The sequence below is a fragment of the Ictalurus furcatus genome, chromosome 8 (assembly GCF_023375685.1).
Source record: "Ictalurus furcatus strain D&B chromosome 8, Billie_1.0, whole genome shotgun sequence".
Taxonomy (NCBI): domain Eukaryota; kingdom Metazoa; phylum Chordata; class Actinopteri; order Siluriformes; family Ictaluridae; genus Ictalurus; species Ictalurus furcatus.
Window position 1 is genome coordinate 11,231,537 of NC_071262.1, and position 138,184 is coordinate 11,369,720.

At 39.3% G+C, this 138,184-nt stretch overlaps 8 protein-coding genes across 9 annotated transcripts in view; 3 read left to right on the forward strand and 5 right to left on the reverse strand.

Annotated features, from left to right (window-relative positions):
• micu3b (mitochondrial calcium uptake family, member 3b) overlaps nt 1-4,467 on the reverse strand; it is a 17,590-nt gene extending 13,123 nt beyond the window's left edge. Inside the window, exons 1-3 of the mRNA XM_053631562.1 lie at nt 3,787-4,467; nt 2,254-2,285; nt 2,091-2,169 (exon numbers count right to left, since the gene is read on the reverse strand). Coding sequence (XP_053487537.1) covers nt 2,091-2,169; nt 2,254-2,285; nt 3,787-3,904 — 229 coding nt within the window. The 5' untranslated portion in view covers nt 3,905-4,467. The remainder of the gene's footprint in view (nt 1-2,090; nt 2,170-2,253; nt 2,286-3,786) is intronic.
• A 1,958-nt stretch (nt 4,468-6,425) lies between these two features.
• On the forward strand, nt 6,426-9,409 carry fgf20b (fibroblast growth factor 20b). The gene is made up of 3 exons (XM_053630713.1): nt 6,426-7,114; nt 7,536-7,639; nt 7,851-9,409. The coding sequence occupies exons 1-3, from the start codon at nt 6,847-6,849 to the stop codon at nt 8,094-8,096; spliced, it is 618 nt and encodes a 205-aa protein (XP_053486688.1). The 5' UTR covers nt 6,426-6,846; the 3' UTR covers nt 8,097-9,409.
• A 24,567-nt stretch (nt 9,410-33,976) lies between these two features.
• her5 (hairy-related 5) lies at nt 33,977-41,384 on the forward strand. Of its 2 annotated transcripts, XM_053631909.1 has the most exons (4): nt 33,977-33,996; nt 38,884-38,960; nt 39,376-39,471; nt 39,593-41,384. In XM_053631909.1, the coding sequence occupies exons 2-4, from the start codon at nt 38,910-38,912 to the stop codon at nt 40,097-40,099; spliced, it is 654 nt and encodes a 217-aa protein (XP_053487884.1). In that variant the 5' UTR covers nt 33,977-33,996; nt 38,884-38,909; the 3' UTR covers nt 40,100-41,384. The 2 variants fall into 2 exon arrangements, with proteins under 2 accessions (XP_053487884.1, XP_053487883.1); XM_053631908.1 differs by lacking the exon at nt 33,977-33,996 and having other exon boundaries at nt 38,668-38,960.
• Nucleotides 41,385-44,887: 3,503 nt separating this feature from the next.
• On the reverse strand, nt 44,888-46,250 carry pfdn6 (prefoldin subunit 6). The gene is made up of 4 exons (XM_053630546.1): nt 46,049-46,250; nt 45,510-45,580; nt 45,286-45,410; nt 44,888-45,045 (listed from the first exon to the last, which is right to left on the reverse strand). The coding sequence occupies exons 1-4, from the start codon at nt 46,110-46,112 to the stop codon at nt 44,925-44,927; spliced, it is 381 nt and encodes a 126-aa protein (XP_053486521.1). The 5' UTR covers nt 46,113-46,250; the 3' UTR covers nt 44,888-44,924.
• Nucleotides 46,251-47,927: 1,677 nt separating this feature from the next.
• On the forward strand, nt 47,928-93,808 carry mrpl11 (mitochondrial ribosomal protein L11). The gene is made up of 6 exons (XM_053630751.1): nt 47,928-48,024; nt 67,880-68,033; nt 83,387-83,482; nt 91,804-91,897; nt 92,425-92,584; nt 93,473-93,808. Exons 2-6 carry the CDS (start codon nt 67,911-67,913, stop codon nt 93,573-93,575), a joined length of 576 nt encoding a protein of 191 aa, XP_053486726.1. The 5' UTR covers nt 47,928-48,024; nt 67,880-67,910; the 3' UTR covers nt 93,576-93,808.
• On the reverse strand, nt 71,794-73,185 carry tmem265 (transmembrane protein 265). Its single transcript, XM_053630750.1, has one exon. The coding sequence runs from the start codon at nt 73,035-73,037 to the stop codon at nt 72,021-72,023; it is 1,017 nt and encodes a 338-aa protein (XP_053486725.1). The 5' UTR covers nt 73,038-73,185; the 3' UTR covers nt 71,794-72,020.
• Nucleotides 93,809-108,762: 14,954 nt separating the features above from the next.
• On the reverse strand, nt 108,763-112,994 carry npas4a (neuronal PAS domain protein 4a). The gene is made up of 8 exons (XM_053630661.1): nt 112,637-112,994; nt 112,050-112,213; nt 111,780-111,882; nt 111,367-111,667; nt 111,140-111,249; nt 110,787-110,922; nt 108,907-110,678; nt 108,763-108,791 (listed from the first exon to the last, which is right to left on the reverse strand). Exons 1-8 carry the CDS (start codon nt 112,809-112,811, stop codon nt 108,763-108,765), a joined length of 2,790 nt encoding a protein of 929 aa, XP_053486636.1. The 5' UTR covers nt 112,812-112,994.
• Nucleotides 112,995-129,445: 16,451 nt separating this feature from the next.
• On the reverse strand, nt 129,446-133,910 carry efemp2a (EGF containing fibulin extracellular matrix protein 2a). The gene is made up of 10 exons (XM_053630840.1): nt 133,815-133,910; nt 133,646-133,694; nt 133,300-133,512; nt 132,587-132,709; nt 132,140-132,256; nt 131,441-131,560; nt 131,183-131,302; nt 130,927-131,053; nt 130,230-130,425; nt 129,446-129,636 (listed from the first exon to the last, which is right to left on the reverse strand). Exons 1-10 carry the CDS (start codon nt 133,908-133,910, stop codon nt 129,475-129,477), a joined length of 1,323 nt encoding a protein of 440 aa, XP_053486815.1. The 3' UTR covers nt 129,446-129,474.
• Between the last annotated feature and the right edge of the window lie 4,274 nt (nt 133,911-138,184).

Here is a 138,184-nt window from a genome sequence, read left to right on the forward strand (position 1 = left end):
ATTTACACTGTTATACAAGCTGTACACTCACTATTTTACATTGTAGCAAAGTGTTATTTCTTCAGTGTTGTCACATGAAAAGGTATAATCAAATATTTACAAAAATGTGAGGGGTGTACTCACTTTTGTGAGATACTGTATATACCAATCAGCAATACACACCAATCAGCCATAACATTAAAACCACTGACAGGTGAAGTGAAAAACACTGATTATCTAGTAACAAATGCATCTGTCAAGAGGTGGCATATATTAGGCAGCAAGTGAACAGACATTTCTCGCTTGAAGTTGATGTGTTGGAAGCATGAAAAATGGGCAAGCGTAACGATCAGAGGGACTTTAACCAGGACCAAAATGTGCTGGCTAGACGACTGGGTCAGAGCATCTCCAAAACACCAGGTCTTGTGGGGTAATATGCAGTAGTTAGAACAACCCGTGAAAGCTAACCTGTCTGGTCCGATCCCACAGAAGTGCTACTGTAGCACAAATTGCTGAAAAAGTTCATGCTAGCTATGATAGAAAGGTGTCGGAACACACAGTGCATCACAGCTTCTTGTGTATGGGGCTGTGTAGATGCAGACCGGTCAGAGTTCCCATGCTGACCCCTGTCCACCACTGAATGTGCCTACAATGGGCACGTGAGCATCAGAACTGGACTATGGAGCAATGGAAGAAGGTCGGCTGGTCTGATGAATCATATTCTTTGACATCATGTGGACGGCCGAGTGAATGTACATCAATTTTCCTGGGGAAGAGATGGCACCAGGATGCATTATGGGAAGAAGGCAAGCCGGTGGAGGCAGTGTGATGCTCTGGGCAATGTTCTGCTGGGAAACCTTGGGTCCTGTAATTCATGTGGACACATCTCACTTACCTAAACTTTGATGCAGACCAAGTACAGCCCTTCATGGCAACGGTATTCCCTAATGGTAGCGGTCTCTTTCAACAGGATAATGCGCCTTGCCACACTGCAAAAACTGTTCAGGAACGGTTTGAGGAACATGACAACGAGTTCAAGGTGTTGACTTGGCCTTCAAATTCCCCAGATCTCAATACGATCGAGCATCTGTGTGATGTGCTGGGCAAAAAAGTCCGATCCATGGAGGCCCCACCTCGCAACTTACAGGGTTTAATGGATCTGCTGCTTACGTCTTAGTGCCAGATACCACAGCACACTTTCAGAGGTCTTGTGGAGTCCATGCCTTGAAGGGTCAGAGCTGGTTTGGCAGCACAACGGGGACCTACACATTATCAGGAAGGTCTTGCTGTTGCAACATTTTAGAAGCATACAATCACAATCCGTCCTGACAACAGCGACGGCTTTAGTTCTCATACAGGCCTCTGTAATTACTAAACTGGACTACTGTCACAAGCTATTGGCTGATTTATATGATATATACCACTCCTCTAAAAAGCTTCCAGAATTTTATCTAACTCCTCTACACCCTATCATGTGACTCACTGTGACATCACTGGCTTGCAGTGGATCAAATACAAAACTCTTTTCTTTGTTTTCCAAACCTTGCAAAGCATAAATCATACATGTCTACTTCTGTCCACATGGCATACATTATAAATGTTTCTGACAAATAAAAATTGTAGTGTATCTGGATGACCCAATAACCTTCTCTGAATGTCGTAACAGTACCAGATCCCATATATTCCAGCACCATATTATAATCCTTCTTGAAAACAGAAGCTCATCCATGTTTTGCTTTGTCTAGTCTGGACTGTAGCTTGGTACTGGCTTGCCTTTATTCATTTGCTTCTATTTCTTTTGGGAAAAAGAGCAGAGAATTCTGCTGCTTACCTGGTAAATAACCTATCCGATTTCTTTTATAAAACTCCCTTACTGAGATTACTTCAGCTCACAAGGATCAAATACAAAACTTTTTTTTTCTGCTTTTCACCACAGTGTGACAACTCAGACCCTCAGGTAAAAAGGCTGTTTAATCACTTACTAATCAATTCACTTGAGTTATAAATGCTTTCAAAATCTCTGTGTACTTTCATTCAGCCTTCTAAATGTAAAGATAAATATCCTCAGGAGTACAAATATATACAAGTATTTGCTTGTTGTGTATTCTCACCTTTTTCATTTAAGTTCCTGAAAAGCCTGGATGAGCCTTTCCAAACAGGAGGAGTATCTGAGAGAATCTTATGTAAATCCTTCAAAAAAGAAGTAAACATTTAAATAATCTGTCAATGAAATTCAAAAATTCAGTATCATACACAACATTTTCTATATCATACCTGTTTTGTCAGGGCTTGCCAAAACTTTTTTTCTAGGATATAACAAATAAAATAAATAATTTTAGAACATTTCTGCACAAATACACATCATTAGATTCTACCTTAACACAGTATGGTTTAATGTAGTAGTTTATTTTGTCTAACTATTAGTCTAGTTAGCATTTTCACAAGAGTTTCACATAATCCAGTGTAGTTATCTTACTGAATAACACTGTAAGCACAAGTTCTGAAGGAATAGCAAGGCCATGTTGTTGAGATCCAGCCAAAAGGTCATAAAATGCATGACTGAGTTCATGCATTTGTCCTCTCTCAGCACTGCAACTATAATTGTGAAGCTGTTCTCCATGCAACTGCAAAATTATTACTGACCCTGCACCAAAATACAGGTGCACCTACAAATGAATTTCTGCTTCTCATAGCAATCTGGTTCTGAGACTATTAAAAGAACACTGCAATAGGCCCATAAACACAAACCAATATCACAAATACGTATATTTTAATTAATTGTAATGCACGAGCAAATACAAAACAAAACCAGAAATTAATATAGAGTTTGTATTTTATGTTTGCATAATTCTTCTTCTTTTTTTTATGTTTAGTGGTTCTCTGCTCAGGCTTTCACAAACATGCAAAGTTATAGCACACTCAAACAGCCTTTATAGCCATGGCATAAAACCATAAATACCATAATGCCTTTTTGCTGAGCATGTGCCATTAAAAATAATCTGGCTGACATAGTGAAGCAATGTGCGTCCTTTATATTAGAGTTCAGATTTTATTCCTGTCTGGACATACCAGGCTCTTTCAGTCAGAAGATAACAGGAATATACACAGGGTGGAACCACATACCCAGTTTCAAACTATCAGTGGCCCTTTCCTACCTAAGCCTGAGGAAAGCTTCAACCTAGCCAACAACTCACAAAAGACCAAAGAGTCTAACTTTCTCTCAACCACAGAAATAGGACTAGAAAAAGCCAGTGGCTTTCTAATGTTACAATGGTGTTTAAATCCACAGTGTGAAAGAACTTATCAGGGTGGTGCCTTAAGCGGCATGAAAATATCCTAGGTATAACCTTTCTTCCAATAATATAAAAATGCCACTATGTGATAGTCTCTAACAATAGTGTATAATAACATGTGTACAATAGGGTTTGTAAATAATTGTAATTAATATCAAAACTACCAACCACACCTGCCGTGATGTGAATTTCCACCACAGGTAAGTGCCAAGAGGAAGAGGCCTTAGGGCTCAAACACATTTGGGAATGGTTTTTACAGGTTATTCTTCCTTAAACAAAATGTTGGTGGAGATAGCTATCTCCATGCAAGTGTTATGACTTCATAGATAATGACCAGCCATAGCTACCTTTAAAGCAGCAACTGGGTGGTTTCCTTGTATGAAAAACATCAAATTAATGCCTAAGTCAATCTTACTCTCATTCTTTTCGGTCAATGGTATATTCTAAGTGCTAAGAAGTATTTAGTCTTAAGAATATAATTTGTGTGATTAGTGAATTTTTGATTAGTGCTTACTCTTCGGCTCACTCATGGTAACTGACTCGATGAAGTCCAGGGGTGTCATATAAAGCTGCCCTTCGTACTCCACTGAACTAAACAGACGGAACCTGTGCTCATGACCTGACATTGGCATGTCTTCATCATCAGCAGATATCTTGGTCTACAATAAAAAAAAAAGCACATCTGAAAAAATATTGAGACCAAAACAAAGGAACCACCAAACATGGGGCTAAATCACAGGCGTTTATGAGCATGTTGTCATAACTGCACATTTGTAGGAATTCATAATTGTAAGAATTTGTATGAAAGGTTATGAATGATCAAGTTTAGGACATGGGCCAGGATTAAACCTCATAAGTAATTCATTCAGATTCATATTTATGCCAAAGAGTGCACCTAAGATTTTCTTTTTTTACACAAACTAACCTGAATACGGACCTGTTTTAAATGTTAACTAACAGAGAGGAACCATATTATGGCCCTTCACTGAGCCTGAGCTCACAAGGACAGAGCTGATGTCTTTCCCAGGTGGCAGGCAGCCAGGCCCACTGGGCACTAGGCAAACACCATGGGAAGGTGTGCCTATGCTACTTATTACCCACATCAAATGTCAGCTTTACTGCCAAGGCTCAGTGTCCTGTTACCTCAGCCCTGGATTCCTGCATCTCAATCCACAAGTTAAGGTTATGTCCAGTGCCCTCCTCCCCACCCACCTCAAGATAAGAGACCAAAGAAATAAACAAGCACAGCGTAAGGGCAATTGCACAGCAGACTGAGCCAATCCTGTATTGTTTAATGAGCCAACAAATCAGTGATGGTTCTTTTGACAGCAGTCCCCTACAGATTACTGCTGCACCAACTTGTCAGAGTTACTCGTGCCAAGAATATGACTAGGGCATAGCCTTGTCTTTTCACTCTTATCTAAGCACAGGAAGGACTAAACCAATAGTTCTCAATAGAGCGTTCTGGAACAAGTACCTACCCTAAATAATCATGCTTGGATTTCCTTAGCTTTTCATTAATTATTACTGTAATTCAAAAGCACTGACGACTGTACCATGCCAAAGCAATGCTGCCTCACTATATAACACAAACTTGATTTACATTTCAGAAAATTTTAGATACACAGGAACATCCATGTCAACTAATTAATAGCGTCAGGGATCACCTAACCATTTTTTCCACTGGTGTTAACAGTCTTAGCAAAAAAGAACCTTTCAAGGATTCTTCAATGGTTCTTAAAGCTTCTTAGTTTCAACCCCCTTAGAAAAAGGCTTTTTTCATTTGTTCCTTAAGGGGTTCATTAGATAAGTAAGGTTTGGGTTTTTTGGGTTGTTTTTTTTTTGCTTCCAAAAATGGTTCTAATTTCTGATATGGAAACACTTTTGTATAGTTCCAACTGAAGAACCTTTACAGTTCAAAATCTTTTAAGAGTGAAGACTTCTTGGAACCTGCTCTGCTGTTGGGTTCCCCTTAAAGCATTCCTCCATGCAGACGACCAAAGAACCTTTAAGGGTTTTAGATGGAACCTTATTTTCAAGTTGTGTATCAACCCTAATGGTGCATCACCAACACTGGTCTTTTTACTGTGCATTGTATCGACAAGGCATTTAATCGACAAGGCATTTAAAATGAATATGTTTGGATGTGACATTTTATGCATGAGTAACTGTCTCCTTGGCTCTGTACATCCTGTCGAGGGAGGAGTTTTCGATTTCAAAAATTCGATTTCGTTGTTTTCAGCACCTCTTTATAGTGGAGAGCGTCATTGACATATGCCCCAAGGGAACGGCTTGTTTACTTGATCACACCCTAATGAGCATGTACAGAACTGCGTGTCATAAATAAATGCACCCTTGTCCAGATTTCCTAAACCGTACCTTTTCTCTAGCAAACACAACCGGGACTGCGTGGATCATCCTCGTTGTGTTGACTCCTTTCACAGGGCGGTGTTGACACACAGCTATTCCTCCTACCGCGATGCACAGCCCTGTCACAACCCGTCGCATGGAGATTTTCCATTTGGACAACTGGCTTGTGCTCAGATTAACGCCTGCACCGTTTTTACAAACGGTAATGGTGTTTAATATTGTGCTGAACTGGCGTGCGGCCGCCGCCATCATTACAGTGATACAGTGGTCAGTGCGAAGCGACTCCTCGCGAGATGTGCTCGGGGATTTAGCCCAGTCCAATCAAGCGCGCGCGTGCAGGCTCGGAGAAATAACGCAAATGGCAAGCTTCATTTGCAATGAGAAACATGGCAAGCTGCGTTTGCAATATTTCTCATTCGTGTGATAGAGTTAAGTAATGAGTGCAATGCAGTTGCACCTTTCAGACATGCATTTAAAATATATATGGTCCATTTATGGATTTGTGCATGTTGTGATTTTGTATGTTCCTTTTTACAAATGCAAACTCACCGTGCGCGCACACAGAGAGAGAGAGAGAGAGAGAGAGAGAGAGAGAGAGAGCGATGCACATACGCATAGACACGTTAAGTGCGAAGAGGAAACGCTGTGGTAAGGCAGGTCTACAATCCCAGCACCGCCCACTGGAGTCCTGCAGCCGCTGTGCACCTGCCCTGTGCTCACACAGCATAAACCACTTCCCGCGATCACGCACACACCCACAGTACCACACACACACACACACACACACACACACACACCTTAAACCAGAAGTCGGGCTGCTGTGAGTTTTGCCCTAGAGGTGCGCCGGATTTACCAGTCGCACGCTTCAAGACTAAACAGGCTACTTCCTGTGCGGTGGATGTGATTCATATTAAACAAGAGATGTCATGTCAAGTGCGTGGAATTCATTCGAAAGTGACTAAATTCGTGCTCAATTGACAGTTCAGCTGCAGTTCAGTTAAGTTTCCTCATCGGTGGATATTTTACCTCAGGGGAGGTCTGCCTGGGAGTATTATAATTTGCACCTACGTTTCTTGACCTGCAACTAGGAAACTCTTTGCTCGTTCACTTTGTGCGCTATTCCTGGGCTGTGGGCTGCATGGATCGTATGAGAGTGGGGTGTTAGGGGTTTTGCGCACGGCTTGAGTGATCGTCTCGGCCGGTGATGGCGGAGATGAGCGCGCTGCTGCAGGGCGCTGAGGGCGCAGGAGCCACTAGCTCGCTCCTCTTCCTGCCGCCGCTCGCCGAGACTCTCGCGCTGCTCGGAGATCAACGATTTCCTGCCGAGCAGCTGTCCCGCAGCACACCCTCCGAGCTGGTGCACTTAAAGGGCATCCTGAGGAGGAGACAGCTTTACTGCAGAACCGGTTTCCACCTGGAAATCCTACCGGACGGCACGGTGCAAGGCACGAGGAAAGACCATAGCCGCTTCGGTATGGGGGAGTTGTTTTGTTTGGTTTGGTTTGGTTTTTAATGCAATACTTTAATTCAGACTGAAACTGATTTTCAAACAGATGTCTATAAATGTATAAGTATTCATATTGCATAACGTTACAATCTATACACGTTAATAACGTGCATTTATTCACTTTATATATTGTTTATACAGCATAAACATTGCATATACTTTTATTATCATTTATTATTAGGCTAGGTACGCTGCAGAACTGCATGAGTATCCTATAACACCTGTGTATCACTGAAAATTTGACCAACTTTATAATTTAAATAGAGGCAGTCAGTAGTAATCATGCCTAGCTAGTATTTCAGAACAGCTTACTCACAATGTGTGACTACACTGTGGGCTTAGACTGCAGAGTACATACTTAGAACAATTGATTTATTCTTCTCCAGGTATTTTGGAATTCATAAGCCTTGCAGTTGGATTAATCAGCATCCGAGGAGTGGACAGTGGCCTCTACCTTGGAATGAATGACAAGGGGGAACTCTATGGCTCTGTAAGTATTCCTGAGACAGTTTTTGTGAATAGTTCTAAATGCTGTGTGTGTGTGAGAGAGAGAGAGAGAGAGAGAGAGAGAGAGAGAGTGTCTAGGTTATGAAGATGTAAAATAAAAACACAACTTAATTTTCTCCATGTCTTAAAGGTTCTGCTTATTTGTACTAGGACTTTACATAAGGTTCAATTTTCTGCCTTTCTTTTGCTTGTAGGAGAAACTGACAGCTGAGTGTGTCTTCCGGGAACAGTTTGAAGAGAACTGGTACAACACATATTCTTCCAACCTCTACAAACATGGCGAGAAGGGGGCACGCTACTATGTGGCACTCAACAAGGATGGAACACCACGAGATGGGACAAAATCAAGGCGACATCAGAAGTTCACACATTTTCTCCCCAGGCCAGTAGACCCTGATAAAGTACCTGAACTTTACAAAGAAGTTTTAGGACACAGCTGAGATTTGGTGTATGAAGAGGAATAGGCTTGTTATGCCCTGTTCTAATCATAAAGGAACAGGGGAAATGTATGGGTGTCTAGTAGCCTGGGTAAACCCACGAGTGCCACAAAGATGACATGGGTTCTTGCTTCAGGAAGCATAAACCAGAAATGATGGTGAAGTGCTCAATCCTGGACATTTTCCTAAGTGCTGAGAGCTACAGAAGGCGTCCCAGAGTCCATTGGTCTAACAGAAACTTTTTACCATTAGGCTTGCTGCTGAATAGTGAGAAGAGAAAATGTCCTGTCTGATGCTGGAAAGGACATTTATATGACAAGTTTTTCTACTTTCAGGCTTGGTTTATTATTGACTGGCTTTGGAGAAAACTGAAGGAACACTACTTATGTGATGCGCTGAAATGTCAAGACTGAAAGCTGTGGAGAACAGAACACATAAGCAGGATATTATTTATACAGTTCACACTACATATATTTATTTTATGTATTTATTTATTTGATAATATATATTTTTACATCTAAATGTAGACTTATCTAATCAGATCCACTGTAGAAGGTGCCTTAAGCTAGCATGAAATCAGATGTGTTCATACGATGGAAGTGCAAAATATTACTTTATATTGTCATTATAATATAATAAGTATACTTTTTCTTTGCAGACATATGTAAAATGGTTGTTATTTCTATACACATTTCAAGAAGGTCCAAAACCATTTCTGTGCCAGTTCAACTAATAACAGCAAACCAAAATTGTCTTTTTTTATAGGATTACTTTATAGTATCTTATTTTTTCCACAGAATTTGATCTCTTTTAGAAACATGTCATTGATATATATCACTTGAAGCTTTGAAAAGTGAAAGTTTCAAAAAGAGAAATATTCCCTTAAAACTTTGTTTGTTTTCCGTGGCCCTAGTTATGCAGTGAACAAAAGGCTTGTCGAGCACTCATCAACTTCAAAGCTCCTTTTAGAGACCTTCTCATGTAACAACCTCCCAATGACAAGATCAGGGTGAAATAAAAACTCAACCTTAGCTGCAGTCTAGTGGTTTGGCAGTCTTGCACAAAAGGGGTCAAACTGATAAGTATTAAGCCCTTTCTGCTGACTATTTCAGAACAAAAAAAGCTTAACATAACCACTTAAGCACATATCAGTAATATGTGGTGTTTTATTTGTTTGGTCAATTTTTCAATATATCCATGACATATGGTTTTGTGTTATTGTCTGAGAGTGAGATTAACTGTCTGTACCAGCATTTGCAATTAAACCAACTGTCACTTACACAATATGAGATTCAGATACCTGAGGCTCACCTTCTTTTTCTGAATGTGTTTGAATGGCTCAATGAGCAATTTCCACAACAATGAGCAAAAAAGCATATCAAGCTACAGTTTCCGTAATGCTTGGATGAATATTTGTGTCGAAGCATGAAAGCTGTGCTGTGTGATCTCAGCATCTCTGTGATGGTGAGCCAGAGGCTGTCATGACAGGGGAGTCGACATGGTGCCAACCTTTATGTGATACTGTGGGATTTTCCCCTCTAAAAAAAACTTATAACAAGGAGCAGTGTATGGAGGCGAGAAAGAGACAGCGAGTAGAAACAAAGAGGGGTTCACACTATAGGGCCCTAAATGGGCAGACCTTTCCGTCATTATAGTTCTTCATCTATTTAGAACGACTTTACTGTAGCTACTGTAAGATTTGATAACTATTTACGACAGCATCTTGAATTATGATCTGTACATCCATTTCCCTTTTCCACTATGCATGTTAATATTTCTATCAAAGTAAGGAAAAGAAAACAGTCATCTTGCATTTTTAATACATATATACAGACGTATATAATGTAGCATTTTGGTTTGTGTGTGTGGGTGTGTGTAATAGATAATGTCACATTAAAAATTCAAATTCTGAGATATTTGATTCCATTAAGCTTGTCAGATAGGTAACTTTGCTCTAAATGTCCAGTAAAAGGTTCAGCTGGGCAAGAGCTCATCTAAAGTAGGGAGTAAATTTAACATGTTTGATACCTGATGCTATGAAATACTTTTTGGCATTTGTTAAACCGGTGTTTTGGAGTCTGTCTGGAGTGAAAATGATGCCTTTGTCCTTGTAGCAGGTGGTCCAAGGCACTTTATAGCCAACACTTAAATCCTTCATCCATGCCCTCTCTTAGGCCTACCTCATGCACTTAATGGATGCGCCCTTATTTTCATCACTTCAAATGCGGCCCAAAAGAGGTCTGAAGGAAATCCAATCAGAGGGCGTGTGTGTGTGTGTGTGTGTGTGTGTGTGTGTGTGTGTGTGTGTTTATTAGTTACATATGTGTTGTGTGAGATGAGTGAGAGACGGAGAGATTGCTGACTTCCACACCTGCCTGTGGGCTGATGTTGCATGTTTTATGTATTCTCTCTCTCTCTCTTTCTCTCTCTCCCTCTCTCTCTCTCTCTGTCTGTCTCTCCTTCTCCCTGTTTTCTCTGTCTCAGCAGTTCGGTGACAGTGCAGGTGTTCCCTTAGCAGTTGTCAATGTCTCCTGTGTTTGTCAGCTGTGAATATGAGGAGGGTGTGCACACAGATACATGGAAATAACATAGCCTACATGGCTTTGTTGTCCGTACGGATTATGATAAAGTATAATTCGTATTTTTGCAGACTGACCAGGGAAGAGCCCTGGGGATGGGACTAAGGCTCACCTGCTGATTTAAGCAGTAGATTCTTCTAAGGATAGGTATATGTTTGCATAAGGGTGGTGTCTGACAATACACACAGCAAGTATTTATTTAGAGCCCTTTAAGAGTAAATTACCTCCTTAAAACCAAAGTACAATGCAATCCTGTTTACATGGCTTAGCACCGAACAGTGTTGGTCTACTGAACTGGGTAGGAAATTCATAGCATATATTCAAGACAATGAAGGGATTACTTAAGAGTGATTCTTCACCATACATAGTACATTAAAAGTCATATATGTTTTTGGCATGTCATTCTTGAGGTCTTTAGCTCTGTATATTTATGTATTTAAGCTCAGTATATTTATTTGTCTTGACTTTAAAAATGTCAACTGCAGTGGGAATGTTTCATCTGTTATTTTCATTGCTATGGAGACCTTAGCAAGATGTATAACAGCCAGCCAATGGTTGCATGTTTTGGAAAATCTCTGGGGCTTTCCTATAGCTAGAAACCATTGATAAACACTTACAGTATGGTGTCAGAAATGTCTGGAGATAAGGGAGTTTTTATCTCATCACTACATTTAATGAATCTTTACTTGGACAAAATTGTGAAAGTGTCATTTCAGAATCAGATATTGGACCTTTTTAATCACATGTAAAAACTACATACATGCATATATACTGTACACGCACACACACACACACGCACTCACGCGCGCGTGTGCACACACACTCAAATACACACACACACACACATACATACATACATACAATGCCCTCCACTAATATTGCAGAATGCTGTGAAAAATTGTCTTTATTGTTGAACCTTTTGATCTTTCATTTAAAAAATTCACAAAAATACTCTGCTCTCATGGATATTAAACAATTCCAAACAAAACACAGGTTTATCCAAAATATCTTTGCTAAATATAGGGGTGCAACAATTATTGGCACCCCTATGAATTCAAATGAGAAAAATATATTTGAAGTATATTCCCATTGACATTTAAAAAAATATTTAGTACACCTGGGTGACTAGGAACAGGAAATTGTTCAACCATGACTTCCTGTTTCACATGGGTATAAACTTGAGGTAACACATAGGCCAGATTCCCTTAGTCATTCATAACAATGAGTTAGACCAAGGAATATAGCTGTGATGTGTGGCAAAAGGTTGTTGAGCTTCACAAAATGGGAAGTGGCTATAAGAAAATAGCAAAAGCATTGAAAATGCCCATTTCCAAGATCAGGGCAATAATTAAGAAGTTCCAGTCATCTGGAAATGTTATGAATCAACCTGGAATTGGACGCATGTCTATATTGTCTCAATGCACTGTGAAGAGGATGGTTCAAGTGGCCAAAAAATCTCCAAGGATCACAGCTAGAGAATTTCAGAATTTAGTTGCGTCTTGGGGTCAGAAAGTCTCCAAAACTACAATCTGAAGTCACCTACATCACCACAACTTGTTTGGAAGGATTTCAAGGAAAAAGCCCCTACTCTCATCCAAAAACAAACTCAAGCATCTTCAGTTTGCCAGACACTACTGGAACTTCAAATGGAATCGGGTTATATGGTCAGATGAAACCAAAATAGAGCTTTTTGGCAATAAACACCAGAGGTGGTTTTGGAGCACTCAGAGATGTAGTCATATGGAAAAGTACCTCATGCCCACGGTTAAATATGGTGGTGGCTCTTTAATGTTTAGGTCTGTTTTTCTGCCAGAGGACCTGGACATTTTGTTAGGATACATGGCATCATGGACTCTATCAAATATCAACAGATATTAAATGAAAACCTGACTGTCTCTGCCAAAAAGCTTAAAATGGGCCGTGGTTGGATCTTCCAGCAGGACAGTGATCCAAAACATACATCAAAATCAACACAAAAATGGTTTACTGACCACAAAATCAAGGTCCTACCATGGTCATCTCAGTCCCCTAAGAAAGCCTATGGGGTGAACTGAAGAGGAGAGTCCACCAGCATGGACCTTGAAATTTGAAGCATCTGGAGAGATTCTGTATGGAGGAATGGTGTCAGATCCCTTGCCATGTATTCTCTAACCATATCAGACATTATAGGAGAAGACAGAGCTGTTATCTTGGCAAAGGGAGGTAGCACAAAGTATAGACAAACAGGGTGCCAATAATTGTTACACACCTATATTTAACAAAGGTATTTTTATGAATTTTTTAAACAAAAGATCAAAAGGTTAAACAATAATGACAATTTTTCACAGCCTTCTTTGCTCATATTTACCAAGGGTGCCAATATTAATGGAGGGCATCGTATATACATACACACACATACACACACATACACACACACACACACACACACACACACATACATACATAGGAAACAAACAAAAGAAAACAACAAAACAGTGAAAGTCCTCCACTGACTTTTCCATAGTTACCTGAAATTGCCCTGTTTTGAGTTTCTCCCTGTAGATTCACAAAACCTCAGGCAATGTGCTTCTTTTCTTGAAATGGATCATTCTTCACCACTTCACCCAGACCACCCCACATCTGCTGAGCAAACCACCCAGTATCTCCCATCAGAGTCCAGCTCCGAGCCTTTGGCCCATGCATACAAGGTGTAAAGCTACAAATTAGGTCTTGACATTTGGGCACAAATAATTGTGCCTGAAAGCATGAGGCATCAATTAGACTCTCAGCACTGTGACAGGTTACCCCTACAGGACACAGTGATTACACCTAAAAATACATAAATGTGCCAAACATTGTTATTTTTGTAAGCGAGTTTATTATTTTTCCAGACCTTTTGCATAAGAACGTTTTGTGATGATCATTTCAGGACTCTTTTGGTTAGTGTTATAACCGCTGTTGTGCCTCTTTTTTTTTTGTTTATTCATGGGTTTTGTATGATGTAGTATCATTTTTCACATGTGGGAATTTTAGGTGAGATTGCCTGCAGGTCTTTGGGCTCAAAGTTCTCTTTGATTTTCTTGCATTAGAGTGACTTTTCCCACAGGGTTCTCCTATTGAAAGGGTCAGGAAAAAGGTCAATTGGTTAATTTCCATAGTTTTCACCTAAAACATTCTTCAGGCGCTTGGGAGTAATTCAATCAGCAGCCAAAACATGGAATAACATCCCTGAATGACAAAAGAAATCATTAGAAATTGATTGCATAGCACAGCAGGAAAAAAAGAACTGTGGTAAGCCTCTTCAAATGAGTCCATCTATGTCCAAAAAGTTAGGCTAAGGCATTAACTACTACATTTCTCAACACAGCATATTTCTGGTACATAAGTATTATTTATGGTCTTTATGTTGACATATATAAGTCACAGGTGACTAGAAAAAGCTATTTTTCTAACATGGAGAATTTGATCAAATGCCACATACGTGCACAACTGATTTAAAGTTTAGTCCTGTTTGTTGGCATGGAGTCTGCTGAACTGTTTGCCGAACCTGAGAAAGGTATGCACACGATACACTCACTGCATCCAAGTGAAAGTGGAAATGTGCATTGTTGCCCATAAGTGAGGCGGAAAATTGCTAACCCATTTGTCATTGTGCATGTAGAGGTCAATCAATGGATTCTTTCATGACAAGCTTACAAAATTGAATGTTTTTCATGGCCTCACCCCTTTCACACCTGGACTGTCAGGTAAAATAACAAAACAAGAGTTGAGCAAAAGAAAAGGGGGTTTAGTAGAGTTTGGTTTTACACACAGGGAAAACTGATAGGTTAAAAGAATGTCCTGGGTAACGTAGCACTTTAACTGACTACCTCAGTTCAATTCAGAAAACACATTGTGCCCACTGGAAGAAAAAATAAATCAGGGTTTACTTTTTCATGCAACCGCTAATTTCCAACTCTTAAACTGTGTGGGAGACACATACAGTTTTTGCTAAGCTGGGGCAGCATGGTTTGTGGTGTGCTTAGAGTAACAAGAGTAGACAGCCAATCATAAATTGTGATGCGTGTTAAACTGATATGTTCTTTTATTTTATCTGAACAAATGCAATATTACGCTAAAATGTTGTTTTATATATATATATATATATATATATATATATTCACTGTATATACATATTCACTGTATTTGCTGAAATTGGTCATCTAAATATTTTTGGTCATATTATTGATCAAATTGGGATTCGATTTCTTTATAGATTCCAATTTCATTCAGAAAAAATAAGCAAAGATTTCTACTGGCATAACTGATTGCTTGTTGTATAAATGCAAATATCTTCGATTGTTTGAAAATAACCTTGTGAACCTATTGATGTCTTATTGATAAGGAAAAATAAGGAAAAATCACTTCTCATGCAGGTGTTTGAGTTCCTGCTGTCACAGTACTTCCACCTCATGGTCCCACTGTTTCACTGTTCATGAACAGAAAATTATTGTTTTTTTAATTAATAAATAAATTGAATGTATTTATATTACCGATTGCCCTTTACAGTGAACTTTACAGAAAACCTCTATTCTAACATGCAGTATAGACCTTCAGCATAAGACATATATGCACAATTATTGTTATGGTTTTTACATTAAACATAAATTCTATACATTTTTACTGATGTTCACAACATTGGTATAAACCATAAACATCTAATATCTACAGTATGTTTATTTTTAAAATACAGTGTGCACATATTGTGTTTCTATGTGACGGTTTTTAATTGTGAATTATACAGGATCACAGAGTGAATATCAAACAGAGAGGCCACCTGTCGGTGTATGCAGCTGTAATTAAAATGCTCTCATGATGTCCCTCTGTAAAAACAGAACTGAACATGGCAAGTCCCAGCAAGTACTCAGACGTGTTTGCATGTAGCAAGGAGAGCTAATAAGGTTAATGAAATTAACAACTTACACATAAATTACAAAATATGTTCTAGATAACAGAGTAACCTGATGTCTAACAAGCCATAAAAGACAGTGTAATTATTAGTTATTAACATATTAGTGAGATTAACCTAAAAGTTGTTTGGGAAAAGGCATCAGGTCAGTAGTTTAGATGCACATACACTATATGGCCAAAGTTTTGTGGACACCTGACTATCACACCTATATGTAGTTCTTCTCCAAACTGTTGCCACAACATTGGAAGCACACAGCTGTACAGGATGTCTTTGTAGGCTGTAGTGTTACAGGTTACCTTCACTGAACTAAGATGCCCAAGCATGTTCCAGTATGACACTGCCCCTGTGCACAAAGAGAGGTCCATGAAGACATGGTTTGCCATGGTTGGAGTGGAAGAACTCAAGTGGCCTGCACTGAGCCCTGACCTCAACCCCACTGAACACCTTTGGGATGAACTGGAATGCTGACTTTACACCAGGCCTCCTTGCCTGACATCAGTGCCTGACCTCACTAATGCTCTTATAGCAGAATGAGCAAATCCCTACAGCCATGCTCCAAAATCTAGTGGAAATCCTTCCCAGAAGAATGGATTTATGCGTGTGTAATTGTCAGGTGTCCACAAACATTTGAATATATAGTGTATTTTTTAAGCACTGCACATTCTCTTCCTGTCAGTTTTTAATTTCAACAAGGCCTCCTTTGGTGAACTTTATATTCTACACCACAAGTACTTGGCATCTGGTCAAAATGAAAATAAAGACATTGCAATTGTATGTCAGCTGCCAAACCTCCCATGAGGTCTTAGCCAAAAAAAAAAAAAAAATTATGAATGAAAGTGAGAAGACAACATTATTCCTCTCCAAACTGGTTTTTAAATGTCAGTTATCATGTCATCATCTTTTTTTTTCTATGCCGGTGAGACACTGGCAAGACAATGTGCTAGACTGGATTGGCCATGAAATTTTATTGCACATCTTATTTGTGGCAGATTTGTCCACCTGGAGTGAAAACCAGACTTGAAGAGACCAACTTCAAACAGACACTTCGGCACAACACTAAACCACCTTCATAGTAATTTGGAAAGCTTCTGAAGAAAGGAAATCCCCTGGCAGAGAGTTGATCAAGTGAGGTAGAAAAAAAAAGTTTGAGGATATTAGAAAAAAGAGCACCTAACAGAGATCTTAGTTATTAAATTAAGATCAACAGTACTTTATTACACTTTCAAGTAAAAGTATCCTTATGGACACTGAACCCAGAGTACTATAATATTCAATTGATGTTATTTAAACAAATGGAAGTAACTGTACGTTTTTTGGTACAAACCGAAGACGTCAGGAAATCTCTCTATAAAGAGTCAAGTAAGTTTCTATAAAACACCTTCAAATTAAACTTGATATGTTTTCCCTTCTACTTCTACAAACGTGGCCTCAGGCCAATATACTACTATGAAAGTTTATGTCTGACAAATTCAAATGGCTCATTTGTACCAACAGTTTATCAAAGGAGCACTTTTCATAAGTACTAGGTATGTTTTGCATGCATGTTCAAAACAGGTACTCCTGCCACAGTGACAACTAAAGCGCTAGTATTATATACATCTAAACACAGAGTAGTTTGTAAGTAATTAGACAGGAGTTTGGCCCTGTACTCAAGCAAATTGAGGTTAAATTATACCTTTAATTCAAGAGCATGTAAATCTTTCTCTATACTGGATGAGTCATTTAGGAATCCTAGCCATTTTAATATACTGTATACTTCATTTCTTCAATGACATAAGCAGTTTAAATTGTTACTTGAATGTTTCTTAGTCAGCTGTGTTTTAGACTTAATGTTACATGGGACAACTGCATCTGGAATCTGTGGTTGTTTTCAAAAGAAGTGTAAATGACAGTAAAGCAGGCTATATTGAGGTATAACTATCAGAATGAATCAGTCGGCGGCAGGCACACAAATATTAGGCATGCAAACCTAGCTGTTTGGTACCTAATTAAAAAGCAACCACACAGATGGGCTTAGTAACATCTAACAATCTGATAGTATGCAGATGACCACAGTAGAGAATGAACAAACAATACTTAAGATACAAGCCAATGATAAGAAAGAACAGTAAGACCATATAGAGTTTTGCCAAAACATGAATAAAAAGCCTGTATATTAGTCCAGGCAACTATTAATTACTACCAAATTGGTGTCATTGGGAAAGTGTAGAGAATGAAGAAAATATTCATGGACTGATGCAATTAAACTGGTTCAGTTGTCTTTTTGATAATGTTATTGATGACAGCAGTAGCAGGATGGATAAAAAAAATCAGTAACAGGTGCTTTACTTTGCAGAAGGACGAAACAGCAATTGCACTATATGCCCAAAAGTATGTGAACACCTGACCATCAAACCCATAAATTGGCCTTCCTCAAACTGTTGCCACAAAGTTGAAAGCACACAATTGCCTAGAATGTCTTTGTCTTCAGTGGAATTAACAGGCCTAGCCCAAATATGTTGTAGTATTACAATGCCCCTGTTCACAAAGCAAGCTCCATAAAGACATGGTTTGCCAATTTGGTGTGGAAGAACTCAAAGTGTCCTGCACAGAGCCCTGACCTCAACCACATTGAACAATTTTGGGATGAAATGGAACGCTGAATGTGCACCAGACTTTCTTGCCTGACATCAATGGCTGGCCTCACAAATACTTTTTGTGGCTGAATGGGCCATACAGTGTATGTCATTACTCATTGCCCAAAAGTAGAATTGTCTTGACTCACTTAGTCCATCTTCAATCCCCACAGTCAAAGACAAAAAGCCTCCAAAACAAGGTTGGAATGAAAGTGAGTACATTACAGGCCTCACAAAGCATCACCAGGAAGATGCCCATTGCCTAGTAGAGTATGTGGGAAAGATTTCGGGCAGTCACAAGGGATGCAAATAGTAATAATACTGTTTTATTTAATATGTTACAGCTTTGGGTCTCAGAAATAAATGTTTATGCATAAGATTATATGTTGTATGCTTGATTGATATTGATATTGATAAATAGAAATAAACTCTAATAAAATTTCAATTTTGAGCAGTTGAGCAATTGAGCTTTATACTCATAGTAGCTGTTTCATTCCAAATCTAATTTGTTGGAGTACAGAGCAATTTTAAAGCAATTTTCTAAGAATATAAAAGTGCATCATCATTGAATAATAGAAATGCACAGATTAGCACTTTAGGTGTTTCATAAAATGCAACCTTTTCACTCCAAAATAAAAACAAATCTAACAAATTCATGTTTGCATGTTGCAGGAAGGAGACTTTTTCATCTTATCAAACAGCTCATGTACAGAAGTTAATCAGTGGAGTACAAAGGGGCCTTTATTTAGGTGAAACCTCCATGCTCTCCGATATCAAAGGCAGCACAAGCTACCACAACAAGATGCTACACCAGGTGATAAGATATATGCCATGTGACATATGAAGGAATGTCTGCAGTGAGTGATGGTGAATTAGAAATTTGAGCTTAGGATCAGTTATTAAAGTCTTCAGGGTTTTTTTTATTATTATTATTATTATTTTATTTATTTATTTATTTACTGTTTATGGTTTACAAAATAATAATTTGTTTGACCATGAATTGAAACAACAAATGTAAATCAGATGAAATATATCCAAATATGATATTTCTTCTTGGGTAATATATGCTTTTAAATGAAGGGTATTTATCATCAACCAGTTAGAATTTATAGTTCTTAATATCATTTTGTGAAGTGATATCACTGTAGCCATGTTTCTCTATGGAAACATCTCTCAATCCATGAGTGAAAATGCACAGGAAAGTATAAATGGAGTGTCTACTGATATATAACATTGCCGTCTCTAATATAGATAGCTATTATAATATCATCTCTTAATGACTGCCTGCACCAGTATTTTTACAAGTGCAGACTATACCCTCAACTAAATCACATGAAGAACAGAACTTTAAACAGTGAGGAGAACTCTGAGAACTTGGACTTGAGTTCTGGACAGCTTCTGCTTTGTGCTAGATAGCCATTCCCCGCACTAAAAGCTCTTGGGTATGAATTTTTGAATAGAAGTGATGAGACTACTGGATGCTGGGTGCAGAAACTTGTTACTAGTGGAGAAAGAGAAAGGGATTTCATAGGAAGTTAACTAGGAACAAGGTGGAGCTTTGGGAGTGGTCTTTCTCCTAAAATTCAGTTATTTCATAACTCCATTTGTGAGAGAGCAGTGTATATTGACAAAATTATGAAAATTATGCCTGAGTAATATGTACATACATCCACAGTGCCTTACATCTCTTGTGCATTCCTGCAGTTACATTTCTGCCATAATATTCCATTCAAATTAATGAGTAAACGGGGTTTGTGATATGTCATTCAAGATATTAATAGATTAAAATATATTTAAAGTCTCAGATTCATTGAGATTACACAGCCTTCAAATTCCCTACTTTATTTGCCCCAAATGCATTGATTGCATGGTGAAGGGGCCATTATTTTGTACAGAAGGAAATGCTGGATCAGGGTTGCTTCAGCAAGTGAGGCTGCAATATAATCACTCCCCATGCAGGTGTTTGTTTTATTGCAGTCAGTCTAATCTAAGAGGCATCACAATACTGCTGTCAAGTAGCCGGCCATCTTCCCACCACCTTGTCACAAACCTGCAATAATAAAATCTCATAACCCTGATGGACAGATGGGTCTTCAATTGGAATAAGAAGAAAGGAAGAGATTGGATATCCCAAAATGGATTCAAAATGAGATTAACTTCAAATATTACAACAAAGTATTCAAGCACCAAAGGGGAGATTGGCATCTTGGCAGCTTGAGGTGGTCTAAACTGACAGCTTCCTAGATATAAATAAAGTTAAAGACAGACTTTATGTAAACAATAGTCTTGTGATCACACACTGAAATGTTCCACTCCATAACTTAGAAAAAAAAAATGAATTGGCTTTTTGAGTTGGATTTAATGAGATATGGCATTACAACTGGATGTACAGACTGGTTGTAAAACAGATGACTGTGAACAGAGGCATAAACTGTGATGTAAGACTGTATCTTTCTGTCAGATTTACTGTATATTTATTATCTTTACTGGACAAAAGAATGGCAGCAGTGTATTGCCACCTTTTTTGAACTCCTCAAATTACAGCAATCTAGCAACTGACAAAGGCCAAGCACAAGATAAACAAAACTACTATACTCACCTTTGTAAAGCTCATGGCAGATGTGTAAGAACAAGCAGATCAAAGTTGAGCTCAGAACATATTAAGGACCTTTTTTGAGGTTCTGAAGAGCTGAAGCCATGTTTATCCATGCATTCCCCCCCTCACTGTCAAACAAAAGCATTTCTCCCCTTTAAAATGTGGAGGGGAGGGGGTGAGACCAACAATAAGCTTCACCTATGGTGACCGAACATAACAGTCAACAGAATTCATAGCCCTCAGGCAAAAGTGTGCAAGGTGTATTTAGTCACTGTTAAGGCATCACATATTTGTGTTAACATTCTGGCAGAAAGTGACACTGAAAGAACATCTAAACTGAAAAAGAACACCTTTCACATGTAGCTTCACATCTAGCTTTGTTCAAATCTATAGTATCTGAGCTTGAGCTCTGTGGATAACATGATGTTCTAGGAAAGTCAACAAGGGATAAAACATGTAGCAAGCAGTTGCTAAGGAATCCTGCTCTTTCAACAGGAAACAGTTATGCCATGTTCACAAGCACATATACTATTCCATTCTTCAGCATACTTTGTGCACCTGAGAGCTTAACAATGTCTAAGTTACAACCAGAACAAAAGATTCCTTTATGGCAGCAGCACTCAGGGAGATGACAGCTATAATATTGGCTTCAGTGCATATAGGTAACATACTAGGTAAGAGGAAATAACCCTTTAAAGCTTGACGTTGATGTCCGCTGTCATTTAGAACTGATAACACAGGGTTAGTGTGTTTTTGCAAGAGCAGGAGAGTATACAGGGTAACATTATAAGCTATTGGAGCTGTGTTATGCAGTGTAGATAGAAGATTAAGTATGGTAGCAATCTTAATCTCACAAAATTCCCACAGAGTATTTCAGAGACATTAGACTGGGACTTTATAAATTTAGTATTTAAGCATCTGTTGTATCTTGCATTATGGTGGACACTGTGGTGCAAAACTGCTAATGTTCCTAAACGAGCCTTATATTTTTGCCAGATAAAGCTACTGATTGGAATGCTTGGTTGGGCATAAACACTTGGTTGGGCAGTACCTTAAAAACGTCTTCTTTTTTCAAAACCTTACCCAGGAAGTTTTTATGCAAGTAGGCGAGGTTGTTGTTGTTGTTGCTTTATGCATTATAATTCCTTAAACTGATTATTATTAGTGGTCTAAGCTGACATTTACCTAGAAAAAAAATAGAATTGTTCTTTTTATACTCTTCTAACTAGATTTTGTAAGATTCCACTCAGTGATATAAAATTACAACATGCTGTACAGACTGACTATGGAAAAAGGATTCACAATCTGCAAATCAATACAGACATATGTTCTCAGGTAACACTGTCAGGTGTTCTGTAGGCTTGTTTATCTTTGTTGTTTATTTATGTTATTCAGTTTATGCCACATATTAGAAGCTTAAATTGCTGGTTGCTTATGAATATGACAAGTTACTATAGTACCCTTATCTTTTTGCCATCTCCTAGAGAAAACTTGAAATATTGATTTAAATATATGATTTTATATACATGTTAAATCTTATATAATAATAATAATAATAATAATAATAATAATAATAATAATAATAATAATAATGATAATAATAGATTATATATAAACTCATCAGTTTCACTTTTTTCACGTGTCTTTCTCCTGTCAATGGCAAAAACTTGCCAGTCCACCAAATATGTCTGTTTTTCTGCCAGCTCTTCAGTTCTTGAAGTTCCTCTGTCAGGATTATGGTGGTGGTGTTGGAGAAAAGAATATGAAAAAAACATCAAGGATGAGGTTCTTTCATGATACTTATCATTATGTTCTATCACCATATCTAGCTGACACAAAGTGCCACAAGATCTTGGTTTGTCTCTTAGCTTATCTTAGCTACCAAGGAGAGCTTGATCTTCAGTATCTTAACATGAAGAACTGGGGACATATCATTATGCCTGTATTCCTCTATGAAGATCTTTACTTGGTGGTCCACTCATTACGTCTGAATACTCCATGATGATCTTTGCCTTTATCCATAGATAAGATCTTTCTGTTTTCACCTTGGTTAAAAAAAAGAAAGAACAAAGGGCTTGCCATAGATCATAAGAACCACACACACACTGTCACGCTACCTTTGAAAGGACACTGAATGCCCCAGTTTGTTTTGTTTTAAATTGGTCATGAAATGTATTGTCAGAATAGACAGAGTCGATACCTGTGTTGCAGATAATTGATCATTTATGCAGTGTTAATTCATTATCAAGTCTAATTTAAAAGGTTAAATTAAAGGTTTTCATTGCTGAAAATTGCTGTAAAAATGTTCATGTGCTGGAAATGTCAAAAAAGACATCAATTCAGCTCACCTACTGACACATGGTAAACTTTTTACAAAGCTATCCTTCTGTGCTGCATCTCCACACCTGACATCAAAAGAGGTGGGATTAAAGATTCAGCTACCAGTAAGCATTTCAAAAAGAGACTTCATGCTCATAAAGTAGCATCCAACCCCACCTCGAACTTGTTTAATCGGTTATTCATGCATGAAACACAAGCTCTATTTTAGCTGTTAAACTGTGGGAGCAGTGAGGCTGTGCTTCTTCTGTGGCACTGACTCTGATATTGCGTTATGTGGACAACTGTTGAAAATAAATTAGTCCCACACAAGAAATAGGCTTAAGTAAAAGAAAGTATTTTAGACTTTTAAACTTAAATATAATCTTCTTTCTAATTCCACTCCCTTTCTGCACAGATATAAAATTATAAATTGCCATTTTTTACATATGATTTAAATTCATATCCTATATTACCATCAAGTAATCAAATAAAAGCTCTTTAATGTGGTAATAAAGTATCTCACAAAAGTGAGTACACCCCTCACATTTTTGTAAATATTTGAGTAAATATTTTTGAGTATATTTTGAGTATATTTATTTTGAGTATATTTTTGAGTATATTTTTGAGTATATTTTGAGTAAATATAATATTTGTAAATATTATATATCTTTTAATGTGAGAACACTGAAGAAATGACACTTTGCTACAATGTAAAGTAGTGAGTGTTCAGCTTGTGTAACAGTGTAAATTTGCTGTCCCCTCAAAATAACTCAACACACAGCCATTAATGTCTAAACCGCTGGCAACAAAAGTGAGTACACCCCTAAGTGAAAATGTCAAAATTGGGCCCAATTAACCATTTTCCCTCCCCTGTGTCATGTGACTTTGTTAGTGTTACATGGTCTCAGGTGTGAATGGGGTGCAGGTGTGTTAAATTTGGTGTCATCGCTCTCACACTCCCTCATACTGGTCACTGGAAGTTCAACATGGCACCTCATGGCAAAGAACTCTCTGAGGATCTGAAAAAAAGAATTGTTGCTCTACATAAAGATGGCCTACGCTATAAGACCCTGACCCTAAGCTGCCGCATGGTGGCCAAGACCATACAGCGGTTTAACAGGACAGGTTCCACTCAGAACAGGCCTTGCCATGGTCGACCAAAGAAGTTGAGTGCACGTACTCAGCGTCATATCCAGAGGTTGTCTTTGGGAAATAGATATATGAGTGCTGCCAGCATTGCTGCAGAGGTTGAAGGGGTGGGGGGTCAGCCTGTCAGTGCTCAGACCATACTCCGTGCACTGCATCAAATTGGTCTGCATGGCTGTCCTCCCAGAAGGAAGCCTCTTCTAAAGATGATGCACAAGAAAGCCCGCAAGCAGTTTGCTGAAGACAAGCAGACTAAGGACATGGATTACTGGAACCAATGTCCTGTGGTCTGATGAGACAGTTGGTGTCAAGCGTGTGTGGCAGCAACCAGGTGAGGAGTACAAAGACAAGTGTGTCTTGCCTACAGTCAAGCATGGTGGTGAGAGTGTCATGGTCTGGGGCTGCATGAGTGCCACCGGCACTGGGGAGCTACAGTTCATTGAGGGAACCATGAATGCCAACATGTACTGTGACATACTGAAGCAGAGCATGATCTCCTCCCTTCGGAGACTGGGCCGCAGGGCAGTATTCCAACATGATAATGACCCCAAACACACCTCCAAGACGACCACTGCCTTGCTAAAGAAGCTGAGGGTGAAGGTGATGGACTGGCCAAGCATGTCTCCAGACCTAAACCCTATTGAGCATCTGTGGGGCATCCTCAAATGGAAAGTGGAGGAGCACAAGGTCTCTAACATCCACCAGCTCCGTGATGTCGTCATGGAGGACTCCAGTGGCAACCTGTGAAGCTCTGGTGAACTCCATGCCCAAGAGGGTTATAGCAGTGCTGGAAAATAATGGTGACCACACAAAATATTGACACTTTGGGCCCAATTTGGACATTTTCACTTAGGGGTGTACTCACTTTTGTTGCCAGCGGTTTAGACATTAATGGCTGTGTGTTGAGTTATTTTGAGGGGGCAGCAAATTTACACTGTTACACAAGCTGTACACTCACTACTTTACATTGTAGCAAAGTGTCATTTCTTCAGTGTTGTTACATTAAAAGATATAATCAAATATTTACAAAAATGTGAGGGGTGTACTCACTTTTGTGAGATACTGTACATGTGCATTGTAACAATATAATAAAAGCAATCAGTGTTTGGATCACTTCCAACATACATTTTTCTCTGTGACTTACTTGTATGTACATGGATTTATGAGTGCTACTTTGGGAAACCCCTGTTTCATGCCAAGCATTTTTCAAAATGCCAAATACATGTGTTTCTTTTAAAAACACAATAATTGCTTTAGCAGTAAAGCCATGCATTTTCATACTCTTTTTTTGCTGCCTAACTTCAAGTTTTCAAGTCAAGTGTGCCGGTTGGCAGAATTATTTGTTCATTCATTCATTTACCTTCCACTTTTCTTGGTGATATGCAGTGGCAACAGGCTGAAGTCAGTCCAGACTTCTCTATCGATTTACTTTAATTTTTAATTTCAACTCCTCCTGTGGGATCCCCAGCCATTCCAAAACCCAATGTGAGATCTAATCTTTTCAGTTGGTTCAGGGTCTAACCAGAGGTCTCTCTCCAATGGGATGTGCCAGATGCAGTTCCAATGGGAGCTGACTATGGGGGCATAACCTCAACTGGCTCCTCTCAATTCAGAGGAGCAGTGGCTTGACTCTGACGATCTCCCATATTGCCAAGGTTCTCACCTTTATTTACACTGTCTGTACACACAAGCTTATTCTTTCAATCACTAACCACAGCTTGCGACCACTGGTGAGGATAGAGACATGGGTTGTTAAATAGAGAGCTTTATCTGAAAACCTGTTTCACCACTACAGACTAGTACAATAACTGTAACACTGATGCAGAACACAATCAGTTAGCCAATCTCAAGTTCACTTTTTCCATGAACAAGATCCCAAAATACTCCAACTCCACCAGGGGAATTTTCCTGTAGAGAACTATGGCCTCAGACAATCGACTGAATGTTGGAGAGCCACTTTGGATGGTGATAAGAAAACAACATCATTCAATCATTAATGGCAAAAAAGCAGACATAACTCTGCTCATACAGAGACCAAATTCTATGATATACTGACCCAAACCACAAGCAACACGCAGATTGGATTAGTATACTCTCAAGCCCCCTCACAAAGCTGTGCATGAATAAAGAGCTGGCCCACTGTTCCAAAGCCTGGGCAAACCCACTGCTGTTTCTCCTGGATCTTTTCCAACTATCAGATGGATTCTCCTCTCCATAACTTTGGCATAGACTGGCATTTTCCCTGGCGGCTGAGGAGTGTGATTCCACTATAATTTCTAGCCAAATCTCATCCACCAATACAGCCTTGTTGCCATGAGGTGTTCTAACTGCCGTAGTAACCTCAGCCACGGAGATGGACTCCAAAACACCAGATATTTCTGGCACTGCCTCCTGAAGGGAGAGCATGTTCATTGGGTTAAGGAGTTCTTCATGTGCTCCTTCCAACTTTGAAGAATATATCTCCAGCAGAGGTCAACATTCCCCTTCACCTGCATAGTTGAGATTGTGCATGGTTTCTTCGCCCCCTCTTGTGGTGCAGAATGATTTGCCAGAACATTTTAAGGCTACTGCATATACAGCTGCTTTTGCTGCAGCCCTTCTGGCGCTCCTATATCCATCAATTCAATCAGGAGAGCCCTCTCTGTCCATTACTTTGAGCTTGATGGCTTCCCACCACTGGTGTCCACCAGAACATCCTAGGGCACTACAACTGCAGACTTGAACATGGTCATTTTACTTTCAATGTCTCCAACCTCATGTGGTAAAAGGGAGAAGTGCCTTTAAAGGTGGGAGTTAAATTAGTCTCACACCAAAGCTTCTGCCAGATGCTCCCAAGCAGGCTGGTAAGCTCTCCTGGGTTTACCGGTAAATCAGGTCAGTGCCCTGTGTGACAGCTCTAACTCACCATCAAGTGGTGATCAGTGGTGATCAGTAGAGTCCATACTAGGTTTTGATGTAAACACATATCTAGTCCATTCAGTTCCATCTCATGCACTAGCTCAGGCTCTTTCACCACCAATGAAATGACATTCCATGCCCCTAGACCCAGTTTCTATTGCAAGGGTCTAGTGCAGGGGTGTCCAATCTTATTGGGAAATGGCCAGTGTGGGTGCAGGTTTTCATTCCAACCAAGCAGAAGCCACATCTGAGTCTATTGAAAGCCAACCTAAACCGATTAAATGGGTGGAATCAGGAGTGCCTCCTGCTTGATTGAAATGAAAACCTGCACCCACACTGGCCCTTTGCAGAAAAGATTGGACACCCCTGGTCTAGTACATTTAAGACTGTCCATCACATATCTGCTGCCTCTCTGGCATCACTTTCCCTTCATGGATCAGTACCTTCTTTTGGTAATTGGGCTTGTGCTATTTGTTGAACTTCAGGGCTTTGTCACTGGGAGCTTAGTACTACCGGTAGGGCTTCCCTTGGAGAAAAGATTTGAGGGTAGAGGTCAGACAAAGAGCAAACCTAAGACAAGGTACAAAAAGACTATTCTCTGAAGTATACCCTGCCTAGATTAAGATTACTAGGACCCAACTCTGAAGACACAATGGCCTGCAATGGATTGGTACCCTGTCCAGAGTGTACCCCACCTTGAGCCCAATGCTCTCTGGGATAGGCTTCAGGTTTCCCCGTGACCCTGAAGGAAGGATAAGCGGTATAGAAGATGGATGGATGGATGGAAGAAATAACTGACATCAGGTTTTTTGTGTGTCAACCATTGACATGTTTTTCCTGATTTTACTAGGGGTTAGAGGGGACGGGAGAGGGGTGTAACATTCTAACTGAAGTTAAGTGCATCTTGAAGAATTACAAGAGCGCAGTGTAGAGGTTTTTTATGTAAGCATGGCTGCAGGCTAGCTGGGTCACAGCCCATCCATGGCAAGGGGAAACAGGGTAAGGCAAGGCAGCAAGGTGTCACTGCTTCTAAACATCACTGCTCATCTAACATGTAACCTCAAGGCATAACTTGTAAAATATCTATGGCCACACTCATATATCTGACAAAGTTTTACTAGGACACTCAATAAAACACTTATTGGTCATTACTTACGTAATTAATACCTTATATTGTAATACATTATATGCTTATTCTTGATTCTTGATGAAGAAAAATAAAAGCAGTGAAAGTTATGAAAAGGTTTATTTCTGCACATCAGTGAAATGCTTTATAACAACAGACTTTGAAGGTTTATACAGAGAAATCATACATTAGGCTATTGACAGTTATGATTCAACAGAATCAAAGTGCTAAAATAGTATCTTAATGCCAAAATGCTGGCTTTCCAAAGCTATTGTTCAGTAAGCTTTGTTTTGACTATCAACGACTAGAGGCAGATACAGTATCTATTAACTATGGGTTACAGAACTGGGAGAGGACCCTGTTTACATAATACTTTAAATAACTACTTTGCCTATGCACAGCTATTTAAGCATTTTATAAGAGTGCTGATATAGCTAACGTTCTCCTAAACATCCTGATGGTAACAGTTTTTTTGTAAAAACTTCATATGTAAGGAGATAATCAAACAGGATTCTTAAGCAAGAATGAAAATAGAAGTGAGGCCTTAGTAATACTCAAATATGTTCAAATTATCTAGATTGATAGAAGAGTATATTCATATCTTATTAAATGTGATTATGGAGCTTTTTGTCATATGGAATTGTAGACTAAAGTGAGTATAACTTTTTGGTCCAAGTTCTGCTTATCACCTAGGCACTATTTTGTGGTGTGTTTACTTGTGTGGTGATGCATGGACAGTGAAAATATGCTCTTGGGGCCACTAAGGCCCTAACGGCTCCCTGAATGCATGTCCAGTAGTCCTGTCAGTCTGTCAGCGCTGCTGTCTCTTGTGGCCTGAGATTAAACGCTCCCAGCCGAGCTGCGAGGAAAAGTGGTTCTCCTGCCCCTCCAGACTTACGTAAAAAAAAAAAAAAAAAAAAAAAAAAAAAGCTCCAGACTGTGGGTAATTTTGCTACAGTCAAGACTTCTTTCTCTATAGACTTCAAAGCCCCCTTTGCAGTAGGAGAAAAAAAAGAGAAATGAAAGAGGGGAAAATGGTGTTTACTTGTGAGTAGCGACAGATTGACATTCTTGAGTGTCTTTCTGCTCTGTGTCCATTTAGACTGAATCCAAAAACCCATGTCTTCATTGAGTTATCTAGATGCTAAAATATTACATGTCGCTCTCAGTACCACATATCATATTACAGAATGAGGGCAAAACCTACCCTATGCATAAATATCAATTATACTGTACAGTCCCTCCTGGAGAGCCATATATAATACATTATATAGATAGATATACTATATATATATATATATATATATATATATATATATATATATATATATATACACACACACTAGGTCTATACATACTACATATAGGCTTTAAGGAAGCTAACTATCCAAATAAGGTTATACTGAATAAGGTTTTTTCTGATAGTATATGTATAAATGTACAGCTTACTTGTAGCATACTAGACATAGTTCTATATGAAGGTAGTACACCAGATCCTTATAAATACAAACATCACAATATATATACCGCAGGTTGAAATAAATATTTGCATGCTCTCAGAAAGTCAGCATTACCTGAGCTTAGTTGTTCCTAATACTAACCACCACTGTAATGTTACAGCTCTTAATAATTAAATACTTTGAATCTGTAGAATGAGGAAATGAAAATGACCACTTTGCCCTATTAACCAGGCAGGCTTACAAGGAAGTAGGAATCATTTATACAGTCTTATGAGGTCTTTAGATTGCTGGAAAATAACATGTTTGAATACCTGTTGTATTTATGTCACTAGACTAAGATTGCAGGTTAAAATATGCAAGGTTCCCAAATGTAAGTTTGTTTAGCCAGTCATACTCCTTAAATTCTATATCCCATTGCCGTAGGCATTTCCTGATTACTGTCTGCTAATCTGAAGTATTATGTATTTTCCATTTTCAAAATTAGATATTTTTTTTGTTTGGTTTGGTTATTAAAAGCATGAGGGAGTTACAGACAATCTTGCTAAAGGTGTAGATTTAGAAAAATGCCTCCAATGAAATGTTATTTGTGCATGCATTCAACATCCAACATGTACAAGTGTGTGCACGTGTGATGGAAATGTTTGACAGCGGCTCTGCCTCAACAAATTGCTTTCGAGATGTGCCAACACAAATGTATTTAGCTCCGAGCCCAATAAACCATAACAAAAGCAATGGGCTGGTTCTCCAAGGTTGGTTCCTCCTCAATGTTTTCTTTAAGTCACTCCCTGTTTGGGCCAAATCAGGAATGCATGGACTACAGTCAGCATTAAAGTAGCTGTGACAAACAAGATTAGCTGTATTCAGTGTGTCCTGAGAAATCTATAGATATTTAAACAATGGTTATGTATTCCAAACACTCTTCATAATTATAATCATTTTGGAAGCATTCATCTGCCCTGCCTATGGGGATCTGTAATTTGTGCTGCCCTGGAGTTGTAGTTGGCCATTGCAATGATCAAAACTGTGAAAAGACACTGGAGAAAAGCAAATCTTGCCATGCTATGCCTCCTTGCTTGCCTTACAATGAACAATAGCCACCTCAAAAGAAATGGCACTACTACAGAGAGACGCTTCTGAACATGAAGATGAGAGAAGAGGAGGCAGAAAGGCAGAAAAAAGAAATAACCATTATCCGAAGACATGTTCTATCATGTCTTAGAGCCTGTTTTCTCCAGCTAAATCCCTTGGTGCCTTGCGCAGAAAATATTCAGGCCTTGTAATAGAGATGTGAGCAGCAGATAAGGAACAGGGCGCACACTTATCCCCAGCTGAAAGAGTGTGAGAGAAATACTGTCATTTATAAAAGAGAGTCTTGAGTCTTCGGCTTATTGCCAGAAGGCCAGTCAGGACAGCAACAATGCTGAGCCCTATGTTTTTGAGAGTGCATGTCTCTGTGAAGTGATTATCCTTGAGTCAGTTGAATTTATAGCCTTTTTCTATGTGAGGATGCCCTCTGCTGACCATAACTCCCAATTGGGGTAGTAGATAAAGGCATTTTATATCAACAGTCAGAGATGATATCGACATTTTTCGGATTGGAAAACTGATACAACTTTTACCTGTCACCCCAGTGTGGCTAGTTTAAAGAATCCATTTGTTGTTTTAGGCTGCGTTAAGTACCAGTCTTATCTATATTAATATCAGAGTTATCTGTCTTAAGTATCCTTACAAACCTAGGTCTATGTGGGCATATTGACATGGAGGCCCTTTAAATGTAATTAATGTAATTGTAGATGCTGTGTACTCTTTATTGTACATTACTGTAATCACTTGAGATGTGCAGGTTCAAATTGTAATTTACAGATTAGTGTCACGTATCAAGAAACTCTGGACTCCACTTCCCATCAGCCACTGCACTGCTCTAGTTGTCACATGACCACCTGCACCTGATTCACGTTTTGGTTAATGAGCACTCATGTGTATATATAGTCCTGGTCTGCAGTATGTGCTTGTCTTTCGTTGTCTTAGACTGTGGTGTTCCATGTTTCTTGATCTTGTTAGTTTATGTTTAGTTTTGCCACAGTATTATGCCAAGTTGTCTTAGACTCATGTTGTTTATGTCTCAGTGTTTTGTCAAGTTGTCTTAGTGTCTTTGTTTCTTAGTACGTTGCTTCAATAAAAGTCTTTATCTGCACCTGCTTCTGGCTCAACCACGACTCGTGACAATTAGTTTAATTTGTCACACAAACTTAGACGTTTTCTTTCTGACGTCCACAAACATTGTATTTACACAAACCTTGTTTGATCATTTGCTTTGGGCAAATTATCCGCTCTGATATGGGTAAATCAGAATGGCAATAAAGAAACAAATGATATGTGGGAAGTGAACTCTGTGTGCTTGTAGCGAACACAAGATGGCAGCAAAGGAAAACAAAGCAAATTGTCAAAGTTAGATCAATTTGAATGCCTTATTTGCTAAGATTTATTGTCTTTAAGTATTACATATAATTGTGTTGCAGGAGAGGATTGGCCATTTGGGAATTTCAGGAAATTTATTCTGGTAGGAAGTTTATTATAAGTTTATTATGCATAAAAAAAATTATGTTAAAAAAAAGTTGAAACGTTTCAAGTTGCACATCATTCCTATGCTAAACCAGTAGGGCCTACAATGTTAACCCAGTCTGTTGCTAGGGTGTTGTTAATGGTTGCTATGCTAGCCAACTGGTTGGTAGGATGTTGGTAGGTTGTTGCTATTATATTCCACTTGGTTGCTAGGTCGTTGCTATGCTAATTAAATTGGTTGTTAGGGTCTTGCTAGGTGGTTGCTATGCTATCCCAGCTGGTTGCTAGGGTGTTACTATGTGGTTGCTATGATATCCCAGTTGGTTGTCACAATGTTGCTAGGTGGTTGTTTGGATATTCCAGGTCATTGTTAAGGTGTTACTAGGTGTTACTATGATATTCAAAGTGGTTGCTAAATTGCTATTGGTGGTTACTATGATATTCTAGTTGGTTGCTAAGGTGCTACTAGGTGATTGCTATGTTATTGGTTGCTTGGCCTTGCTAGGTGGTTGGTATGATATTCAAAGTGGTTTCAAAGAGTGTGTAGCCTGATTCCCCAAGTATTAATAATCAAGTTTCATGTCTCTAACTCCTGTGGTTTGGTCCATGCAACCAAAAAAGAAAAAGAAAAAAAAGCACCCCGTAGTCTTCCATATGCAACAATTACCATTCAGAGCATTGCTACTTATTGTGATCTTTCCCAAAAGCACAAGCACTCCATTCCTATATGGGATCTATGTCTGTACCGATTTTCATGTTTCTATGACAAAAACTGAGACTCGTGAAAAATGTATAAATATTTAAATAACTTAAAAAGAAGACTAGAAGGATAAGGTTCATAACCAAACTTTCATGTTGGCTTGAGAGAGCCTGCCAACAATGCTACAAGAGTTAAACCACATTACACAGTTTTGCTGTCATTTATTTTAAAACATGTAGCAATAAATTGTGTAAAGGTTAAAAGGCTAAAAGTTTAGATTAAAAAAGTTGAAACCAGTTTAAAGGTCATATTGCTAAATTTCTAAAATGCTGCTATGATTAGGTTGCTATGCTAACACACTTGGTTGCTATGAATAGTTCTGTAAAGGTTACTATGTGTGATATGTTGTGATTTTATAATTTCATGAAAGAAATATTTACATCACCCAGTGATTATTATTTTCTGGTACTTACTTTAAATATTTGTATTGCTCATATTTTGTATATTTCAAAATACATTGCTTGATCAACAAAGAAAATATACTACAGGAGACAATGTTAACAATTTGTCAATTGTTTTAATCATGAATAATAACTGGTGACAATACAGTAAAATACTATTTGCAGTATACATGTAGAAACAGTGAGGTGCCTATAGAGGCATCCACATTTGTCAATAAATAGATCATGTATGTACATCAAAACATTAAAATGCCTTTCAAAGGCATTTGACTTTGTTAAAAAGAATGCCAGCTGAATGACTGCAAATATTCTGTCCTTCAGGTACCACACGTGTCCACTAGAGGTGTCTATGAGCACCATATTGTTTCCTCTTGGTCAGATCTGAGATACCAGCACTCCATACCATTTCAGCTCCACGGTCTCCATGTTGTTTGGGATGGAGTGAGCACTTCTCTTGTTTCCAGATTAAGAGACGCTGACATAGGTAGAGCTCTGGATTTATGAAGCTGAGGTAAACTCCCAGGACTGCAGACAGAGAATGCTGTTGTAAAGAGAGGGGGGGAGGAGGAGGGAGGAGGCACAGGGTGAGCAAAAGGTACGCGGAGTGGAGAGGGTGGAGGGGAGAGCTGTTCTGGTGAAGTAAAGGAAATGGGATTTTTGAGGGCAGATTTAGAAGTAATGGAACATGACTCAGTGAAAATTAGATCTTGTTTGTAGGGATGAGACACTGTTGTAGATGAGCAGAGTTTAGTATGAGAGTTGGGTGACTTGGTATCAGATTCTCTCCCAGCTCTGGAAGAATGATCCCGGTGGCAATCCAGATAGTATTCCAGACTCATTCTGTAATTCTCTCTCTCAAAGTGGTGCTTTTGACCGATGAAGGAAGTGAAGTCCGAAACACATTGATGGGGGTGAGCAGCAGGGCCAGGGTTTGATGAGTTTGTTTGAGTATGTGTGACATCAACAACAGTCTGATTAACAGACCCTACAGAAGGAGAGAAAAGTTTATGTTAAATATCGGCAAAACAATATAATATAACATAATATATAGTATAATATACCTTTCTTATCTGTTTTGTCATGTGTGTTCTTTCGTATATACTGAACAGCCAGGTCTAAAATTTCTGCTTTCTCGAGTTTGGGGTTTTGTAAACGCTGTGATTTAAAAGGAGAGGAAAGAGAAAGTTAATCCTACTGAAGAAAAGGAACATGCAGGAGTAGAAAAACACAGGCTATTGCCTGATACTGCAGGAATAATAATTAGGGCTGGGTATTGCGACCAATTTGGCAATTCGATTTTATTCTTATTGATATGGTTTAGATTCGATTTCGATTCAATATCAATTAGTCATCAATATTTCATTTAAAGTGTTAGTTTTGCAGACATGGAATCCATGTTTTAATATAAATGCTGGTAACTGAAACCTTCCTACTTAGCTATATTACTGAAATACACTTTTACATTAACAATAGGGCCCACACAATTATGTTTAATTACGTTTTTTTAGGTAAGCCCAAACTGCACAGTGCACATTACTGTAAAAATAAAAATATTGTAAATGTGCAACTTGAACAACTTGAAACGTGCAAGAAATAAAATCGTTTTCAAAATTCAAAACATGAAAGATGGCGACATCTTCAGGACGCGAGAAGAACTACAGATAATATTCACATGCTCTCGAGTAAAGCACGCGCATTCTGGGATTTCCCTATCGTTTTGTTAAATTGAAGATCGATTAAAATCGGAGAATCGATATTTTTACCCAGCCCTAATAATAATGCAGATTAATTACTTGTTACTAATGTTGAAGTAATATACAGAATAAGTCTCCTGGGTAGATGTACTGCAGACATAGGCCTACTACAAACAAGTAGTAGAATGTATACCACAAATAGCTGTTGCTAATAGTCCATAGTAAAACAATGAAATGCATTTCGAAGACGTTTCCTCATGGCTCAGTTTACTTACCGTATCTGCGGTGCTGTTGAACAGCAGAGCTCTGAGCACAGCAAGGTTTTGATTGATTCGATCTCTTCTTTTCTTCTCTGTCACTGGCTTCAGTTTCTAAAAGAACAATTTGAAACTATGAGTAACAGTTTGTCTAAAGCTGTATTTTAAAACAACATCACTAAATATTAATACAACGTGAACTATAATACCATAGGCTATATAATGAGTTGATTAGAAGTAAGACACTTGGAAGTAAGATAATAAATCATACTTACTCTTCTCTCACTTTCCGTTTTAGCCATGGCGGAAGCTCGAGTTGAATACTTTTGCTTGATAAAAAAATAATAATAATCTTCCAGAAAGTCTGCCTGACGAATAACTGCGGCGAACTGAGGCTGAAACTTATATGGTGCAAGAGATACTTTTCTGATTGGTTGAGAGTCTGGGGTGACGTCAGCACCTTGGACGAATTCCATCCCTGTGCGAGAAAAAAAAACTGTGCTGGGTATCCAAATATTGGTTTGTTTCTATTTTCAGTTGTTTTAGCATATATTGTTATACTGTATGGCATTGTCTTCAAGCTTAATGATTAAAATGTTTCAGTTTGGGACAGAATATTATTAGTACCTATTTATGGAAAGAGGTGTGCCCATTTTTTTTGTTTGTTTGTTTACTTTGTTTGTTCACTTGCTATATAGCCATGAGCTTAAGTTGGAAGGTTATTGAAAGCAGTAACTATATCCTAATAGTGTGACACAATAATGTAATATAGATTAGAACACAATATGTCAATTTCCTCTAACATATGCTTTGGGAATTGTGAGCCAGCAAAGTAATTCAACCTTTTTTTTTAAGGTTTTTTAAACACTTTTTAAGCGTGCTGCAATATCTGACATAATAAAAAATATAAGCTTCAAATATAGGCTACAGAATCAAATGTACACTTACATAACCTTCATGCATAATCAGATATTTTGGGGTTTTATAACGTAAAATATATTGTTGTTGTATCCTATTCAACTGTGGAAAATCCAGGAGGAAACGAGACGTTTATGTTTGGTAAAGTGATTCGTGTTTACGTGGGAGGAGGGATAAACCAGTGGTGTAAAGGCCAAACGTTTAGCAGCGTTCTGTTAAGTGTGCTTGTATGTGAATGAAGTGCGTTAGGTGAGAAAGGCTTAGTGAGAGAGTCAACAATTAACCTACTTACACACGTGACTTCTTTGGAAAGAAGTTTCATTTAACCACTAAACCTTTGGTACAAATTGAAATCTATTAGCTTAATTGATTATAGGTTTGATATCACTTGCTTACCGTCGATAAAACTTTTTTTTCCCCAGAACGTGGAATTCAAGTATTCCTAAGGAAATCTTATCGTGAGAACCGAGGTGAAGTGTCACATTAGGCACCAAGACCTTGTGCCTAACCATTTCATGGCAGTCGTTAGGTGGGAATGTGGACTCTTCGTGAACTTATGGGGCCAACTGTGCAGCAAAGATCTCGACTTTTAGGTCGAGCTAGGGGCAAAGTTTTACAGTGGAATAGCAGTATTCAGGCTACACATAGTGTTGTGGATAGACCATGCGTCATGCACTACTTTACACCAATCCATCAAATCTTCAGTATTGTATTTAATGCTGCAAAGAACGTCAGTCTGATGGGGAATACGCACTAAAACCAAGAATTAATTCCAAGCGTTATGTGTTTCATGTGTATTCCTGATTCATGACAGAAACAGGTGATTGGCGGTGTTAATTGTGGCCTGTTAACACGTCTGTGCATGTCCCAGTTTCTTACAGATATCTCAGAAGAAATCAACTCATCTCTCACCATAGATTATGTAGAATATGGGTCAAGAAGTGCACTTAAACCACTAGAATATAGCTTGCTAAATGTAATGTAGATTTACTCCAATATTGCCATGTTAGACAATGCTTTTATTTTAAAACCCCATTTGTAAGGTATGCATTTATGTTCATGTTCCCAGAATTAATACTGTTCTCGTTAAGGCTATGGAATTCCTAAAGATTTTTGTTTTTTTAAGCGCGCGCTGCATACGTACTGCAGATTATTCTAAGAGTCTATTGTGGGGATTGTAGTCCATTATATTTTACATTTAATTGTGTATGTAACTGAAAATCAGGAAACATGTGACGTGAGAATTCCGCACGTGGCCACGGGAGAACGGGGGTCCACAAAAGAGTGGCTGATATGTAGGTAGGTGGAGGGATATGGCAGAAGTGCAATGGCCAAACGTTTAGCACCATTCCGTTAAGTGTGCATGAATAGCTTAAGTGAGAAGGAATTGGTGAGAAAAGTCAACAGTTAGCATGTAGACACACCCGAATTGTAGTTGGTTTAACTGTAGGTTAACCCCTAAACAAGCAGTTTTGAAATGCAATCTACACTCTCTGAAATCCAGATTAAATTCATTACGCATAATAACGTACAAAACGGATTGGATTGCACATTAAATACATGGATATAACAAGATGGTGAAAAACGTTTATTTCCATTGTGGTTCAGCAAATCTGAAGGAACCATTAAAGGTTCTATGCAGGAACCTAACTTTAGGAATCAAGGAAGAATTTCTTTGAATTGAAATTGATTAGCTGACTGAAGCATTTGTAGTCGTGTGGTGATAACGTGTCTTGGCTCCTGCTTAAGGTTATTTTTGAGCCTTCTCTGTAAACTGGTAACATTGTATTAGACAGTTATTATCTGGAGAACACAGTGGGGTTAATATTCACTGCTCAAGCATAGTCTCCTTATCAGTTGCAGTGCAACTGCCAAGTTGCCAGTACTAAATACCAAAAAAATGGCTATTTTCCGACTTTTTTCCATTATGAGTGGTCTGGAAATGTCATAGGTAATAGATTCTGGACGTTTGGAATGTGGATTAATGTAATTTTCATACAAATTACATTATTCCGATCCCCTTTTTGACGTTGTAAAATGTTCTATAGCGAAGGCCTACATGTTAAAGTTTGTTTTAAATGTTTAATTAAATTGAATGCCCAATGGAGCATACACAAAAACCTTCCACTGAGCACTGACAAAAAAGAAACTAACTCTTCAGATTTTTAGTGCTCTCTCTCTCTCTCTCTCTCTCTCTCTCTCTCTCTCTATATATATATATATATATATATATATATATATATATATATATGTGTGTGTGTGTGTGTGTGTGTGTGTGTGTGTAAGCATTATAGATCAAATCGTTCTTTACTTTTCACACACTATCGTGCATCTTAATTGTTTTATGATAAACATTACTATAGTTAATTGTTATAAACATTACTGTTTGAATATTAACGAAGGGTGTGGTTTTTATGGGGGCCGTGATCACTATTGGTTGGGTAAGCTCATGGGCGGGAATTGTGTGTGGCTTCAGCGTATAAAATGGGCTTAAATTCAAAACGTTGTTAATATCTTATGTTGAAGTAGGTCTGGTGCGGTGAGTGCCTTCAAATATGAGGACGATGTCTAGTGATATACCTGACCAGACAGATTTGGTGAAACGGGTAAGAAAACTTAAAAACGGACTTGCAAACCTAATATCTTATACCTATATATACCCATAATGGATATCTATTATATGAGCTGTCTACATCTAATTCATGACATGATGGGTTACTTCACTCAATAATTGTAAATTGTGTTTTGGGGGTTTATTTATTTATTTATTTTAAGTATGAGTATTGAATATTGTGATTAATGCATATTAATAATTTTCTGTAAAATTAACTTTCAGAAGCAAAAAATAGCCCATGTCTTATCTTTGAATCGCATATTAATAATTTTCTGTAAAATTAACTTTCAGAAGCAAAAAATAGCCCATGTCTTATCTTTGAATCACATAATAAATCAAAAATGACATTTTCAGCGATTTTTCTAATAATTTGATGATGATTTTGTACAATCCATTATTCACTATAGGTTCCCAAACCTCTCATGGAGAAGCGGAGGAGAGACCGTATTAACCAGAGTTTGGAAACATTGAGGCTTCTGTTGGCGGAGAACACATGTAATGAGGTATGTTCTGAACTTCATGTCAAGTGCATAAACGTGCAATTTTTTTCCAGTCATGTTAAATGTCTTTGTCCAAACATTTCAGTTGATATAAAACAGTATTTATGTATTCTCCTTTTTATAGAAACTGAAGAACCCCAAAGTGGAAAAAGCTGAAATCCTGGAGAGCGTTGTTAATTTCCTGAAGGCTGAGCAGCAATCCAGACCATACTCGTATCCAATCAAAAAAGGAAAGAGAAAATATGAGGAAGAAGATGAGCTGGGATCTCCTTGTAAACGTCAACTGAACTACCATGATGGCATGAGAACATGTCTGCTCAGGGTTAGTAATTTTATTGCAAGCAAGAGCCAAGAGTTAGAGGGGAACATGCAGGTGACCATGCAAGAGGAACTTAAAGACCATTCAATTCAAAGTCACCTAGTGCCCGCTCTGCACCTCAGACATGATGGTGGGTCTATACCAGGGCAGCAGGCATTTACTTATGTGGAGTCGACCAGCTCCTGCATGGCATTGGATCAGTCCTTAATTTCTCAAAGTACTGCCATATATGAGCCTACAAAGATGACGGCTTCCAGCTCTAAACTGCCTTTGATGTCAAGTGATTCTGTGTGGAGGCCTTGGCCACAGTAGAGACAAACCATCATTAAATGTCATCCAAAAACTGATCAGAATCATTCACAGATTGAATTTATCAAGAGCTCATAATGTTTATGACTCATTTACGTGCAAAAGACTGTGAAATGTGCAGCATATGTAAATATGTGGATTTTGTACAATAGATACTGAAATCTTTATTTTGATATGGACAATGACAACAATCTGTGTGTGTCACATATATATTTTGTACTTGATAGCATATATTTTTGTGACGTGTTTCTAATTTTTGAAATACTAATTTTTGGAGGATGCAAGCAATTTTGAAAAAAAAAATTCCATACCTTTTTGTACTTCAATCAATGAAATGATTATGGATCTTTCTAATGGCTCAAGAAGCATTAACTTAATCAAACTAAAATGATTTTTTTATCAGATTTGAGATAGTGTTAATTGATAATTGAGATAGACACTTATAGTAGTCTGGTTGATTTTTTTTTTTTTTTTTTCTTTTACTGTTTTTATATGTGCTGTGGTTTTTCTTGACAGCACAGGCTTTGACGTCTTTTAGTCAAGTGTAGCCAAAGTAAAGTGTGTATATATATATGTATATATTGAAAGAATAAACCTGTCTACGGATATATTCTTGAACAAGTTTCTTTGTTGAATTTGTTCTGTCTTTTACATAACCATCCATTTATTTCATGAGGTATATTTCAAAACATTACTCCTCAGAATTCCTCTGAAAGTTTAGTCTTATAAGCTGCAAATAGGCCAAACATTTCCAGACTTTCAATTCACTAATGTTCCACTTAAGTTCATTGTTATCTCATTAACATGTGCAGAATGCTGCAGCTGCCTGGCTAATTTAAAACATTTAGATGCAAATAAGTGATTAGGCTTTTTTGCTCTCATCTTAACTGTTGTCTTTTGCACCCTCTTCCAACACAATTTGAAGTGAAGTGAACACTTAAACTATTTGAAAATCTTCAATAAAATTTAAAATTGCTACACATATCTTACACTTTCATCTAAACAATGAACGGTTTTGGCTTAAAAATTGCTTCATTAAAGACAAATCGATGAGTGCTCTTACAGAACAGAGCAGTTACTGCAGACAAATATGATCTGCAGCATAAATAATATAATACATAACAATGGAACACTGAGAATAATTCTACACTCTATGAAAGAATTGCTTCAAATAGCCTTAGATGAGACTTTGATCATCAATTCTGTTTCCTCATCTGGAAACATGTTTTTCACCACCAGCCAAAGAACCTGAACTTAGATACACTTTTATACTCTGATATATGCTTTGCAAATATGTCTATTTATATACACAATTATGTTACAATTTGCTACAGCACAAGAAGCAAACCATATTGTGTTCAGAGAATAAAATTTAAAAAATCACTATCTTGCCACTGAACTTCATTTGTTAAATTTATTGCAAGCAGACTGAATCCAAGAGAAATAGGCATATATAGTTCTCAAAAGTATTGTGTAACTCGAGCTTCTTATGGAATAAAATCAGAAATGTTCATTGTACTAATGGCAAATGCACAAACACGGAAATGTACATTTTGGCAGATTATGTAATGGTATCAACGCCGTTTCGAAGTTCAGTAAATTATCTTGGATGTAACAAAACCAATTTTTTTAATCCAAGGCAACTATCTCATTTCTTATTTCCTTTGGATCAAAGAAAATGGCTTAACCCAGTTAAGGCGAAGCCTGGACAAACCCAGCTTTTCTGCGCTTCTTTGCCTCGCTTTGTTACCTATGGATAAGCTCTAAAAACGAGTCTCAATGGGAATCACATCAGAGGATCAACAGAGACGGTTTAAATGGCCATTACTGGGGGATAATTCTTCCCAATGCAATTACTACTTTTGGGTGTAAATGAGATTAGATTTGCAGAGAACTTCTTTCAGCAGCGGATGTTTCTTCTTATGTTGCCAATCCGGACATGGGACAATAGATTACTGATCGCTGCAACCACATCACTGTAGACCAGCTCTAGTATATTATAATCGAATTTAATGTTGAAATAATGCGGATCGGCTGTATGTCAAGACGTGTTGGGTTATTTTTGCTACAAATCCCAGTTCAATAGGATCCCAGATCCAAATCATTGCATATTACATATCAAAACTTAAAGATATCCATTTACAGTCGTGTATTTCAATCCTTACGGTCAACAATATACTGATTATATGTTTATAATGTCGCAATCGTTTCTGTGGTCTCTGGATGTTAATCACGTGTTATCTTAAAACGGTGCAGTTTATATAGGCCTACGGTGACATTCACCATTAATGTAGATAATATAATAGATCATAATGATGATGTGTCCATTGTTTTAATGTTATAATGTTAAGTTAGTGTTGAGTAAGTATTGAACTGCATATTGTACTCAGTAACTGTGCACATGACAATAAAACTGAGGACAAGCACATGATATGTTTCCGCCCTCTCTCTCTCTCTCTCTCTCTCTCTCCTCCATTTGCCCCATTAATATACTCACGTGGGTATAAAACTGAGATTTAAACTTGTAAATTTCATAGCTTACAGTTTTGTTCTGTAAAATTTGATGTCCCCAATAAAGTTTCGGACCTTCAACCTCTACTAAAATAAATGTATCTGGGCCTACACTATAGACATAAAGGTTAATGTTGGCATAGTTAAAGTAAATGAAAATAAAAATAGGTTGTACAATTTATATAAAAACTTTTAGTTGAAACAGTTGGAAACAGTTGGAAATTGGCCAGTATTTCCGCACATGAGAGCACTGAAGGAAGGTGAGGGAAGCACAAAGATTCTCAACTATTAAAGCAACATCCATATTAACCCAAACCTCACCAAAGGTTATTCAAACCTCTACTGAAACTGTGTGTTAGAAACGCACCTGATGCTTACTGTAAAATACAGTGATGTTTGTGTGTGTAGTTTTAAAACATCAGTTGTTTAGTTCCACTTTGTATAGCCTAGTAGAAAGTGATAGGCATCTCATGTAGCCTATTTACATTATGTGTATTTATTAAACCTAGGTTATACTCTACATAAGTGTTCAATGGTAGATGTATGAGATTAGCACATACGGGGTATTTTGCCGCAAAGAACGCAAAATATTTGGTCATGTCGCTTGTGTGTTTTAATATCTGTTTTTCTCCTCATAACATAAGCAAAAGGATTTCAAAAATCAGAATAATTCAACCAGTGACAGTAACACAACTACTAGCTAAAGGAGCAGCAGAGAGAGAGTGAAGGATAGGCTAGATACCCTGCCTCTCATGAATTGTTAATCCTTTTATAGGCTTTTCGCTACAGCTGAGGGCGCAGAGTTTGCGGTGGGTGCGATTACTTAAAAGCTCGCGCATCCCTTCCTTTGAAATAGCGCGGTTCTTTTAAAATGTCTGTTATTCACGTTCTTTAAGCCCCTGCGGGTGGGAAATGAAGGGGGACCAGCTTGGCCTCGGTGGGATATTAATTGGAGGTAAGTAGGCTATTCACAATAAGAGCGTATATATGCGCCTCGCCGCCTCTTCATTCTGTGTCTAAGGGCCTGTTGCAGTGTGGGCGGGGCTAAAAACCTATTGACGCAGCGTCATACCTGAGCGGACTGAATGACGTCGTCGGGTGAACAGCTGGCCTCGCGCGCCTCTCGCCTGCCCACATAATTAAAGAAAAGCCGCTCGCTTCACTAGGCGACCCCCAGCTTGGATCTAATGCGCACCAGGGTCACTCTCTGTAAACTAACAAATCACAGATCAGAGCAGATCAAAAGCTTACCGATTCTTACACTTCCTAAAGAGTGATCAGCTATATTTCATAAATAAAATACCTGAACACACGGTACATTTCTAAAAATCTGTTGATTATTTACATATGATGATGGAAAAATGTTTTTTTGTTTGTTTGTGTGTGTGTGTGTGTGTGTGTGTGACGTTTCAAACTTGATTTAAAACATTACCTTATTTGTTGGGTTCTTATTCATTTTTGATTTTCATGAGGTTAAAATCAAACTAGAAAACCAGCGTTAAGTGTAACATTTTATCATTTATTTCTTGCAGTAGCAGCATAACACAGGATTTAAAATCATAATCATAATAAAAACAAACATCAAAATCGATCTTTAAACTTAGTACTAAAATTATATAAACACAGTAAACTTAGTAAAAAAAATATCTGCATACTACTCTTTTTTTTTTTTCTTTTTTAACTGTATGTGCTCCCTCTCTGTGCCTCCCTGCATCACTGTATGTCTCCTTTCTAATTCGCAGTAGGCTAAGTATATCAGTTTGGGCAGTTAAATTCATATTAGATTAATGTACTGTGTTTTACTTAATTGGGGGGGCACTTTTGGGGTTATTTCGGTAATTTGGGACATCTTAAAAATTATTATATTATAAACATATATATATGTAGATGATGTGGACTAACTTTATACATACGTTACAGTAGTTCATGGTATGTATACATGCATCAAAAAATGTATGTCAGTAATGACAATTTTATAACTGTAGCCTATTTAAAAACTTTTTTTTTTAACTTAACCTTCACCTCAACTTCCTGTCCGTTGCTTAGCCTAACCCTTTCATGCTGTCACATCAACTAAATAAATTTCACTGAGCAGCATTTATTTATGGCCTGATAAGTTAAACTGTCAACAATATACCTCAATTGATGCTTTGATTTTACCCAGCCCTTATTATTATTTTGGTTTGTTTGTTCTAAATCTCTTTAGTTGAATGATGAATGAACAAGAATAGTCGGTCTACAATGGTAGGTGGAGTGAAACAGCAAATGGGACCAGGGATGTCTAAATAATGAGGTTTATTTATAATCCATTAACAAATCAGGCTTTGCCAACAGAAAGGCCCTGAGCACGCTGGAACTCTTGTTGCAGGCTGGCGAGGACCTCACGATGCTGTTCAGTCTTTCGCTCCATCTCTTTCAATAATGTGTCATATCGTTTGCTGCACAGAAAAGACACAGACACACATTAAGATTTCAATGCACACAACTGTACTACTGATGTCAATCCTTGGATTCTTGGACTGTTTTCATGCCAAACAATATACAATGAAATCAATATTATAATATAATAAAATCTGTTTTCAATATTATTCGGATAACTGTAATTGTGTTTCTTATTTAGAAATGTCATTATACTTGCAGCAATATAACAAACTGTGCGCAACATATAACCAACTTACATTTCTCCGTTTATGTACTCGAGCCTCTTGCCCACTGTTGCCTTTGCTTCATCTAGATCTTGTTTCACTAGGACAGGTCCAATTAACTTGTAAACTGTATTCTGGCTGTCCAATAAGTCTAGCTCCTGAGGAACACATAGGCATAATTACACACAATTACACATGGGACACAAAATGCCTTGTTCCCAAAATTCAGGAAACTTTCACGTAACACTATTCCTTACCTCTTTAACTATGTTATTCTCGGTAAGCTGAGCCTCAAGTTTCTGTCGGGCTGACATGCTTTTACTAACATCTGTAATGCAAGCAATCATTAGACAAGATTCAAAAACTGTGTCATATGCGTAAGCTTCCTTATACAAGGAAATGCTTAGTTTGCACACTCTCTTAGATACTGCAGTGTTAAATAAAAGATAAACAATAACAAATAAGAAAAACAAAAATGCTTTTAAGCACTCATCAGTACTAAACCGTAGCATGCCGTGACTTATATTCACAACCAACTCTATGAAGACAAATGGCAGTGTCTAAGCGGAATGGACGTTACAGGCTACAGCAGCACTTAAAAGTGAAAGCAAGTGAGTTTATAATAACAGTAACGCAGATGCTGACGATCTCAGTGTTTTACTGCAACTCCAATAACTGGGCATTATAATAAAGTAAATAGGACACAGTTGATGTTACCAGAGTCACACAATTGCAAAATTAGCTCGCCCACAGCAGTCACAAAGGGCTTGGTTGGGCATTGTTTTCACACAGATACCTTTTTGGATCTGTTGGTATTTTTCCAGCTCGGTCTGTAGCTTCTTTTGTATTGCGTCCGCCATTCCGATGATTATTTTTAAACTAATTAAACATCCGTTTTCACCAGATACTGTAACACAATCTGCTGATTTAGCTAGCTAACTGTTCCGTAGCCATGCAGATTAAAGGGAGACGCAGCGCAAATGACGCAATTATTCTGCGACTGACTGAGCGCGTTCGAATAGTAATGTCGCCCCCTAATGTCCACACACCGTAATCGCAATACTTGTGCAATATTTTAACCTTCCACGAATTTATATGGTTCAAAATATGTTTATAGAATATATCCAAATATTTGAATTTGACCCGTTTTGACGAAGTTTTAAGAATATATTGCGATACATATAATGTATTTATTTACATTTATTGTTTTTTAACGGATAACTTTACATTAAATTAAATATCATATATGTACAGTATGTATATAGAAAGAGTTAGATATGCAAAGATGAATATACATAATAGAAAGTATGCATGAGCTGTATGTACAGCCGATTTCAAATATATCTTTAGAACATCTTTTGAAATGTATTACATTTGCTATGTCCATGGCTGCTCTCTATATAAACAATACAGAAACATTAGCTGGACAAAAGATAGTGGACACCTGAACACCTGACCATCACATCCATATGTTCTTTTTGAACATCATATGACAGATTTTGTCGTTGTCCCCCCCCCCCCCCCTTTGCTATTATAGTAACCCCCCAATCTTCACCCAATGTACTCATTCAGCCACAATAGCATTAATGAGGTCAGGCACTAAGGTCCAGTGAGGAGGTCTTGTGAACAGTTGGTGTTCCAGTTCATCAGTGGGCTTGAGGTCAGGACGTTGTGCAGGCCACAAGAGTTCTTCCACTCCAACCTTTGCAAACCATGGCTTCAATGGCCAACACTATCATGTTTTAACAGGTTTGGGCGTCTTAGTTCCATCCATCCATGCATTTTCCATACCTCTTATCATACACAGGGCTTTGGTTGTTCCTGAAGCCTATCCCAGGGAACTTGGGGCACAGGGTGGGGGACACCTTTGACGGGCTGCCAACCAATCGCAGGGCACACACACACACACTCACACACACCAGCTGACAAAAAAAGGTCCCCACAATGTCCCCTAAATGGCCTCTACGAACGTCCCCTGAACGTCCATGCTTAGGGTCCCCTTGACATCCTACGGACGTTCAAGGGGACGTTCACAGGACGCCCAGCGGCCATTCGGGATGCTTGGGGGACTTTCTCTGAAATAAACACATTCAATAGTGTTATGATTTTATATCCTCTGACGTCCTCGGAACGTCCGCCAGCGAACGTTATAAACCGGACCAAATGAGGATGTCATCGGAATGTCCGCTAGTGAGTGTTATAAACCGGAACAAATACAGACCTGAGTGGACGTTCGCAAGGTCCGGGGGACGTTCCCTCTTTCCTGGGACACTACAGTCAATTTCAAAATGCCAATCAGCCTACATGGCATGTCTGTGGACTGGGGGAGGAAACCAGAGTACCTGGAGGAAACCCACGAGACACAGGGAGAACATTCAAGCTCCACACACACAGGGCAAAGACAGGATTTGAACCCCCAACCACTCTGCCACAGTGTTGTCTTAGTTCCAGTGAAGGGAAACACAAAGGCAGCCTATACTTTTTACATTGTGTGCTTCGAAGTTTGTGGCAAACGTTCGGGAAAGAATCATATGTGAGTGTGATGGTCAGGTGTCTAAATACCTTTGGTCATGTAGTGAACATTCAGTACCTAGAATCATGGCACTACAGTCTATGTCCACTAGGGCACATGTAGTTCTTCCTCCCGAACGTTAGGTGGCAATCTCTCAAGGCTTAGCGTAGTTTTGAGGCTGCAATATGGCAGCATACATGCTTCTATGTTAACGTGAAGGTCTTGCCGGGTTTGTGTAAACACAGCTTCCAATCTGTCAGGTGAGTACATATTATTTCACTATTCCCTTGAAATGCGTGGCTTGTCTCGCCTTTAATCCTCCATGTGAGAACTGCTTGGTGATAAATAAATGATTAAACAGCTGTCACGTGCTGCTTCTGCTTGTGTGTGCTGTTTAAGATGTGTGGTATGACCTATTCAATTGTAATTGTAACGTGGATTTTATTGATGTATGTATGTATATCCTTTGACATTCCGCTGGTAAACAAAGCGTGTTGTGTGATGTTTGTGTCTTGTGGGGTTTTCCTGCATATTTAGACATTTAGCTGGAAGAGCACTAACTTTGTTAGTTGAGGTTTTAGCAGTGAGAGAATATTTTACTGTGATTTGTCGTGTTCTCCTTAAATCTCCTTAAAGTGTATGAACCACTTGCATAGTCACTCAGCAATATTAAAAAAGATTAAATCATATCATTAGATGTTGCTTGTTTGGTAGTTTAACTGTTTTCCCTCTCTATCAGGAAGTGTTTGCTTTCAAAGAGCAATAGAATATTGTTCAAGCTCTATTAGTGTTTATTACTTTTTGTTTATCAGATTTTTTTTTCTATTTAGGCATCCCATTCCTTTTGCTGTTATAACATTTACAGTATTTGTCAGACGCCCTAATCCAGAGCGACATTATCTCATTTATACAACTGAGCAGTAGGGTTAAGTTAAGAGCCCAGCAGTGGCAGCGCTGTGATTTAAACTCGCAACCTTCTGAGCACAAGTACAGTATCTTAACCACCAAGCTACCAGATATCTACATTTACAGTTTTGGCCTTTGGTAGATACCCTTTTCCAGAGCGACTTAGTTCGTTTATTCATCTGAGCAGTTGAGGGACTTAAGGGCTTTGCTCAAGGTGGTGACTTGGTAGTGCTGGGGTTTGAACTCATGACCTTCTGATCAGTAACCCACTGTCTTAACCACTCAGCTAGGTTATAATAACCTGTGCTCTTCTTCTACTGGCTGTGGGGATTTGCTCATTCAGCCACAAGAGCATTAGTGATGTTGTCATCCCAAAGGTGCTCAGCAGGGTTGAGGTCAGGGTTCTGTGAAGGCCACTTAAAGTTCTTCCACACCAAACTTGGCAAACCATGTCTTCCTAGTCCTTGTTTGTTTTTGTTTTTTTGCACAGGGGTATTGTCATGCTGGAACAGGTTTGGGTCTCTTAGGTCCACTGAAGTGAAATTGTAATGCTACGGCATAGATAGACATCCTGCACAATTGTGTGCTTCAAACGTTGTGGGAAAAGTTTGGGAAAGGCCTACATATCTGTGTGATGGTCAAGTGTCCACATACTTTTGACTATATTGTGTAACAATATGCTGTTTTCTACAGCAACAGATAGGACAAGGACAAGCAGCTTCTAAGAAATTTCTCTTCATCTAACAGTTGTACGACATTGTAGGAAATTAGGGCTGTCTACTCGGATCAGTTCCACAAATCAAGTTTATTTCTGTTTAGTACGTGTGCATAATAAATATCAGTGCCTACAGCTATAGGGTTTTGACCTCAAGTTTGAGAAACTATGACATAGAATGATGTAGCGTTTAACTCGCTTGTTGTCTCTTTTCTCTTACAAGTCAGTGCAGTGGTGCTGTTTATACAGTATCAGTGTTTAAGCATTTACATTAACTTGTAACTTGACGGCTAACTACATCCTATTCAGGTTTAAATCAGGACAAGTTGGAGAAGAGTAATGTAAGGGTTCCATTTTAAACAAGCTCTGAGAAATATTCAAAAGCCTGGAATCATGCTTTGAATTAAAAGTTTCGCATTACATAATTTGGTTCTGTGTAATCTACCCAGAATGAGGTCACCACAGAAATGGCATTTCATTTGAAGCAAAAGCTCATTTCATTAAAAAATAATAATAATAATAATAATTCGGTCGGCTTTTAGAAGCAGTTCTGACAAAGTTGAGATATTTCATGTTGTCTATTTTATCTTTCTTAGACTCTGTGCTGGCCTAGCTGTCTTGATATTGGCAGTGATCAGGCAATTCTAGACACTTTTATTGTCCTGTTATTTAATGTAAATTTAATTCTATGCTTAGATGTGATGGTGCTGGATAATTATTGCTCTGTATGTAGCACAGGCGTTTTCAAGATATAAACAAATGGGGATCACATAGTATGATTTGAAATGGTCTATATATATTTACGTATTCCTGACCTATATGGCTATGTAGTATTTGACCTCATGTAAACATCATTTTGGACAAAAGTATCTGCTAAATGAGTAAACGTGAATGTAAATCTCATATTAGTATGCTGTCTCTATTTAAGACCTGAACACCATTTATCTGCATGGATAAATGTCTGTGTCAGATATTTTGGTCACACAAGTCATGAGGCTGTTTTCTGTTTCAGGGCACTTCCAGAGTATGTTGAATGCCATAGATGTTTGACTTGCATATATGAAGAGTTTTTGTTTGTTTGTTCATGTGGATATTGATCACAGTGTATCCAGTGAATTTTATGAGGATCTGAGTATACTGATTTCTAGGCAGTTATAGCAAGAATGCTACGGTGTGTGTGTGTGTTTGTGTGTGTGTGTGTGTGAGAGAGAGAGAGAGAGAGACTGAGGCAGCATGACCTACTGCACTGCTCCTTGTTATAAGGATGTATGCAGTGTTTTGAGATGGTTTATATTAGGATATGTGAAAAGGAATCATCATTAGTTTAATTTAATGACCGTTAAGTGCCACAATGCACGTCCCTGAATGTCCTGTGTGATCATGTTGCTTCTTTTGCCTTACTGTTGATAATAATAAAATTGGAGAGCAATTTGTGTGTTGCTCACTAAATTACAAGCATTTTGATCATTCCAAAATCTTACAACTCTAAACTCTGTGATGAAAGACCTGTTAGAGATTGGACTTGATAAAAGTCCACAGGTAAATATATATATATATATATATATGTGTGTGTGTGTGTGTGTGTGTATGTGTGTGTGTGTGTGTGTGTGTGTGTATGTATGTGCGTGTGTGTGTGTGTGTGTATGTATGTGCGTGTGTCTGTCTGTGTATGTGCATACAGAATTCTTGTTTTGTAATCTGAGAGTGTAATGTTGGTTTTATACCACGTGAGGGCGCAAGATACAATTTAATTATGATCTTGGTTCATTTTGTAAAAAAGACCGTGCTTCACGGGTAGATCTAAATACAGTGCTGTGAAAAAGTTTTTTTTGTTTGTTTGTTTTTGTGTGTCTCATACTAAATAGTGTTAGATCAAACGAAATGCAACATAAAACAAAGGTAACCTGAGTAAACACACAATAATGTTTTTATTTTTTTTATTGATGCAAAATAAGTTATCCAACACCTATAACCAATGTGATAAACTAATTGCTCCCTTAAACTTAAAATCTGGTCGTGCCACCTTTAGCAGCAATAACTGCAACCAAACGCTTCTGGTAATGGGAGATCTTTCACTTACTTCTGGGACCAGGATTTACTCCTATGTTTTGGACCACTGACTTGCTACATAATCCAGTTGAGTTTTACTTACGGACTGAAGACCGGACATTCTCCTTTAGGATTTTATAGTAGAGAGCAGAGTTCATGTTTCCCTCAATAATTGAAAGTTGCCCAGGACCTGAAGCAGTGAAGCATCCCCACACCATCACACTTCCACCACCATGTTTGACTGTAGATATGATGTTCTTTTTGTGGAATTCTGTGTTTGGTTGACGCCAGATGTAACGGGACCCCATCTTCCAAACGGATCCACTTTCGACTCATCAGTCCACAGAACATTCTCTCAGGCTGCATCCAAAATTGCGTACTACCCTAGTACACAATAGGTGAAAAGCAGTACAACAGAGGGGTAGTATGTCTGAATTCTCAGTAGGTAAGAAATACCTGAATGGCGTACTATGATTAGTAGGTACTGTTTCAATGGCTGTGCAGTAGGGTACTGCATCGAATGCAGTATATACTGTCACCGGGTGTGATTTCGGACGCAGCCTCAAAAGGTTTGAAGATCATCAAAGTGTGTTTTGGCAAAATCCAGATGAGCCTTAATGTTCTTCTGGGTTTGCAGTCTTCTAGGATGCCATTTTTTGCCCAGTTTCTTTCTGATAGTGGAGTCATGAACAGTGACCTTTATTGATTGAATAGAGTCCTGTAGGTCCTTTGATGTCATTGGGTCTTTTGTGATTTGCTGGATGAGTCATTGCTGTGCTCTTGGAGGAATTTTGGAAGGTCAGCCACTTCTGGGATTTTTTTTCCCATTTGGGGATAATGGCTCTCACTGTGGACCTTTTGAGTCCCAGAGCCTTTGAAATAGATTTGTAACCCATTACAAATTAGATGAGAATTAATTAAGTTTAAAATAGTAACCACAAATATTGACCTCCCAGTTCTGCCAAAGCACATTGCATTTTAAACTAATGCATGAGAGCATATTCTTAATAGATCATTTTAAACCAATAACAAGTTGCTAACAAAATAGCAAACTGTAAAAAGGAGGGAAAGCAAGTGGGATTAAAATTATATATATATGCACCATAGGTTGTGAATTTAATTAACACTGAAAAAACCTAAATGCAGACTTGTTCAAGGTGCTTGTTTCTGACTCACTGCAGTGTGTAGGATTAATTAAAACATTATCATTTGGGCAAAGGAGGGGGAAAAATGGTATTCCGGAGTCACTGTGAGTTTTCTTTGCAGTCGCAGTCAGAGCTGTCAAGTCAGATTTGGCAGGAGGTTTTGGAAGCACAAATCATACGCTGTCTTAGATGTCATACTTCATTACACTACAATGTTTGAAAGATGTCTGGCTTCATATAGAGCCGATTGTAGCAAGCCAGCTGGCTAACTTTAGCTTGTTAACTAAAAGACAAGCCTAAGAACAAATCTTGTCCGATTGCGAAATACACAAATTATATCTCAAATTACACAAGTCAAAATACACCGAGAGCACAGATTGGATGATTGTAATCAACCAGGCATGATAGTTTTTGTTCTGTTTAGTTTTTTGTCTTCATTAGTTTTTCTTTCTTTCTTTCTTTCTTTCTTTTTTCATCAAAAATCTTTTGGAGACATTCCTAATAAACGTGGCAAACCAATATTAAATGTATATTGTATAAAAATGTATAAAAAAAAGTCTACACACCTATTTAAGTGAAAAACAAATATAAATGTTTTGTGGGGGTTAGGGCTGCAACCAACAATTATTTTCATAATAATTTTCATAAAGTTGGCCGATTTTATTTTTATTTTATTTTTTCGATTAATCGATTGATTGGATGGGGGCGGGGCAAACTTTCAGTACCATTTTTTTGTTTGTTTAAAATAAAGTCCACAAACTGAGTATTACAAATATAAACTTCAGACTAAAACTTTATAGGACTGTTTTTCCAAAACAGAAAAGAACCCAATACACACACACACCAGAATATATATTATTAATTTAGGACTGTAGTTTAATTGTGTGCATGCATCCATAAAAAAATGATGCATAAATACTTATATACAATATAAACTATATTTATATATAAAATTTATTTTATAGTATTTATGTATTATTTTTTATGGATGCACAAAAAGCACAGAATTAAACTACAGTCTTAAATTAATAATAAAAACTTACTTTCACTGCACCTTGCGGTTTCTGTTACTCGCTGCCTTTAGACATTATTTTTACCTGTGTTTTCTTTTGCTCATAGTGTTTTAATTAGACATTACAGATCTTACTCGCGCTACACTCTGTATCAGGGAATCTACACCGCGCGTGATCAGCAACATGGCCTCGTTACTAACACATCACTTCCGTTATAATAAACAACAGAATTTACACTGCAAGCGCGCAAATACAGCATATAATGACAATAAACTTAAATTAAACTAAACCTTTTAAGCAGCTTGCACCAGTTTCCCCTGGCCCTTATACACAGTGGAGCATTTTGGATATAAACACAAGTGTCCTCGTGCAGCACTGTTTGATCTCCACAGTGTTTATATATAAAATGCCCCCTGCCTTAGAGCAGTGGTTTTCAAAGTGGGGGCCGCCAGGGGGCGCCTGGGGGACCTCAACAATTTGGTGTGAAAAAAAAATAAATATATGATTTTTTATATATATATAAATTCCTAATGTAAGATGTAATTATTAATAAAAAAATTTTTTTTTAAAAAAGGTGATATATTCAGAGGTCTGTATTTTTAATAGTCTTGCAAAAGTGGGGCCTCGGTCAAATGTTAATGCCATTTGAGGGGCCTTGCCCTGGAAAAGTTTGGGAACCCCGGCCTTAGAGGACTTTCTTCCTCAGTCACGTGATGATTTCGCCTACACCTGATAAGGACTGAGGTCATGTTGGGAATAAAAGTTAACGCTGACAAAAAGTAAACTGAAGAAAGTCATTGTCGGTGACTCTGGGTGTCCGCTAATGCTAGCGTGCGTATGACGTCATGTGCCGTCAACTAGAAAGTGGCTTATACTTCCGGTTAGTAAAAAAAAAAAAAAAACGCTAGTGATGTATTTGAGATGATATTACCTTTCTAAAATTCACACTCTAGACTATAGACACATGGTGCATACTGTAAGTGTATAGTACGCCATTTGGGACACAACTTTAGTATTTACTCTCCGAAACGTGTTTTCGGAACAGAAGTAACATAATGAGTAAATCTCCCCCGTGCCGCGCGCAGACCAACTAATCGATAATGTGATTCGTTGACAACGATTTTCATAATCAATTATTATCGAGTTTATCGATTAGTTGTTGCAGTTCTAATTGTTGTATCACACAAGCCTACTCTCCACACTGTCTGGCCAACAAATGTTAACCAGCCAGCTTGGTAACATCAACCTCAGAGTAGGTCTGCACAATTAATCGAATATTGATCTCGATTATGATTTTGACTGCCCATGATTACATGAACATGATCGATTGCGATATTGACGTTTAAAGTTCATCCTCTGCTCATAGAAAACTCCGCTGCAGATCAAATCAGCCGCTTCCTAAACTTACAGCCAGTCACCATAGAGTGGTGCAGGGATGATGTCATTTTGTACGCCAAAACCCAGAAACAAGTTAGCATTTTAACGCTCGTGCTGTGAGCTTTGCTTCGGGTTTCAGATCGCGCTGCATGTTCCAGCGCTTGCACGAGGGGGAAATCATGACACTAACAAGTTGCTAAATGGGACTACAGACGTTGAGCAAAATCCGTATTATGGAAAATGTTTTTAAATCAAGTTTGGGAAAGTTGTCGGAAGCTTGGTGATGGTGACGTTGAAGTCGAACGACCGTGGTGTAGTTCGTTTATAGTATACGGTTAGCTGTTTATTTCTGGCGATTGTATTTAGGCTTCAAACTTCATAAAAGTTGTGTTCATTTGTGAAAATTATTTTGATGGACAAATCGTGTTAGTGTTGTAAACTTTTGTTGATCACAGAGCTTATTTTTCACAATAACCCAAAAGCCTATGGGAAAATCCTATTGGGTTTTTGTCGAGGGAACCAGTGTGATGACAACTTCCGGGTTCCGGTACAAAATGACGTCATCCCTGCACCACTCTATTGGGTGATTTGTCTGCGTCTCTCTTCCTGTAAACACTGTTGTTGCCTTTTCTGCATTCGCCTGAAGTGTTTTCATTTGGTTGCATATTGTTATATTTGATTGCATAATTTAATTTTGTTGATGGTATTTTTATGTTTACTTATCCTATACTTTTAGTACAATTTTATTTATATTTTGCTTCTACGAGATGATGCACTTTAAGGATCAGTCTAATTTGATGCAAAGATTTGTACATTAGCAGGAGCTAACATGCAGGTGAAAGCAGTGGTCTGTTAATTTAAATGTGAAAGTGCAATAAAAATGTTGTCCCTAAAATCAATGAATAACCGTGATAAATAATCGTGATCTCAATATTGATCAAAATAATCGTGATCTTCATTTTGGCCATAATCAAGCAGCCCTACCTCAGAGATGTTCAGCACTGCAAAGAATAAGGACAGTCACATCATGTCCAGAGGGCTGAACGATCTGAGCTCAACACAGAGTTCTGATCCCACAAAACAAGCACAGATGCATCACGGTGGCTCGCTATGGCCAAGCAGAGCACTGATGGTCCACACCACAGGACATACAATGGAAAGTGGAAGTTTGTATTGAGTGCAAGAGTGTTTGAATTCTACTTAATATTCAGTAACTGGTAGTCACAATAGAGGCCCTTTGTGACTCTGTCTCAGATTGCATACTGCAGTACTAATTAGTATGTCAGTACATCAGCGATGTCATTACTGTGTAGAAGTTTGCAGCAATCCATATGGGAGGAGGGGCCATAGCAGAACTCGTTATGAAATAACGTCTTGCTGACAATAACATATCAAATCCTGTGAGTGTAATATATATATATATATATATATATATATATATATATATATATATATATATATATATATATATATATATATATATATATAAGCTTACATTGAGCAACATTAATTATAAATTTCAGCAATCTTTGGGTATACAGACAAGGATGGGTGTAAGTCAGCAAAGTGTAAATATTGGTAGATATTTGGAGATACCAATTAATTAGTGGTTCTTGTGAGATGGCTCTACCATTTAACAATGATCTTTGGGCTACGATCCTCTTGGGGAAACTCTGCCTTGACTTCTATGAACCCTACACATTAACATTCAGTATGTCTGCGTCAGTCAATGGGTATTTGAAAAGGGAAAAAGCATTTATGACAGCAGAAGGTTTTATACACTGTACCTGCAGTTAACCAAGTGACCAGTGAGTCATGGTCTGCTCAGAAATTAGAGAATTAGTATGCCTAAAAGGCTCTGTAATGATGATCGTATGACCTGGTTGCTTTTTATCTACAGATCAATAAGTGTATAAGGAGTCCTGAGATTTGGCCAGTTTCATTAATGATGTATGCATAGGGAACCGGAAAGTAGAGAAATCACAATTGAAGGAGTTTTGAAAAAAAAAAAACCCACTTTTGAAATGTTATTTAACAAATGAGACTTGTTTCAACACATTCAGTGCGTTTACATGGACAACAATAATCCAATATTAACCCGATTAAGACAATGCTCTGATTAAGAAACTACCATGTAAGCAGCAATTTTTAATTACCTTAATCCAATTAAAGTCATACTCTAAGTAAACACAAATCGAATTAAGACGTGTTTTAGTCGCATTATCGATGTGCATTATAGACATGTGCACACCTTAATCACTCTGTTAACATCGTGTGGGAGTTTTCACCGCATTTTGCGACAGGACACGTACGCACACGGCAGTGCTACCGTTCTATGGCAAACGAGAGCACGGCTGCATCCGAAACCGCATACTTACCTACTGTATAGTAGGTGAAATACATGTGTGTGTGTGTGTGTGTGTGTGTGTGTGTGTGTGTGTGTATAGTAGTTGAAATACATGTATCTCAGCTACTACATAGTAGTTAAGTACGCGGTTTGGGACACAGCCCACAGTTTCAAGCAGTCGTCTATTTGCACGTACAGCATGACAAATAATTAACTGCACTTGAAGCGTTCATAAAAATTTAAAATAAAAACACTCAAAACTGTATATGGTACCATAACGAAGACCAACTGTATATTGATGCGTGAAATTCTGGAGGGAACATCGGACGCCGTGGCGTGGGGACGTAATGACTAGTGCTGTTAATCTCTCTGTTATATAACATGTAAAACGGGAGCATGAAAGGAATATTCTAAAAGCAACTTAAGTAAACACCTTAATCACTATATTGTCTTATTCAGAATAATGCCAATAATTAGGTTATTGCTGTCAATGTAAACGTAGTCATTGTTTCACAATCAAAAATATGCATTACATCCATTTTTTAAAAAAAAAAAATGTAATTCCTTTTGGAAGCTTAATTTGTCATTGACCCAATTATACCCGTTAATCTGTTTATGTGGAGCGGCTGCCGTACAAGTCCCAGTGTAAGTTGTTGCTATAGAAATGATAAAGTAGTAGAACAAGAACGTTAATATAAACCTATGCTTTGCCTCGCTGTTAGAAAATTATTCAACACTTTCTGACCAAACAGAGTTAAGTATTCAACAGTGCTACAGTATAATGCTATTTAACTGTGCAGTTCTAGAAGGTGCCACTATCAGAACATAAAATGGGTTGTTAATTGGTGAAATCAATATTACGTGACCTCCAAGAGCAAGTAGTGGTTTCTGTGGCCTGGTGGCTCAGGGTGTAGAGGCTTTTTATTTTAGAGCTAATTGACCGTAGGTGGGAATGGAAAATTGCTGCAGTGGGGTTTGTGAATGGAAAATTGTTGTAGGGGTGATTTTTTCTTTTTTTAAAAATTCTCACAAACTTCACCTGTGATGAGGAGGAGTTCTTCAGGGCACTTCATTGACCCTCCCACATATCCGCCACTATCAATATGCAACTTCTGGATCAGTGAACAGAATACTAATATACTGCTGTGCTCTTTGAATTGTGATGTTTCTGTGGACTCTGTGGCTTATAAAAGATGGGCTGCAGTACGAAGCAGTGTGGAGTTTAGTTTCATTAGCCTTTTTATAAGTGGTGGGCATCACAGCTGCATTTGAGGTACACATATCCATACATAACCAGCCATGCAATAAAGGCTACATGCAGGCTTAAGGGCAGGTCCACCTATCCTATGATAAATATTGAAAAGTTAATTGAGTGATCTTTCCTGGATGGTGTTCCTCCTGGGTAGTTATACAGGAACTAAAGCTGTGTTAAAAGGTTGGCTCATTCCCTGAAGCTCAGTACAAAAAAAAAAAAAAAAAAAAATTCAAATCTGTCTGTCACAGCTGTTTCTATGCCCATGCAGTGACTTCGTGGGCATGATTTATGATCCAGAACAGAACACAACAAAGTTTGGAGCATTTAATTAAACACAATTCTACAATGTACTGCTTTCAAGACTGATCTCGGTTATTATTCTGGTTTAAATTGTCAGTCTGATTTGTTCTAATGAAAGTTTTACATTTCAAACCTGTTTTTAAGTTATGGGTATTATATGATGAAGAAACCTTCAAGAGAGTTTTAAAGCTAGGTAGAGTACATTTGGGAAAAAATGTAGAACAGGTAAACATAAAGCATAGTTATATATTTCTTTGATAAAATACTTATGGCTAAAAGCATGCGTTTTTATTTTTTATTTGCGCAGCCTGAAAGGTCTATTATGTCAGCATTGACGTCGCATGTTTACACATCATGTTGGCACTATTTTATACAAATGACTACTCATAAAGTGAAACAATGAGTGCAAAAAAAAAAAAAAATTCCCATTAATCACCCAAGTTTACCTTTTATTATTTTCGCATGCACGCTTCACAGCAAACATCCATTCTCATTAGTGTAAAGAAATTCACAAAGAGGGACTTTTCATTTATCATTTTTGTTTCAGGTTTCTTTTATGCATTTTCCTACAGTAATGTGTTCTTGCAAAAATGGTTAGCTACATCATCTTCAAAAGAAATAATGCACGTAGTAGAAGGGAGTAATGTAGAAGTCGATGTGTTGGAAGCAGGAAAAATGGGCAAGCGTAAGGATCTGACAGACTTTGACAAGGATCAAATTGTGACGGCTAGACGACTGGTTCAGAGCATCTCCACAACAGCCAGTCTTGTGGGGTGTTGCAGGTATGGAGTCATTAGCACCTGCCAAAAGTGGTCCAAGGAAGGGCAGTAGGTGAACCAGTGATTGGTCATGGGCACACAAGGCTCATTGATGTGCATGGGGAGTGAAGGCAAGCCCATCACTTCTGATCCCACAGAAGAGCTACTGTAGCACAAATTGTCCACTGCTTAAAGCAGCTACATTTGGCATATGAGCATAAGAACAGGACCATGGAGCAATAGAAGAAGGTGGCCTGCTCTGATGAATCACAGTTTCTTTTACATCGGCATGTGTGCTTGCATCACTTATTTGGGGAAGAGAAAGCACCGCAACTTGCAAGAATTAAAAGAGCTGCTGATAATGTCTTGGTGCAAGATACCGCAACATACCTCCAGGGGTCTTGTGGAGTGATCTACACGATATTTGACAGGTGGTTTTAATGTTATGGCTGATCGATGTAACCTTTTTGCAATACCTGCAAGTACATACAATTATACACAATATACAGTCATGTGAAAAAAAAATAAGTGCACCCCATGGAAATTGTTGGGGGGTTTTTTTAACCTATTTGGACAAGCAAACATTTGATGCTCTTTGAAACAGTGCCTATTAATAAAGGTGTTTCACGCTATCAAATGACATAAAATTGACATTTTGTAGTAATTTTCACAATTTAAATTACCAAAAAAAAATAAACAGATCAGTCACATGGAAAAAGTAAGTACACCCCTACATTTATCACACCTGTAGATACAGGTGTTCAAGATTTGGTGTCAGTGATTAGAACCTGCTTAGGGAGTGCAGGTGGAACCTGTCTTATTTATACCCCTCTCATATCTAGTGTGTGGTGTTCTCTTTGCTATTGAGGTGTGTGGTGTCATCATGCCCAGATCTAAAGAGTTCTGTAACGCCTTCAGAAAAAAGATTGCTGATGATTATGAGTCTGGCAAGGGTTTTTAAAAGATCTCCAAATTATTTTAAATACATCATTCCACTGTAAGGAAAATATACAAATGGCACAGATTTCAAACGACTGCCAATTTGTCCAGGGCTGGCCGTCCCAGCAAATTCAGCCCAAGAGCAGATTTTATCACAGGATCTGCTAGTAAGTCTTGCAATTGTTGGTGTCAAAGTGCATACTTCTACAATCAGAAAGAGATTGCACAAATTTGAGCTGCATGTGAGGCGTGCCAGGAAAAAGCCTTTGCAAGACTACAGTTGGCCAATGAGCATATAGGAATAATGTGCTCTGGACAGATGAATCAAAGATAGAGTTGTTTGGCCACAGTAAGAACAGACATGTTTGGCTCAGACCAAAGACAGCTTTTCAGGTGAAGCACCTCATACTAACTGTGAAGCACGGTGGTGGAAATGTTATGGTTTGGGGTTGCTTTGCTGCATCAGGGACAGTTTGCATTCATTGATTCAACTCTGAAGTCTGCATCATATCACAGAGTGCTTGAAAATAATGTGATGCCATCTGTCTGAAAATTGAAGTTGAACCGAAAGTTGACATTTCAACAGGGTAAAGATCCTAAGCACACTTACAAATCCACCAATTAATGGCTCAAAAAGAAGAAATGGAGGGTTATGGAATGGCCTATACAAAGCACAGATTTGAATCCCATTGAAATGTTGTGGGGGGGAATTGAAACGGGCCATACGTGCAAGAAAACCCTCAAACATCTTGCATCTGAAAGAATATTGCATGGAAGAGTGGTCAAAAATTCCAGCAAGCCTGGTGGACAATTATGCAAAATGACTTCAAGAAATGATACTTATTTTTCCACAGAAGGATATCACGTCTATTGATATTTCTGTTGAATTAAGGATTGAAAGAACTATTTTTCCTTGTGGCTTTGTTCAAATAGATCAACTTCCTTTTGCTCAAAGAGGATGAAATATTTGTGTGTCCATTTGTCAAAAAAGCCAACAATTTCCATGGGGTGTACTTATTTTTTCACATGACTCTGTTGCAAGGACTGAAATTCCATTCTTGTCAACAAGATAAAAGGCTGCATTTTACCTCTGGAAAAATAGCATATTCTTCACCAGTGCAGGTTTTGCTGCATTCTTAAAACTGATGCAAAAGTATGAGAAACAAGTAGCCAGATTGTGATTGTAGTAAATTCTGTGCACCATTTGGTTTGCTTTTTTGTTTTTTTAAACCTTCATCATTAATAATACTGCTCACCTAGTAATTTACCACATGAACACTTTCTGTGATGCATGAGTAGCCAATTTTAGTAGTCTATACTTTTCTATATTATTTATTGTAACAAATCCAACCTATTTTGTGGGTGGGAGGGGGAGGGGGGTGCAAATGCCTTGCTCAGCAGGTCTTACAAATTGGTTATTCTTGGGTCTAAACAAAGCTGTTTTCCCATGTGTGCAAGTTCAATTTGTTTCAAACTGAAAATAAATATATCAATAGAGGGAGAAACCTGATGAACTGGCTGGCTTTCAAAATGCCAGGTTGTAAATCCTATATATGCAAATGCTGCATAAAGCACTTTGTGGCAAGAGTTGTGTCTTTCTTAGTCATTTTTGGTCTCTGGGCTATAAATCAAATGCTGCTGTTCTTGCTTGTACTGATGAGATTTAGGTATTACCTTTTATCTAAACTTCATTATCTTCATCTGAGAAATGAATTAAACAGCTGATTAGGCTGCTTATTTGCTTATTTTTCAGTAGTGGGTGACAGAATTATGTTAAAGCAGTATAATAATATGTAAACCAACATATAAGCCTGTCACGATAACTACTTTTGTTGGACGATATATTGTCCCAGAAATAATTTCGATAAAAGATATTATTGTCATTTTAAGACCATTTTATGCCACTGATATAATGATAATATCAGGGTTGGGTGGGTTACTTTAAAAATGTATTCCGTTGCAGTTACAAATTACTTCCTAAAAAATGTCATCAGTAATATCATTCAAATATCACAATATGAAAGTAATGTAATCTGATTAGTTTTGGATTACTACAAGGCCACATATGTAAATAAAGTCAAGAGAAAAGCAGTATGATCTAAAGTACTTTTACAACCCCAATTCTGAAAAAGTTGGGACAATATGGGAAATGCTAATAAAAATAAAAGGGGAGTGATTTGTAAATGTGCTTCGACTTGTATTTAAACAAAAAAGTATAAAGACAAGGTACTTGATGTTTTACTTAATCAACTGCATAGTTTTTGAAGGTAAACGTTTTGATTAAATTGATGCATGCAACACATTCCAAAAAAGTTGGGACAGGGGCAGTTTAGGACTAATAGCGATGTGACAACTTGAAATAAGAAGGTGATGTGAAACAGGTGAGGCGATTGTCTAATCATAGTATATAAGGAGCCTCCAAAAAAGGCCTAGTCCTTCAAGAGCAAGGATTGGTCGAGGCTCGCCAGTCTGCCAGCAGATGCGTCAGCGAATAATCCAACGCTTTGAGAACAACATTCCCCAAAGACAGACCAGTAGGATTTTGGGCATTTCACCTTCTTTACGTTGCACAATATAATTAAAACATTCAAGGAATCCGGTCGAATCTCAGTGCGTAAAGGACAAGGCTGAAAACCACTTCTGAATGCGCGTGATCTCCGATCCCTCAAACATCACTGTCTTAAAAACCGTCATGAGTAATAAGTGTTATTAAAAGAAAAGGTGATGTTACACAGTGTTAGACAGTCGACTGTTTTGGAGTGTGTTTCATTTAAAAATTGATGACTGTGTGTATATTTTCAAAAATAAATTAAATTCACAAAATAAAACATCAAATAATGTTTTCAGTATAGTACAGGGTGAATTGAGTTTTCAATTGACTATATTTTTGTTTTTTGTTTTCATATTCCATACTGTTCCAACTTTTTCGGAATTGGGCTTGTATTTAGCGCTCATATTAGAGCTTAAAAACCTGTTCAATGTTTGGATATGTTTTAAGAAAATAAATGAATAAATAAAAGATCATGTATATTTATGTATCCTAAATCAATGAAACATAAATAAAATAGAACCACAGAACCAAAACTATAAATATAACGGACTGTAATACAATAATGTGAATTTTTTATGCTTGTTATTTATAGTTCATTCATTATTCATTTATATCTTAAATTCAAATATTCAAAGTTCGAATTTTAATTCATCTTCAGCTAGCTAACAGAAGTCTGCAAGTTTTGTGCCAAAATAGATGGCACAAAGGTATTGGAGGTAATTGGAGCTCTCCATCATTTCCTTGAATCATGAGCAGGAGAAAATAGTGAACAAAATCGGAGCGTGTTCATTTTATTTGCCACATTTTATGTTACTTTTATTCCTCTTTATTCTGTTGCCACAACGAAAATGACAGCCCCCCTAATATTAGGCTCTGACCGGCTGTACCTGTACCTGAAAATACAGAAGTGCAGGTAACTTGGTAACTTCTCAAAATGACTGTGCACTGTGGCAATGTGCTATTCACACAGTGAAAATCAGCATTCAGTTAATTATGCATCTAATACAGTTGCACTGTTTGTATTGTTCATTCTTTCATGGAGAGCCTACACCAAAACCAGGAATCATCTGCACTTGTGAAGTGACCAGATCACAATGATTGACACACTTTATAGTTTATATGGTTACACAACCATGATATAACTGTTAAAAAGAGCTCTTCAGTAGCTTTCAAACAATAGGAAATTCTGGAAGTCAAATGTGGAAGTCTGGCATTTTAGCCCACTTTGGAGCTCTATTTCTGATTAAAATGATGCATCAGGTGCTGCTAGGGAGCTCATTATAGTTCAGTAATTCATTTTTGGCCAGCTCAGAGTTTTTGTGTATTCAATAAAATTTTTAGATTTTATAAAGTTCTTTATTTTTAAGGTATGGAGTACAGCTGTAGTACATTTTATTTTATTTTTCATTCTTTTCTTCTTTTTTTTCACAATTTTAAACCATTATAAAGTTTAGTTTTAAACAGACAAACATGCACATTGTTTTGTATTGTTTGTTTCAGAAATAAAATGGGAGACTTTTTAATCCTTCATTTTTTTCTTCAAATTCTGTATAAAATATTCTGAGACTCTAATTGAATCAGAATGTGAAGCCAGTATGGTGTATGGAATCAAATCGTGACCGGAGTGTATCATTGCCCCCCCCCCCCCCCCACCACCACCACCAAGTTTGTTGGCATCTTTACACTTCCCAGTTATTAACTAGCAATCAAACACACAGAACAATTAATGTCTGAGTATTGACAGGAACGGAGAATGTTTTATCAGCTCCATTTGCCATTTTTTTCTCATTAGTTTGTTACTGCCACTCCGTTCCTCCCCTTCTTAGCTCTGTCTCTCCCTGCATTCCTGCCAAAGCCAAATTAGAAACAATGCACAATGATTTCTCAGAATGTATTAATAAGTTAAATGTAATTTTTTTATAGGATAAAATGTACTTGGTTTGTTGTCTGTATACTTGTGCACAGTGCCAAAGTATCACTTATGTATGGGAAATACTGGAATTTCTAATATGCATCTAAAATCCTCTGTTCAGTACTGAACATGTGTACATTATTAACGAAATCTTTAAGAACACATCTGTAATTAATATTTATTTGAATTTATTTACATTTTAAAAAATGAGGCAGTCACAATTTGAGTGTAAGGGCCCCTGAAATCAAAAGGGTGTTTCAGAGCTTTTTGCATCTGACCGTTCCTGTTATGGATACCAATATGATACCAATATGATACCAATATGAAAACATATGAGGAGATGTTCTTTTTGTTATAATTTTTTAGTTCATCACTTCCAGGAAAGCAATAAAAAAAAATGTATTAATCATATCTAGGTGCAACTTTGTGATCATCAACAAGAATTCGATTCCATCTTTAGTCACTATCAGGGCTTCTCAATCAGAAAGAGTAAGTAAAAAGGCTCTTATGAATCTCTTTGCTGTTCTTTGTATTTAGCTAGCTATTGTCAGATCTGTTTAGATTTGGCGGTGTGGTGTTTCGCCGTTGTGCAAGTCAGTCAAGCGGTCAACATACGGAATCAAATCGGATCTAACAAGCCATGTCATATAGGGACTTCAGCATTCAAACTGTCTTTTAATGCCCTTTGTTTTGTTTACACAACGTGTAAGCTTTTATAAACACTGACATCCTGAAATTGGAGGACTGACATTTAAACAGAAGATCACTCCACTGTCTGTGCTGTTCTGGTGGAGAAAAAGAAAACAACAATCTCTTTATTATTTATTGTTCTATTTCCAAGACCAGAGAAGTGTTGTGAAGCAACAAACAAGCATGGAAACGTCCCCATATCAAAGAAAACAAAGTCATACGTTGGTTCTTGGTAAGATAAGTTCTAAAAACAGATCAAATAGCACTTTTTTTTCCAGTAAATTACTTCGCTCAGGTTGTCGAGCTGTCGTCGCACTCTTCAGATTCTGACTAGTTCATAGAGATTGCACAGGAGAGGAAAGGTTGCCAGGCGTTCACTCTCTGACTGACTTAATAAATTGATCCAACCTGCAACACGCTTCTTAAAGAGTGTAAATGCGTTAGAGCTGCAGCGTAAAGAGGGATGGAAATAAAGGGCTTGACGTGCCTGGCATTTGAAGTTTTTCAAATCAAGTATGGGTATTTTCACTGAACACTTTTCGGTGCTATACAGTACACACATTAAAGGTTCCAGTCCTGGTCACGCTTGTGCTGCCTCGATGCTCTTTAAAGGGTTTCCTTGCTTTTGTCCCTTTTCTGTGCGTAGATCTGTGATCTGTGGCAATAAAGCTTTAAAGCGGGTCCCTTGTGCCTGTTTCTACAAAGTGTGTTTCCCCTCTTACCGGGTGGAGTGTGTCATGGATTCTTATAACGGCTTTGCATTGCATTAATGTGACTATACCGTGACTGATTAAACAGCACTTAAGACAGTCTGTGGGTTTTGTATCCCGTTAGCCTATTTGCAAAGCCATTCTTCCATACTGATTTCACAAACGTGTAGCCCATTAATCTGTGTGTAAGGAGCTTAAAGTGTGTATGTGTGTGTGTGTGAGAGAGAGAGAGAGAGAAATAACCTCTGTGCAAACAAAAGTTGAGGCCATTGCATCTTTCAAGTAATTGATAGAATCTGTCAATTGAATTCAGTCTTGAATGAATCCTCCAGGCATTGCTCCAGCCATGCTCTAGCACCCTTGCTGTAGTTATTACTGTGCCTTATAGGGCCTGAGCTGTGCTTATAATGGATCAGAGTGAGAGAGAATGTGTGCACCATATAAGAGCCCTCACACATCTGGGGTTTTCTGTTTATCTTTCCATCCCCATTTCCATTCACTGCTCTTTACTTTGCAACCATATTCACCTACACCAGCTCCACATCTGTCTTGGGCTCCATTCACACAGCAGGCAAAAGTGGCCCAAATCAGATTTACTGACCAAATCTGTTGGTTTTTTTTGTAGACTGTTCAAACTATGTTTTCAACGTGGCTTATGTCTGGACAGATCGCACTCTTAAACGGACACTTGAGCAAGTGTCACGTCACGTGATGCGTTCATGCTCGCTGTAAAAATGGGCACATTATTCAGCCTCTACTTCGCTGCTTTGATTCACGTCCTTGGTTTCTTTCAATTTCGCTTTTAAACTTTGACTTTCCTTTGACACCGCAGCAGACAAGTTCTCATATGGCTGCGTTCTACCTTTTCATTTGAGAGTGCTTCAAACACAGAGTGGTTGCGATATACGCCTTCTAATTTTGTTTGTACAGCAGCATCACCCCAAATCTCAGTGAGGTCTGTTACCTCACTAACCCCCCAATGAAATCTTCCTTCACTGTTATCGTCTAGCTTTCCTTCCTGAGAGAATGAAATGATCATGAACGTCAAGTCGGATTGACGTAAAAGTCACATGTTTCCAATCTGCCTGTTCAGACAGAGGTCACACTGCCACATATCGGATACGTACCGGATTTCAGTACCACAATATGAAAGTTGCCCAAATCGGAATTGAAAACATCTCACTGATGTAAATAATTCAATGTGGGGTTGTGGTTTTTTTTTTGCTGTTCACACAGCCATGCAAGTAACAAATCTGTCACATGTTGAAGAAAAAGATCAGATTTGGTCCACTTTTTGCCTGCTGTGCAAATGTAGCCTTAGACTACAAAGCAACCATGCCTGAGAGATGGTGTGTAATACACTGTTTGCCTCTGGTTATGTATCGATTGTGGAGCACTGAATGTTTAATGCCTTAAATTAGAACTCAGCAAATTACCTTTGTGAACAGGGAGGCCAAGGTCCAGGCAAACACATAGAAGATGTCCAAAATATCCAAGGCAGCGAAAGCAGTGAAGAAGGTGGATGCAGGTGGTGTGATCAGAGCTATTGTTCGATCAGGACAGGCAGCTCCAGGGCCTCCACTGGGCCCCATCCTGGGACAGGTAGGTAGAATTTTTTATTTTTTTGGTCCATTTCCCTTTGGTCTTTCTTCTCCACTGTCTATCAGTGAAACTGATGTTTCATATAGTAGTATACTGACACTGCCGTATAGCTGTTTACACATAAAACACCTAGTTAAGTAAGAGTGTAATTGAAACTCTAATGATGCCATTAAGCTTCTGTCTGTCTTAATGACAATAACCGAAGCCCACGTTCCTCTCTATAAAGGCACTTTTCCCTGGCCCCCAGAGTGTGCTTTCTAACATTGGGGAATGCGTTCAGCATTGGAAATGAGATGCAATGAGTAGCAGTCAAGCGACGCAATGCCATGTGTTTAAACTGTGTGTGTGTGTGTCAAAACACGGTTAGCCTATTCTTTGATGTGACAGTGTGTGTGTGTGTGTGTGTGTGTGTGTGTGTGTGTGTGTGTGTGTGTGTGTGGTAAACTGTAAATAAATTGTGCACAGTATCCTTTTAGCTTTAGGCATGGGCCCTTTAATCTCCCCCTCTTGCTTTTTTTTTGGTTTTCCTCTTTTCTGTCTAACCAGCCCTGACAGAGTAAACATATAGCGGTAGGCTACATGTCAGCCTGAGAGCAAACTTAAACAAATGAGAGAAATAAAAGGAGAACAAGAAAGGAAGAAGGAACTGACAAATTCAGCTGAGGTGAATAAATTATGATTCGGAGTCAGATTGCTACAACCAGATGGAGGATGGAAACAAAAGGTAGAAGGAACTGAGGGGTAAATGGCCACTATTGGTGTTTCATAAACTGTCACCTAGCCTGGAAGCAGATCACAGAATGTCAGCAAACATGCACAATGCTGTGCATGCTTAAATGGAATAAATAGGAATTTTGCTGCTGGATTTATTTATTTTTTTGTAGTAATCTTAAATGTGGCCCACTAGGGTAATGCTCTACAATGAAAATATTTGCCATGGAGAATAAGGCAAAGATGAACACCAGAGTGATTCTCCAGGTTCTGTTTATCCCCCTCAGTTCATCTATCTCCAGTGAAGAGGCACGCTTAAAGCAATCCTGTTCATAACGTCGTAATGAATAACCTCACTCCCTCAATTTTGTCATCCTGTTTTGTGTTCTTTTCATCCATCCTGCAAAAGTAAGCCACATGAGCTCGTGTATGAAGCTGCATGTGAAAACTTAGGCCATTGACAAAACAAGTAGCATTTTAATTAATTAGGTTAATAAGAGGTATGGTGTGGAGGCAGGAAAGTGCAGAGTGCATTAGTGATGACTGACGGAGCTTGAATGAAATCTCCAGTCCTCCAGGCCATGACTTACTGTGTCACCACCTCCTAAGGCTTGTTGTTCTTGGCATTTCAGTCAGACACGCATGAGACTCGTGCCATAATTACACAAGCAATCACGCCGCTCTTTTTACCGAACATAATGATGATAATAACTGTGATAAATGTGGGGCTTTGAATTGAATCAGCTTTTATTGTAATTTTCTCCACATATATTTGTTTCATGCCATTTCAAATGCATTTAAATAATCTACAGTGGATGATGATGATGGGCAGACGCTGACGGTGTTTTCACAACAGTGAAATTTAATTTACCCAAACAGAGATGACGCATCTGTCTTTAAAAATGAACAAATATGTCAATGCAAATCCCGAAGACGGCATCCTGGGAGTCGCTGTAGTTCTTATAAATGATGAGATCAGAGATTTGATCCGATTTCTCAGAGCTGTCTCATTAGTCTATATCCAGACTAATGGGGAAATTGGTTGGTGTCTAAAAAACATTTATTAAATGAGTACTAATGCTTCAGAGCCATGCTTACCACTACACAGTGTAGAGTAAAAAAAATCTATGGTGAAAAGAATCGATAACCTTAGGTTTAATCGTTGCTCATAAGAAGGCACTTGGTTAATCTGCTGCATCTCTCAGCTGTATCCTGTTTTTCTCTTGGGTCATTCCTTGCGTGTGGTGTGTTTTGAACCTCAGGACATTTAAAAAATAATAATAATAATTCCGTGATCATCTTTTTTAAATTGTGTGTGAAAACATGTATGTCCATTGTTCAGAAACACAGTAATGTCTGAGGGCTGTATTAAGACCTGCCAACTTTTTTTGTTGTTGTTGTCTCATGTAATATGTTCAAAAAAAAAAAAGATGTATATGATGTATGGATTAGAAGATGGCAAGCACTGAAATAAACATCTAACAGGAGTCAATATTGCCAGTATATTGCTGTATGAATAGTCCTAGTTGTAATTATCACATTTAGTTTAACAATATGGCTTCCTCTCCCTTTATTTGGCAGTTTATAAAATAGCACTTGATCCAACACACCCTATTATTTTGCTTTTTAAAAAAAAAAAAAATCATTCACAGACAGTTACTCATGCACCTTAGTTAAGCCATGAAATCATAGGTTATTTAAGATAGTTCATTGCATTTTAAATGAGCTATTTTGAGTTGTTGAATTAATAAAATAATGCCAAGGGTTTTGTTAATTTTCTATGCTTTCCTGTAAAGAAAACATGCCCATGGTTTGAAGCATTAGCTGACCGAACACTCATCTGCTATATTTACAGTACATGTTAATTCATAGCTTTATCCATTTAAAAAAAAAAAAAAAACAATCTCTGATCAAGATGCTCTCTCTCCTCTGTGGGGGTTACACATTTTAGTTGGCTTTAAACTGACAATACTATTAATTAAAAATAGTCCCATATTTATATATTTAGTATTGGTCCCCCCCCCCCCCCCCCCAATGTATTTACAATTAATAGCTTCATAGTTATGACTGATGTCTGAATACCAATTTTGTGCAATTTCTTTTTTTTAAATCCTTACTAGGCACACTTATAATCCACTACTATGCACATAGTCTTGAGGAATTCATTTATAAAACATCTGTTTTCTATTCATTGAATTCCATCCTGTTGGGAACATGGGCATAAGGTTCTATAAATGTAAAAATTACGTGAATACATCAAATGCTTACATTTTACAATGTATTAAGTGTCCTTTGGTCTATCAGGGCTGTCATGTTTGTTTTATGGGTCTTAAAGCAATTATTAAGGTGTGAAAGATGTTTCAATTTCATGCATTTTCATCTATCACATAATCAGTATTTTTATTTTTATTTTTTTAAAAGACTGCCTAATAACAGACTTAAGAACAGTTGTTGTTTTTTTTGTTTTTTTTACCAGTGTTTATAAGCTAGACATATTAGCTCAACACACAAACATGTTTATGTAAGCTTTATTTAATTTAAAAAAAAGTATGAAAATGCATAATATTTACAGTAATAAACATTTTAAAAACATTTAATGTGATTCAAATTAATTTATTATTACACCTTATATATATTCCTCGCTGTTAGGAAGCACAGACCTAACAGGGTGGAAATATGAAGACAGGAATGGCTATGGTATATCTAAGATTAGTTATTGTGGTAGCATAATGGTTTGTATTTTAAATAGTTATGTCACATGATGAAATATAACTGACTGTGTAATTTGGCCTAACAGGGTAGAATGTGTATGATTGGAACATGCAGACTGTTATGATAAAGCATTGCAATGTAAAAAAATGAAGGAGCGTTGGTATTTAACCAGGTTAATTTTTTTTAATGCTGAAAATGAATGTTTGGAATAAACAAATATTATCTGCGTAAGACACCAAGACAGCGGTAAAAGTAAAACAATAATAATAATAAAACACAATAAAATTTTGTATTAATGATTTTCTATTGTATTTAAACATGGAAAGCAGTCTAAATGATTCTTTGCAGTTAAATGAAATATTTTTTAGGGATAGAAAAGGCACTGTATAGCAGAAATGACTCTCTTCATATGATGGTGAATTAGGATCAGACCCTCAATTGTAGAACGTGTGCTCACAAGATGAGTTATTACTTGTTTTTGGCCAAAACAAGACTGAAGGGATGACTGGTGACCAAGGATTAATTCCGTCATTGTTGCGTATCCACAGTGGCTGATCTGTCCATCTAGAGCTCCTGCGAAATGTAGGCAGATCCCAGGGAGCTGTCAGCATGATCCAGCCTTGTATGGCTTTGGCCATGAGTGCGTGAGAGTGTGTGGTCCCTTGTGGATGAAGTTGTGCCACCCTGCCCATGCTCCACTTGCTCTGCATCCATCCCCAAGCTCTGGTTTCTCCCTCCACCCTCGGCCCCTTCCCCCTGTCCCCCACTGTTACCGTTCCTGTGCATATCCCAAGCTGATCTAAGCTTGACAACCAGTGCCAGGACATTCTTCCCCACAAACACTGTGGAAATCCTTGGGTCCCTGTACCAGAGTACACCCACAGCCCTGAGTCCCAGCATCATCACATTGATGGCAAACAGACTGAGCCATGGGTACACAGCCTCCCTGCGTGCTCGCCTCAGGCCTGGAAGTGCCAGCTCGGTGAGTGAGACACAGGGCAAGAGAAGCAATAGCACATAGCAGTAGAAGAAGACAACACCGTCAACCCATAATGGGACCACTACACCACTCTGAGCCTCCTCCCACAGGCCAGCCTGTAGATCCAGCACATCTAGCAGATCTAGGGCCACCCAAAGGAGCCCGGCACGAACTTCCTGCTTCCTGTGTGCCGGTGTTACGTGCTCAGCTCCCGTCAGTACTAGAAAAAGTGAGGGCAGCCCTACAGAGAGCAGGAGAGTGAGGGTCTTGCGTGCCAATGGGTCGGCTGGCCGCCGTTCATGCCTGTAGTTCTGGCACACAAAGAAAAGCTTGAGCTCCAGCAAGGACAGGAATAGGAACCAGAGCGCGCTAGCAAAGGCACGCCGCGGTGAGCGTGCCTCTGACGCCACGCCAGCTGACACAAAGCGAAGCGCCAGCAGGAAGCCCAGGTCACCAAGCGCCACAGCTGTGCATGCCCATGCAGCCGGCCAAGCCCTACTCCCACGTCCCAGCATGCTCTGTTCCAGGAGATAGAGGTCAAGCACAGCCATCGTGCTCACCGTCACCAGGGTGGACAAACACACCTGGGGTGAAGGTAACATGCCTGGAGCAGAAGGAGAAACAAGGACACTGTTAGAATACAATGTTGTATCGAATATCAGGAGATACTCTTAGAGGTTATAGGGTTTATACTTTTTAGTACGGCTCAGCATACTAATAAGCATAAAATTAGAATATGCTGAGGAAAGAGAATATTTACATGTTAGACATCTGCTATAAAATGATTCCCTTACATCCTGGTTGTAAAATGGATCAGATAAGCTATAACAAACTTGTATCTAATATCTGGGCATAATGGATGTTTCAGTATTAATTAATTAATTATTTTCTGTAATAAGCAGTAGACTCATTGTCCCTATGGCTATGTTTATCATGTCAGCTGTATTTGTATCTGTTTTGTCTGTTGATGTGCAGAATGAAGGAACAAATTAGACATACATGTGATCTTTGTTTGCGATTGGGTTGTGTGTGGGTTTTTTTTTTGTTTGTTTGTTTGTTTGGGGTTTTTTTTTTCTTTTCAGTTTTCCTTAATTTTAATATACACAGACTGTATGCTGTGCCCTAAGAGGTCAGATGAACCACTGGACACTTACTTTGTTTTACCTTGCTTAAAATTTGTGAATACATGAGTATAACCTTATCCATCCCAGCACATTTGTGCATTTTCCATGAGGTCGCCCTATTACAAGTTTGTCTTGTTCTCAAGTCATTAAGGTTTTACTACTTTTTGCTTTGTCTTTGCATATTCTCAAAATTTCAGCATAGGGAATACACTAATCACAGTGTTACTGCCTTATTTATCATGAATTAATTATGTTAAAATTGAGGTCAGACATGCTGATAGACAGTGTTTTTTTTTTCTCTGTGGCTGGACTGCCAGTATATTATAAAGGATAGCACTATTATTAAAATGCCTTTTATTTGCAGGATCACTTTTTTTTTAATAGCATTTTTACTGTGTTATAGATTCATATAGTCCACAACTCTACCAGACTATAACACAAGGCGTTATTACATGCTTGTAAATGTAAAATAACATTCTTCTTTAAAGCAATATTTCTACCAAGGACACTGTTACTCATCTTATTGACTTGTGGGGAGAAATGATTACAGTCTTTACGGTCCAATTGAATGTCTGCATCCTCAGCCGGTTGCGCTCTGTGGCCAGTTGTCTTTTAAAAGTCCACCAGGCAGCTTTAGGTGTTACAAGCTGCCGTGATCAGTGACCTCCTAATATGAAAATCATTCGCCTTTAAGGAATGTGGTAATGGCATCGTTGTGAGTACATGATCCACAGCTCAGATTAATTAAATCTGTCCTAATGAGGAGACTTGCACTGGATTAAAGTATTACATCCAACTACATATTTTATTTTTAAATATTCCAGTCGAGGGAAAGATTGTGTATGCTATAAGGTTTATAAAACGTGTGTGTTTTCTGAAATAATCCGAGAGAACTAGGAACTAAACAGCGAGAGTCCTATTGGGAAGGGAAGGCATGAGAGGTACAGAGACAATGATTCATTCCCTTGGCTTTTTACAGACCTAATAAAATGTTAGTGCATGATGGTGATAGTTCATAAATAAGTCTGGGGAAATGAGTGAGGTGGTTAGTGACATGGTCAGGGATGAGACAAAAGGCACAGGAGACTGCTGAGGGTAAAAACATTGAATATCAATGCACAGGAATAGACAAATGTATTCAATCCTGGGGACCTGTAGAAATTAAATGCAGTAATACATAGTATGGAGGAGATAAAGAACATGTCTGGTAGATAACCTAGGATTATTAGTCTCCTTGGTCCTCTGTGTAACGAAAAAACGAGTCTGCATTGCTGATATCTGATTAGAACTAGAGATTTCCAGCCCTGAAATGAAATGGGGTTTCAAAACGCCTGTCTCTGAAGATTAGAGTTGAAAATAGTATGTCTGATGATAATCACCGTGATCTCAAATCCGAGCTTTGCATGTCTGTCTGCTAGAGGTTGTTTTGTTTTTCCCCCCAGACACAACTTTCAACCTGTAATTCTGTTTGATATAAATATAGACATTTGGTTGAAAATCTTCCAGGCACATCAGTAGTGACCTGTTTTACCGTGAGTATGAGTAATGGCGTGGAAATTACACAGGTGAATATGGGTCCGCAAGTGTGAGCTTGCATGCATTATTCGAGGACAGATTCCCCGTTGGCCTTCCCTTTAATACAAAAGACTCGTCTCCGATGGACTGCTCATCACTGAGAAACTGAGGTGCTTCCACAGGTGTTGGACAAAGCTACAGTAGGTCTCCAGTTCAAGGACATGAACGCAACAATGTCCCATGCTGTTGGGTTGGTTTGGTGTGTGCCTGACTGACTGAATCGGGTCGTATTCTCCAAATGTGTTCAACCTTATTAATAACCTTGATCTCTTGAACATCAAACTTGGCTTACTCCTTATATTGTATCAGTGTCTTGGCCTGGATGAAGGTCCAGCACAGAGATCAGTCATGTATTGGGTTTGTTTTTCATCTGTCAAATTAAAATATATATATACACACACACACACACGCACACAAACCCCACTTTTAGCTAGGTGTTCTCTGCGGTGTACTTAGCTGTTATTAAGTGTAAAGTTTTAATTGTAAAGTTAGAGTGGATAATGAAGCAGCGGTTCAGCCACATGAGCTGAAGTTTGTTGTAGCCTATTATTGTGAGGAGAGCAGAATATTTACCAAAACTAAGCCGTGTCAGTGTCTGTATATCAGTAGAGTCGTATTTACCTTAAATTGTTGTAATCCGAGGTCGTGTTTTCAGTCGAATTCGTCCAGAACAGTTCAGTTGTTTGTCTGAAATGTCGCGGTCGCTGCGCCTCAAGCTCGCCACATACCGCTAAATCCAAAGAAGCCATTTAGGCTACACGCGAAAGAGCTCAATAGCTACATTGTCAAGCCACAAATCGCCTGCTATTCCGGTCAGGTTTGTGGAAATTCTCCGGATTTTCCTCTTTTACTCTGTCCTCACAGTCCACGGAGCTTTTCCCATGAAAGCAGATTTGCCCCTTAGTCCTCGCGCGAGCGCCTGCGGTTTCTGTTTAAGGTGGTCGCGCGCGCGGTTTCACCAGCTCCACGCGCTCTTCCGTTGCTCTGTGAAGGGCTCGACGTGGAGGGAAAAGTCGACGAGTAGTGCTGGGGATGCGAAATGTGCACCGGATGGGCTGTCAAAAGTTTCATTCGCACGATAAGCCGATGAAACGCTCTTACTAGCGTGTGGGAAAATCATATAATGAAGCGCGCGCATGGCTCGAGTTTATGATTGCGGCGTGTGATTTGTAGGCAGCCTACGTGCACTCGCTCTCCTCTCCTCCTCTCCTCACCTCTCCTCCTCCTCTCCTCACCCATTCCCCCATTTAGTTCTCTCTCTCTCTCTCTCTCTCTCTCTCTCTCTCTCTCTGTCTCGTTTTCACTTCTGGCCAAGCCACTCGAACTAGCAGGCGGGCCTGTTTGAATTGTCTGTGTATTAGATGAAGGCAGTCAGTACTCAGCTGTCTTAGTTTGTGTAATTACACTCTTATAGCTACAGTAACTGCAACTGCATAAGAGAGAGATGAGCTCCCAGGTTACTCTGTCGTCAGTCATAAATTAATGCATGTCCTAATTATTTTAGTCCCCGAGATGTTGCCAAGCTCCAGATTTTATTTTATTTTTTTATTTTTTTTTACTGCCATAGCTTTTAATCTTTCACTCACCAGGCTCCTCGCAATTGTACGTCCTAATTTGAACTCATTTTTTACTTTATAGGCATATTTGGTGGTGACCTTTTTGTTCTTGCAGCAGCTAGGAAATGAACTGATGTTCAAATGTATTGCCTTTTCACAGTCTTGGAATAGTGCTGAGTTTATGGAAGGAGGTGATTTATTTTCAGATGTAGTTTGCACAGCATCATAGAAAGCAATTGAGCATGATCTTGTTATCCATTTCCTGGCTTCTTGAAGTGCTCTGGCATGCCAGTTTTCGTCGTCTTAACATATAAATTCATAAGGATCCTCTGACTCTGGCATCCTCTCTCTATATCTCTTTCTTTCTTTCTTTCTCTTTGTGTGTGTGTGTGTGTGTGTGCACCATTTTCTTTACAACCTTCCACCTCATCTTCTTGTAGTTGCAGGGGTTATCTGAGTGTGTGGTTTAATCAGACCCATGGAGAGAAAGAGAGGAGGCCAAGTCATCTTTCTTGTCACAATCATCTGTGTGCTTCACTGATTTTCACGGAGAGATTTTCTATTACCCAACTTCAGTTTTTTTTTTTGGCCTGCCCCCCTCTGTTGCACTCTCAAGCTTTCTGTCTTTAGTCCCAATGGGTGTATTTGAAGGTCAGTGAGCTCGGTCTCTCTCTCTCTCTCTCTCTCTCTCTCTCTCTCTCTCAACATTGGAGTAGAGAGAAAGAGAAAAGAAAAACAGGGGCATGGAGAAGTGAGAAGGAGGGAGTTGCAAATGTCCAGCATTGCACAGTCATCGCTTTCCTCCCCCCGACAGCAGCAGCGAAGTTTGGAGGGACGTGAAGGATAACTCTGGATTGCTGAGGACCTGATTGCTGCCCAAATGTCCTCCAGCGCAAACAAGTCTCAATCCAACACTGTACTCACATACCCCATGGTCATCTGTCACATACAGGAGCAGTGAGCTGTCACCACACACACCTCATTTACACACAGATGGTCTACCTATGAAAATAGGGGAAGCCAACCAGAATTGCAGCTATGATGTGTTGAGCCAGTAGTTTCTGAGTTCAATCTTATTCCTTGTCCAAATAGATTTGTTTCAGCAGTCGATCCAAAAGGTTTTGTTTCAGCAGTCGGTCAGCCAAGTGTTGGTCAGAGAACACTTTGTTTATGTCCAGTATATAAATATGTTTAATCAAGGATATCAATCATCTAAATGTTTTTGTTTAGTTTTTCAATCTTGCATCATGCCCTAGCGCATGTACTGTACCTTTTTGATTTATATTGCATGAACCTTATTTGCTGGGTGCCCACTCCAGGTTTGAAGTCTTGTACTGGAGTCATGGAATTTAATAGTCTGAAGTTAATCAACAGCATGCCACCCTGGTAGGGAGCAGTGTGATAAGACAAGGGATACTGCAGCAAATTAAATTAGGAAAACAGGACTCAGGGTAATTAATGAAAGTGCCTCACACTGCACAGTTTAATTAACCCTGTCCCTGATTATGCCCTGCCACCCTTTGCCAGGGCGATGAATTACCAAGATTCACATACATCGTGCAATTAATCCACTTTGCTGCCACAATTTCTCCATCATGCTCATGTACATGTCCTGTTCCACACGTTTCCTCACTCATTTTAAATGTCGCCTATAATAAATCTTCCTGTGCCTTAAAAATGACCATTTCTCTGCTTCATCCTTGCAGTTTCACACATTACTTAACTGCCATATTTGGTTATTGTACCATAAATCCCACCCTTTCCTCTGTTAATATTTAGCCTCTAAACACTGCTCTGTGCTTCTGTCAGTTTCAAGTATTAATTGAGCTCCCTCATTCTCTCATTCAGGGACTTATTTACAAAAATAGCGTCACCCTTGAAGTTCTATTTACAAAGCTCTTTCAAAGTGATGTTCATGAGCGAGTGTGTATGTAAGGGTGTGTGTGTGTGTGTGTGTGTATCTATGCCTTTCATGATCTCTGAAGGCTACACTTGAATTACAACAGTAGGCAGTATGTAAGAGGCTGCAAAGGTATATTGCATTTTATACACTGACCCTAGTTGCACTCCCATTCTTCAGTGTTTTCCTTTGTGAAAGCCATGACCCTTTAATATAGCTCCGTGGCTTACTGAAGGAACAGGCATTGAGAACCTACAAAGCGGTCTATTCTGAAGCTATGTGCTCTGGCCTAGAATTTCTGTTGCAGAATAAATACAGTCAAAACTATGCATCGTTCACATTTTAACTGTAAAAGTTTTAAATTATATAATGGATTTTGAAAGTTAGGCATTGCTAGTTCATTTAAATGATTTGATTTCCATTGTCCCCTGATATATTATTGAGACGCTAAACTAATTTGCCTTTGATACCCTTAAAATGACTATGGAAAACAGTTTTGATGCCAGCTTGATCATTTTCTATTAAATTAGGTTACTTAAGTGACTTTTGTTGTTCTTTAAGTGCCATTTTTTCTGTGTCAGATGCTGCTTTTGGAGGTTGCAGGTATGTTACAATTACTAGGAGAAGAAAACATTTTAGCACCCCATAAAGTACAGCTCTTGTTGTTAAACCTTTTGTTCAAACAAAAAAGGTGTGACAAAATAGCTGATTGCTTTTGTGGATTCCGGTATTGCAATTCACATTGATCTAATACCAGAGCAAATATTAACACTGAATGAAACCTTGTGCAAAATTGCTCTTTTTTAAAAATTCACGTGTTCTTGTCGGTATATGCATTTTAGTCGGCTCTCTGTATCCTGCTTGTTCAAAATTCATCTATTAGGATCAGTCCCTGTACTCCTAGAACAGAGCTCGTTAATTCAGTGTTTGTGCTTCAAAGAACTGCTCTTTGTTGATTTTAGACTGGGATCGTTAAGGTGTTCGGGGAGAAAATTTGTTTGTATTGTGTGTACATATGACCACTGTACACGCATATACACATCGCATATGCAAACATACAGCCTTGCAATATCTATCTGTCAATATCTAAAACATCCCACATATAAAATTTGTCCATCAAACACTAGTCAGCTCCAGAGTTATTGCCACATTCTTTAAAGATGAATAAAAAAGTTTAGAAAATATCTTTGTGTTTAAGTGGCTTAATTTTTGCACAAAAAATATGAGCAAACTATAACCTTTCATTGAAGTAAATGTGTTCTAAGAAAATTTGTAATACCCTTATCCAAAAGGGGCAAAACCACATTTAGTAACAGCATTGAGACTTGTCTTATAATGCATGTTGAAATTTTAGAATGCTTATGCAAGGAATCTGACACCGCTCATAGATATCCTCCAGGGTCTTAGGTCTTGTAGATTTTCCTCTTCAGCTCACTCCACAGGTTTTCAATGGGGCTTCGATCAGGGGGTTGGAATGACCATGTCATAGTTTGATTCAGTGGCCATGAAACCACTTTTTTGTTGATTTGGATATATTTTGGATAACTGTGTCGCTGGAAGAGCTAACCACGACCGAATTGTAGCTTCTTAGCAGAGATAGCCAGATTAAAATCTCTGAGAATTTAATTGTGTCCATTATGCCGGGTTCCCAGGTAACACAATTCCCAGGCCTTAATATTGAGGATTCCTTATTTATTTATTTAGCTCCTGTAGAACCATAGAACCCAGTTCCATTAAAAGTTACAGTAGTGAGCTCCAGGCACTTGCATTTACGGTTGAATGGAAAAAAAAAAAAGCCTTTCTTTTGGCATATTTTCCACAGTCAGTTGGACTGAACTTTTTTTAACCATCTTTACCAAGGGTGACAATAATTCTAGAGCTAACCGAATGAAAGTTTAATTCAGCAAGACAGTTTGGTGAAAGTTAATTTTGCCAAACTTTACTGGAATGACTTTTCATCGAAAGATCCTTTACCACTGACCAGACCGGAGCTGAACGAAAGATGCATTTATGGATGTTTAGGGTCATGAGATATTCTACCTGCCCTTTATTAAATGGCTATGTTGTTATGATCAGCAAGATTTAAAATAATAAGAGCTACTGTAGGAATGTTGAGAATTTTGAGTGACTACAACCCTAGTGGGCTTGTTCCTTTTGGTGCCTGGTAGTTTGGTAAAGAATCAGGTTAAGCAAAACATTAAAACGGTGTTTTGTTTTTGTAATAACAAGAGCTGGGGACAACAACTTGATTACTACTTTGTGTTAAGTTTATTTAAGTACCATTGTAAATGCACTTTACCATTTTTATGGTTATTTTGAAAGCATGGTATTCAGTAAAGTGGAATGTTTATCACTTCTTTTGCTGTGTCAGCATCTACTATTACAAATTTCATCAGGCATGACTGTGAAGAATCTTCTTTTTTTAAGACCTCCTGTCATAAAGGATACATTATGGGAGTCTCAAAATGATAAAGAACTTTAATATTCCTCTGAAGTATCAAGGAAGTTGTCTAGGGGAAGCTAAATGCCCCCATCAAGGTGATGTAGAGCAGCCATTTTGTTCCCTACTACTCTTCTTTTATCAGTCACGATGGGGAAAAGAAAGGATTTAATTGGACTGCTTGACATCAGGATGATTAGATCCCTAGGCTTTAGCAGGCTGAACTGACAATTTGGCCAGAGCATCAAAGTGAAAACGCTGTGCCCTTTGTATTAAATACTTGGCATCTCTATGAACCACAGCCATGCTTTAGAAAGAGTGCCAAAGGTGATTGACTCTCCTTTTCACTCCGAGACAGTTTTCCAATCTTATAGTGGCCACACGTATGATAATGAAACATCCAGACATCTATTGTGGCTGCTATCGCTTGACTCGGTTTGACTGTCTTGTGTCCAGTATGCTCATGCCAATATTGCATCTCCAGTCTCAGTCCCCTACAATGACGCTCATGTGCCTTCCTTATAAAACTGTCTGCAGTTTGTCTAGGAGATGATCCATTTTATAGTCAGATCTACATTCCAATTGCAGTGTTTTGCTTCCCTTTATAATTAAAAGGCAGATGGAAAGAAGTGGGACAGCATCTGTTTTAAATCCTAGACTCTTTACTGGAGGCTGATCGGATGAGTCTGTCCCAGTAACCACAAACTAATATTAAAAAAAAATGTATTTAATTAGGAAGATCCCCACACACAGCCCCACCCCACCCCCCTTGTTTACTCAGCTCTGTTGTTTTCAGTTAAATGAGAGTTAGCTTAGATGCCAGGATGGTTCGCATGAGATTGCTGTTAATAAGCAAGTCAGCAGGGAGACTGGATTCGGGCGCTTTTGTTTTGCATTTTATTAACGCAAGTTGTTTTTCCTCTTCTTTTTTCAAATTCAAATGCAACACACCATCCCCACAGTAATGCCATCTGCCATGAGGAAGATTACTTGCCGCCTGCGTCCAAAAGCATTTAACTCATCCAGACCAGTAGTATTTTCTTTGCGTTGGCATGGCAACGGCAGCAATTTTGTCATAGGAAAAAAATGTCCTCAAATAAATCTTGCTTAGAAAATAATTTTTCTTAGCTGCATTATTGTAGGCCAGGTCAAGGCGATTTGTTGTTATCTGTTGGTTTGGAGGTTTTCATTACTGTTCTATTGAAAGATAGGGTCAGCATTTTGAACAAATTACTTTTTTCTCATATTTGGACACCATTGAATTCATGAACCTTTATTATCATGTCCATGAATATATATTGATTGTTAAACAGGCCAAAACATCCATATTTAGTGTTGGATCTTGAGGAAGATAAACATTCTGGAAATAGCCTTGCAATTACCTTGTACAGCAAAGATGCTTTAGAATTAGTATGCATTGGGTCTTGCATTTTTGGAATATTTTTTTTTTTAAATCCATGCTCAGTTTTTTTAAATGATTGTCTGACATTGTTTGGCATGTCCGGCTGACAATAAACGATTTAGTTCAGACAGTTTACCTTTATTGTAAATCTGATAGCAGGATAAAAAGTTAGTTTTAGTCAACATGCCTTTGGGAAGGTCAGCTAATAGCACTCTCTTCCCTGTAATCAAATTACTTATTAGTAGTGGTCTGTGAATTAAGAGTCACAAATATGCACCCATGCTGAATTGAAGGAACATAGAGGAAATGGCAGCCAGTGCTCACTTAATGTCAGCTGTACATTTAGCTCTCTATAAGGCAGGGAGCAATAACAAGGATCTCATTTATCACGTCTCACAGGCGTGATGACTGCCATAGTCCACACACACACACACACACACACACACACACACACACACACACTCACACTCACACACACACCCTTGGCTAAATGGACTCCTCCATTCTCCCACTCATGTGCTAACACAGGCAGCCAAGCATGCACAGGCACTTGCAGTGCACCAATAAGTTATTGAATGATTGACACTCACCATGCTGCCTTTCTAAAGGGTAATTGGTATTCCTCAAAAAAAAAAAAAAAACACCATGAGTTGGCGTCAGAAATGTTCAATGTACCAATTCAGATTTAGGGATAGGTGATCTGGCTGATATGACAAGAATATCATATTGCAATAAATGCTATGCATCACTATCTGTCTATATATATATATATATATATATATATATATATATATATATATATATATATATATATATATATATATATATATAAAATAATTGTGTGTGTGTGTGTGTGTATCACAATGTCCATATCATATTGTCGTATTTCCTGGCCCTATTAAGACTTATGAATTTGTTTACAGAGTCTGCTTTCTTGTCTTTTTGTAATTCTAGAGAGGGATCCCAATCGGTGCATTCTGTAAGGACTTCAATGAGAAAACGAAAGACCTCAAAGAAGGCATTCCTCTTCCCATCAAGATCAATGTCAAGGTAAAATGTGAACACTTTTTTTCTTCTTCTTCCTCTTTTTTTTCCTTTTCTTTTCTTTTTTTTAATTTTTTTTTTCTAATTTGATTCTGCATTGTAAATCCAGCCCCAATGTGTTGCACACTCTCCCACGTGACCCTGGTATTGTGGCAAATTATCACTATCTGCCTTTGTCCATATTCATTTATCCAGTTTATATGAGTCCTTGGAGAGGCTCATATATGGTTCAACCCACTTGTTATAAGCAGCCACTGATGCAGTATGAATGTTAACGCGTAGCTTGAAGCTTGCATGAATATTATGTTCAAATGCAATCATCGATTTGACTGGAATTGACTGCTTTGCACAGACTTTGGAATTAGTAGCCGCCGTGATGCAATGCACATAGATTTCACCTGGCCTGAACTTGCCTGATCTTCTTTGTTATAGTATATTTGCTAAAGACACTGTTATCATTTCAGCTCCTGGAGTTAATGCTGGTAATGTACTCGCTTCAGTGCTTTGTAGAGTAATGGAAGCAGCTAGACTGATTTGTGTCTTGGGTGCATTAGGAGAGACTTACCTGATGCCTCCTTTTTTTCTTTGTCTCCCCCTATGCAAGCATTGTGTGTCCTTCTCTTCTGCTTATTTTCACCAACCAGGTAAAATAATATAATGGACGAAATGCAGCCTGTCTCAAGCTCCTACATAAAGATGGATTCATATGCGCAGTGCTGCATGTGGAATCGGTGCCAGATTGGCAGGCTGAGAGGCTCAATGCTTTTCTTTTCATTTCTTAAGGGTTACTCATGACAAACTTCAGGGGTCGCATGGCTTATCTGGAAGCCCTTAAAGCAGGTTCCATTTTCATTTCTTTCATTTAACCGTGCTGGTTAAGCAGTCTGTCTGACAGCCTCAGTGGAAGTTCTTGCACTGACACGTTCTGTTTTTTTGTCATCTCTTAGAGAGACATTTCATGGTCTAAGAAATGTAGGCAGGCATTATCATTAAGTAACATTTTACACCATGGCACTGTCACCCAATCCTTCTTGCATATCTGGAGAACAGTGAGAAATATAATATTTTGCTGTGAATAAGCATGTGTTATTGATCTTGTTTTGCTGTGACATCAGTCTGGGGCCTCACATGACAAATGCTAGAGTTTTTGACATTTTCCTTTAGATTTAATCCCCCTGGGTTGTTGGTTTTTTGTTTTGTTTTTTTTGTTACTGATGGCTGTTGTGAATGCCAAGAGGCAGGAAAAGTCAGGTTCTGTTGTTTCTGTGGTGTTCAAAGTACAGTAGCACTGTTTTGACACAGCAAGGAGAGCTGTTCAGAGGCAAAGAGTGACTACAGTCACTTTCTTGTCATGTTTTCAAAGTCTTATTCTAGATACAGAGGAACACTTTATATCCACATTTTACTATAAAGCTAAAGAACGAAGTTGGATGGTTTAGGAAATGCAGGAATATCCTACCTAGAAATGTCATACTCATTCCTTTCTTATTTGCACTTCTGAGCTGATATGATGGCCTTCATGTTTTCTGCTGTCTCTCAGTACTTAAGCAAATTAAGTATTAAATCTAATATCAAACGATTACATTTTTTTCTTGACTTGGCCAGCATACAACGATATCTGTAATATTTCTTCATAATATTGATGCATACTTGTTAGCGCTTCTGATATTCCTCTGAGGGCTCTATTGTTGTGCATCTACCAGCTTAATTTGCTGGTATAACGCTGACATGCTGCTAATTTGGTTTGGTGTAAGCCATTTTTCCCCAATTTGTGTGGTCAGAAATACGCTTGCCTGTGGATAGGACAGTGCATTAGGTGGTGTGACCTTCAAAAGTGCCCCCCTACCCCCAACAAAATCCTGTCCTATTTAATACATTGTGGTTTTGTGAATAAATAATGTTGGCCACCCCACTTCAACTAAAATAGGCTGCATCACCAAACATCCGCCTTGTCTGGAATATTAAGCATTTTTTTAAGCACGTAAAGGTGCAAGAGTTGATATTTGTTAATAGTTGATTCTCCTTTCTTACTAGTACAAATAACCTAGAAAATATGTAGAACATGATTGTTTATTTTTTTTTAAATAATTGTTTAAGCAGTTACAAGTGTACTGTGTGTCTGAGAAAACCCTTTGGAAATGGAAGTGGCACCCCATCCAGGGTGTCCCCGCACCTTGTGCCCAGAGTTCCCTGGGATAGGCTCTAGGCTCCCCCGCGACACTGTTTAGGATAAGCGGTATGGAAAATGGCTGGATGGATGGATGGATGGATGGATGGGTGGGGGAAAAGTTCAGTATAGTACAACCCCAATTCCATAAAAGTTGGAATTCTGTGTAAAATTTAAATAAAAACAGAATGCAGTGATTTGCAAGTCTCATGAATCCATATGTTATTCACAATAGAATATAGAAAACATATCAAATGTTTAAACTGAGGAAATGTACCATTTTAAGGGGAAAAAAATAAGGTCATTTTGAATTTGATGGCAGCAACACGTCTCAAAAAAGTTGGGACAGGGCTGGAAAAGTAAGTGTTATTAAAAAATAAACAGCTGGAGGTAAATTGGCAACAGGTCAGTAAGGTGATTGGGAATAAAAAGAGTATCTTAGAGAGGCAGAGCCTTTCAGAAGTAAAGATGGGCAGAGGATCACCAGTCTGCGAAAAACTGCATCTACAATTTGTGAAACGATTTCAGAATAATGTTCCTCAATGTAAAATTCCGAAGACTATGAATATCTCATCATCTACAGGACATAATATCATCAAAAGATTCCGAGAATCTGGAGAAATCTCTGTGCACGAGGGACAAGGGTGAAAATCAGTATTGCATGCCCATGATCTTCAGGCCCTCAGGCGGCACTTCCATTACAGAATCATGCCTGGTTTTAATGCAATCACTGCATGGGCTCAGAAACACCTCCAGAACTAATTGTCTCTGAACACAGTTCCCCGTGCCATCCACAAATTCTGGTTAAAGCTCCATCATGCAAAGAAGAAGCCATATGTGAACATGATCCAGAAAAGCCGGGGACTTGTCTGGGCCAAAGCTCATTTAAAATGGACTGAGGCAAAGTGGAAAACTGTTCTGTGGTCAGACAAATCGAAATTTGAAATTCTTTTTGGAAACCATGGACACCGTGTCCTCTAAACTAAAGAGGAAAGAGACCATCCAGCTTTTTTATCAATGCTCAGTTCAAAAGCCTACATCTCTGATGGTATGGGAGTGCATCAATGCATATGGAATGCGCAGCTTTCACATCTGGAAAGGCTTTCTAAAACAATTTAGTATGAGATATACACACCCACTTTTTCACAGTACTGTACATACACTAATCAGCCATAACATTAAAACCACTGCCTAATATTGTGTAGGTCACCCTTGTGCTACCAAAACATCTCTGAAGCATCGAGACATGGACTCCACAAGACCCCTGAAGGTGTGCTGTGGTATCTGGCACTAAGACATTAGCACCAGATCCTTCAAGTCCTGTAAGTTGCGAAGTGGGGCCTCCATGGATCGGACTTGTTTGTCCAGCACATCACACAGATGCTCGATCTGATCGAGATCTGGGGAATTTGGAGGCCAAGTCAAAACTTGAACTCCTTGTCATGTTCCTCCAACCATTCCTGAACAGTTTTTGCAGTGTGGCAGGGCGCATTATCCTGCTGAAAGAAGCCACTGCCATTAGGGAATACCGTTGCCATGAAGACCGTGTACTTGGTCTGCAACAATGTTTAGGTTGGTGGTACGTTCCAAAGTAACGTCCACATGAATGCCAGGACCCAAGGTTTCCCAGCAGAACATTGCCCAGAGCATCAGACCACCTCTGCTGGCTTGCCTTCTTCCCATAGTGCATCCTGGTGCCATCTCTTCTCCAGATAAGCAAAGCACACACAAGGGGGACCTACACAATATTAGGCAGGTGGTTTTAATGTTATGGCAGATTTGTGTATATATTGTATATAAAAATAAACATCTACATACATTGATCAGTATATATTTTTGTGTAACATTTAATTATGCTCTTATTTTTTTTTTTACAATTGTAAAACTGTTCAGTTATTGTCACATTAAACAGTGTACAGTATGCTTGCTTGTTCAATCCAAAATATTCCTCCATACATAGTAGCATGAGATGCCCAAGAATATTAAATAGCCATTTTACTATGAGTGACACTGCTTCCCCTGAACCCTGTGGTGATAAAATGTTCCCTGTCCCCATCACACATGAAAAAACGCTTTCATTTTGTCTTTGTTTAAATACGACTAACACTGTGAATAATTAGATTAAATAAATAATTAAAGAGCAATATTCCTTAGATGATTTGTATGTATCTTTCAGCTTTACAGTGTTCTTTCATCCTACATTGCTCTTCCTGGCTCATTCAGGACACCGTCCTTCACAGAGCTATCACTCTTTCACTTGGGCTTCACTTGTGCTTTTAAGTAACGGCTACTTGATGCTGATAAGTTTAATTATATTTATCACCAAATATTTGGCATAAGTGTTTAACTGAGTAAACGAATTAACCAAAATTGGTTAATTATCTTTTTAAGTGGGATGATTCATTCTTTTTATTATACTATGTAGATGCAAGAAGGAATATTACCACTTAATTGACTTTCTGCAGGCAACTGTGGCATAATTGTAAAAAATAAAGAACAATTTTGAACGCAAAGAGCCATTTAACCATTTGTCTCAGGAATAATATGCAAGATTCATATGAAACGACAGCTCCCTCCACCATCTCCCTCCATCTGCCAGTCCATTTCATGCACACAAACCCATACAATGGCAGCCTTCCAGGCATGCAGAGAGGATTGAGAGAGAGAGCGAGAGAAATTTCATATTGTAAGTGATGTATATGGCTTATTTCTATAATTAAACAGCACCTAGAGATAGAACAGTCTCAAATTATTTATTTCGTGTATAATTCTTAATCTCCATGTTTGCACATTCTCACTGTGGAAATCGCGTGCTTTTTTCTTTATATATATATAATGTGTGTGTATGTATATATATTATGCGTGTGTGTGTGTGTGTGTGTGTGTGTGTGTGTGTATATATATATATATATATATATATATATATATATATATATATATATATATATACACACACACACAAGACTTCTTGTCTTGTGTATATATATAGAAGTCTTGTGTATACACAAGACTTCTTGTGTGTGTGATATATATATATATAAAATCACACACACAAGAAGTCTTTTCGAATTATTGGGATACTACTAGGCTTGGTATTACCTGGTTTTGGATCAAAAATAAAATCAGCGGTGTTGCCTGTCCCTAAATTTTTAATCTCCACAACTCATGCACTCACAACATGCACCTGAACTCCCATACTCACACTAGGCAGGGACTAAATTTGTGTCCTTAACTTGTTTTTGCTTAGAATGCACCGATACTAAATTCCTCAACCGATACCGGTAACCGATAGTTCTGCATTTTATGCCTTCTTTTAAATGAATAATAATTAATTCCACAGTTCTGAAAGAAATGCAAATAAAAACTTTATTCTCTCCATTTCCACAAGTTGTTTCACAGTAACTGGTCTCATAAACAGAAAACACATTACTCTAATGAACATTAACACATGAACTAAATTCTGAAGATTAAAGTAAGATTTCTTAACGTACTGAATGTTATTAATTCATATTAACATCGACTGAATTCTAAAAAACCTCCTGTTCTCACATTCACTCACCATAAACAAAATCATTTCTATTTCATCACTGAACATCAAACTGGTAATATATAATATCAACTTTTTTATATATTAACATTAACTGATATGAAATATACTACTCTACAAATATATTTTTCTGTGCAATATATACTTTTTTGTCAACCCATCTTCATTTAAATCTTTCAACGGTGTACTGCCGCTTTAATTCGGCTCGAGCAACTTGGCAAAAAATGTAAAAAAATTTGACTCGACGCCGAAACTCCCGCTTCACTGCTGCAGCGTCCGGTGTAAAATTTTAGCAGTGCAGAGCTTAGGGCTGTCAAACTGCAGTTTTGTTGTCATTCCACACAAGACACATCATCTTTACGAAATCGATGTGTTTTCCCGCTCTCTTTTGAGGCCGATGGCCCATAGCGTGAAAAATTGCCTTTACTGGCCAATACATCGGTGCATCTCTAGTTTTTACAGTACTTCCATGGCGCACCTGTTGGCGTGCCCCGCGTGTCCACATTCCTGCTCGGCGCGTGACCTGTGCGACGCGACGGACAGGGCTATCGAGAGCGCCGCCTACTGGGCGAAACTAATATGAAGTGGAACCTTGACACGAAAAGAAGAAGAAGAAGACAGTACTTCCCTCTCTTTTGTTTAAGAGCTATGTCTTGTTTATGTGGCTGTTGAAAGCACATAAGGTGTTATTCACTGTACAAACACTGCACAAAATGCAGCAGAGCGCCTGATGGTTTAATTAGAAATGGATGCCCAAAGGTTATATGTAGGTTTATATGCTTTGTTTGAGTTTTGGTGTTGGGATATTTTTTTTCCATCTGGTTATGAAGTGATATCAGATTACTTTTGGCAGACACAGCGACTCAGGAGTCACTATAAATACGGTATGCTTTGGAAACACATGAAAATGGTGTGTATGCCTTTCTGTCTCAGCTGTCCACTGAAAGTCTGAACAGGACTTTAAGGTGAGTCTCAGGCCCTGCTCGAAGAAGCCATTACCAACCATTTCAAGAAAGAGATTATGAAAAAACTGTTTTGTTTTGTTTTTTTTTGCTTTGTTTAATTTTATTTTCTTTTTTTAAATTCATTTATTTATTCAAAAACATTACAGCTATTTTATATTGATCCCCTGTCAGGAAATGGAAAAGATTTTAAACACATTACTATATGAACAAGCTGGGTTTTGCTCCATGGTACATGCCTCTTATGCAAAGCCTGGAGCTCTGTGGTGCAGTAGGAGTTCTCATTTGTTGTTACTGCATGAGTAATTTCTATGCTAGACCAAATTTTTTCCTTTCAAACATTGACCCTGACCATAGTTCACTGAAGCCAGGAGAAGCTGTTAAATGACCATGTACCTCTGTGCGGCCTGCTGATCGTAAACAACATTTATTTCAACATTAATCAACTTTCTTTGAATCTTGCTTCCAGAAGCAGAGTGTCCACTCAATGTGTCAGTGTGGGATAAGTTCAATTTACTGTTGGAGTGAGCTGTTCTATATCATAATACTTAACCAGGACATTCCACCTGCTGACCTTAATTGGCTTGATGGAATGAATATTCACAAATGATCATGTCTTTATATATTTATAACTGTTACCAATAAAAAAATTAATGAATAGAACTTATTGTGTAATTGCCCATAATATCAGACGAATGTCTCAGAGCATTTCTCTTTGGTCTCATTGAAAGACTTTTTTTTATATATATACAGTAATGTATAATTTACTATATTTCATTCGTAACTGCAGCATCATTTGAGAAATTTTGAGTACTGTTGTGTTGCATTTGTCTTGTGAGTGATTTTCCCTTTATGCAAATGGCTAGTGAAGAAATGTCCTGACGTTCAAAACAAATGAGGAAATAACAATAATTATTAACAGCCAAATGCAAAGCAGGCCCTAGAGCCCTTTTGTAGTTGCATGGATTAGGGGCGGGAGAATCGAAAGATTAGCTGGTCTCAGCTAAGTAAGGATCATTTTACTGTGGGGTTTAATTGACGTCGTTGGCTTCAGAGATTAGCTGGACGGCTGCAGTCGATTCTGGCTGGGCCATGCTGCCATGTCGGACTCTTGTGAATTCCCAGCGGTCCCATTAGGCTGTCTGCTCTATGCTCATTGTCTTTGATCCACTCTGTGATGCTTAATCCGTGCCTTAAAGCTTCTGTGGCAGCAGCCCAGACTAATGTGTGCGTGTGGAACGCGTACATGTTAGCTTCACTGGACACATCAGAGAGTCTACAAAAGACTGTTTGAGGTTGTGAATAGCAATTCGATTTTTGCAGAGTTCACCTGCAGTTTGAGGCCAGAGTGTCACTAATAGCTGCATATTTCCATGGAGAGCGATGCCTTGGTTTTAGGGGTGGGCGATGGTCAAATCTTTGTGAATATGAACAAGGTTTTCCGTTTCTTTGAAAGTTAGTCAAATATAAAAGTAACACGCTACTACGAGAAAGCACTGCAGCTGTGCTGACCATGTTTTTAGCTTATGGTCGATTTGCTTCTGCTGTCATTCTGACTTTTGTAAACGCTTTTTTGTTTTGCTGACTTTAATGGATGAACTAGCAGTGAGCGTCTCTCTTTTTTTCTTTTTTCTTTCTTTTCTCCCTACAGCCAGATAGGACGTATGACTTGAAGATCGGGCAACCCACGGTGTCTTACTTCCTGAAACAAGCTGCGGGCATTGAGAAAGGAGCAGGAAAAACCGGTGAGTTAGCCTCATCATAACTTACGCTGTGGTCATACATCGTCGTGGCCTTCTTGCAGCTCCCGGCCGCTCATTTGTATGCCTCAGTCCCAGCTTATGTTTTACGAATGGACAGGCTGACTTCAGATTGAATTTTTTTGATTGATGATATATTTATGCTGAGCCATGCCAGAAGAGGCAGCACATTTATTCAGAGAAAATCAGTGGCAAAAAGGTGCTGCATGAAGGAAAGAGAATTGTAAATTCTGCCTCATTTTCTTATGTTCAAGTCTGCTTCAATTATACCCTCTCTTAACAGCTGCTCTTTTAATACCCACTCTTCTTCTTTCCTTCTGACTGCTTGCAAGTTTTCTCTTCCTTCCACTGCACCCCTCCTTAACAGTACTCCGGTTCTGTTCTCACTCTCACACTGTTACACTTTCATGCTTTTGCGCTCTAGGGTTTGGTTCCCCTACCCCCCCCCCCCCAACTTTTCCTCCATGTCTGAGTCTATCTCTTCATCTCTGTGCCTCTGTTGTTCTCTCTAGGGCATGAGACGGCTGGTATGGTGTCTGTTAGGGCGGTGTACGAGATAGCACAGGTCAAGGCACAGGACGAGTGCTTCAAGCTGCAGGACGCCTCCATGCAGAACGTAGTCAAGAGCATCATCGGTTCAGCCAGATCACTCGGCATCAAAGTTGTCAACGAGTGAGAAACCCAATTCTACCTCTCGCCATGTTGCACACTGACACATAAGTGTATCACATATGCAAGACTTCATACAGGCAGCACATCCTTCCCACTTTCATAAAAAATTCCATTAAGATTAAAACATTAAAGTTAGTATTAGGCATGGGGATGCATATTAACACATTTTTATTCAGCTCATTAAGCAAACTTTTAAAAATATATATATTTTTGTCAACATAGATCAATCATATTGCCACCCTTCAAAACTCTTCAGATTTGTGTTTCATCATCGTATGAAATTTTCTGTGCTCCCTAGTGTATAGCTGAGGCTTCAACTCCATATGCAAGCCTGTCTAGTTTTTAGTATAAAAATGCATTTTTTTTAGTTGTCATAATTAATAATTAAGTAAAGATGAGAACCCTCACTGAGAGCTAGGTAATAGCTTTATGCACATATTTATAGCCACAGATTTATTTATTTTTAACCTCCTGGCAAAGCTGGTTTCTGTTAACTGATGTACAAACAACAATTTTAAATGACCTTATGCCAATGTGATTTATTAGCATTTTGGAACGGGTATGAGAATGGGACCTCATTACATTAGTTAACTAGGTCTCAGATGTCTCAAAGATGTCATTGTTGCTCCTGGCTGAATGAACCTTGTCACTAAAGCATATCCAGCCTTGACTCATCATGCATGCGTGAAAGACATTTGTTCTGCATTTCAATGACCTGAAGAGAATTTTGAATTTCTAATGTAATGCTGATGTATCTCTCAATCCCTCCCCCCACCCTCCTCCCTTCTCTTTCTCTCATTCTCCACCTCCTGTCTCTGTACCCTCCTCTCTTCTTGCGGTATGTCTTACGGTTGCTCCCTCACTCCTCTCTTGTCATCGCTCTGTCAGCTTGTCACCCGAAGACTACGGCGAGTTTCTCCGACAGCGCGAAGAAAGACTGAAGGAGGAGGCAGCAGCTACCATGGAGGCAGCCACAGGAAAAAAGAAATAAAAATAATCCCACTGTATCTGCCTGTTGTTTATATTCCATGTCAATACACCCCTGCATTGTGCAGACAACGGAAAACCTGAATTTACACAAGGCCCCCTTTGGTAATAAAATAAATTTATATAACCTCCGCTGTATTCCTAGTAGTTACTGAACCTCTAGCTCTCATAACACTTTTTCCCTTCCCCTGTCTCTCTTGCTCTCTTTTGATCTTTTTCTGTTTATTTCTTCACTTGCCCTTTCTGTGGACGTCTCTCCGTCCCACTTGTATGTCAGGTGCAACGGTTAGGAGTGGAACAGTATGAAAAATTCAAGTGTAAGTGCAGCACTGGCAACTTTATTAGGAACATCATATTGATACAGGCTAGGACCCATCCATGCTCTCAGAAGAGGCACAATTCTTCCTGGCATGTATTCCGCAAAGCGAAACATTCCTTTGAGATTTTGGTCCATCTCGACGTGTTGTATTCACACATATCAGATTTGTCAGCTGCGCATTCATGCTCCAAATCTCCCTTTCTACCACATCCCAAATGCGCTCTATTAGATTCAGACCGGTGACTGTGGAGGCCATTTAAATACACTGAGCTCCTTGTCATGTTAATTGACCCAGGTTGAGACAACTTGTGTTTTGTGACATGGTGCATTATCCTGCTGGATGTAGCCATTATAAAATGGATAAATTGTAAAAAAAAAAAAAAAAAAAAAAAACGTGATGCACATGGTTAGCAACAATATTTTGATAGGTCATGGCATTGAAATAATGTTCAGCTGGTATTAATGTGTGCCAGGAAAAAATTCCCCACATTACACCACCATTACCAGCCTGAACTGCTGACACAAGGCAAGTTGGGATGCCAAATTCTGTCCCCAACATCTGCATTTTGCAACAGAAAACGAGATTCATCAGACCAGGAGTGGAACTCGATGTGATCTTCTGCTGTTGTAACCATCAAACCTCAAGGTTGGTCATGTTCTGAGATGCCTTTCTGTAACTCAACCACGGTTCAGTTACATTCACTGGATTTGCTCCATTAATGTTTCATCTCAGTGGTTCACTGAGATTACGTTTCTGCACCATACTGATGTCTGATGTGAACATTAACTGAAGCTCTTGACATGTATCTGCATAATTTTATGCTTTGTGCTGCTTCCACGTGATCAGCTGATTAGATCTTTTCATGAATTCATTTTTAGATAAATGTTTAGATTAGGTCATTTCATTTTCCCAGTCGCAATAGTAGTAAAAATATTAAATGTGGATGGGTGAAATCACGTACATTAGGTATTTCTTCTGTGTTTTCTGGATAGACTCCAGATAAACCAGAATCCTGCCTGGGATTAAGCACCTACTGAATGAATACTGACAAGAACAGGTAATGGGTTAAAACAATAAATACTGAAAATTGTGGCCTAATATCATGTATTTATGTAAGAACTATTTTCTTTTGCAAACATTAAACAGCACATAGTGCTAAGAGCACAGAGTAATCAGACACACAAAGAATCCTTTGATAAGCTTGTCTGGGACTGAGTAGGTAGGTCAGGGCCAGGGCCTAAGAATCAAAGAGCTCATAAAAATTGTTATATTACTTTCAACACAGTGAAGCAGTGCAAGAGTAGGTGTCCATCAGAAGTAAGTGAAAGCCAGGAATTATTCTCTGCCCTGGGCAGTACAGTACATAATGGTTGTCTTTGTGTGTTACCAAGAAGATTGAGTTTGCTAAGATAAAGGTGATCAGTCAGAATAACTGTATTGATTTGCAGTAACCCATCCTTCTAAGAAGACAAGTGGACCCAAAGCAAGACACATCATGCCAACACACCTCCCTCTGAGTATATATTTTGTCAAGAAAACTCTACATTACATTCAAGTCACTATGTACATCATATTTGTCCTACACTATGGCCTTTCTTGACCACTACGGATATTCTTGAGATGCATGTAGGTGGCTTTGTCTCTGCTGGCCAGAGTCATAAGGATAATGCTGTAGTTGGACAATTGGTTACCGTGTGCACTCACAAAGCAGCAGGCCATCTGGGTCAATTCTATCCTCCTCATACACGTTACGCATTGGCCTTTCTGTGTACTGGGGTGGGGGGAGTTTTCCCTAATACTAAAGCAAGCTAGAGATTTTTTTTTTTTGCCATGAAACTAGATTCTTTGACTGTATTATGTACCCTGTCACGTGAATGTGTTGGAGACATTATTGCTTGCCAGTTGGATTCAGGCAGATTGCTAAGTGTGGTACTAGTTCCTGCTGAGAATGCTAGGATTGTTAACAGATTGCAACAGTAGTCCTCCTGGGGCCTGTTAGGAGTAAGGAAGTGGGATATCAGCCTGTGGCTAAACCCCAAATACCACTGACGTAAGGCTTTTCTCATGAAAGCGTCCCTTCTGGGAGCAGTGTCTCATTAGAAAGAAAGTATCTCCCTTACTGACAGGGGAGAAGGGTGGTGCCATTAGGATGCCACAAAGATGCCCATCTAGGCTGTAAGCATATGCGGTGGCCATTGCAGTTTATCACAGCACCATGGATAGTGTTTCTCTGGGAGCTCATAAATTGTCACGGACATTCTGAAGTTAGCATCTGTCTGCCATGCACCCTCAAGAGCCTGGTGTGGGGTGCTGAACTGAAATGACTGAGAAGGCACACCATACATGAAATATAGTCTCAGGTTTTATGAATGCAGATGAGTTTGATTGTTTTGTCTTGGCCTTCAAAATCAGTTATAGCTGAAGTGGGTTCAATTGATGTTCATTTTCCTTTTTTTTTTTTTAATATGTACACAATATTTTGTTTGTTCCTTCTGTTGTTGTTTTTTGTTCACATGTAGTATTGTCTATAGTGTTAGTGTGTGATTATATATGTTATTGATGGTTGCATAAATAAATGAATAAATATATGAGTTGATTATTTACTCTCTCATGCCCTTTGGGGAGAAACTAAAAGTAAGTTGACTAAGCACACCCTGTCCAATTAAAGTACAAATTACACAAAAGGACAGATGACAGAATCATAAGTTAGTTTTTTTTGGGTTACTACTCTGCTGTGTTTGGTATTCAAACAATACGGCATCACACCATTTGAAATCATGAAGCATCAGCTTGTGTGCCTTTTTAAATGTGAGTGTGTGTATGTGTGTATAGTTTATCCGACATCATTATTGTGCAACTGAGACCTTGTGATATAATGCATTGCTGAATATTAATAGTTACTGATATACAGTGGGGGAAATAAGTACTGAACGCGTCAACATTTTTTTTTTCAGTAAATATATTTCCAATGAGATTATTCACATGAAATTTTTACCAGACATCAGTATTAACTCAAGAAATCCAGATATATAAAGAATTCACAACATTAAAGTTCATAAAGGAAGTTATGTGTAATGAAGCAGAATGACACAGGAAAAAAATATTGACCATAAAATTGAACTGAAATTTATTTAATACTTAGTGGAGAAGCCTTTGTCGGTAACGACAGCTTCAAGACGCTTCCTGTATGAAGAAATTAATCTGTCGCGGTATTCAGGTGTGATTTTGGCCCATTCTTCTAAAAATATTGTCTTTCAAGCTTGTTCAGTTGGATTCAAGTCAGGTGACTGACTGGGCCATTCTAACTCCTTGATTTTTTTTTCTCTAAAACCAGTTGAGAGTTTCCTTTGCTGTATGTTTTCGATCATTGTCCTGCTGGAAGGTCCACCCACGTCTCATCATCTTTATCATCCTGATGGATGGCAGCAGATTCTTCTCAAGAATCTCCTTGTAAAGGGCTCCATTCATAGTTCCTTCAATTATATGAAGTCTGCCAGTACCATGATGCTTCCACCTCCAAACTTCACTGTTGGTATAGTGTTTTAGGGTGATGTGCAGTGCCATTTCTTCTCCAAACATGGTGTGTAGTATGACAGCCAAAAAGTTCAATTTTGCTCTCATCTGACCAGACTACACTCTCCCAGTATTTCATAGGCTCGTCCAAACGAGTTGTAGCAAACTTTAAACGAGCTTTGACGTGCCTTTTCTTTAGTAGTGGAGTCTTGCGTGGTGAGCGTGAGCAGTGGAGTGCATTGCTTATTGTTTTCTCTGTAACGATAGCACCTGCTGCCCCCAAGTGTTTCTGGAGCTCTTTCTGAGTGGTCCTTGGCTCTTGGGCTACTCTTCTGACTATTCTTCTGACTCCTTGGTCAGAAATCTTGCGAGGATTTCCTGTGCGTGGCCGGTTGATGACGGAGTGATGTTGCTTCCACTTGTGGATAATGGCCCCAATGGTGCTTCCTGGAGGATTCAGAAGTTTTGAAATACGTCTGTATTTGATTCCATCAATATGTTTTACAGTAATAAGGTTGCAAAGGTCTTGGGAGAGCTCTTTGCTTTTACCCATCATGAGATGTTTCTTGTTCTTTGGTAATCAATTTACAATTTACTAACCCTGCTAATATTAATTTGTACAGATAGGAGGTATAACTACTTATGGATTTCAGCTGGTTCCATGCCTTACCTTGCCTTGGAGAACTGCTTTTTCTTAGTGTGTTCAATATTTTTTTCCTGTGTCATTCCACTTTATTCCACATAACTTTATTTATGGACTTTAACGTTGTGAATTCTTTATATTTCCAGATTTCTTGAGTTAATACCAAAGTCTGGTGAAAATTTCGTGTGAATAACCTCATTGGAAATATATTTACTGAAAAAACTGTTGACACGTCCAATACTTATTTCCCCCACTTTATATTGTCAAGCTACTCATATATAGGCCTAATAGTTTTTAGCCCTCCCTTCTTTTATCTAAATGGTGCATACAAATGGATTATCAATTTCACTGTGGACATTATTTTGTCTGCACTTTTTATGTGATTTACAGAGAGCAGATGATAAAGTGCTGTGAACATGATGTTTCAGATGCACTTTGTTTCCTCCTTTGGCTTTTTTTGACTACCCATTCTCAGACCACTTTAAGTGGCTCTACTTTGATGGCTGTGCCAGCCACTGTCACACACTTCAAAAGAGACCTTTGCATAATGTAGTCATGAAATCCTTTTGTCTTTTTCAAAGGGCCGCTGCAGAACGCACTTGGCCACTTACCTCACTGAACCTTCAGGGATGCTTTCATCAAAATAACATGAGATTCACTATATTGGTTGAATCATTAATAAAACACCATTCATGTGGATATATTTCATGGTGAATCCATATTAATAAACAAAAAAATTTACACATAATGAATGTGCTATAACACTCGAGGTTCATTCCAGATTCTGAGCTTTTATCTACTTTATTTAATGTGAATGTTCATGTGCTTTCACCAGGGGGCAACATTCTCTTCTGATTGTGCACAGTTCTGTCTTGTAGGATAGGAAAAATATATTCATAGTTCTAGTCAACATTATTGGCACCAAATGTGTTTTAAGTATAGCATGTATAATATTTTCAGAAATAATCGGAAATACATTTATTTATTATGTCTAAAATGATACGACAAAAAAATTTTGTCTTCAATTTACATTTAGTTGTTTTGTTTTTTATAAGAAAAAGAAAACATCACCTGTACAGTACTAAATGCACTTTTCTCTAACACTTTCATGCATTTCTTGTAGCCATCTGTAAGCTTCTTGCACCTTTCTATTGGTATATTCTTCCACTCCTCAACCACAGTTTGTTTAACTCTTAAAGGTTTGCAGGGTTCCTTTTACCAGGAGCAGATTTCTTTCCATCCATCCACCCATCCATCCATCTTCTACCGCTTACTCCTTTTCAGGGTCACAGGGAACCTGGAGCCAATCCCAGGGAGCATCGGGCACAAGGTGGGGTACACCCTGGACAGGGTGCCAGTCCATCGCAGGGCACAATCACATACATACTCACACACCCATTCATACACGCCAATCAGCCTACCATGCATGTCTTTGGACTGGGGGAGGAAACCAGAGTACCCGGAGGAAACCCCCACAGCACAGGGAGAACATGCAAACTCCGCACACACATGGCCCCGGCGGGACTCGAACCCTGGATACGCTGGAGGTGTGAGGCAAACACCGTGCGCCCTGATTTCTCTCCAATGGTTTTCAGTTTAATTCAAGATCAGGACTCATTGAAGGTCAGTTTAACACAGTCCATTTTCTTCCTTTTAGCCATACGTTTGTGATTTTTTGTGTGTTTAGGGGCATTGTCCTGGAAGACCCATGATCTTCAACCCATTTTTCTGACTATGGGTAGCACATTTCCTACCCTGATAATCCTCCCATTTCATGATTCCTCACTGGTCTCCATTGTCATTGAGTCCTATTTTGGTTTCATCAGTTTTTATGTTTCTTTCAATAGCAGGGTCTGCCTTGGTCTTTATCCATGGAGCCCTTCTTGGGCTAGTGTGCGGCTTATGGTATGAGTCGAAACTATCACTCCATATCACTCCAGGTCAGCTTCAAACTCTCTGGATGTTCTACATGGTCAGTTTCGCAAGACTGCCGTGTACACTATTGGAAGGTCCTTGACAGATTCATGAGCCATAAACGTCTTAGTGTCATTGTAAACTGTGGAACAGGGGTGCCAGGAATTGGTGATGCTAATTTTTCTGACCACCTCAGACACCTCTCTTGTCTTTATCACTGTCAAAAAAAGAACAGGGGATGAGCGTGCCCTTTTTAAATAGTATACTCGTTGTTTTGGTTCATTTAAGTAATGTGAACATTATTGGCAATTCATTTACCATGAGTATAATTTCACAGCCAGTTGGAGTCTAGTTTCTCTAATCCAACTAATTTGAATTGCTCAACAGGTGTCAATAATTATCATGGTAATTTTCCAGTTTTAATCATTTTTCCGCACATTTCCTTTATTAATTGTTATTGTTTGATCATGTGATGCTCTGTGTCAGACAAATGAGTGTATATAGAACAAAGCAGTTTCATTGCTCACTTTTTTTATTGGTCATAATTTCCTTTAATAATGAGGTATAGCTACATATAGGGTGCAAATACAGTTCAGAAAGTATTCATACCCTTTCAGTTTTTTCCCCATTTTGCTACAACACTCTGTGGAGGTATGATCAAGCACCAAATATGATTGGAGGGAGGAGTCGCAGAGAATGAGTGGGTATCATCTACACCTATGCGATTTTGAGAAACCTTTACGATTTAAGCACCTTTCATCTATTAATAGGGGCAGAACAATAGACAAAGTCGATGCAGATGGAGTGGAGCAAGCTCTAAAGACTTTCACCTTGATCTTGATTTTGATCATGACCTTGACCGTGAATAGAACTATGACAGCAAAAATGTTGTGTGCCTTTTGCACCAGACACTTACTGCAATATTCAGGCCTGCCTCTTTAACTTTGATTCTTTAAAACTTTATTATAAAATAAAGTTTCCCAGATAACTGTGTTCTCTTCACGTGTCCACTAGAGACCTCTAGTGGTGAAACAATATCCCTCCTTGTGTAACATCTGGACCAGTAAAGGCCAAAAAGAAATAGATGGATGTCAAAATAAGGGTATACTGCATTTTTATCCCATCCAAGACATAAACATTAAGTAATATACATTCACCCACCACTTTATTAGGAACACCCGTACACCTACACATTCATACAATTATCTAATCAGCCAATCATGCGGCAGCAGTTCACTGCATGAAATCATGCAGATACGAACCAGCAGCTTCAGGTAGTGTTCACATCAGCCATCGGAATGGGAGAAAAATGTGATCTCTGTAGTATTATTGTTGGTTCCAGATGGGCTGGTTTGAGTATTTCTATAACTGCTGATCGCTGTGGATTTTCACACACAACAGTCTCAAGAGTTTACTCAAAATATTGCAATAAATAAAAATATCCAGCGAGCAGCGGTTCTACGGATGGGAAAGCTTTGTTGGTGAGAGAGGTCAACAGAGAATATCTAGACTGGTTCGAGCTGACAGAAACGCTACAGTAACTCAGATAACCACTCTGTACAGTTGTGGTGAGCAGAAAAGCACAAAAATCCACAATTGTTGTGGTGGATGGGTTACAACAGCAGAAGAGCACATCAGGTTCCACTTCTGTCAGCCAAGAACAGAACGCTGATACTGCAGTGGGCACAGGCTCACCAAAACTGAACAGTTGAGGACTGGAAAAAAACATAGCCTGGTCTGATGAATCTCGATTTACCAGGCGGCACACTGATGCTTTGGTGCCAACAGGATGAATCCATGGACACAACCGGCCTTGTGTCAGCAATCCAGGCTGATGGAGGTGGCGTAATGGTGTGGGGAATGATTTCTTGGCACGCTTTGGGCCCGTTACTATCAATCAATCATCGCTTGAATGCCACAGCCTATTTGAGTATTGTTGCTGACCATGTGCATCCCTTCATGGCCACAATTTACCCATCTTCTAATGGCTACATCCAGCATAATAATGCACCATGTCACAAAGCAAAAGTTTTCTCAAACTGACTTCATGGGCATGACAATGAGCTCGGTGATCTTTAGTAGTCTTTCCAGTCACAGGATCAGAATCCAATAGAACACCTTTGGGATGTGGTAGAACAGGAGAATCACAGCATGATTATGAATGATTATGAATCATTACAGGAGAACTGCACAAGCATTGATACAGAGCTTCTTCTGAAAGTGCTCTACCTACCCGAGACATACTTTGTGCCCAGCTTAACATCATTAGTTAGAAGCACAGATTTAAGTTTGCAAGCAAAGTTCTGTCCTGTGTCCTCATTCCCCTCCCCTCCTACCAGGATTGTTACAGGAATTTAGGTATTCCGCCTTTATATTACACCTGAAATTGGCCTTTGGTGCATTCCGTTTCTGTTAATCAGTATTGGGGAGCAGCTTAGCAGTTCTCAAGCTTATCAATGCTACAAGCTACTCATGAATTGAAATAGCTAAGCTACAGCCCTACTACCACCCTTTTGATAAAATAGCTATAGCTATACTAAGCTTCTAAGAAAAAGTAGCTTACAATACTGAAGTTATTTTGTTAAACTGAAGAAAGTCTGTGGCATTTTTATTTTATTGTGCAGCTAATTTATTGTACAAAATAAAATGTACATTCTTTGTACAAGGTCAGAGTGCAATGCAGTACCACTATCTGTATCTGTTTAGTGCTCAAAAGATTCAGATCTGTTTTTGTATTTGTGGTCTATACCAGTTTTCTTCTTCTTCTTCTTCTTCTTCTTCTTCTTCTTCCTCTTTATGTTAACTGTACCACTATGCATTGGAAAAACTGGAAAACGCTAGAAAAAGTATTTTATTTTTTACAGATTTTAACAACAAATAGTACCGTGCCGAACATAACTTTATTCAGTTGCTAACGCAGACGCCCTGTGGAACTTCCTGCCAAACTTTCTATGAACTGTCTAATCTGATCGAGTAAGCAAGCTAACTGTTTCAAAGCATCTTTCCCAAATTAAGAAACTGTTATTTAGAGTTACAGTTGAGAACAATATCTAACTAATAATATATAATATTCTATAAGTTTTACTTCAGTTTTTAGATTTGTTAAATTCCAGACATGCTTCCAGAATCTATTATAAAGCTGGGATGCAGTGCTGCTGCTAGTCAAAATGGGTGATGGTAAGATTTTCTTTTAATAACGATGGAGAACAATCATTTAAGAATGAAGAAAAACATGTGCAACGCCCTGTGCACAGTGTGTGGTCTGTATGAAGTACAATATACATGTGTGTGTACCATATTTTGTGTACCAACAAAATAAATATGATTTCATATACAGTACTGTGCAAAGAAGTGCTGTAGAGCAAAGATGCCTTCAAAATACTGAAATGAAATGTTCCTACATTTTAAAAACATACAGTAAAGAGCAGTAAACAGTAGTAAATGAAACAAAGTAAATATTTGGTGTGACATAAAAATAAAAATAGTAGTCTCCGGTACAAATGAGCTGTAAGTTTTCTTGAGCATCTTGCAGAACCATCCAACCATGGGTTGCCCTGAGGGTTTGAGGGAGCAAATGGAGAAAGAGTGGGAGCTACTCTAGCTGTGACTGTTGCAGTTGGTGGAAGAGGTGGCGGTGTGGTGGCACCAGTGGGATCGAAACTGAAAATGAATTCCCCAAAGGGAAAGCTGCTGCTCCCTAGGTGAGGTGTATATGGAGGGGTACACACAAACTCCTTAGTCTACTGGGCCTGGAAGGTAGGCACAGGGGGGTAATGGAAGGGGCAGTGCCGGTAATGGATGATCTACCTGAAAAGCAGAAGGCAGGAGAATGTTCTGTGAATGTTGAATGAGGAAGACCAAATCGAACACAATGGCGACTGTGTCAGGGAATGACACAACCAAGCATCACAGAGACTTTTACTGTGGCACTTGCTTCTTATTTTTGCAGCAAAACCCAGCAGCCTTTATTGTGTTTTTTTGTCTGAAAAGTGCTCTCTTACGTGATATACTACTTTCTTTACTGACATGCAAACATTTTTTTCAAGCAATCTAAATTGGTTTTCATGGCAGGGCCAATTCTTTTGTTTTTGCTATACACTGAAACATTTGGGTTTGAGATCAGCACATGTATTTAAAACAATAGATCTGAAATTCAGATTTCCTTTGTACATCTAGATGTGTTAAGCAACTTAGAACATGGCACCTTTGGTGGTAGACCACCCAATTTTTAGGTGAGCAAAAGAATTGGAACAGACCGTTTTCTAGTAAATAACACTTAATATCTAGTTGCATAATCATTGCTTGTAATAACTTCATCAATCTGGCAACCCATCACCAGACTATTGCATTTTTCTTTTGTGAAGATTTTCCAGGTGTGTACCACATCTTCTTTCAGTTGTTCTTTGTTTTGGGGGTCTGGTGAGTCATTTGGCCAATATAAAATCTTCAACTTTTTCCCCTGATGATGTCCTTTGTTCTGTTGGTAGTGTGTTTCTTGTCATTGTCTTACTGCATGACGAAATTGTTAGATTGGATGCATTTCTCTGTAAATTATCAGACAGAATGTTTCTGTAGACTTCTGTGTGTGCATATACACTGATTAGCCATAACATTAAAATTACCTGCCTACTTTTCTGTAGGTCCCCCTCTGACCAGTCGAGGCATGGACTCCACAAGACCTCTGAAGGTGTGCTGTGGTATCTGGCACTAAGATGTTAGCAGCAGATCCTTTAAGCCCTGTAAGTTGCGAGGTGGGGCCTCCATGGATCGGACTTGTTTGTCCATCATATCCCACAGATGCTCAGGGGAATTTAGATGAGATCAGGGGAATTTAAAGGCCAAGTCAACACCTTGAATTCTTTGTCATGTTCCTCAAACCGTTCCTGAATTTTTTTGCGGTGTGGTAGGGCGCATTATCCTGCTGAAAAAGACTACCGTTGCCATGAAAGGGGTGTACTTGGTCTGCAACAATGTTTAGGTAGGTGATACGTGTCAAAGTAACATCCACATGAATGCCAGGACCAAAGGTTTCCCAGCAGAACATTGCCCAAAGCATCAAACTTCCTCCACCGGCTTGTCTTCTTCCCATAGTGCATCCTGGTGCCATCTCTTCCCCAGGTAAGCAATGTACACGTACCTGGCAGTCCACATTATGTGATTCATCAGATTAGGCCATTTTCTTCCATTGATCATGGGCCAGTTCTGATGCTCACGTGTCCATTGTAGATGCTTTTGTCGATGGACAGCATGGACACTGACCGGTCTGGAGCTACACAGCCCCATACTCAGCAAGCTGCAATGCACTGTGTGTTCTGACACCTTTCTATCATTACATTCATTTATATTTACATTTATAGCATTTGGCAGACTCCCTTGTCCAGAGCGACTTGCATTTATCTAATTTATTCAAGTGAGCAATTGAGGCTTAAGGGCCTTGCCCAAGGGCCCGACAGTGGTAGCTTGGCAGTGCTGGGGCTTGAACTCGTGACCCAGAGCCTTTAACCACTGAGCCACCACTGCATCTATCATATCCCGCATAAATGTTTTCAGCAATTTGTGCTACAGTAGCTCTTCTGTGAAATTAGACCAGATGGACTAGCCTTCGCTCCCAACATGCATGAATGAGCCGTGGGTGCACATAACATTGTCGTCAGTTCACCGGTTGTCCTTTCTTGGACGACTTTTATATTTTAATTGACTCACAAAGCAAATCCTCCCCTGAGTGTTCTTGGCAATTAAGTTTATGCTAGGATGTCATTTAAGATTAAGATGGGAAATTGTAACTAGAAATGAACGAGTCAGTGGTTAATGTTAAGATCTCAATATTTGTAAAGGGGACAGCATGCTTTTCCTGAAAGCCTGAAATCATCTCAAGTGCACTGAGTTATATATAACTATGTATAACTATGTATAACTATCTATAACTATCTATAACTAAACTATATTTTAGATATCCATTGTACTGATGGATTACTCACAGAGTGACACAGTATTAAAACTAGTGTTTTGTCTAATGGTTTCTAAATCTGTTACAGGCTTGTTGTTTCTTTGTTTCTTTTTGTGATACAAAGAGAGTGTACTATTTCTGCCACAGTGTGGCATATGAGAGCCAGTTTAAGTTTCTGTGGCATTGCGCTTGGTCTTTCATCAGCATATGTCTGTATGGATGACTGCTGCTGGATCAAGATGTTCAATTTCCTTTGTCTAAACTGCATATCTAAAAATATGGCCCTAGTTAACTTCTGCAGTGTGTGTGTGTATGTGTGTGTGTGTGTGTGTGTGTGTGTGTGTGTGTGTATATATATATATATATATATATATATATATATATATATATATATATATATATATATATATATATATACATACACACACACACACACACACACACACACACACACACACACACACACACACACATATATATAGAGAGAGAGAGAGAGAGAGAGAGAGAGAGAGAGAGAGAGAGAGAGAGAGAAAGACCGAAGGAAAGGGGAGTAAAAATGAGACAAATATTATAAGACAGATAAGAATGAATATAAGAGGTTTATTTGTTACGATATTGGCTTAAATTAATATCAGATGCATAAACTCACTTACCAGTACCTATGTGCATATGCAATATGGTGAGCATACCCATGCATTCTTCTCTGTTTCTCTGCCTCATGCTCTCTCTATCTCCATATTGGGAAGGATGCAGTGAGAAAGGGGAGGAGGGAGCTATAATTGGTACCCCTAAGCAGGAAAGCCCATATATGGAATCTAACAGCGCTTTTGTGTGACGTATGCATAGCAGGTACATTGTACGCTGCCAGGGAAGGAGGAGAGGGGAGGGATTTTGAGCACCATTCAGTGCACGTGTGCGTCAAAGTGGGAAGTGGCTCTCTATGTGCGAGAGCCTCTGTGTCAAGTATGTGCGTCACATTGAGTCAGATAGTGTCTCATCATGAGTGTGCGTCAGTGCTGTTGCTGAGCAGTCCATGCTCCAGGGTAAGAAAGAGAGAAAGTGTACAGGAAGGAGGGGATGCTATGGAATGGCGGAGAGAATGGGAGTGATAGACAGATGATTGTGAGCAAGCCGAGAAAAGAGGCAAAGAATGAAAAGCTCTAAGACTAAAGTCAATGATATACAAGACAAAGGCAGGTTTAAGTGCACTTTAATATAAATGCATTTGATTTTGACAGCCAAATACACTTATCAGCGACACAAAAAGAACACTGATCCACAATGTCCATTCTTCATATATATATAGCATATGTCAAGTATCTTTTCATCATATACAATACAAAGGTCTTTGATATGTACAGATCTGTTTGTACAAATTTACAAATGTACACATCCTATTACCATACTGAAACCTCAGCACATACCCGTTTAGAGGCATGTACACCAAACATTCATTCTGTATAACAGCACACATACAGTGTAATACTTTTTTTTAAAACTTAGCATGTAAATAGGTAGAACGTAGGAATCAATCCTTTACTTGACCGTAGACAACTCTACGTTAGCATGTCGACACCATGGGAATTGAACTATTCTCAACCCATGTCGACTAGTAACTGAATAGAAATAGTACCCCCACCCCTATTGTCCACTCAATTTTTAAAACAAAAGTTCACATTGTTTTTTTGTTTTTTTAAACACCTCTCAAAAAAGAAGAATTGGTCATTCACACGGTCATGTTCACCACTCTACACCGCACACAGTAAAGTTACGATGTTACTGTGGTATTCACTGTATAAATATGCTGCCTGGCTGGGTTCAGCAAAGCCTTGGTTGTGCGAAGCATACAAGAGCAACAACAGATTGCAAGCATTACAAATATTGATGCTGCAAAAGTCCAGTGCATTTGCATCTAGCCATGCCCATGAACAAGGCTGACCAAGGAGCCATTTAACACTAGCCAAAGTATCAGTCCAGTGGAGTGCAGTCGTCTTCTGTTCTTCTCAATGTCAGCTGGTGGATTCTTCTCCAGAGCGTGTCCACTGGACTGGTTAAAGAGTGCTGGAAGCTTGACCTCTCTTGCACACTGGCTTGTATATGTTCACAGATTAAAGAAACATTTGTACACCACACTGATACACAGATTTGTAAAAAGAACATAGCAGCCACAAACCCAAAGCTCAGTGTTGCCTGGATTTCTTATTTAGTAGTGTAGATGGCATTGTTGTTTTCAAATGAGAGCCAACTAACTAAGCTGAAGAAAGCCTGGTAAAATCTAAATATTGAAGATTTCTATAGAAATTGCTAGTTATGGTACGAAATGTCTAGGTACATTTTCTATACATTGGGCTTTGTGTGTGTGACGCTGCCATTATAAGTGTTGAGCTTTAAACTGGTTGTTTTTTTTTTATCCGAGATATGAAGGTAAGATTTTATATCCACATCATCAGAACTTCAGAGTATTTTCACTACGAGTGAATACAAATGCAAGTCTGTAAGTTGAGCTGCGCTTGCAAAGTAAGAGATCTTAGTCTCTGATAAAAGCTCAAGTTACAGTAAAGCAGAGACAAAAACTGACCTCCAAGTGCTTTCACAACTTCGTCAACACAGCTAGTGTATTGCATCATTGTTGACATGGTGCACCATTCCTGACATATAAATTCATGGAGAAATACATGAACAAAATATGACTGACTCTTTTCTTTTCTCATATGAGCAATATGAGGAAGTCTTTTTATCCTTATATACATTATGTATATAATTATACAGTTAAATAATCTTCACTTTTTAGTAAAAGTAGCTCCATGAAATATGACAATATGCCATACTTAATGAAGTAAGTCACAGACTTATTTTAGAACGGAGGATCACTTCCACTCCCATCTGAAAGACAATGAGAAAGGAGAATAAAAACAGAAAGTTATTAAATACTTCATGTTCAGTCTCATTCTATTAGTTTAAGTATAGGTTTGCAGAAAATTGTTAACAGAAAAGGAACTGTTCTTACCTTTGTGGAAGCACTGTTGTGGCAGGTGACTTTGGAGTTGATACAACTCAGGTTGTTGCCCCAGGCCAGGGGCGATCGAGGCACCTGCCCCAAACATGGGTTCCAAGGCGGCCAGCTCCTCGAGGAGGGACTGGGCGCAGGGCAGACCAGGCGATGCGGGGCTGACGGGTGAGTCGACAGGCACCGGAGTGACAGGCGAGGCTGTCAGCCGCAGCGGTGGAGATGCCGGGATACTGGTTGACAGTGGTGATGACACAACCCCTGTCTCCATGGCAACTTCGCCTGCCGCCTTCCCATCCACTATGTCACCTTTGTTGACTGGCGACAGTGTGGCCCCGCACCCGGCCGCGTGGTTAGAGTGCGCCGATTGGACGCTACAGAAGTGGCCGGCACTCATAGTAGAGACCCTGTCAAAGTACAGGGGTGGATGCCAGCACTCAGGAGTTGGTGGGGAAGAAGGAGGACTGGAGGGAGAGGAAGGGGTGGAAGAGAGTGATGGTGAGGAGAGATCTTGGAAGATGGTCTCTAAGACACTCTCTTCAAACAGAGAGTCATCGTCTGGGAAGATGGGCAGGTCCAGACCTCTCCAGGATTTGACAGGATAGAATTCACCCTGAAGTGAGATGGTTTCTGGTCCTTCTGAGTCAGGCGAAGGAGATGAAAGTTGAGGAGAGATAGGAGAGGGTAACAACTTGGAGAGGAGAGGGTCCAGGTAGAAGCCCTCAGCTAGTGTGCTTATGTGATGGGCTAAAAGGGAGATTTCAGTTCTTTCTTTTTCTCTCTCCTGCTCAAGCGAGAAGAAAGACAGGCTTGGTTGTTTTCCAGGTGAGGTTTCAGGTGTGAGCAGGCCTTCAGGTGGGTAGGGGAGTGGCCCATATGGTACATCAACATACAGTGGACCGCGAACCTCAGGCAGGCTCATAACAGTGCAGTCCCCATCACCTGGACTGTCTGGGGTTGGAGGAAGCTTCTCATAGAGTGAGCCACTGCAAGGATCTGAAGGGAAGAGAATTTCTGTAGACAAACCTGGCAGGGTGAGTGGCACCAGGGTGGAAAGTGTGGTGGTTGGAGGAGCAGGGCTGCCCTGAGGGTTTGAGGGAGCAGATGGAGAAAGAGTGGGAGCTACTGTAGTTGTGACTGTTGCAGTTGGTGGAAGAGGTGGAGGTGTGGTGGCACCAGTGGGGTCAAAACTGAAGAGGGGTTCCCCAAAGGGAAAGCTGCTGCTCCCTAGCTGAGGTGTATATGGAGGGGTACACACAAACTCCTTAGTCTGCTGGGCCTGGGAGGTAGGCACAGGGGGTAAAGGAAGGGGCAGTGCAGGTAGTGGAGGATCTACCTGAAAAGCAGGAGGCAGGAGAATGTTCTGAGTGAGGAAGTCCAAATCTGACACAGTGGCGACTGTGTCAGGGGATGAAGCAGCTGAAGGCCTGTCCATTGATTCACTGGGTTGCTGCTGGAACAAGGTCTCTTCCTCCAGAGACGAAAGACTAGAGCGTGGACCACTTTCCAGTGGCATCGCTTCAATAGAAGAGCTTGTACCTTGTTCCTCTGTAGAGCCTGTGCTACACACTGCCATGCTGAAGTCAAACGACTGACCCGAGAGACCACTGCTCCCAGGTGTGAACACTTGGTCAGGACTGGAGAGTGTATCAGGACTCTGCAAGCTGAGGGTGTCTTGTTGGGAGGTGCTACTGCTCAGCACCACAGAGAGCTGGGTTTCTTCAGAGCTCAGTTGTTGCCTCACTGCCCAGGCCTCTGACTCACTAGCGCATGGAAAATTAAGTAGCATGTTAATGATATTCACACTCATTTGAATTTGAGTAGACTTTGTCACTTTATGTACTCATAAGTGTATTAGGCTTGGTCTTTACCTTATGACATAATTGTTGCTGCTGATAGGGTTTTCTCCAGTCTCTAGCTGTAGGACCATGTAAAGCCAGACCCATGAATGATCCCCAGCCTCCACACGAACTACCATTTCAGCTCTGCCTTCTCCTCCTTCTCTCACTGTGTGGAAAGAGAAGAGGAAATGGATGAGTCAAGACATTCCACCCAGGATGAGGTTTTGAGTCATGCATCTTCTCTGTGGGTGTTTGGAAGTGCTTCTCTAATATGCTGATGTACTGTGAATAGTTTCTTATAGTGTAAAGGCAGTGATAGCTGGTGGTATGGTGGACATAGCTAATCCTATTTGAATCAAGAGATTACTCAATCTGACACTTACAAAGGCTGCGATGCTGAGCTGAAGCATGTGAAAGGTCCTGTGGATGCAGTAGGCTGTACCAGGAATGAGAGCGAAGAGTCTCCACATCCATACCCAGATAAACACTGACACTGAGGGGGAAAAGACACTACTGGTGAGAAGCTATAATATATCTAGTATACTTTATTATATTATAACATTAGTGCTGAGATTAGATAATTGCCCATTAATAGGGCACGTGACCTCACCTATTCTGAGCATCCTGCAGTCTCATGTCACGACTGTGTTGTGAGTGAAAACACACTAGGAGGAAACTGCTGTCCAATGATGGGGTCAAAGGTTGTTCAGTGGAGGTGCTGGGTCGGGGTGGGTGGGGTTCCAGAGGTGCACAAAAGCACACCCACACTGGATTGGATGTCCAGTAGGATCCTTGGGGGGAAGGGACAGGTACTGGTGGCAAGCAGCGAGCTCGAATCAAAACAAGCTTGTTGCCAGCACTCTGTCTTCGCACTGACTTGGAGGTGTTGAAACGACAGCGGAACAGTCGATCTAAATGATAAAGGAGGGAAACATTTTACATTAGCTTTCCCTGCCTAAATGCCTGCATGAATGACTGAATCACACTTAGACATGGAGGAATGTGCCAACATTTACACCTTACCAATATCAGGGGAAGTCGGAGGTACCAGGTTACTCCTCATAATAGCATGGTCTGTAGGGTCTATTATGTCATACACACTGTCCCCTTGGGCAACCAAATCTACCTGAAAACGAATTCAGAATGTTCTGTAAGGAAAATGGTCCTCACACTCCACCTCATACTTCCATTGATAAATTATGGGTATTGTAATATATATATATATATATATATATATATATATATATATATATATATATATATATATATTTAAATGTCTATGTTCAGACTCACCATTGAGTGTCCAAGGTGCTCAGAGACACTGTCCGTCAGGTAAAGTAGCTTTCCTTCTGCAGTCAGTAACAGAAGAAAACCTGGCATTGATTGCACCAGCTCAGAAAGCTCGTGAAATGAGAGGAATCCTGCACTTTCCTCAGCACTGCCAGCTGCAGCTGCCTCTGAAAGAAATGGTGTAAATCAGTGAGTCTTTCACATATTCTCCAGACAGAATCACAACCCTGTTTTAGTACCATGGACAGCAACTATGTACCACGGATAGCGGCTCGCATCCTCTAGAACTCTGTAAGACATGCTTCTCTTAACAGATCCACATTTTTCGTTTTTATTTATTAATTAATTTATTTATTTACTAATAGTGTGACTCCGATATGTTTGGTTATATATTCCAGTTCTCCGATGAAAAATCTGTTCAACAAGACCCACTTGTTGCCATAACTCACACAGTGCGCATAGGCAAAAAATAATAGCTACTACAGCTCAAAATCGGCGTCTAATCGAATGTTTTACAGACGCAGTAGCAATAGGCCACTCTAAGAATTCCAAAATGATGTACGATATATACTAAATAAAACAATATTTACCTTGGCAGAAGAAGACAGATTTTCTCGTGTATATGCACGCAAGGGACATGATGTGTAGATAGGAGAGGCGTGCCTTGTCCGCATCGGAGATGGGCAACAAGTCCCTCAGGTTCCTTATCTCTGTGTTTATCTGGTCTCTCCGAGCTTTCGAGGCTCCTTTAGTGGAACGGTACATCTTGGTCGATGTTCAAGGGGAAGCTAAACTGTTATTTGGCGATGTATTTTTGACTGTAGCGTGACTGGAGGAAAGCCCCGACTGTCTTTCCTTGAATGCGGTCAGAGTCGAACTCTGTCACGGTATGCTCACATGTCCGGCTTTTCCTCTTCGGTTCCGCAAAAGCGCCTGCGGACCGGAGGCTGGCTGGATACTTCCTCCGGTTCGGAGTGTTGGTCGGTTCGGCTGCTGAAAAAGCCGTCTCTCGCCCAGATATCGGGAGCCCGTAAATCTGGTGGAGTTACTATGATTGCCAGTTACTTATATAGGCTGGTGTAGGGGGGCTCCCAACGCGCCAACACCGACGTAAGAAGGAGAGAGGGGAAGGGGGGTTGCTTTAGGTGATTTGATGTGCCTCATATCATTGCTCTCAAGGCTGAAACGCTCTTCTCTCACCCCTCCCAACTCTTCCACTCTTGACTCGGACTCCGCTCCCACGTCAGCATCCCCTCTCCCTGTTGATGACGTAGGCTTGAAATCGGGAGCCCCGGCGACGCAAAAAGCCCGATTTGGACAAAACCGAGCGGTGGGTGGAGTCAGAGTGTAAAACGTAGACGGAGTCACCGGGCTCCTGTGTGCAGGGAGGAGGGAGGAGATGGGGGGGGGGGGCTTTTCTAACTGAACTGCAGCGAATAATTTCTCCTGCCGTTACTCTAACTAACTATAAAGTTCAGCTATGATGCTGAACATTAGTCTGATCTTATGCCATTTGTCATCGTTGAATGTTTATATAGCCTAGATATTCGAAGATATGAGGCTCATGAATGCATAGTGTTGTTTGTTGCATCCCGTCGTATATTTACTTCATCAAATCCACTTTCTCCCCTGTTCACTGTAATAATGTGGAGGAAAGTGGGAAAGAGGAGGAATTGCTCAATTATCATTTTTTTGCGAATTCAACTGTCCTTGATGAATCATGTGACGTTGCGTGAGAATGTGTTGTATTATAGCCTATACATTCTTGCTTTCTACCCTTATATGGCAAAACCGCGTGTAGCACTGACACAGATGAAGTTGCATTGAGCTCTGTCTAATCAGACTCTGCACGCAAAGCGACGCTTTTGCAAACAGCTGATAGATCACTGCAATTATGACAACGCGAACGGCTAATAGTCCAAGCGCAAAACATGATTCACCTAACAACTCGAGTATTCAAAGAGCAACGTAAGTAAGATGATGTTAGCTGAGGTATTGCGACGTCACATATTACCTGACCTATAGAGCTCCCAACAAACATTAAACGGTTATGATTTTATTCACCAGTAGCTCATTTCTGACCATGCACAGACTCTACAGAAGGGTCCTTTCAGTGTGATGTCTTATCTCTTACCCTTCATAATTGTCGCTGCCCGGAATACCTGATTAGCCACTATGTGAGTCACCATATGTAAAAGGCGAAAACAATGATCCTGGCATTCGATTTGAATAGATCTCACTTTGAGCAACAGGCACCTTTTTTTAGGGATCTATATTTGGCAACTCTAAGTGACTCAGTTGTCTTTTCCGCAGTGAAGCTGCTTTCAGGGCCACCTCGCGTATCGCCCAAGAGAGCAGTACGTGGCAAGACTGCAGATCACTTTAGTTCATTATTTATCGCTTTGACACTAATTCAAAAGGGTTATAGCCTTGCGGGTCAGACAGATAGATAGATGGATAGATGGAGAGATGAAAAGATGGAGAGATGCATACATAGATGGACAGATAGATGCATAAATGGATAGATAGATGGATGGATGGATGGATGGATGGATGGAGAGATGAGAGATGGATAGATGGATACATAGACGGAGGGATAGATGGATAAATAGATAGATGGATGGATAAATGGATAGACAGATACACACACACACATATGTATATATATATAGAGAGAGAGAGAGAGAGAGAGAGAGAGAGAGAGATAAATGGATGGATATAGATAGATAGATAGATAGATAGATAGATAGATAGATAGATAGAGATATATAGAGATAGATAGATACATAGATAGGTGGATAAATGGATGGGTATATAGATAGATAGATAGATAGATAGATAGATGCATGCACAGCTGCAAGCTACAGTGCTGTGTTTCAGACGTGTTGTATTAGGAGTGTGAAGCGCTAGACTGTGCGTCGCTCTGCCTAAAAATAACCACACAGCGGTGACTGACACACTTCACTCGATTCAATGCAAATGGGTTTTTTTTGGTTATTCTTAGACACAATGTTTGTGATTTGTAACGGAAAATAAAAATGAATCGTGGCAAGTGTGTGAAGTCTAGGTCGAATAGTCAATACCGTAGAAAGAACAGTGCGTGGTGCTGATTAGAGGAGCTTAATAATGCATCACTGATTAGCTTAATCAGCGCGGCATATAACAATAACAACCACGATTTTAATCACAGATTGAATTCTTAGCAAAGGATTCATAGTGAGGAATTTTATCTGCTACATATAAACAATAATATAAAAAAGTGATCGTCCACCGATCAGCCATAACATTATAAACACTATATAATAATGTGTATGTCCCCCTCGTGCTACCAAATAACACTGACCCATCGAGGCATGGACTCCACAAGACCTCTGAAGGTGTGCTGTGGTATCTGGCACTAAAATGTTAGCAGCAGATCCTTTAAGTCCCGTAAGTTGCGAGGTGGGTCCTCCATGGATCTGACTTGTTTGTCCAGCACATCCCACAGATGCTCGATCGGATTGAGATCTGGAGAATTTGGAGGCCAAGTCAAAACTTGAACTCTTTGTCATGTTCCTCAAACCATTCCTGTACAGTTTTTGCAGTGTGGCAGGGCTCATTATCCTGCTGAAAGCAGCCACTGCCATTAGGGAATACCGTTGCCTTGAAGGGGTGTACTTGGTCTGCAATAATGTTTAGATAGGTGGTACGTGTCAAAGTAACATCCACATGAATGCCAGGACCCAAGGTTTCCCAGCAGAACATTGCCCAGAGCATCACACTTCCTCCACCAGCTTGCCTTCTTCCCATAATGCATCCTGGTGCCATTCCTTCCCCAGGGAAGCAACACACCTGCACCCGGCCATCCAAATGACATAAAAGAAAATGTGACTCATCAGACCAGGCCACCCTCTTCCACTGCTCAATGGTCCAGTTCTGATGCTCATGTGCCCATTATAGGCACTTTCAGCAGTGGACAGGGGTCAGCATGGGCACTCTGACTGGTCTGCAGCTACGCAGCCCCATACATAGCAAGCTGCAATACACTGTGTGTTCTGACACCTTTCTATCATTAATTTTTCAGCAATTTATTCTATAGTACTCTTCTGTGGGATCGGACCAAACGGTCTAGTCTTTGTTCCCCAAGCGCATTAGTGAGCCTTGGGCACCCATGACAATCGCTAGTTCACTGGTTGTCCTTCCTTGGACCACTTTTGGTAGGTACTAACCACTGCATACTGGGAACACCCGCCGTTTTGGAGACGCTCTGACCCAGTCCTCTAGCAATCACAATTTGACCCTTGTCAAAGTCGCTCAGATCCTTACGTTTGCCCATTTTTCCTGCTTCCAACACATCAACTTTGAGAACTGACATTTTGCTGCCTAATATATCCCACCCCTTGACAGATGCCATTGTAACAAGATAATCAATGTTATTTACATCAGCTCTCAGTGGTTTTAATATTATGGCTGATTGGTTTAGACAGTTAACATAATAGTTTGACATATCTCATTATACTCCATTATGGGGTATTCCCCATCATGTTTTCATTCAACAAACTGACCTACTATAAAGTTTTTCCTAGAGAACAATTGGATGTATTTATGTGGTTTAGCTTGACAGACAGTTTAGCTGTGTTCCATATGGAATCTTTTTCGTTTTAAACAAATTACTAAACACTGTAGCCAATATATTAGTAATGATGTCCATGAATATTCTAACCATGCCTGAATATAATCTTCATTTATTTTTGAATGCACTAAGATATACAGTATAATCTATGCTATAGGCAACTGTAAACCAAAAAGTTCTTGTTTCTTTTGGACATTCAAATGTGCATACTCTACATTCAAGTTTGCAGCAGTGTATGAGCACCAGTTTGGTTATGATTCTTGTTATAATGGCTATCGTTCTCATGCTAGTCCAGGTGGGCCTTGTGAGAGGTCAAGAAATGGAACACATCAGCAGAGTTGCAGGTGTGAGTGAAAAATGAAAGAGGGAGATGAATGTAAAAGACGTATGGAATAGATACACCTTTGACAAATCTGCTTTATAACTGGAACATCCCTCTAGACAGGAAGTCCATAGAACATTTGGATATGATTTCGGGCCCAAGATTATGCCTAGTCATGGACTATATTGCACTGTTGGAAATCTTTTTTTAGTTGAGAATATCAATATTATGTGTAGAAATGAGGGAAATTATAAATTACAAATAAGCACAGGTATCTAAATATTATACTTCTTATATTATTGCAATTCTAATTATTTATACCTGATATGTATTTATTCTGCTTAACAAGTAGATGCTTTTGTCTACATTGTTCATGTTCTTCTGTGTCAAGTTTTCCCCAAGTCACTTCTTAAAGACTTTGATATTGCACAGACTTTGTTATTCCACAAAAACTCAGACTTTTCATCAACATGTTTCTGACTGTTGAAAATGGTGGACATGCTGATCATGCTTCTAAAAAAGAGAGAAATAACAAAGCAACACTAAGAAAGGGCCAAGAAGTTGCTATTAATGTCATTGCTTTATGGTCAAGGAATTCTGAAATGCACAGGAGTTCACAAACAAATATTAACTGCAGAATTAGGAATCACAAGAATGGCACATACTGCCTCACTTAGAAACTGAAAGCACATTAAAAGTGGAGATAGAGCTGTAAAATTCTTGATGGGGGGGGGGGGTGTTAGCAACCTCTTCTGCAGTTGAAGGATGCTTGTCCTCCATCTCAAGCTTCTTTCTCCTGGCTGGTGTTTATTTTTACCAAGAGAATCAAGGTCTTCACTCTGCTTCTTGAAAGAAAAGAGCTAATCTGTCGCCTAGCAACAACTCCCACTCCCTCCAAAGCTGGAGTGAGAGAAGAGGACGGAAAAGAGAGTCTATAAAAAAAGAGAGATAATGCATTGCAAAGGTAAAGTCACGGCTGTAGAATTGAATGGTAGCACTGAAGAATGGGAACGTTATGAATGGATGCATGGAAGGATAGATGGAGAGATGGTCAGATTGATGAATTGATGGATAACTCTGTGCAATGTGATGTTGCTGTAGAGTCCAGCTTTATACCAGCATAGTTACCACAGGAGTGAGAATTGATTCCTTTACATGTATATATGCATTTCTGAAAGTATACTCAATAATTCTATCATTTCTATCATTCTACAATTTTATCATTCAGTATGCTTGTAAATTTATACTGCATTATCTAGATACATGTACTTCCAGGTCCACAGAAACATATACCTAATTTAAGTGAGCAAATGCCCACACACACCCACACTCTGCCTCTCCTTCTCTTCCTCAACTACCAATGTTTCCCCCCAGCCCATTGCCTTCTTCTTTTTTTCAGTGTACAGTCTATTTTTAGAACCTGAGGCACAGAACAGTAGGAATAGCTGGACTTTTGATTCTGGTGTCATTCTCTCACTCCTTCTTTCTCTAGTTCTCTCTTATTCTACCCAACCGACCTCACTGAAGGTGGTTAGAAATTAGAACTCTGGCTTATTCTTAATGTTGAGTGCCCATTCATGACTCTGCAATGCCTTTTCATTGATAAATCTCTGGATAATGTTTAAGCATGTTGTAGTTTGGGTCACATATTTGGATGATAATGGTATTCTATAGGTGAACAATAGGAATCATTATTTTATCATCATCAATCTTTAATATACCTTTCTATCTTTTTTTTTCTTTTATACAACCTGCCTCCAAATTACATACCAGCACTCAGCCAGCACTCTCTCTTTTCTCTCTCTTCTCTCTTCTTCAGTAAGTTGGTGCTGATGCAAGGTTGCCATGGTGATGTGATGTAGATGTATGACATCACAACAGACCTGCTAGCAGAAGCTTTTTTCCCTCCCTGTCTGTTACTTTCTCTTTTCTCCCATCTAATTTAATACTACATAGTTTCTGACTATAGTCAATTACAATTTGTGGATTTATTCTTTATTACTGTATTTTTGCTCATTTTAATTCACGTTGCTGTAAAAATGCTGTAAAACCTTAACCAATTAAGTGTAGATATGTCAGTGTTACTTTATCCTTCAGAGTCTCTGTGGATTTTTTTTACGATGCCTTTATAGAAGCTATAGATGTTCATATGACCTAATGTCTTTAAAATATATTATATCATATTACCAAGCCCTAAATGGGTTGATAAAGTGAGTGGGATATGATATTGTCCTGTTGTTGTATATGTGCATTGATTTTATTTTTTCACTTTTAAGGCTGAGGTTAGTGGAATTCTGACTAACTATTAGAGTAGGACAGATTATGGGCAGCAAAAAAAAAAAAAAAAAAGATTCAACCAGAGAGTAAGGGAAGAAATAAACACTTTAGTGCCTGTTTTAGCTCCAGGCTGGCTTATGATTATTGCTTTTATCTTGCTCAATTTCCTCCAGACTCTCTCTCCTTGAAAACTAAAATACATTTTTCCCCAGGTACCAGCAGCCTGGCTCATTTCACAGTAGTGACATTTGCAAATCAGGTTTTGGTGTATAAAATCTCACCTACTTCAGATTTTAAGAAAACTGGTGCAAAACCCATTGTAATTATTTAGAAATACAGCAATATACCAGAAAATAAATGGAAAAAGAACCATGTCTAAGAAGGACCACCAGAGAGACTATTACTTAACTGACTAATTCATCTCACTGACTCATCCAATGCAAAGAATCTCACCCCACCCAGTGAGTTTGCACTGATAAACTGCAGACAATGAAGTGCTACAGATAAAGAGTGAGAAGGGGGAGGGATGAGTGATATGGAGTAGGAAATTAAGGTATCACACCAAACAAATGAAAGCAAGAGACTACATTATCAGTTGGCCTGGTCTTAGTGGGTGTTTTCAGAGCTGGAGGATGCCAACAGAACGCTTAGCAGTGCCGTGACAAAATAGTCGACTCAGAATTGAGCTTGGCAGCTAAATGAATGCTTCTTTTACACCTTATGTTCAAACACAGATGCATCCATGGTGAAATTCCCGGACACATTACTCACTGATTCACCATCAGGACATTCTGTCATCTCCAAACGAAATGTGTGATTAACTATTTGCGGGATACATTTGAAATGGTTTAGTTGTCTTAAAGGAGAAGCATGAACTTGTGATTAATGCAAGCTAGTCAGGATGATTTAGAATAATCTCACTTGCTCATAGATCACTGGAACCAGCTAGTTTCATTCTTGATTATAAACTATTTCTTATTTTGTGCATTCTAATATGTAAGCACTGTATTCAGCCATAGCCCAACTATAAGCTCAAGTTAAGCTCAACAATCCTAAAAAATTTTTCCTTGGATACAGTTTTAACTTCACAACTCATAAAGCAGAGGCCGACAGTTATATAAGACATTTATATGCCTTGCTGTGTACAAAAGAAAGCAAGAATGGGGCTCAGTCTATTGGCCTAGTGCACTACACAGAAATGGTTTTGAATTTGTGAGTAGAGGACACTCTGCATTTATCCACCACTGCTTTATCTAATTAATCTATGGTACATTTCAGAATTGCATTAGAGCTATGAAAGTGTCCATTTTAATGATGCTAGAATCTATTACATGTTGCCTTGTTCTTACATTGTGTAACATTTTGTTTAAAATATTTTGGCTTGAACTGGTAGTCATTCTGCTTGCTTGTCTACTCCTCTGTAGCACCATGTGGCCATATCATGGTGACCACACATAGAGAAAAGAAAATTAAATAAGCTTATATAGTATATTTATCTACTGTAGTTGTGTGGATCGGGTTATAAAAGTCTCAACAGGGGGAAAAATCATTGTAATATTAATCAATATTACAAGACTAAGGGAGACTGGGAAGCATATATTTGCTAAGTAAGTGGAACACTGTAAATTTTCCCTATATCACAGTTTGCAGTCTATTAACATTTAAAAAAAATAAAAAAAACTTAGCTCTTAAAACATGTTTTCTGACTGCACTTGTGAGAAAATAATCCCTCTCAGGCTTTTCGTCCACCCAAAACATGGCTTTCTATTAGCTGTGCCATGTGAAGCATTAGCTTGTTTGTTTGATTCATCTGAATACAGTCACTGGCAGACAAGGTAGTTGACTCTTGTTGTCAATGTCATTGTAATTTAGATGGCACCATAATCAGAACACTCCTGCAATAGTCAGAGGTCAATGTAATTCCCTTCAGTAACTGGCTCAATTAAGGGTGACCAACATGTCTCCCCCTGTTCTGCCCCTTCAGGAGTGTCTCTTTCTGGCCTCTTGAATGCTCAGTGATAATGAAGATGCAGATCTAATTAGATTCATTACTGGGGCAAACACTGTGCTGTCCAACAGCCCATTTGAATAGGTGGTTTCTTCCTTGGTATTGAGTCATGAAATAATCTGGTATCTACACTCACCAACCATGTGTGAAGATGGTTAAGGTCTTCAGCAGTCCAGTTTGATTGAGTTTATGCCTATGCTTATGATAACCTCAGATTCTTGGTCTTGGCTAACATGAGTGGAACCTGATGTGGTCTTCTGCTGTTGTAGCTCATCCACCTCAAGGTTTGATGTGTTATGCATTCTGAGATGCTTTTCTGCTTACCGCTTTGTAAAAAGTGCTTATGTCCTTCCTGTCACCTCAGACCAGTCTGGTCATTCTGCTCTGATCTCTCCCGTCGACAAGGTGTTTCCGCCTGCAGACCCTCAGCTCAAAGGATGTTTATTTATTTTTTGCACCATTCTGTGTAAACTCTTGAGACTGTTGTATGTAAAAATCCCAGAAGATCAGCAGTTTTTTAAATGCTAAAACCAGACCATCTGGCACCAACAACCATGCCACGGTAAACGTCACAGAGAGCACACTTTTTTCATTCTGATGTGAACATTATCTGAAGTTCTTAACCCGTATCTGTATGATTTTATGCATTGTGCTGCTGCTACATGATTGGCTGATTGGATAACTGCATACATGTGCAGGTGTACAGGAGTTCCTATTAAAGTGGCTGTATATTTGGAGTCTTTAGATTGTCCTTCATTAGCTTTTTCTTTAAAGCGCCCCTCCTGTTACGTGCCTTGAAACGCGTAGCATTATTCAATGTCATTCAATGTCATGTCCACTGACATCACTGTAGCTCAAGCTACAATACAGTGAATACATACATTTATATATATATATATATATATATATATATATATATATATATATATATAGTGAATGAATTCAAGCCATTTCCTTCTTATCCAGTGTACAGTTGGAAAATGCTCACGTTCAAACAGCCAAAGACACCCATGCTTGCTGATATGATTTCTCTCACTTAACAATGGTATTTTTACAATGTTGGGGGTCGGGACACTTCCGATTCTAGAGAGCATTTGATTGGAGAGACAATCTGATGAGAAGCTGAAGTGCAGGATGACATCATCAAAATTGTTGATCCGTACTGGTGGTAGAGAGAGAGACTGTACATTTTGAATGCATATATCTTCTAAATGCGAATTTTGACATTGTTTTGGTAACACTAGCTTCTAGATAACCTTATGGCTAACATATTCACACTAAAAGCCCCAAAACTTCAATTTTGCTTTCATGGTGACTTTACATTAACCTGGGCATTACACATTTGATAGCGTAAATCTGGGGTCTATAATCCAAAAATAGAAAAGTGTTTGCTCATCCTATTGTGTTGGCTCCCTTTCCTCCAACATGGAGACATTTTGAATGAAATATTTATGATCCTTATATCTCTGTTTTCATGTAATTAATACTGCTGATGTTTTGGAGTGCTCATTTAGCTGAATGAAGAGGGCTAACTGCCAAGACCAAATAGGAAAAAAGATACCGATACTATAACAGTGATTGACAGGGGTGGTTATTGTAACAGCGACTGTTACTGAAGCTCTTCAGGGGTGTTACGTTTTCTAAATTATAGGAAGGACTGCTCTTTGGGCATTAAATTCAAGTAGTTACAATAACTCCATATATATACCAAAGTGCAGTCCTTCCTATAATTTAGAAAATGTAACACTTCTATATATATAATATAACATTTACAAAATTTTTATCAACCCTCCACACTGCACACACTGTGGACAATGTGTGGTATAAAGAATGTTGAAACACTTCTTTCTACGCCTTTCCCCAGTCTATACATCATCTTTGCACCGCACAGGCCAGGATGTAAAGCGTGGTCCCAATTTCTGTTTTTGTTTGTGGGTAATGTTTGAGGTTCCAGCAGGGTTGGCAGCTGCTTGTGGGTAGCTGAGTTGCTGAGTCTTTCATTAAAGGCAGTGAGTAATCAGATAAGCTGTTTTTTCCCCTCTTACCTCTCACCATGTAGGAGGCTCACCATGTTCAGACAAACCCCTGCTGAACGTGAAAGACTGCCTCTCCCATAGCTAATATTGAATGACCATCCATCCATCCATCCAGCCATCCATAGCAGCAGTTGATATCTGATGTCTAAACGTCTGTGTGTATATGGTATGTCACAGTTGCGAGTTGAACAGGCATGGTTAGAATTTACGGCTTTTAAGTAAAAGATTGCATCATTAGATCATCTGGTATTGGTACTGCTTGCTCATGGTGCAGCGTAACTGCTTGAATCTGAATTTCCCTTGTCAGTTACAGTGCTGCAGCCATAATCTGTAATGTTTGACTCCCTTCTTCTTAGCAAGGGCAAGCTGTACAGATGTCATTTGTACAATATAACGGTGCCATCTGTTATGTCCCATTTGTTCATAACTAGACAGGATATGTACACATATACAGTAGACACTGGGAAATACAGTATAAGGATTCAGAGATATGATAATCATAAATAATTCTTACTAGGGTGATGAAGTTCACCAATTATGGAGGTCAACTGTGTCCTGCTTTCACCCATCAATCCACACACACACAGCACAAACTGGGGTTTTTTTATACCAAAGGGGAAATCATACCTGATATGTATTCTATCTCTCTCTGTCTCTCTTTCACACAAAATTCCATACACATGGAAGCATGCCTTTAAACTGAGTGTATACACAATTTGCTGCTCGCAACCTCCTCCGCATGCGGGGGCTCACTGGCACAGCTTCTCCTGCCCACCTCTCCATGTGCCCACAGGGCGGGTACAGCACGGCTCGGCTCGCTCCTGCCGCTGTACTCACAGTTGGGTGTGTGGTTTGCCGGAGATCCGACAGGAAGCAGCACGACTATGTCCCGTGCTCACCACACATCCTCCCCACCCAGCCACCCACTCTATCAACCTAATTTGTCATGATCTCCTTTAAGAGGCACTGATCTGACTGACCTCATGGCATCACATGGAGAGGGTGTGTGTGTGTATGTATGTATGTATGTATGTATATATGTATATATGTGTGTGTGTGTGTGTGTGTGTGTGTGTAAAGGGGGTTATATCTTGTTAGGATAGGACATATGGCTGGTCCCCACAACAACTGCAACTTTTATTTAAAAAAAAAAAGAAAGAAAAAAAGAAAGAAAAAGAAAAACACCTTCTAACTTCTTCTAATTTGAAAAAAAGGCCAGAAGGTTTCCTTTTGGTTACGGCTAAGTTAAGGCTAGGGTTATGTGTAGCCTTGTCTAGCCGTGTGTGTGTGTGTGTGTGTGTGTGTGTGTGTGTGTGTGTGTGTGTGTGTGTGTGTGTGTGTGTGTGTGTGTGTGTGTGTGATATGACTTTAAACATTACTGAAGGAGTCTCTACTTATATACTTCTTTGCCTGACCAGATGAACACAGGATGTGCGTGTAAATGTCTGTCTGTCACAAGTTACAGACATTTATAAACACTTCTTTAATGGCTGCCTGGGATGAGACAGAAAACAATGGGTTCACTGGTCAATTAGGTTGCAAAATGAGCAGCAAGACTCTGTAACTTCAGGTTTGTTTCTATTCTGGGCCCATGTGAAACTCCGTGTGCCACACTGCCCCTCTGTGGCAGACTAACGCCACATCTCTCTGCCATAATTATGTAAGGTTTTGCAGAGAATGAGTCATCAGCATCGACAACTAAGAGGAAAGCGTATGTGTTTTTATATATGAGAGGACACTGAGTGAGCGGTGTATGCCGGGCCGATAGTTTGTGCACTTATAGATTTTCTTAGAGAACTGTTTTTTTTTTATTATTTAACTTGGTGATGGACAGGATAATTTGCTGCTTTAATTGCTGCTATAATTGTTCCTGCCTGCAACTGTTGCTGGTCACACTAGTGTAAGCATCTAAGGCTGCACCAATGGTTCGATTAGATTTCAGAGTTGACAGTTTATCGATTTAATCCCTTTATTTAATCCGTTCGCGTCATACTTCACAGGGTTGGGGGTTCGATTCCCACCACGGCCCCGTGTATGGGGAGTTTGCATGTTCTCCCTGTGCTGTGAGGGTTTCGTCCAGGTACTCTGGTTTACTCTCCCAGTCCAGAGACCTGCATGGTAGGCACTGTCCAAGGAATTGTTGGCATGTCCAAAGTGTCCGTAGTGTATGAATGGGTGTGTGAATGTGTGTGTGATTGCGCCCTGCAATGGATTGGCACCCTGTCCAGGGTATACCCCACCTTGTGCCCCATGCTCCCTGGGATAGGTTCCAGGCTTCCCATGACCCAGTAGGATAATCGGTATAGAAAAGGGATGGATGGATGGTTAATCGTTCCCGTTATGTGACTTTTGAACATCCTATTCCAGAGTAGGCCTGATGTGCAGTCGGCATTCTGGTTTATACCAAAGGTGTTCAGTGGGGATGAGGTCAGGGCTCTTGTGCAGGTCACTTGAGTTCTTCCACACTAGCCTTGGCAAACCATGTCTTCATTGACCTCGCTTTGTGCACAGGGTCATTGTCATGCTGGAACAGGTTTGGGCCTCAGTTCCACTGAAGGGAAACTGTAATGCTACAGCACGCAAAGGCATCCTATACAATTGTGTGCTTCCAATTTTGTGGCCACAGTTTGGGGAAGTACCATATATGGGTGTGATGGTCAGGTGTGCACAACTTTTGCCCATGGTCTAATTTATAGTGAATAGTGGGTTTAATTCAGCTTGTAAATGTCAGTCTAATATGGCAGCCCTGTTCTGACTTATGAGCGTCTCTGTTTATCTTTATCTATCTCTATTTCATCATAAGCACTGTATACATCCTGGGCACTGTCAAGCTTCAACTATTGGACCCTTGTTAGTAAAATTTCAGCACAAAGAAACAAGAGATTTCGGGTGAAATGTGCAAGCAAGGTGCTTCTGAGGCAGTATAGGAAGTGAAACCAGTAAATGTTCCAAATGGTTGATGATGTAATAGCTCTGTGAAAATATGACTATCATTCCATGGGATTCTGTTGTTCTGGGATTATAGATGAGCTCTTTCTATTTACAACAACTAGTGATGCAAACAGAGATGTGATCAGTGTTAGGGCTATTGCTGTTGAGGTGTCTCACCTTTGCAAAGGAGAAATCCTTCACTGATGGTACAAAGGGGCTTGGGGAAACAATCATCTGGGCTTGTCTTAGTTTCTCCAATGTACATCATGTGCATCTCTTACAGGAGAGACAGTAAACAACGCCTGTGGTAATGCATGAGGAGTAATGGGTGAACAAAATGAATCATGTTGGGCCTTGCGTTCTCACAGTAGTGTTAACACTGGCCATGACCTTCTTAGGTAATTCAAAGTGATCAAAATAATCACATATTTCCTTACTTTTCTGGAGGAAGTCTTTGTTCCCACTGCAAATGTGTTTCAGTGTTACTGTGACTCGAGAATGGAATTTCTGCAATGCTTGGGATGGGAAGAGCTGTACTGCAAGTAGGAAACAGAACTTGTAGGTTTATAATGAATCATAGCTTTCAAAGTGGAATCTTTTGAGTTCAGTGATCTGTCTTAAAAAAAATGTTCTGCATGAGCCAGAGTGAAAAATACCTCATGTACATTCCAGAGCAGGGGCAGTCATGAAATAGATGGGAAGGAGAGGCAGGCGTTTCACTGGAGAGAAAGTGAAAATAAAGTTGAATGGCGTAATTATGGTAATTATTAGTGTGTGGAACTGTGGTCCGTCATGGTAAAGAAAAAGTTATTGTACTCGATTTAAAATGGAAAGCTGGTTAAACTATAGTATAATATGCATTTGTTGTGAAAAAGACAATAACAATAATGCCATAAACACTTATAGTAAACCTTTTCGAGACATTCTATGGATGTCAATAGTGGACGTTCAATGGTGGAACGTTGATTAATTATGGCTATTCAGTGGATATATTTTGAAAGATCAAAAATATGTCTTTTGTATGTGTTGGTGCTCAATAGTTAGCCAGCTAACATCAGTTTACTAGCTCAACAATTTCTCAATTGGGTAACGATGCAAACTACACGACAAGGATAAATCAGATGACTCTCATTCATTAGCTTCCCACCAAATTACAGGACAAATAAATGCCTAACCTCTTCAGCAAGAACTAAAGCTAAACCTCCACCAATCCTGAATCCTTTCTTTTTCTTTCTTATGAATTGCTTCTTGTGCTTTCACTCTCTGGTCTGTTTACTTCTTTCATACCTCATGTCAGGTTATGATGACATTTGACATATCTGAGCAGGATTGTCAGAATGACTCAGCACCTCAAAACCATCATATCACAGAGTATTTTTTTCTCCCCTGACTATGCACTATAGCTCTATATTCACCAGAACCTGAACCTCAATTCATCACCCTGGAAAGAAAAACAGACTGCACTCACTCAGCAGGATTGAAGACATCTTAACAAACTAGATAAGACTGAACACATCTGAATACGTCTACATGCATATGAAAGTAAAATTGTGATCTTGCTGCCATCCTCACCTGTGTAAAGTTTGAGTAGCATCCATGGACTCTGTATGTATGAGACACACATTTTAAAGAAGTGAAATTAAATGTCTTTTTTTTCCCCCACACATTCATGAATTAAGATTTCACCAGGTCTTTTCACCAGTTTTTACCAGGTAAAACTTTCAGGAGTCTGAGTAAATATGATTTTATTTTTGTATATATATATTTTTAATTCCTTTAATGATCAGGATACAGGTAACTCCACTGATTTACCACAGAATAAAATGGGTTCATCAAGGGCTTTTCTTTTTTTGATAGGTAATGGTCCGTTAAATGAATGAACCAAAGATGTATACAACTTTAGATCACTAGATTTAACCGTTTTCCTAGGAGATTGCAATGTGATCTGGACTCATTAAGTCTCCTTAATTAACTCAGCTGCCTGTTGCCAAGCAGTAAATGTTCCTCCTAACCAAGAAGAATCCCTCCTTAGACTTAATGCTGTTAAGAATTGCCACATTGCAAGGTTCTCCACCCATACTCACTGGGTTGGTAAAAAAAATGATTCTCTTGGCCAGGTAGATTAATGTATTTAAATATAATTTAGTTATGTTTGTTTATAAAGAATTGGGAAACTATCGATGAAAATGTTCATCCCTCTCAGCTGAGGTACCAGGCGTTTTGCATATTGCAAACCAATGGACTCTGACAACTAAACGAAACTATTCATTTGCTTGCTGTGACTTAAAAGGTTATGTCTATACCAGTGTTCCTGTTGAAGAGATTCCGCAAAGTAAGAAAGATAAAAACACTCCACTAGCATGGAGTTAGTAAGTGAACCATGAAAACAAAAGAATGACAGTCAAATATAGACCATAATAGAAAACAACTCAACATAGGGGTCTATAGCCAGAATGATATGGTATTATCATATTTATTACAGTAATAAGTCCAGAACATAAAAGAACAACATTGACAGCATGGTATGACAACTACACACATAATGTGAATATTACTGATCATTTTGGGGGTGGAAGAAAATATAGACATGTAGATGTAGGACTGAGTGGTTACTGAAGAATAGTAATGGCACACAATGCACAGAAAGAAGTTTGCAGAGCTGCATATATTATTTTACACTAAAACTGCTACATATATCTGAGAAAAGAGGAGGAGGATGCGTTGGCCAAACAGCGAGGGCTGTGGCAAAAACTAATCAGTGAAATGAATTTGTTCTAAGAGGCAAAAATAGAAAGAAAACACATTGTCAAGTAAAGAAGCAATCTTGAAAATGAGCATGGATGACATGAGAGGTATGAGAAAGGCCAAAAGTAATGGCTATATGGATTGTACAGCAGATTTTGAAATTGTAGTGCAGCTCCTTTTTATTTGGTATTCATACACAATATAGAAAACCATGTGTGGTATGGCTGTGTCTGCAATTATATTACCTGTCTGTAAGACCAGCATCACTTGTGAAGTAGTAGTTGTATAGTTTGTTTTGATTTCTTATGAGATAGCTTGGCATTGCTCTTCCAGCAGACTTGGGGGAGATGTTTTGCTAATTATGCCAGTATCTCCAAATCAATCCCTCCTCATCCTCAATGGATATGTCGTCCGTACTTCACATCTCTGCCACCTTTTTATTTGCAAGCCCTTTCCCTCCCCCCCCCCCCCCCCCCCGCTCTAAATGTAACTCTAATTTAGAAAGCATGAGGCCCCACATAGACCGATAAGCGTAGAGCTGAACTAGTCTGGTAGCTCATGAGGGGGTTGACCGAAACCATCTCCAAGTCCAGAACATACTCTTTGGGTCCAGTCACAGCACGGGCTAGCACCAGCATGGCACTGATATTGTTGATTTGCTAAGAGAGAAGACAAACCATTTGGCTTAGAAGTCTGCAGTATTGGGAAATTAGCATAGTGTAATACATGGTCCAGTGATCGTAATGACGTAATGAACTTGTGAAAGCTGCACAAGATATTAGCACCACTACATATACCTGAAACAGATGAAACCATGCATGAACAAAGATAATGCAACATGCTCTGCATTTTTCTCTGCACATTTATAGCTGTAGAAATCGAAATAAAAAGGCTAAGCAATAGTACTGTGCATTGTCCCCCTGCTCCTTAGACTATTAAAAGCTATAAATAGAAAATCTGGCACCAAAATAGAACTGCATTGTCCTCAAACTTTGGCACTTTTCCACTGTTAAGATCAGTGCCCTCTCCCCCTCCTTTCCCTGTCTCCCTCCCTCCCTACCTCCCTCCCTTCTCCCAGCTCCATGTTCTCAAATATTAACTGCCCACATTTTGGCTTCTGTAGTTTAAATCCCAGAAATAGAAAGATTGCAAGATATTATCCAATTCAAAAGCCAAGATCGGGTAGGGTAATGTTCAGAAAAGTAACCCCAGGAGCTTTTAAATCAATAAACATCAATAAATTGCATCTCACCCTGATGTAAAAGTCCCCATTATCATCTCCAGAGCGGATGCGGAAGGTGTTGTATGCTCCAGGGTAGATACTTGTGGCCTGGATCTGGAAGATGTCAGATGGTACGGACCGTTCTGAGGTGATGCTCATATAACGGTGCACAATGGAGAAGGGCAAGTCTCCGCAGCCAGGTTTAGACACAGGACACACACAGCGACTAGAATGACAGGGTTAACAATATTCAGGTTAACAATAATGGTTTAACAATATTTGACATAGCAGATGCATGATTGTTGTTGCAGAATGAAATGCGGCGCTAAAGGGATTCGGTGATGGCTACAACACAGTCTTTCTCACACCTTCATTTATCCAGAAGTAAACCAATAGATATTGTATTATTCTTTTCATCTACTGGTTCAGTAGAGAGATTTAGGCCTTAGAATTTTCCACAGGTCAGACAAATTTATCATCCTGGATGGTCTCCATAAACCTTCTATGCCATTTATTACCAATGTCAGGTTTTTGGAAGGAGGTAGAGTGTATTGAATTATGCTTTAAGGCAATCCAGAGCTATGGAAAAACTCATAGTGCAGTTTCAGAAACAGAAAGTTATCCCTGATATAAATACAACTGGCACAAAGAGAACAAACATCCTATTTTAATGATTGAGGAAATAAGTGAGTATATGGACCGGCTAGGCTAAAACCACTTCACTCACTTGTTTGATACTTGAACATAAGGCTCCTGACAACGGTTCGTGTCAAAGCACTGATGACCGCCATGAATGTTCACACACGTCTGGCTATCAGTGCACTGGTGCGCTCCTGTCTCGCACTCATTTATATCTATATTAAGACACACATACAAATCAGAAATGGAATCAAATGGCATGAATCTAACAGTCAAAATGAGAAAATAATGAAAGGCTGAATGAGGCCAGTGTATGAAGTAGATGAGGAGAGACAGAGGCTGACCTTGGCAGAGACGAGTCCCGAGGAGTTGGTAGCCTTCTGGGCAGACACATGAGAATTTGCCAGGCTCATTTACACACTGGTGCTGACAAAGGTAACTAGAGAAACTGCACTCATCTATGTCTGTGTAAAGAATAAAGAAGACATTAGGAGGTGGACTAAAAAGTAACCAAATTAAAAGTAGTCAGTAATATGCTGTTTACATTGCACCGCAGATGTGTTTTTTGCTTCACTGTGTATGTCTGTGCTTCCGTCACTCACCTTTGCAGGTGAATCCATCTGGGCCTAGCTCGTAACCCTGCTCACATCGGCAAAGGAAAGTCCCATACGTGTTATAACACCTCTGACTACAGGGGGCGCCCATGTTGCACTCATCCACGTCTGAAACCACAAATCATGACACAGCAGACACAAATTATAAGTATGCTTTACAGAGCACGTTTCATGGAAAAAGTGCAGTCATTATGTATTCAGAAAGTGCCAATGTGGAACTATATTTATTCCTTGTTTTTTTTTTTTGTTTTGTTTTAAAGATTGACATCAGCTACATAAAAATAACTTTTCCCATATGTGTTATAACTTTTCAGTTATTTTTATGCAAAATTATTAGATAGTGTTTCACAATGTGAGGTTATACAAGGTAATGGACACAGGAATGGAAAGTTTATTTTTTCTAACGTCAGATTTGCCCCAGTACTTTGGAATACCACAGTAATTGTTCCCTTATGTCACTACAGTGTCACTTATTCACCTAATTCGAGGTGTTGTGGCAGTTTGTTTTGACTTTGGCCCTGTTCAGAGGAACTGAGGTGTAGGATGATACTGTACAACAGTATGTGGGCCTGGTTTTCCAAATTACCGTGTGTGCACAGTTTGAGTGTGTGTGTGGAGGATGGCCTATGACTCAGGGCACAGCATTGTTGGCTATGTGCGGGGGTGGCAATGTGTGGGCACACTCACCAATGCAGGAGCGATTGTTGCCTGCCAGCTGGAAGCCAGGCTCGCACTGGCAGGAGAAAGAGCCGGGCACGTTAACGCAGCGGTGCTGGCAGTACCGGTACCGACACTCATCGATGTCTGACAAAAGTGAAGGGGGAAAATTCAGGTGAACTGCACATTCAGCTCAATCACCTCCATCAACACAATCACATTCAGTTGAATGGCAGTCTTTATATCCTAATGACACTGGTTCTCCAAGTTAGAGGTGGGAGGGCGGGACATTTAAAAGTGCACTGGCTGAAAATCACAAATAAGCTTCTCAGCTTGTTACTCCTTAAGCATCATCGACTCACATTTACCCACATATGACCCTCTAATGGCAGGAGTATGTATTCTAAGTACATTCAGTATGAACTGGCTATATGATGATTCTGTTCATGCCACTTTAAAAGTGTAGCTGCTTTTTACCAATGCACTCTGTTCCCACTTTGCGGTATCCATTCGGGCACTGGCAAGTGAATGAGCCCTCTGTATTGATGCAATCCTGACTGGGTTGGCAGTCGTGTTCATCCCGTTCACACTCATCCAAATCTGTGTGAGCATCAAAACATTTCACTGTGAGTCACATTTGTTCCTTTCACTTTGTTCCTTTCGTATTTGCTGCTGCACTGGTATTTTGTTACTGCAGCAAAGAGGCCACTTGGTGATTTATGACTAACAGCTTGAAGGAATAAAGAAATGCTAACTGTGTGACTTTATGCTGAGTGCTGAGTAATAGTAACTGTGTGGTGCATTAATGAGGATTTGACTGCTGATAGCAGCTGGGAAACAGCTTAGCCCACCAAATCCCTCTACCTCCTGCAAACCACCCCCTGCCAAGTCATGCAAAACTCCCAGACAACCTCTTCCTTACATACCACCTGTTTCTGAATTGCTAGCTGAATTGTCCTGGAACCCACAATAAACACTCTCCTACACATACAGTATATAGCCCTAAAGTTATATGTAATTTCGTTTATTTGATCAATTCCGTGTAAAACGAAATCAGAGTGCAATTGTGAAAAATGGCGCCTTCACAATACACCCATTCGCACCGTCACTCACTCCTGCCACCTGTTCACGAACACCCACACTACACTCCCCTCCCCTCCCAAAGTACACACATTTCCAAACACACTCACCCACGCAGCTGTCTCCATGAGCCTCATAGCCGCTGGGACAGGGGTTGTAAGGCTCGCTTGAGGTGTTGCCCACACCAGCAGGGATTTGGTTGGGTGGGTCAGGGGCAGGGATTACTGAGGCAGAGCGCGGGAGACACAAGTAGCCACCATAATGGTTGAAGCACTTCATCTCACCCTTACACGCCTCTGGGATAGTTTCACATTCATTTATGTCTGAGAGGGAAAAGGGAACATGTTCAGAGATTTGGAACTTCACTTTTTATAATAGGACTCTTTTTTAGATTTTTCTATGTTAACATGGTTAACACAATGACATGAAGCATCAGGAAGCGTGAAGATGTTTTACCTTTGCAGTGTTGAGTTTGTGGATCCCAGTGATAGCCATCTGTGCATTCCTGAAGTTTCAGCAAAGAATAAGAGGCATGAATGCAAATGCTTTCCTACTACGCATTTGTAGACATATGTTTATCAAATGAAAAGAAAAAGAGTGGGGAAACAGCTCCTTCCCTCCTTACCGTGTAGGTGTCACTTTCTGTGGGTGGCTGTGAAATAGCTTGGTGGAGGAGCACAGAAACGCACACACACAAAAATGAAACACACACGGACCACATCTTCACACAGAGACACTTTCACCTGCCTCTTATGAGCTCAGAGAAAACGTACAAGTAGCGTGTCGAACGCAGACACACGCTGGCACACGCTGCAGGGTCTCGGGGGAAGGATGAGGATGAGGACAACGGCTTTAACCCCAGGTTCGAAATCACACTGCGGAATCTGGAGGGCACTGGGAAAAGGAGAGGGCAAGAGAACCGAATAAGTACCTTACAGTCTGAAAATTCTGACATTCAAAATTTGTCTTTTATATGTTCATTTGTCACAGATTTAATTGCATCATGCGATATTTATTTTCATTTGTGTATCTCCATTTTTTTTTTGTAAAAACTGGACCGTTTAATTGATTTTACATGTACTTTAAATGATAATTAACATCTAAATTGGCCTTCATCACAAGGTCACCATGTACTGTATGTGGCAACCGGATGGCTCCCTCTGGTGGCTGAACTGGACTTGCACACAATTAGTCACCCCTTTATTACAATCGCAGGGCATCAGTGCCTTTTACATGCAGTACATACCAACAGCTATTAACATTTTACCAGACTGTAAGTCTAACAGCTTGCCTTTCATGCTGTCAGCCATTTTTAGCTAGAACATGTTATGGAATCAAATGGCCTGAAAGAGCTCATTTAGAGTCTTAAACTTCAGCTACTGTTCTTGGTTATAGAGAGGGTTGAGATTTCTAAGTAAATCTGTCTGCTTGAATAAGTCCTGTCTTTCAGGTCTCTTGGCTGGAGAATAAATAGAAAAGCAGCCAAATGCAATACTTATAAAACAGTTCTGCTTCTGGACTGTGTAGTGGCAGTGCAGTGAGCTGGTTTGTGCCAGAGAGAAAATAGCACGGTGGAAGATCATAACCACTGTCTTCCTGACACATGAAAAGCCTCACTCGCACAAACATTCAGATACACACTGTAAAGAAAGCAGAAGTTGTCTTGACTCCAAAACATGAATGTCTTTGTCAGACCTCGCGGTCACACTATGGAAGGCTTTGGTCTCTGCACTGGTATAGTCAAATTGACTCAAAGTGATAAACAGCTAGCCACAGGGCAACATGCACACGCAAACACACATTCTGATTTTGTTACATCACCTCCAAATGAGATTGCTTTGCTTCGGCCCAGACCACACAATGTTATTCGTCATGACTTACAGTACACATAAGGAAACCTCAGACACGAACAAATCCTATTAAAGACTGAATGCAGCAGCAAATATGATTTGTGATAGAATTACGTTTTTACTCTGTGCTTCTGACAGACTGTGATTTCTCAAGTCGTGATTGCAGTGTTCCTACAATAAAAGCTCTCCACATAATTCACATATTTACACATAGTTTAAGCACAGCACATGTTAATATTATGTTTTGAAGGTTAAACTTTCCTTCTAATGCACACCTGTATGTGGAAGATGGGCCAGTTTATGAGCCATCAAGTTTGCACCCTGTGACATAAATTCCTATGGAAAGTCATAGAAGACTCTTTTAAAAATAACTTTTATATTCATTTTTAGCATTATTTCCATGCCTCTATATTTGTTAACTCGTATGGCTGTTCCCACACACCAGTTACTAGCCTTATTCATCCAACTGCTACTAGGTATGTATTTTCTCTCTCTCTCTCTCTCTCTCTCTCTCCAGCAAGCATATAGTTTGAGAAAATCCAGAATCTGCCATGGTAGCAACCTAAGGGCAGAGCAGAACCATGTTGGACACTGGTCAGAGTATGTTTGGTGGTAAGGGCAATTTAGACTACCGTGGCGCGCCAAGTATCCCTCGGTTTCCTGGAATGCCACTGGTGAGGATGTGGGCACGGCTCTCGACTCAGGTCAACCGGACTGTGGCGGAGTTTTCCCAGAGTATCGCATCCTCAGGAAAGCCCCTTGAAGTTCACTGGAAAGGGCAAGCAGGCCTACCTGAGATGGCACTTTCCAAGACCTATATCATACCTTATGTTCTCAGTGAAGAAATATTAACGTTAATTTAGTTTATTTCATTCATACTTATGAATTCTAAAACTGAAATAGTGTATCTGGTGCATAATAGCAAATAAAAAGTTGTAAACGTTGTGCATATAGAGTCAGCCTCTAGGACCAAGAAGTACTCAGACGTTCCTCTTCACTAACCTGTACCAATCGGAATGGCTCTTAAAATCCAGCTTTCATTGGTACACATTTGCGGACCACACGTGTAGAGACAAAACATTTCTTCCTACACCTCTCTACCTTTTGCAAACACAATCACATCACCCTTTCCTGTTGTGCGTCTGTGCTCTGTTCTGTTCTGCTCAGCTGCCCATGAAGCTGACATTCTGTCAAGGTGCTCGAAAAAAATGTCACTGTGGACGTGCTGGACATGGCCTCCTCAAACCAAATGGTGCAATAATTGACTGGAACACCACCGACCAGTGTAAACCACAGTGGTGTGTTTATGCTTTTTCCAGCACTTAGGAACATGTGTGACGTCTGCCATGACTTTTAATATAAATATATGACTCTGGTGGAGGAGACATGTTACTTGGTTCTCAGGTAATATTATAAACTGCTTACATTAGACTGTAATGCGCAAACATATTAGATTAGTTTATAAGTGAAACATGAGGGTGTTGTTTTTTTTTAAAATATATATAAAGAAAGAAAATGCAGAGAACAAACATTTACAGTGTCTGCAGTGACACTGAGCCGCAGGGCACAGCATGCTTCTCTTCCTTTGAATAAATGCTCGAGTCAGCACCAAGCCATATAAAATAATGCAGGCAAATGTCAGTAATTACCAAAAAAGCATAAATAAATGTCATGAAGTTCTTTGCAATATAGAAGTAGCCTGTGTTAGTATAGTAGGCTACTGTTCCCAGCTGTGACGTCATGTGGGTATTTAATTGTGTGTGTTTTCTCTTCTTGTTATGGCACCTGTGTTTCTTCAGGGGGCCAAAATGTTTTTGTAGGCACAAATGTTCACACTACTAAGTACCTCAGGGATTTTCTGTATGCCCAAAACTTCAAGGAACCCAAGAGTTGTCTATTTAATACAATGAGACTAAAAGTGCACTGAAACAAGAAGCACACACACACGTTGCTCTCATATATTAAATCTACTCTTAAAAGCCAAAGCCAGTGCACCCCACTTGTCTGAATGGGGATCAGACAAGAAGTGACATTTAGACTAGTTGTGAAATAGTAGCTGGAAAATGGTTTGGAAAGTTTTGCAATACTACGTACGTGACGCATGATGTGTAACAATATGCTGATGGTTGGGTAACATACACTAAAGGAATAATCACTACTGTCTGGTGCATCTCTGGAGACTAGCTAAAGATATATAAATGGCATTGCATATAGGTTGGAAGGTGATTGTATTCAGTGTATTTAATTTTTTTTTTGTGGCTGAACAAAAGTAGCACAAAGCATTCAAGCCTGATATCAGAAGATCAGTAGAGCAAGTATGACGTTCAAAGACCTTTAAAGAGCCTGGGAATGATTAAAAACTGTCGCTCTCACCCTTGCTTTCTGTCTTACACACACACACTCATACATTCTCTGCCTGTCTCATTGTCTGCTTGCTCTCTACTCCTCATGGCCTTCACTTCATTTTGATGACCACATCAGCATTTTTTTCATCTGCATTGATATCAGATTATGGTATAATCATATATTCCGTATGGAACAGCATCATTTTATTGTCCTTACTTTTCAGATACGTACTTTATTTTAAATATAACACATGCATACTTACAGGACACTTTTCTTTCGTTTTGTTCTTCGATAACTTTCTTCTGGTCGTGGGCTCGGATTCCGCTTTTAGAGCGTGTCTCTGGCTTTTCCTCTACACTCCTCTTCTCTTCCGGCCTCTTTTGCGCTCTTGTTGATCCTCTCTGGCCCTTCGCCGCCTTCTACTGCCTTGTTCTGCCTCTTCAGTGTGAGAGTGAGGGAGTGTGGAGACAGACAGCTGGAGTGTGAGCGTGTTCACAAGAAAAAGAGGGACAGCCCATTCTGACCCCCCCTCTAGGCCCCCTGTGCAGCCATCCTCCGCCCCCCGGACACCCCCGCCTCACCCCCCAGGATGAAAATTCCTGGTCTGCGGCCCAAATTCCAAAATTCCAAATCTGTCCGATTTGCCGGGAGAACAACAGTGCACAGATTCACACAGTCGCACACATGCACATTAGGGCTGTAACGCACCTGGTTTCATTTAAACTCACCCCCCACAGCTTGCAACTTTCTCTCCATTTTTCCCCCCTCCCACCTCAATTCAACCTTCATCTCACCCATC

Bases quoted from the DNA above. Each gene is read 5' to 3' on its own strand.
- efemp2a (XM_053630840.1), bottom strand. From the start codon at position 133,910: ATGTGGTCCGTGTGTGTTTCATTTTTGTGTGTGTGCGTTTCTGTGCTC. The intron at 131,303-131,440 runs GTGAGTGACGGA...TTCTTTACACAG, and splicing joins AGATGGATTCACCTGCAAAG to ACATAGATGAGTGCAGTTTC. The intron at 129,637-130,229 runs GTGAGATGCAAT...CTTCTCTCTTAG, and splicing joins ATGGGGACTTTTACATCAGG to CAAATCAACAATATCAGTGC.
- tmem265 (XM_053630750.1), bottom strand. From the start codon at position 73,037: ATGTTACCTTCACCCCAGGTGTGTTTGTCCACCCTGGTGACGGTGAGC.
- fgf20b (XM_053630713.1), top strand. From the start codon at position 6,847: ATGGCGGAGATGAGCGCGCTGCTGCAGGGCGCTGAGGGCGCAGGAGCC. The intron at 7,115-7,535 runs GTATGGGGGAGT...ATTCTTCTCCAG, and splicing joins GAAAGACCATAGCCGCTTCG to GTATTTTGGAATTCATAAGC. The intron at 7,640-7,850 runs GTAAGTATTCCT...TTTTGCTTGTAG, and splicing joins AGGGGGAACTCTATGGCTCT to GAGAAACTGACAGCTGAGTG.
- npas4a (XM_053630661.1), bottom strand. From the start codon at position 112,811: ATGTACCGTTCCACTAAAGGAGCCTCGAAAGCTCGGAGAGACCAGATA. The intron at 110,923-111,139 runs GTAAGTGTCAGA...CTTTCCACACAG, and splicing joins AGCTCAGCATCGCAGCCTTT to TGAGAGAAGGAGGAGAAGGC. The intron at 108,792-108,906 runs GTTCCTTTTCTG...ATTGTCTTTCAG, and splicing joins CTTCCACAAAGGTAAGAACA to ATGGGAGTGGAAGTGATCCT.
- her5 (XM_053631909.1), top strand. From the start codon at position 38,910: ATGAGGACGATGTCTAGTGATATACCTGACCAGACAGATTTGGTGAAA. The intron at 38,961-39,375 runs GTAAGAAAACTT...TATTCACTATAG, and splicing joins AGACAGATTTGGTGAAACGG to GTTCCCAAACCTCTCATGGA. The intron at 39,472-39,592 runs GTATGTTCTGAA...TCCTTTTTATAG, and splicing joins CGGAGAACACATGTAATGAG to AAACTGAAGAACCCCAAAGT.
- pfdn6 (XM_053630546.1), bottom strand. From the start codon at position 46,112: ATGGCGGACGCAATACAAAAGAAGCTACAGACCGAGCTGGAAAAATAC. The intron at 45,581-46,048 runs GTATCTGTGTGA...CTTGCATTACAG, and splicing joins ATACCAACAGATCCAAAAAG to ATGTTAGTAAAAGCATGTCA. The intron at 45,411-45,509 runs GTAAGGAATAGT...TGTGTTCCTCAG, and splicing joins AGAATAACATAGTTAAAGAG to GAGCTAGACTTATTGGACAG.
- mrpl11 (XM_053630751.1), top strand. From the start codon at position 67,911: ATGTCCAAAATATCCAAGGCAGCGAAAGCAGTGAAGAAGGTGGATGCA. The intron at 91,898-92,424 runs GTGAGTTAGCCT...TGTTCTCTCTAG, and splicing joins GAAAGGAGCAGGAAAAACCG to GGCATGAGACGGCTGGTATG. The intron at 92,585-93,472 runs GTGAGAAACCCA...TCGCTCTGTCAG, and splicing joins GGCATCAAAGTTGTCAACGA to CTTGTCACCCGAAGACTACG.